Source organism: Chiloscyllium plagiosum, unplaced genomic scaffold (genome assembly GCF_037043375.1).
Source record: "Chiloscyllium plagiosum isolate Xiang-an unplaced genomic scaffold, Cpla_swu_hap1 HiC_scaffold_5, whole genome shotgun sequence".
Taxonomy (NCBI): domain Eukaryota; kingdom Metazoa; phylum Chordata; class Chondrichthyes; order Orectolobiformes; family Hemiscylliidae; genus Chiloscyllium; species Chiloscyllium plagiosum.
In genome coordinates, this window is record NW_028270143.1 from 127,470,791 (window position 1) to 127,574,310 (window position 103,520).

The window sequence follows — 103,520 nt, forward strand, 5'->3', positions numbered from 1 at the left end:
GCTTTTATACTTGAGTACACGTGACAATAAAGTCTAAATCTAAACAAAAAAATCTAAGTACACATGAAGGACTTCATCATTTCCTCTGGCTCCACACATAAATTCCTTCATTCGTCCTTGAGTGGATCGACCCTTTCCCTAGCTACCCTCTTGCTCCCTTATATTCGTGGAAAATGCTTTGGGTTTCTTCTTAATCTTTCATGCCAAGGATCCTATGGCCCCTTTGTTTCCTGTTTTAATTCTTTTCTGTTCCCTTTATACTCTAAAAGGGTCTTATTTGATTTCGGCTTCCTAAACCATACACATGCTTCCTTCATGCTTTGACCTTTTGTCATCCAGTGTTCCTGATACTTCCTATCTTGACCTTTCATCCTCACAGGAGCATGCTGGTCCTGAACTCTGGTCAGCTGGCCTTAAAAAGACTCCCACATGTCAGATGTGGGATTACCCTCAAACAGCTGCCGGCATCGGATTTCTTCAGTTCCTGCCTAATCCTGTTGTAATTAGCCTCCCCCCAGTTTAGCACTTACACCCAAGGGCCAGTCTTATCCATAGCCATCACTATCTTAAAGCTTACTGAATTATGGTGACTGCTCCCAAAATGCTCCATCACTGACACTTTGATCTCCTGGCCAGGAGATTCCCCAAAACCAGGTTGAGAAAGGCCCATTCCCTTATTGGACAATCTATATATTGTATGCACTTAACAAACTCTGCCCCAATCTAAACTACTAACTCTAAGGAGATCCCAGTCAATATTGAGGAGGTTAAAATCACTACAAAAACCTGGTAATTTTTACATCTTCCCATCATGTGCTTACAGATCTCTTCGCCTAACTCCTGCTGGCTATATGGAGGCTTATAGTATAACCCCATCATAGTGACTCATCTTTCTTAGTCCTGGGTTCTACCCATATTGCCTCATTAGATGTCCTCCAAGATCTCCTTTCTTAGTGTGGCTGTGTCATGTCCTTTACTAGTGATGCAACTCCGCCATCCCTTTTACATCCCTCTCTATCACATCTGAAACATATAAACCCTGGAACATTGAGCTGCTAGTCCTGCCCTTTTCTCAAGCATTGTAGTTTCATGTACTAATCCAGGCTGTAAGTTCATCCACCTTACCTACTATACTCCTTGCATTGAAATAAAAACACTTCAGACCACCAGTCCTGCTGTGTTCATTACCTGGCCCTACCTATTCTTCCTGTTAGACTTACTAACATCGAACCTCTACCCAATCACTCCACATGTTGCCCTACTACTCTCGTTTCCACCCACCACCCCATCACCACAGTTTAAACCCTGAAGGGGCTGCAATACCAGCTGACAGTGGGTTTCACCACCGGGCACTGTGGAGTCAGCACTTCATTACAGATTCCCAGAATCGTTACAAGAGAGAGGCCATTCTGCCCACTGTGCCAGCACCAGTTTTACCCCCTGGTGCTAACCTACCACATTTTTCTGTTGGCCTCGTACTCCACGTCAATCCAAATAATCCTCCAATGTCACTTATTGAGTGCATCAGTTGAACCTTCCCCCACCACATTCTCAGGCAGCGCACAAGGGTTTGGAGGGATATGGGCCGGGTGCTGGCAGGTGGGACTAGATTGGGTTGGGATATCTGGTTGGCATGGACGGGTTGGACCAAAGGGTCTGTTTCCATGCTGTACATCTCTATGACTCTGTGACTTACTGCATGAAAATGTTCTTCTCACATTACCCTTGCTGTGATTGCAAACCACTTTAAATCTACGCCCCTCTCATTCAGCGAGCTTTAATGAATTGTAATCTTGAGGGAAATGGACAAAGTGGAATACAGTCGGCTCTGTTATAATGTGGTACTCCCGTTCTCAAGCAAACTCATGTTATAAGAAAATCGTGTAATAGCAGCACCGTTTAAACTAACGGGGCAGGAATCACATTATAACCAATACACGCTTTAAAGGTTCACGTTTTAGAAAGTGTCCCCAGTTCGTCAATCGCATTATAACGAATTTGCATTAACGAAACATGTGTGATAGCAGAACGACTCGTGCATGTACTTTCAGTTCAAGCAACAGGAACATCACACCATTGAGAACATTCTGTGCCATGAGTTTATCATTTTGAGGTGATTGCTTTAAGGGAGAGTGTGGAGAAAGAAAGTGAGTCAGACGAATGATGAGAAGTCACAGCGATGGGTGAGGTACTGTGCTGGTTATACAGATGTCGAACCAGACCGATTACTACGCAGAATATCCATGTCCCGTCTTTATAACATCTCCTTCTGTCCTTAATCAATATCCTATTGTGGATTCTGAATTATGATAGGTTAGTTAGCCTTAGCACACAGAGGGAGAAAGTGAGGACTGCAGATGCTGGAGATCAGAATATCCGCCACAAATTCACCTGCACCTCCACACACATCATCTATTGCATCCGCTGCACCCGATGTGGCCTCCTCTATATTGGGGAGACAGGCCGCCTACTTGCGGAACGTTTCAGAGAACACCTCTGGGACACCTGGACCAACCAACCCAACCGCCCCGTGGCTCAACACTTCAACTCCCCCTCCCACTCCACCAAGGACATGCAGGTCCTTGGACTCCTCCATCGCCAGACCATGGCAACACGACGGTTGGAGGAAGAGCACCTCATCTTCTGCCTAGGAACCCTCCAACCACAAGGGATGAACTCAGATTTCTCCAGTTTCCTCATTTCCCCTCCCCCCACCTTGTCTCAGTCAAATCCCTCGAACTCAAAACCGCCTTCCTAACCTGCAATCTTCTTCCTGACCTCTCCGCCCCCACCCCACTCCAGCCTATCACCCTCACCTTGACCTCCTTCCACCTATCGCAATTTCACCCCCCCTCCCCTAAGTCCCTCCTCCCTACCTTTTATCTTAGCCTGCTGGACACACTTTCCTCATTCCTGAAGAAGGGCTTATGCCCGAAACGTCGATTCTCCTGTTCCTTGGATGCTGCCTGACCTGCTGCGCTTTTCCAGCAACACATTTTCAGATCAGAATTGATGGGTGTGGGGCCGGTAAAGCACAGCAGGTCAGACAGCATCTGAGGAGCAGGAGAATCGACGTTTTGAGCATCAGGAATAAGACCACATTGAAACGTCGATTCTCCTGCTCATCGGATGCTGCCTGACTGGCTGTGCTTTTCCAGACCCACACACTTAGCGAACAGGGCTCAGGCTCTGCTGAGTAGCAGTGAATCAACCTCTTTCACGTCAATCCTTACAGCTCATTCTCCAAAGGGTCTGGGAGGACATCCCCCATACACCAGTGGAAACATGAGGCATGTATCACTGTTTGACACCCCTGAAAGCCAAGAGAAAGCAGAATGAATAAAGGAACAACTTGCATTTTACAGCACCTTTCAATAACCAAGGGACTTCACAAAGCCATTGCTAAATCGTTGACAAGGAAGATCCCAGGATTGAAGGGCTTTTTCTACGAGGAGCTGTTGAGAACTCCGGGCCTGTAGTCGATGGAGTTCAGAAGGATGACGGGGGGGGGGGCGGAGGAGGAGTCTGACTGAAACTTACAGAAATGTGAGGAGTCTGGATAGAGTGGAGAATATTTTCCCACGAGTAGGAGAGACTAGGGTCCTAGGGCACAGCCTCAAAGTGAAGGGAAGACCCTTTAGAACTGAGACGAGGAGGAACTTCTTCAGTCGGAGGGTGGGGAACCTGTGGAAATCGTTGCCGCAGAGAGCTTTGGAGGCCAAGTCACTGAGTGTATTTAAGACAAAGATGGATAGGTTCTTGATTGGTAAAGGGATCAAAGGTCACAGGCAGAAGGCAGGAGATCGAGGTTGACAAACGTATCAGCCATGATACAAAGACAGAGCAGACTCAATGGGCTGATTGGTCTAATTCTGCTCCTAAATCTCATGGTCATATGGTCAGAGCCATTTGGATGAACCATATTCCTCCTTACACCAGCTTATAAAATCTGATATTCTTCTTTCCTTCAAAACCATGTATTCAGAACCCAGGCTGCTGAGTCCAACACAGAGAGAGGGGGGTGTATGACCCACAGCCATCAGGAGAATAAGAGAAGGATATAGGGCGACAAAGAGAGAAGGGTTGTGGAAAGTAGCAAATATAACTCTGTATTCACAAGGAGAGGGAGGGAGAAAACAGGAAACTACACGTTAATGAGGAAATGATTAAAATCATGCATTGAAGAATTTCTCACATGCCTCTCACAGTCATAAAGTTGTACTGCACGGAAACAGACCTCATCCACGCCAAGCAGATATTCTAAATAAATTTCGTCCCATTTCCCAGCACTTGGTCCATATCTCTCTGAACTCTTCTGATTCATATACCCATCCATTTGCCTGTTTAATGCTGTAATTGGACCAGTCTCCACCACTTCCTCTGGCAGCTCATTCCATACACACACCACTCTCTCTGCGTGAAAACATTGCCCCCTTTAAATCTTTACCCTCTCATCCTAAACCTATGCCCTTTAGTTTTGGACCGCCCCACCTCGGGGGAAAAAACTTTGTCTATTTACCCTATCCATGCCCCTCACAATTTTATAAACCTCAATTTTATAAACCTCACCCCTCAGCCTCCGCCACTCCAGGGAAAACAGCCCTGGTCAATTCAGCATCTCCCTGTAGCTCAAACCCTCCAACCCTGGCAACATCCTTGTAAATCTTTCCTGCAAACTCAAGGTGATCTGGAATATCAGGCATTGTATTGTGAACAGGAAGTGATATTTAACTAATTTATTGGAATTCCTTGAAAGAAGTAACATAGAAGAGCCTACAGATGTCCAGTGCTTGGTTTTCCAGAAGGAATTTGACAAGGTGCCACATCAAAGGTTATTGTATAAAACAGGATTCTGTGCTAGTGTGGAGACTTGGCTGACAATCTGCCAGAAAACAGGCCTTTGATTGGCAGGAATGTCACAAGTGGTACCCTGTAGGCTTCTGTACTGGGCTCTCCAGTTTGTATAATTTCTACCAATGATTTAAACCAGGCGACTGAAGATGTGGCAGTAAAATTTGCAGATGACACAGAGAGATGTAGGAAAGTATGCACGGTGATGACATTATCTATCTATACCAGTCTGCATCATTGTTAAATGATTGGACAAAAACCCGGCAGATGGAGTATAACGTGGAAAAATGTGAAGTAAGTTCCCTTTGGCAGAAAGAGTGAAAAAGCAATGTGTTCCTCAAATGGAGGATGACACAGAATCCTAATGTGCAGAGGGATTAAGACTCTAAAGGTTAGTATGTAGGAACAGCAAGTGACAAGGGTGACCGATGGGTGTGCTATCATTTATCACAGCCGGCATTGATCATACACTTCCGAATGGTCTGTTAGCGGTGGCTCATTGGTGAGACCACATTGTGACTATGTCGTACAGTTCTGGTCTCCTTAATTAAAAATCAATCTTAAGGCAGCAGAGGCAGTCCAGTGCTGTCTAAACAGGACTGGCTACATCTGTTCCTACAGCAGTTTAGAATATTGAGGGGTGACTTGATTCAACCACAGAAATATCACATCACACCACCTTCTTCAGAAGAAGTCATGCCAGATTTGAAACATTAACTGTGTTTCTCTCTGCACTGATGCTGCCAGACCTGCTGAATTTCTCCAGCATTCTGTGTTTGTGTTTCAGATTTCCAGCATCTGCAGTATTTTGCTTTGACAGGTGTGAGGCGATGGAAGTCTGATCCAAAATGGTCCTGACCAGGTGAATGTGAAAAAGGTGTTTCCTCTTGTGGGTCAGTCCAGAATTAAGGGACAGTCTTAATCCTAGAGGTTGCCCTTTAGGACAAAGGGGAGGGGAATGTTGCTTCTCTCTCAGAGGGTCATGTGACTCTGGAACTGCCTGTCTCAGCAGACTGTGGAGGTGAGGGTCACTGAGTATCGTTAAGATAAAGGTGGATAGTTTCTTGTTAGGCAGGGAAATCAAAATTTCACACTTCCACTGCCCCACGAGATACTCATATTTTTATTGGTTTCCCTTTATGTTCTCAAAGCCAGAAGTGCTGTCGCACACAACTAAGTGACATCCCCACCACCAAAATCACTGTGACTTTTTAAAAAAATGACCAACTACCATCACCACCACCAGGAATCACCCAACTAAATATTCACAAGTAAGGTGAATCATCAAAAGTGGACAGTGGGGTTAAATCGAGAACCTAAACTTTTCAGCTTTATTTAATTTGCTAGTTTAGTAAAAAAGAACATAGAACCATACAGCGCAGAACAGGCCCTTCAGCCCTCAATGCTGGGCCGACCTGTGAACTCATCTAAACCCATCCCCCTACACTATCCAATCATCATCCATGTGCTTAGCCAAGGATTGTTTAAATCTCCCTGATGTAACGGAGTTAACTACATTAGCAGGTAGGGCATTCCACACCCTTACCACTGTCTGAGTAAAGAACCTGCCTCTGACATCTGTCTTAAATTTATCGCTACACCCCCTCATACAAGCTGATGTCACCATCTTAGGAAAAAGACTTTCCACTGTCCACCTATCTAATCCGCTGAGCATCTTGCATGTCTCTATCAAATCCCTCTTAGCTTTCTTCTCTCCAATGAGAACAGGCCCAAGTCTCTCAGCCTTTCCTCATAAGAGCTTCCCTCCAGACCAGGCAACATCCTGGTAAATCTCCTCTGTACCTTTTCCAATGCTTCCACATCCTCCCTGTAATAGTCCATACATGAACAACTCTGTGGAAAAAAGTTTCTCTTTGTGTGTTTTTTAAAACTTTCTCCCCTCGCCTTAAAACTATGCCCCTAGTTTTGAGTTGCCCCACCCTGGGGAAAAGATCATTGTTATTCACCTTATCTGTGCCCCTTGTGGTTTTATAAACCTCTGTAAGGTTGCCCCTCAACCTCCTAAACTGCAGTGAAAAAAGTCCAAGCCTGTGCAGTCTATTCATATAATTCAAACCCAACATTCCCAACAACATCCTGGTAATTCTTTTCTGAACCCTCTCCAATTTAATAATAACCTTACTGTAACGACCAGAACTGTACACAATACTGTACTCCAGAACAGGCCTCACCAATGTCCTGTACAACCTGAGCATGATGTCCCAACTCCTGTACTCACAGGACTGAGCAATGAAGGTAAGCGTACTAAACGCCTAAACCACCCTGTCTTCATGTGACAGAACTTTCAAAGAATCAGATTACAATGGGTGTGGAGGCGCAAACCAGGTAAGGACAGCAATCTCGTGCCCTGAAGGGCATTAGTGAAGCAGATGGACTTTTGCAACAATTGGAATTATTCCTGATGGTTATTAATGACATGACTAGTTTATCCCTGATTTGAGATTCACCGAGCCCTGCCCTGCGACTATCGTCTCTCTCAAACATTAATCCAGGCCTTTGGATTCTGAGTGAACCAACCAAATATACATGAGGTTAAACAGAGGGCGAGGTGTGCTACCTTCAGAGTGTTGCTGGGAGCGTTTAGCAAGGGTTTAAAATTCAAAATCCCTCAGCAGAGCAGGGACGGAGCCGTCAGTGAGAGGGAGAGTGAGCTAGGCATTTGGATCAGAGTAATAGTCACTCCCCTAACCCCACAGCTTTCCCCAGCTCAGGCTACTGGGCAGGTTAGTAGTCACTCGCAGGATGTGACAAGTCAGGCAGGTGGGTGGGGGCAGGATTAGACTTTCCCTTCTCCAATAGGGATGAGGTAGTTGTTACCTTGACAACCACGAAGGACAAGCAAAAAGACCACAGCCGTGCGCGAAGGAAAAGGAATATCACAGCCGATCATGCAAAGGGTCTTGGGACAGGACAGCACCCTGGCTACAGCACTGAAGAGCTGAGCACCAGAGCCAGTCTCCCCACCCCCACCGCTAGCCAAGCTGTGCCACTGCAGCGACAACACTGACACCTACCCGACAATGTGGAAAATTGCCCAGCTGGATCTAGTTCACAAATGTAATCCGGCCCAATTACCATCTCATCAGTCTACTCTCAATCAGCAGCAAAGTAATGGAAGGTGTCATTGACAGATCTATCAGGCAGCACTTACTCAGCAATAAGCCTGCAATGAATGGAACCCCTGACCTTGTCACAGCACTGGTCCAAAAATCACGGAAAAGAGCCGAAGAGTTGATACAAGAATGACTGCCCTTGATGTCAAGTCCACACTTGACCGAGCTTGGCATGAGGGAGCCCAAGCAAAAGTCAACGGGAATCGAGGAAAACTCTCCATTGGTTGGAGTCACACCTGGCACATTGGAAGACAAAGCAGCCCACTTGACTGGCACCAGATCCACTCACTCCACCATCGACGCTCAGTAGCAGCAGTGTGTACTGTCTGCATATTGCACTGCAGAAAGCTTCTGAAGGCAGCACCTTCCAAACCCATGACCACTTCCATCTAGAAGGACAAAAATAGCAGATATTTGGGAATACCATGTTCCGCAAGCTAACCCCCACCCACCCCCCTTCTTACCAGGTACTATATCGCTGTTCCTTCAATGTCGCTGGATCAAAATCTTGGAATTCCCTCCCTCAGGGCATTGTCTGTCAACCCACAGCACATGGATTGCAGTGGCTCAAGAAGGCAGCTCACCTCCATCTTCTTAAGGGCAGGTAGGGGACAGAGAAGCCCCAGTCAACAACCCCTAAGGCATGGGATGGAATAACACACCCTCCCCTTGGTAATGCCAATCACCAGCCTGTTTTTCCATTCTATTCATTCACAGGATATGGGCATCACTGGCCAGGTCTGCAAGTAAGTGACAACCACATTGCTGTGGGTCTGGAGTCACATATAGGCCAGACAGGGTCAGCACAGCAGATTTCCTTCACTAAAGCACATTAGTGAACCAGATGGGGTTTTTCCAACAACAGGCAATGGATCATAGTCATCACTTGACTTTCAATTCAGGATTTTTGTTGAATTTAAATTCCACCATCTGCTGTGGTGGGATTCGAACCAGAGACTTCAGAACATTGCATTGGTCTCCGGTTTAATAGTCTAGTGATTATACCAGTAAGCCATTGTCTCCCCAGGCCATATTCCATCAGGACATCACCTAACCATGTAATGTACTCTGGATTTTGACACCCAATTGTTCTAGCCTCGAGCATCTCCAAACTTACAACTGCTCACTGTCTGGCCCCCATGTTCCCCACACACCTCTGGCTCGCTTTCGCCTTAAGGCCACCATTTTAACTCTGCTTTTGATCACCTGACCCAATGCCAGTTGAGGTTAGTCAGCGCCACACTTTGCTTTCTGACACCGTTGTGTGTTTTGGCGTTTGAAGAGCTCAGTGTTGCTCTCAAAGGCTGGTGAGAACTCCTGAAGACCAGGAGAAATTAGCACTGCTGCCTCACAGCGCCAGAGACCCGGGTTCAATTCCCGCCTCAGGCGACTGACTGTGTGGAGTTTGCACATTCTCCCCGTGTCTGCGTGGGTTTCCTCCGGGTGCTCCGGTTTCCTCCCACATTCCAAAAGATGTGCAGGGTCAGGTGAATTGGCCAGGCTAAATTGCCCCTAGTGTTAGGTAAGGGGTAAATGTAGGGGTATGGGTGGGTTGCGCTTCGGCGGGTCGGTGTGCACTTGTTGGGCCGAAGGGCCTGTTTCCACACTGTAACGTAATCTAATCTAATCTAAATGACGTTGGGGGGCCAAATGGGAACGAGAGGTTGGGAGATGGAGAGAGGTGGTACCCTGGAGGGTTGTCTGCAGAGACGGTGACCCCAGAGTCTGCAGCGGTATAACAGCCTGCTGCATTGTTAGTGTTGGATGAGAGTCCGTAATTTCTAATAAAGTATTCACCTTGGCCTCCAGGCACCCTTTTGATGTGCACACAGTATAGAATGGGAAAGACACATTTCTAACAAAAGGGATAGCTATCTTCAAATTCAGGATGGGCCATTTGGGAGGGAAGTATTTCACACAATTTGAGGCTGGTGGGGGAGGGAGATGCTTTGGCAGAAGGCGGGGTGTAGAGAAATTGAAGTTTTCAAACTGATGTTGAAAGGCATTGGGGATCACGGATTGTAAAAGGAGAGGTTAAGTCGCGAGTGTGGTGCTGGAAAAGCAGAGCAGGTCAGGCAGCATCCGAGGACCAGGAGAGTCGATGTTTCAGGCAAAAGCCCTTCATCGGGAAGGTTTGGGTAAAGTTTGGTGGAAGGGCTGAACGCTGTGATTACCCAGTTCAGGTGCTTACACCGAATCTGATGATTGTGGAAAAGTAGCCGAGAACACATTATCACAGAAGCAGCATCGGGATGGCAGAATGATGCAGCTTTTTGGTTACAATATGATTCATATGAAATCTGATCTCCAGCATCTGCAGTCCTCCCTTTCTTCCTAGTTGGTTACAATATGAAGGCTTGTTTCAACTTCAGCTGAGCTGCAATCCTACCTGCTCTTTTCAAAATCAAAAAGGCCACCTCAGAGACAGAAAGACAAACAGTATGGCGGTCCGGGGAACACACCATTTGTTCAGCTTCGAGGTGCTGTACAAAACAGCCCAAACACTGACAATAGTACGAGACTGAATGCAGTGGAGCGTAAGCTACTGCACTTAAGAGGGTAACGGGTAGGGTCATGGCCAGGAATGAGGTCAAAGCTACCGAGTGCACAACAGAAAGAAACCTCGGAATATTAAATCTTGGTGTCCATCACGTGAGAAGCGAATTTAGCATTGCCTTAGCACCTCAGTGAATGCACGCTGAGCAAGTCACAAGGTGGAACGTTAACACTGCCCGGTCAGTGCTGACACCGAGGGGCACAAATCAATGCGTGAAGTCAGTGACTGGGGCAGGGGACAGGGGACTGACCACTCACATCAGGAGATGCTAAGAGGAAGGAGAGTGGACTGTTCAGTTTCCACAGAAGCACAAAAAACATGTGGAGCTCCACAGACACAGACTTCCAGCTATAAATGTACCCTCAACCAGCTCCCCCGCTTCCAAAGCTGCTCAGTCAACGCTGGACCCAACTAAAACCACAAAAGTACATAAAACGTGAAATACTAACAACAAATTTAGATCACTGTCAATCAATACACAACATTAAATCACAATTAGAAACACTGGCTCAGGCAGCCAAAGATGAACTTTTAATTAAATCAGAATGTATCTATCATGAGGCACACAATGCAGCAACAGGTTGGTTTGTTTGTTTATTTAAACATTTTAAAATCAATTCTCCGAACTTCAACCCTGAGATAAGGTGAATGGTAAAGGGCTGTTCTCTGAGGTGGGGGGAGTTCAAAACTGGGGCATAGGTTTAAGGTGAGAGGAGAAAAATTAAAAAGGGACCCGAGGGACAACTCTTTCACACGGAGGGTGGTTCGTGTGTGGAATGAACTGACAGAGGAAGTGGTAGATGCAGGTTCAGTTCCAACATTTAAAAGACATTTGGATAGATACATAAATACGTTTAGAGGAATATGAATCAAACACAGGGAAAATGGGACTGGTTTCGTTTGGGAACATATTTGGGGTGGACTGGTTGGACCCAAGGGTCTGGTTCTGTCCTGCATGACTCAGAGAGTCACAACTGAGAGTAACGGCAGGCCATTCGGCCTTTATACCTGAGTCTGCCTGCTATCCTCCCAGCTTTCTAACACACATTTCTTCTTGACTGATGGTCAGAGGTGGGAGGTCGATGGGTGGAGGAGGCAGAAGGAACCCCATTCATTTATCACCACACCCCTACCCCCCCCCCACCAACTCCCCATCACCCAACCCTAAGGCACTGAGGTCAATAGCAGCACTGACCGGCCTGAACTCAGCCAATCCAGCACCTGGGAGTATTCTGGTGCAGGACCCTGAAGTCGGCCTCACTAATTAATTTCACTCTGTTTCTCCCTATCTCACCAATGGCTGACCCCTCCCCACACTCCTCTCCCTCACCCTGGGCAGCTGATCCCCCCTGAAGGCCAGGCTCCTAAGAAATAGAAGCAGAAGGCCATTCAGCCCCTCAATCAGCTTTAGCATTCAACTCGATAGTGACTGCTCACGCTCCCCCTCCCACAAGCCCCAGCATCCAGCAAAGAAAGTTCTTTACACTCAAAACAAAAGGTTAAATCTTATGTGCCCATTTCCCACCAACAAGAATCAAATATCTCACAAAATGCTTTAAATGTTATATTTTAAAAGAAATAAAAGCAAGACTTTATGTGCTTCGAACGAAAGAGCAAGCCATTTTGAGGGCCCCCTGCCTCTGCACAGGAAGACTCCAGCGCCTTATGGAGCGAATGCCGTAATCTCGGATTTAGGAAGGGAGGATTCCCAGACTCTGTTGGAAGCATTCACAGTTTCGACATTGTGCAGTTTCCACATTCAAACATTACACAGGGAGACAAAACTGGAGTGGTTCAGGGACTGCAGTCACCGAAGACCTGTCCTAACTAATTGTTGGGATGTGGGAGGGGTTCCTGACAGGGCCAGTCTCTGTTGGCCATCCCTAATTGCCCCTCAAGCTGTAACTACACAGCCACTTCCTTGAGGCGGCTGCAGTGCAGACGTTGCGTACCCTCTTCCCGCTCCAGTAATCAATCAACCAAGCTCCTCCCAACCTCCCACGCAAACCTCAGATGGTAAGGAGGAGGTCATCTTTGCCAATTGAAAAGTCCATTTGAGGAACAGATGGTTCCCCCAAATATTAAATCTAAAAACCTGCTCGTGGGTCTGAGGACCGACGTTCCAATCTTGCAATTGAAGAGGCGTGGAATTGAGAGCTAGTCTCTGTAACGGTGACTGTTGTAAACCTGCCTCAATTATGTCCATTAGCGAAGGAAATCCACCATCCTTACCCAGTCTGGCCTCCAAGTGACTCCAGGCCCACAGCAATGTGGGTGACTCTTAACTGCCTTCTGAAACGACCAAGAAAACCATGCAAGGGCAATTGGATATGGGGCAACAAAAACTGGCCCACACACACACACAGAGGCACCCGCATCCCATGAACGAATAAAGATACCCACCCACCCCCCATGTGGAAAGAGATGTCATAAGACTGGGAACAAGGCAGTCTGCTCAAAACAGTCACCAGCAGAAAGTAGGCCTACACAATCAGGTGGGCAGCAAGGACTTCTCAAGATACATCCCAGAGGGAAAAAAGGTTTCTCTTTCCTGGATGGCCGGGGTGGAGTGAGGAACTTCAGATGACTTCAAAAAGCTAGCTAGAATGGCAGTGAGCGGCGGGGGGGGGTGTTAAAGACAGAGAAGGGACTTGTTACTATCCACTGCCTGACTCAGGCAAGGCTCAGTGTGCTGGTTCAAACCTGCTCTGGATAGTCTACCCATCAGCCACAGGGAGACAGGTATGGTTCAACCAGTACAGAGGGCAGGGGATTGTTCTGGAACATGGCAGAAAGCTAGAGTAGAGTAATGTCCGTGAGGAGCTGTTGTCCGAAGGTATCAGTTGTTCTGGCAGGTGATCAGGTACTGAGGGTACGCCTGGGTGTCATTGAAGATGACAAATATTTTCGGTTTCTCAGAGTTGTCGACAAGTGAGTCATATCTGACTGGCATCTCACTGTTCTCTTTCAGAGGTGGGGTCTTCATCTCGGCCTTGCCATTGGTGTAGGTTCCAGTCAGGACTTTAGCCACAAACACAAACTTATGTCCTTTGGCATTTGGTGGTGAGTACTGGTCCTGTGCTGAGACAACAGCATTAACCGCAAAGTAAACGCCTTGCCCATAGACGGTCGCTGGAAGAGAAGCAAACCACACCAGTTAGTGTTTCCCTGATATCTCCCTCACCCTCCCAAATCTCCAAAGGCACCGACCGGAAATGGTCCAGTCCAATGCAACAACTAATCGCACTTATGATGCACCATTTGTGGCGCCAAATCCCATTGTCATGTGATGAGACTGAATGGGTCAGAGCTGGCAGCGATGTGAAGAGTGCAGTAGGTGGTCACCAAGACTAGTGCCCGGCTTTGGCTGGCAGGAGGTGGGCAGGGACGGAGGGAAATGGAACCAGGCACTGGGAGCTACACAATCCTAGACCCTTCAGAGGTAGCCAGGAGACGCAGACTGAAGCTACAGGAATTTCTGAGGGGTGGAGGCAAGGATACAAAGGTGAGGAGCATTGAAGCATCAGGATTTGGTGTGAGATTATCTAAAATCAGAGAGTCAGAGATGTACAGCATGGAAACATACCCTTTGATCCAATTCATACATGCCGACCAGATATCCTAAATTAATCTAGTCCCATTTGTCAGCATTTGGCCATATCCGTTTAAACCCTTCCTATTCATAAACCCATCCAGATGTCTTTTAAATGCTGTATTTGTACCAGCCTCCGCCACTTCCTCTGGCAGCTCATTCCATACACGTGGTATGAAAACGTTGCCCCTTAGGTCCCTTTTAAATCTTTCCCCTCTCACCTTAAACCTATACCATCTGGTACTCGATTCTATTAACTTGGGTAAAAGACCTTGTCTATTCACCCTATCAATGCCCCTCATGATTTTATAAACCTCTACAAGGTCACCCCCTCAGCCTCCGATGCTCCAGGGAAAACAGCCCTAGCCTATTCAGCATGTCTCTATAGCTCAAATTCTCCCGGTAACGTCCTGCCCTCAGATAACCGTGACCTCTGACCCCCCCCCCCCGTGTCCCAAGTTCACCGTAACCCCTGACAGCCCCATCCTTAAGATGGTGGGACACCCTGACCCCTAACCATTCCTGATGAAGGGCTTTTGCGCAAAATGTCAATTTTCCTGCTCCTCGGATGCTGCCTGACCTGCTGTTCTTTTCCAGACCACACTCTGACTCTAAAGCCTCAGGATAGTGTGACCCCTGACCTTTATCCTCAGGTCACCATGAACCCTGACGTCTCCGTCCTCAGGATGGTGTGACCCCAACACCCCGCCCATTGGTATACCATGACCCCTGACCCTCAGGACTCCCTGACCCCAAACCTCCCTTGTCATCAGGACATCGTGACCCCTAACCCCCCCCCCATCCTCAGGTCACTATGCCCCCGACCCCGTGTCCTCAGGTCACCATGACTCTGAAACCCGCCCCACTGGGACACTGTGACCCCTGATCCCCTGGGTCCTTGAGACACTGTGACCCCTGATCCCCTGGGTCCTTGGGACACTGTGACCCGGACCCCCATGTCCTTGGGATACCGTGACCCCTGACTGCCAGCCTTGGTCAGGGCACGGAGATATTGACTGACACTTACCATTTTTCCCACAGAAGCTCCTGTTGAAGCCATGCATGGAGATCTCTCTGGTGCTCCCCTCAGAGGTCCCATGGAATAGGATCCTCTCGACGTCTGTCTGTGTGGCTGCCATACTGGTCTTCTTCAACATGTACTGCTGGTACAACAGCGGGTTATTCACCTTCTCAACCTGCAGCAGGGACATGGTCACAGGTTACCCTCCAGGAGAGATGTGGGCAGGGGGATGGGAGGAGAGAAAGGGGTTGGGGGGGGTGAAAGAGAGAGAGAGAGAGAGAGAGAGAGAAAGAGAGAGTCACAGAAAGGGAGAGAAGGAGACAGATAGAAAGAGGGAGACTCACAAAGGGAGAGAGGGAGAGATACAGCAAGTGGGGATGAGAGAGAGAAAGAAACAAAGAAAGAGAGAAAGGCAGCAGAAAGGGAGGGAGAGAGACGGAGAGAAAGGGGGAGGGAAAGAGAGAGAGAGAGTTAGAGTTAAAGAAAGGCAGGAAGGGGAGGGGAAGAGAGACAGCGAGAGTGATGCAGCTTACACCAAAATATTTTAATGGCTGTATACATTTGCAGAGTATCGATCAATCACCTGGATTTAAACATTCCCCTTTCACATAATCCACAATGTGGGTGGGGGAGTGATGGCATCGTGGTATTATCACTGCACCGTTAATGTTCTGTGAACCCGGGTTCAAATCCAGCCACTGCAGGTGCAACTCAATAAATACCTGGAATTAGGAATCTAACGATGACCATGAAACCATTGCCGAATGTCAGAGATAAGAAAAGCCCTAATGCCCTTTTGGGAAGGAAATCTGCCATCCTTACCTCGTCTGGATTACATGTGACTCCAATTAGGAATGGTCAATAAACAGTGGCCCAGCCAGTGACGCCCTCATCCCAGGAATGAAAAACAGAGGAACAGCTAATCTTTCCTGTCTATCAAATGTGACGGTGTGGCAGATTCACCTTTACAAGTGCAAAGACAATCTTAAAAACATGCAGCAAAACAACTCATTGCTCGGGGGGGCAGAAGTTAACAAGCAAATGATGTCAGCAGCTCTTGCCCATTTGTGATGACAATCTGAAGCACCTGGGGTAATAAAAACCCCAAGGACACATTAGCTGCTTGTTAACGTCTAGACCAATGATTCCCAACCTTCTCAGTGGCATGACAAACTTCGATGAGACAAACAATTCCCACAGTACACTTCAATATTTCAACTAGTGCTTTCTATTCTTGTGTTTCTATATCATGGGATTGTTATCGATAAGAGTCAAGAGTGTGGCACTGGAAAAGCACCTAATTCCTGATGAAGGGCTAATGCCCGAAACGTTGATTCTCCTGCTCCTCGGATGCTGCCTGACCTGCTGTGCTTTTCCAGCACCACACTCTCGACTCTGATCTCCAGCACCTGCTGTCCTCATTTTTCCCCATTATTATTGGTAAGAATGTTATATCTGTCGAAAGTATTCCCACGTTGATGAAGGGTGAGCCTAACTCGATGTTGTGGGTGTGATGGTTTTTCAGGGGAGTTTGACACAGAATCCCTGCTGCTGACACTGGCCTTGTAACCTGCTCCCTGGTGTAGAATCGCACAGACGTCAGAGGCTGTGAACTTTCAGCTCAAAGGTTGGAGCCCACACCGGGAGAGGGAACTCTTCCCCCGCCCAACCCCATTCACAACGCAATGACTTTTAAACAGCAAACCAGCAGGAGGTATGAGCGGAAACTGCTGTGTCCTCACCTTTATGATGCGGATTTTATTATGCATATCTTTCAGGGTGTCGTAAAAATGTCGCACCATTTTACAATATTCCTCACTTGCTTCGTCCAAATGGACCAGCTCGATTCGTCCAGAGGCTAAACATGACACATCAGTATCTGTGGGGAAAGACAGCAGCTAGTCATAAAGCAGACTCAGGAGAAAGTGAGGTCTGCAGATGCTGGAGATCAAAGTTGAAACTTTATTGCTGGAACAGCACAGCAGGTCAGGCAGCATCCAGGGAACAGGAGATTCGACGTTTCGGGCACAGGCCCTTCTTCAGGCCCTTCTTTCCTGAAGAAGGGCCTGTGCCCGAAACGTCGAATCTCCTGTTCCCTGGATGCTGCCTGACCTGCTGTGCTGTTCCAGCAATAAAGTTTCAACATAAAGCAGACTCACCCTGGGTTAGCATTTAAATTCTCGATCCCCCGCAACAGCCAAACTACCTGAGAGCCCCCCTCTCAGTTACCAACACACTCCACTTTCCATTCTCGTTGCAAATTTTAATGCTGGTAAAGCCAGACCACACAGCAGTCGCTGGAGGAGGAGCAAGTGGAAGGCGGTGGTATTATCACTGGACTGTTAATCCAGAGAGAAGAAAGTGAGCAGGTGCTGGAGAGTCAGAGTCGACAGCGTGGTGCTGGAAAAGCACCGCAGGTCAGGCCGCATCCGAGGAGCAGGAGAATCGATGTTTCGGGCGTAAGCCCTTCATCACTCATTTATGCCTGAAACGTGGATTCTCCAGCTACTCGGGATGCTGCCTGGCCTGCTGTGCTTTTCCAGCGCCCACCCTCGACTGCTAATCCAGAGACCCAGGTAATGTTCTGGGGACCCAGGTTGGAAACCTACCATGGCAGATGGTGGAATTGGAATTCAGTAAATATCTGGAATGATGAGCATGAATCCATGGCCGATTGTCGGAAAAACCCAGTGGGTTCACTCATGTCCTTCAAGGAAGGAAACTGCCATCCTTACCTGGTCCGGCCTACACGTGACTCCAAACCCACAGCAATATGGATTGGATTGGATTAGATTACAGTGTGGAAACAGGCCCTTCGGCCCAACAAGTCCACACCGACCCGCCGAAGCGAAACCCACCCAAACCCCTACATTTACCCCTTACCTAACACTACGGGCAATTTAGTATGGCCAATTCACCTGACCCTGCACATCTTTTGGATGGTGGGAGGAAACCGGAGCACCCGGAGGAAACCCACGCAGACACGGGGAGAACGTGCAAACTCCACACAGTCAGTCGCCTGAGGCGGGAATTGAACCCGGGTCTCTGGCGCTGTGAGGCAGCAGTGCTAACCACTGTGCCACCGTGCCGCCCACAAAGTTGGCTCTTAACTGCCCTCTGGGCATTTGAGTTGGGCAATAAATGCTGGGCCTAGCCAGCAATGCCCTCATGCCATGAATGAATAAAGAAAATAAAGGGGATGTTCACTATTATATTAATATTGATTCCTCAACCAATATCACCGAATTGGACTGAGCTATAAATTCTGCTTTCCATGGGGCGCTGTGACATTTACATATACAGTCATACGCAAACTACTTGATTGGCACAGCGATCCATGAACAGCTGAGCAGAATGCAGCAGGCAATATCCATCACATACAAGAGAGAACTAGATAAATATCTGAGGCTAAAACAGTTTGAGGGATATGGGAACGGGTTGGCTGCCTGGGCTCCAAATTGGTTTGGTTTAGTTTAACCGTGGGAGGTGTCGCTGTGATGATCTGCTTATGCAATGGTTTCCACATCGAAGGTCATGTGTGTCTGGTCAGAGTCCCACTGCCCCCCCCCCGCCCCCCCAGCTGGATGTATGTGTATCGGGTTAAATTGAGAGTCACAACCTCCCCAGAGGCAACAGCACAACCTACACCCGGTCCCTGTAGCTGGATAGGAGAGGGTTAAACTCTCAGACAGGAGGTTTTCAGCACCTTACTGACACTCACAGAGAGGAGGCACTATACCATCACAGGGGCCCAGCTTCCCCATGAGACAGTCCACGTTCTCCACGTTCTCAGGGGTTTGGAATGTACCCCTGGGAGGGGTGAGTGAGTTCCAGAAAGGAAGGGATGCCCCCCGACCCCACCCCCAGTGCCCCAAACAATATTTACCCCATAATGTCACTTCTGAGGTTTGCTAGTGCCATTCAATGTGGGGGTGGGGGGTGGGGGGGGGTGTTAAAACTAGTGTGGTGGGTACTAGGATGTTGGGGGTAGGGGGGGTGTGGGAACCAAAGAAGGTGGTCAGCAATTAAGAGAGAAATTAAGGCAATTAAGTCTAACAGGAAGAATAGGTTCGGACCAGGTTAATGAACACAGCAGGACTGGTGGTCTGAAGTGTTTTTATTTCAATGCAAGGAGTATAGTAGGTAAGGCAGATGAGCATTGAGCCTGGATTAGTACATGAAACTACAATGCTCGAGAAAAGGGCAGGACTAGCAGCTCAATGTTCCAGGGTTTACATATTTCAGATGTGTTAGGGATGTAAAAGGATGGAGGAGTTGCATTACTAGTAAAGGACATGACACAGTTGCAATACTAGTTACGGAGATGTCACAGTTGCACTAAGATTACATCTTGAAGGGATCATCCAGTGAGGCAATATGGACTAAGAAAGATGAGTCACTATGATGGTGTTATACTATAAACCTCCCAATTATCAGTGGGAGATAGAGGAAGAGATATGTAAGCAGATCGTGGAAAGGTGTAAAACCAACAGGGCTATTGTAGATGGTGATTTTACCTTCCCCATATATCTTAAAGCTTAATGGAATTATCATCACTGTTCCCAAAATGCTCTAAGCCAGGGGCTTAGATGGGGCAGAATTTGTTAGGTGTATCCAGGAGGGTTTCTTGAAACAACATGTAGATAATCCAACGAGGGGAGGGCAGAATTAGACCTTGTATTGGGAAAAAGAGCCTGGCCAGGTGGTCAAAGTCTTCGTAATGAGCATTTTGGGAACAGTGATCATAATTCCATTAAGTTTTAAGATATTTATGGTTAAGGATAAGACTGGTCCTCAGATGAAAATGTTAAATTGGGGGAAGGCTAATCACAACAGTGTTAGGCAGGAACTTGAGAAATTAGACTGGGGTCAGCTGTTTGAGAAGAAAGTGAGGTCTGCAGATGCTGGAGATCAGAGCTGGAAATGTGTTGCTGGAAAAGCGCAGCAGGTCAGGCAGCATCCAGGGAACAGGAGAATCGACGTATCCGGCATAAGCCCTTCTTCAGGAATGAGGAAAGTTTGTCCAGCAGGCTAAGATAAAAGGTAGGGAGGAGGGACTTGGGGGAGGGGCGTCGGAAATGTGATAGGTGGAAAGAGGTCAAGGTGAGGGTGATAGGTCAGACTGGGGTGGGGGCGGAGAGGTCGGGAAGAAGATTGCAGGTTAGGAAGGCGGTGCTGAATTCGATGGATTTGACTGAGACAGGGTGGGGGGAGGGGAAATGAGGAAACTGGTGAAATCCGAGTTCATCCCTTGTGGTTGGAGGGTTCCTAGGCGGAAGATGAGGCGCTCTTCCTCCAACCGTCGTTTTGTTGTGGTCTGGCGATGGAGGAGTCCAAAGACCTGCATATCCTTGGTGGAGTGGGAGGGGGAATTGAAATGTAGAGCTACAGGGTGGTTGGGTTGGTTGGTCCGGGTGTCCCAGCTGTTTGAGGGTAAATCCACGTCTGACATGTGGGAGTCTTTTAAAGAATAGTTGATCAGAGTTTGGGACCAGAATGAGAATGAAAGATAAGGATGCAAGAATCAGAAAACCTGGATGACAAGAGATATTGACAGGTTAATCAAAAAGGAAAATGAAGCACACGTAAGGTTTAGGAAAGTGAAATCAGACAAGGCAGTTGAGGAATATAAAGGAAGCAGGAGAGAAATTAAACAAGGAATTAGGAGAACTCAAAAGGGGCAGGAAAAGTCCTTAGCAAGTAGGATTAAGAAGAATCCCAATGCATTTATATATATATATTAGGAGCAACTGGGGAATCAGCTAGGAATGATTTAAAGAGAGAGTTAAGAAGAGCAAACAGAGGACACGAGCAGTCTTTAGCAAATAGAATAAAGGAGAACCCTAAAGCTTTCTATAGGTATGTGAGGAATAAAAGGATGATTAGGGTAGGAATAGGGCCAGTCAAAGACAGAAGTGGGAAGTTGAATGTGGACCCTGTGGAGACTGGAGAGGTGCTAAACGAATATTTCTCAGCGATTTTCACTCAGGAAAAGGAGAATATTGTAGAGGAGAAGAATGAGATACAAGATATTAGACTAGAAAGAATCAAGGCTAATTACAAACAGGTGTTATCAATTCTAGGAGGAGTGAAGGTAGACAAGTCCCCTGGGCCGGATGGAATTTATCCGAGGATTCTCTGGGAAGCTAGGGAGGAGATAACAGAGCCTTTGGCTTTGATATTTGAGTTGTCATTGTACCAGAGGACTGGAGGATTGCAAATGTTGTGCCCTTGTTCAAGAAAGGCAGCAGAGATGATCCAAGGAATTATAGACCAGTGAGCCTTACTTCTGTTGTAGGAAAGGTTTTGGAAATGATTATAAGAGATAAGATTTATAATCATCTAGCAAGCAACAATTTGTTTTCAGATAGTCAACATGACTTTGTCAAGGGCAGGTTATGTCTCACAAAACCTCATTGAGTTTTTTGAGAAGGTGACCAAGCATGTAGATGAGGGCAGGGGAGTTGACGTGGTATACATGGACTTCAGTAAAGCCTTTGATAAGGTTCCACATGGTAGGCTGTTGGAGAAAATGCAGAGGCATGGGATTGAGGGTGATTTAACAGTTTGGATTAGAAACTAGTTTTCTGGAAGAAGGCAGCGAGTGGTGGTTGATGGAAAATATTCAGCCTGGAGTCCGGTTACTAGTGGTGTGCCACAAGGATCTGTTTTGGGACCACTGCTTTTTGTCATTTTTATAATGCCTTAGACGCAGGCATGGGTGGATGGATTAGTAAATTTGTAGACAACACTAAAGTCGGTGGTGTAGTGGACAGTGTGGAAGAATGTTACAGGTTGCAGAGGGACTTGGATAAACTGCAGAATTGGGCTGAGAGGTGGCAAATGGAGTTCAATGCAGCTAAATGTGAGGTGATGCACTTTGGGAAGGATAACAGGAAGGCAGAGTACTGGGTCAATGGAAAGATTCTTGGTAGTGTGGATGTGCAGAGGGATCTTGGAGTCCATGTACATAGATCCCTGAAAGTTGCCACGCAGGTGGATAGTGCTATTAAGGGATACGGTGTGTTAGGTTTCATTCGTGGAGGATTGAGTTCCGGAGCCACAATGTCATGCTGCACCTATACAAAACGCTAGTGTGGCTGCACTTGGAATATTGTGTACAGTTCTGGTCCCCATATTTCAGGAAGGATGTGGAAGCATTGGAAAAGGTGCAGAGGAGATTTACCAGGATGTTGCCTGGTCTGGAGGGAAGGTCTTATGGGGAAAGGCTGAGAGACTTGGGACTGTTGTCATTGGAAAGAAGGTGGCTAAGAGGGGAATATAGAGACATACAAAATGATCAGAGGATTAGATAGGGTAGACAGTGAAAGTCTTTTTCCAAGGATGTTGATGTCAGCTTTATGAGGGGGCATAACTATAAATTGAGGGGTGATAGATGTCAGAGGCAGGTTCTTTACTCAGAGAGTGGTAAGGGCATGGAATACCTTACCTGCTAATGTAGTCAACTCAGTCACATTAGGGAGATTTAAACGATCCTGAGATAAGCTCATGGATGATGATGGGATAGTCTAGGTGGACGAGCTGAGAATAATTCACAGGTCAGTGCGACATCGAGGGCCGAAGGGCCTGTTCTGTGCTGTATTGTTCTATGTTCTATGAACAGATCCACTCAAGGACAAAGGAGGGAATTTATGTATGGAAGCAGAGGAAGTGGGTAAGGTCCTTAATGAGTACTTTGCATTGGTATTCACTAAGGAGAAGGACTTGGTGATGGTAAGGTTAGGGATGGGTATGTTGATGTTTTAGGGCATGTAGATATTAAAGAGGAGGCAGTGTTGGGCATCTTGGAAACATTAAGGTAGGTAAGTCCCCAGGGCCTGATGGGATCTATCTCAGGATGCTGAAGGAGGCAAGGGAGGAGATTACTAGGGCCTTAGCAAAGATGTTTGGATCCTCTTTCACCACAGGGGAGACCCCAGAAGACTGGAGAATAGCCAATATTGCTCCTTTGTTTAAGGAGGGCAACAGAGATAAACCAGGAAATGTTAGACCAGTGAGCCTTACATCAGTGATAAGGAATTTATTGGAAAAGTGATAGTATTTATTCACATTTGGAAAAGAATGGATTTATTCGGGATAGTCAGCATGACTTTGTTCAGGGGAGGTCTTGTCTCACAAATCTGATTGAGTTTTTTTGAGGGAGATGATTGATAAGGGTAGGGCAGGGAATGTTGTCTACATGGACTTCACTGAAGCATCTGTCAAGGTCCTCGCAGTAGGTTGGTCCAGAAGATTAAGTCACATGGGATCCATGGTGAGTTGGTAGGTTGGCTTGGTCAGAGAAGACAGAGGGTAGTTGTGGAGGGGTGTTTTTCTGACCAGAGGTCTGTGACTAGTGATGGGTCAGTCAGTGCTGGAACCTCTGTGGTTTGTAGGATGAAAATGTAGGTGGGCTGATTTGTAAGTTTGCAGATGACATGAAAATTGGCAGACTTGTGGATAGTGAGGAAGTTTGCCAAAGGATAAATCAGGATATGGATCAGTTGGAAAGTTGGGGAGAGAAATGTCAGACAGAATTTAATCTGAACAAGTGTGAGGTGAAAAACCTTGGGAGGTGATATTCAAGAGGAGAGTATACAGTAAACGGCAGGACCCTGAGGAGCATTGGCACATATTGAGGAGATGTTGGGGTGCAGGTCTGTACTTTGCTGGAAGTGGATAAGATGGTAAAGAAGGTGCACAGCATGCTTGCTTTTATCGGTCAAGGCCTTCAGTATAAAGTTGGCAAGTCATGTTGCAGCTGCATAACACTTTAGTTAGGCCATATTTGGAGTATTGTGTGCAGTTCTGGTTCCCACACTACAGGAAGGACATGGAGGCTTTGGAAAGGGTGCACAAACGGTTTACCAGGATGTTGCCTGGATTGGAGGGCATTAGCTATAAGGACAAGTTGAACAAACTTGGATTGTTTTCGCTAAAGCATTGGAGGTCGAGGGGTGACCTGATAGAAGCGTATAAAATTATGAGAGGCATTGACAGGGTGGATAGTCAGAGTCTTGTTTCCCCAGTGGAAATGGCAAATACTAAGGGGCATTGATTTAAGGTGAGAGGGGAGAAAGATTGAGGATATGAGAGAAAAGTTTTGTTTTTTTTACACAGAAGCTGTTAGGTACCTGGAGCATGCTGCCAGGGGAGATGGTGAAGTCGACGTTTCGGATGTAACCTTTCTTCAGGATTCTTACAATAAATGCAGTTTTACTCACATTGTTCTGTCACTCTTCCTCAATCTGATGTACCAATAATTCCTGGTCATTGTCAGTAAAAGCTAGCCCAGGTGAGGCTCAAACTCACAACCTTGGCCTCTCACACACCTCTATACTGTCATCCAAGTACCACGCACTAACCAATTGCGCCACAGAGCCGGCCAGTCCTGGAGAAGGATTACACCCGAAATGTTGACTTCATTACCACCTGGTGCTGCCTGTCTTGCTGTGTTCTCCCAGCCTCCTGCCCGTCTATTTTGGATTCCAGCATCTGCCACATTTTGTCTCTAAGGAGGGATGGTAGAAGCAGGAAAGATAGCAGTATTTAAGAGGCAGTTAGATAGACCCAGGAACAGACAGGGTGATGGAAATAGTTTAGAATAGCATCATGGTCAGCACAGGCATGGTGGGCCGAAGGGCTTGTACCTATGCTGGGCTGTTCTGTGTTCTAAAGTATACGATCTGCACAGAAGGCCATAAGATATAAGAGCAGCATTAGGCCATTCAGCCCATCGAGTCTGCTCTGCCTTTCAATCATGGCTGACGTGTTTCTCAACCCCACTCTCCCGCCTTCTCCCTGTAATCCTTGATCCCCTTACTAATCAAGAACCTATCTATTTCTGTCTTAGATACAGACTCAATGACTTGGCCTCCACGGCCCTCTGGGGCAATGAGTTCCACAGATTCCCCAACCTCTGCCTGAAAGGCCACCTGCTCATCTCAGTTCTAAAGGGTCATCCCTTCACTCTGAGGCTGTGCCCTCGGATCCCAGTCTCTCCAACTAGCGGAAACATCTTCTCCTTGTCCAGTCTATCCAGGCATCTCAGTATTCTGTAAGTTTTAATTAGACTGTCCCCCTCAACCTTCTAAACTCCAGTGAATACAAATGTAGAGTCCTTCATCCCCTGGATCATTCCTGAGCACCTCCTCTGAACCCCCTCCAAGGCCAGCAGATCCTTCCTTAGATACAGGGCCCAAAATGTGTCTAATCACTGCCATGGACTGGGGGGAGGGGTCACAATGCCATATGAGGGTGGGCTTCCAGTAGTACACCGTGGCCACTCTGAGATTGCTCAAGTTGAGCAGGGTCTTGGTGAGACCACACCTGGGGCACCATTTCGTGTTTAAAGTTCAAAAACAAAGAGAGAATATAAGTGCATTGGAAGCAGTTCAGTAGAGGTGGTGGATTGATTGAAATATGAGATCTGGAGAGCACACCTCCCCTTGTGGGAGGAGCTAGAGCGAGGGCCCCCATTTACAAAAACGGGGGCACTTGTTGAGGGCAGTGAACTGGAGAACTTTGCGTTTCACACAGAGCGTGGACTGTGTGTGGAATGAGCTGCCAGAGGAAGTGGTGGAGGCTGGTACAGTTACAGCATTTAAAAGGCACCTGGATGCGGACATGAATTGGAAGGGTTCAGAGGGATATGGGTCAAGTGCTGGCAAATGGGACTGGATTACCGTATATACGCAAGTAATAGTCGATCTCAAGTAAAACAATGACTGCAGATGCTGGAAACCAGATTCTGGCGTAGAGTGGTGCTGGAAAAGCACAGCAGTTCAGGCAGCATCCGAGGAGCAGGAAAATCGACATTTCGGGCAAAAGCACTTCATCAGAAATTCCTGAAGGGCTTTTGCCCGAAACGTCGATTTTCCTGCTCCTCGGATGCTGCCTGAACTGCTGTGCTTTTCCAGCACCACTCTACTCCAGATCTCATGTAAAAGTCGACCCTGGTTCTTCACAAATAAAGATCAACGTTTATGAGTCAGTGCCCCGGCCGACACGTCCCGCTCCAGTTTCCAGTCTGCCGGCTGCTCAGCTCCACTCCTGGTCTTCCAGTTTGCTGGCTGTTATATTCCGCTCCAGGTTTTCAGAATTACCATAATTAATTTTTTTTCTCTTCCTTCATTTAGAGATCAATAGGGCCTCTGCTAATGATATGGTATGAATTCTGATGGGCATGAATTTCAGCCCCTCAAAAGTAGTATCCATGTAATAGTTGACCCCATAAATTTAACCTTAAAAAGTAGTCAAAAAATTTGACTATTAATTTGAGTATATACGGTAGTTTAGGATATCTAGTCAGTATGGACAAATTGGACCGAAGGGTCTGTTTCTGTGCTGTACATCTCTATGACTCTATGATCTGCTCCTGTCCCCAAGAGAGAGTGATGGTGGCAGAGAATTACTGAGTACAGAGATAAACAGTATCATGACGAAGAAGGGATTTAGTGGGTATTGGGTCAACAGCAAAGTGTGGAGGGGGCTCCAAATAGAACAGCCCTGACCTTACTAAAATAGCTGCTCCTGATCATAACTTGTATGCTCAGGTATATCCTTCCGATTCCTGCTTTAATAATTGTTAAATTATGGCGTTGGCTGTGAATTAGGACATAGAACATTACAGCGCAGTACAGGCCCTTTGGCCCTCGATATTGCGCCGACCTGTGGAACCAATCTGAAGTCCATCTATCTGAAAATTCTTCTCCGGTGTCCTGAGGGTTGGAAGAGATGAGGAATAAATGCATTTAAATAGTGCCGATGCTGGAAATCTGAAATTTACGCTGGAGAAACTCAGCAGGTCTGGCAGCATTTGCTGAGAGAGAAACAGCATTAACTTTTCCAAACTGAAAAGACTCTTCTTCGGAACTAAGAATGTAAAAGCAATAAAAAAAAGAAATGGGAGACTTTGCTTCAAGATTAATATGCAGGCGCCACCTGCAGGGCGGTGGGCAGGTTGTGGAGTTTGTGACTGTCAGAAATCTGCTGACAACTGTCAGCCTGTCTACGTCAGAGTGCCAACTTGAATACCAGGGAATGGTCCAGCTACTGTAATCAGGATGGCTAATTTATTTCAAAGGGGTTAGAGTACAAGGGTAAGGATGGAGAAAGTGAACACCACAGATGCTGGAGAGTCAGAATCGAAACGTGTGGTGCTGGAAAAGCGCAGCAGGTCAGGCAGCAACCAAGGGGCAGCAGAGTTGACATTTCGGGCTTAAGCCGTTCATCAGGAGTGTAAGGGGGGGGGGGGGAATGTGGCAAGGGGGCTGAGTGATAAATAGTCGGGTGGGAGATAGGACTGGGGGAAGGTAGCTGGGAATGTGACAGGTGGGGGCTGGTGGTGATAGGTCGGAACAGAGGGTGGAGTGGATAGGTGGGAAGGGAGCTGGACAGGTAGGATAGTTCAAGAGGGTGGTGCCTGGGATGAGGTGAGGGGAGGGGAGATGAGGAAACTGGTGAAGTCGACGATGATGCTGTGTGTTTGGAGGGTCCCAGGGTAGAAGATGAGGCGTTCTTCCTCCAGGCGTTGGGTGGTTAGGGTTTGGCAGTGGAGGAGGCCTAAGACTTGCATTGTCCTTGGTGGAGTGGGAGGGGGAGTTGAAGTGGTTGGCCACAGGGCGGTTGGGTTGTTGGGCGCAGGTATCCCAGAGATGTTCCCTGAAATGTTCCGCGAGTTGGCGTCCTGTCTCCCCAGTTGTAAGGGAACGGATCCCAAAAGCAATGGAAACAGTAAATGAGATGTTTGGAGCTGCAGGAAAATCTCAGCCAGATGTGGAAGGATCCTTTGGGGCCTTGGATGGAGGTGAGGGGAGAGGTATAGGCACAGGTTTTACACCTCTTGCAGTTTCAAGGAGAAGTGCCAGGAGTGGGCCTAACGAGGGAGTCATGGAAGGAAAGGTCTCTGTCGAACACAGATAGGGGTGGAGAGGGAAATATATCCCTGGTGGTTTAAGAGTAAGGACGTCTTACTGCAACTGTACAAGGTGCTGGTGAGGCCACATCTGCAACACTGTGAGCAGTTTTACATTAAAGATCATGGAATCTCTACAGTGTAGTGAAAGACCACTCGGCCCATCCAGTCCATACCACTCCTCTGAAGAGCATCCCACCCAGACCTGTCACCCTCCCCACTACTCTGCCCCTGTAACCCTGCATTTCCCATTCACCTCACCTGCGCAGCTTTGGACTGCGGGAGGAAACCCACACTGACCACAGGGAGAATATGCAAACTCCACACAGATAGTTACCAAGACTGGAATTGAACCAGGGTCCCTGGTGCTGTGATGGCAGCAGCACTAACCACTGAGCCACCGATAAGAAGACAGTGTTTCGATGGAGACAGTTCAGAGAGGGCTCACTCTGATCCCTGGTGTGGAGGGAGGGACTGTCTTATGAGCAAAGGTTGAACAAATTGGCTAAACACTAGCCACTGGAGAATGCGAGGAGATCTCAGTGAAACATCTCCATTACTTAAGGGGCTTGATGGGGTAAATGCTGCCCCTTAAGAGAGAGTCTAGGACCAGAGAGCGTGGTCTCAGACGAAGGAGCATCAATTTAAGACTTAGATGAAGAGGAATTTCTTCTCTCAGAGGGTTGAGGGTCTTTGGAACTCCTTGCCACAGAGAGCTGTGTATATTTAAGGCTTGTGTATATTTAAGGCTTGTGTATATTTAAGGCTGAGATAGAGTTTCGATCAGTTGAGGAATCAAGGGTTACAGGGAAAAGGGTCAGAGCAGGCTTGAGAAGCCGAACTGCCTGACCCGATTTCTTATTTTTGTTACAGACTGATTTCTGGACGGTGGGATTCATACAAGGGGGATGAGATGGTTAAAACAAGGACTGCAGATGCTGGAAACCAGATTCTAGATTAGAGTGGTGCTGGAAAAGCACTGCAGTTCAGGCAACATCCGAGGAGCAGGAACATCGACGTTTCGGGCAAAAGCCCTGCATCGGGGTTAGGATGATATTCACTGGAGTTGAGAAGAATGAGGGGGAAATGGGTGGCACGGTGGCTCAGTGGTTAGCACTGCCGCCTCACTGCACCAGGGACCCAGGTTCAATTACAGCCTTGGGAGACTGACTGTGTGGAGTTTGCATGTTCTCCCCGTACTCCAGTTTCCTCCCACAATCCAAAGATGTGTAGGTCAGGTGGATTGGCCATGTTAAATTGCCCATAGTGTTCAAGCGTGTTTAGGTTAGGTGCGTGAGGGATAAATGTAGAGCAATGGAGAATGATTGAGTGGGATACTCTTCCGAGGATCAGTGTGGACTTGTTGGGCTGAAGGGCCTGTTTCCACGCTGTAGGGATTCTATGAAATAAAATTCACAGAAATTCTAGCAGGACTGGAGAGGGTAAACACAGGAAGGATGTTCCAGATGACGGAGGTATCCAGAATCGGGGGGGGTTAGATGAGGAGAAATGACTTCACCCAGGAAGTGGTGAACCTGTGGCATTGTGTCCCACAGAAAATGGTCGAGGCCAAAATATTGAATGTTTTCAAGAAGAAATTAGAAACAGCTTTTAGGGTAAAGGGATCAAAGGTATGGGAGAGAAAGCAGGAACAGGAAATGTGGTTGGATGGTCAGCCATCTGGAAGGGCTGAATGGCCTACTGCTATTCCTATTTGCTATGTTTCTAATGCCATCAGTGAGAGGGTTGAGGAGAGTATGCGGGAGGGGATGAACATGCTACAGTCAGCAGCAATGAGGAGCCATTTCTTTATCCTTCAGGCAGTGTAAGGACAGAATGTTTTAAACATGGCGACCAGTGGAGCAGGGCTAATTGAGTCCATGGCTTCTTGTATCCAAACAACTCTGGCATGGAAAATAGTGCTTACCATTTGGGAGGGAGAAAAGCTTCCTTTCAACTCGAATGGTTTCTGCCGCCCCCAAGTCATATTCCTCCATTCGCTCAAAGTCAATGGTGTAGGGTTTGCTGTTGAAGATCACATCAATCTTCTTCTCCTTCTGTTGAAATGCTCTCTCTATGAACGTACACGCTTTCAGGGAGTAGGGCACGGTGGTACCACCTCGACAATGCCTCACCCACTGGACAGACCTGGCCACTGTCATTTCCTCCACCTTCGCCATTTCATCCTGGGCGATCCAGTGCATGAGGCGGGCAATGTCCTCCTTGGCGTCAATGACGTAATCCGCAAACCCGTGAACCCTGACCTCAGCACCCTGCGGGGTGATCGCCACGGCGTGTTTCCGCTGGAGGTATTCCAAGTAGTCAGCGTAATCTTTGTTCAGGTTCCGGAAGCACTGGTGCCTCATCACTTCCTCACGGAGGTGGGAGCGGACGCTGCTCTCCAACTCCTTCACCAATCGGTCAATGTCTCCGTCGCTATCGCCGCAGATCATCAGCTGTGCCGAATTGGAGCTCCGCGTGGCCTCCACCATGGACATCCTGATTGCTTCCTCAAGGCTGGCCTCTGCGCTCCCCCCGTGGGAAATCCCAGCAGAAAGCTCCTGTTGGCCTGTGGCCATTTGCTTGGAAAGTTGAAGGGCTTTCTGAAGCTCCTCGTCCTCACTGGTCAGCTGGTACCTGCTATCCATGGAGTACTGGAGGGCAAGGCAGAGCTCGGCATCATCCATTTCTTGGTCAAGGACAGCTGCCACCCCAGTGCCCACTGTCGCCTCCTCAGTCTTGCCTCCATCTTTATCCTGATGACTCTCTGCGTCAGCTCCAGCAGAAGGCTCATCCTCAGCTCCGTCAGTGCCATCGCCCTGACGCAGGTTGTTTGGTTGGTCGGTGTAGAGATCCTCCTCGATCGGAGTGCACTCATTCCCATCGGAAACCCTTTGGGAAGTTGTGACAATCCCGCCTTTGTTTCTCCTCTGGCTTGAGGCACCTGTGGGGTCTTTAATCGACGCGAGAAGATTCTGGATTTCATCTGGAAGAAAAGCCACTGTGAGAAGCTGACCAGGAAATCACATTTCTGCTGGTCCCACCCCATGTCACACTCCACCAAGACCTCTCCTCCTTTCACGGCATATGGACATCACTGACAAAGCCAACATTTATTGTCTATCCGCAGCTGCTCTTGAACGGAGGGGGTCCCTGGATCATTTCAGAGGGTAGTTAAGAGGCGACCACATTGCTGTGGGCCTTGAGTCATGTATAAGCCAGACAGAGCCACAAACCTTCACCCACCTCCATCCAGAAGGACAAGGGCAGCAGATACGTGACATCACCCCCTGCAAGTTCCCCTCTGAGCCACTCACCACGCTGACTTGGAAATGTATCGCCGTTCCTTGTCACTCATCTTAACGACACTAAATGGATTGCAGTGGTTCAACAGGGCACCTCACTGCCTACTTCTCAAGGGGAAACTGGGGACAGGCAAGGAAACTGGCCATACCGACAGTATGCTCGCGGCCCATCAGGTCGACACTGACATACCTCCCACTAAAAGTACACTGACCCCAACTTTCTGCATATGTCCCAAGTCCTTGAATGTTGTGATATTTGAAGCGCTCATCCAAACATCTTTGAAAGGTTGTAAGGTTTCTGGCCATTTACCATCCCAGGCAGTGCATTGCAGATTCCCACCACCCTCTGAGTGACATATATTTTCCCAAATCCTCTCTGAACCTTCTGTCCCTTATCCTAAACCTATTCCCCCTTGTGATTAACCCCTCAACCAAAGGGAACAGCTGCTCTCTATTCACCCTGCCCATTTCCCTCATCATCTTCCACACATCAATCATGTCCTCCCTCCCTCAATCTTCCCTGTTCTAAAGAAAACAATCCAAGCCGTCTAGTCTCTCCTTCTAGCTCAATTTGTCCATCCCAGGCAACATTCTGGTGAACCTCCTCTATAGCCTCTCTAGTGGTAACACTATCGGAAGGATGTTGTGAAACTTGAAAGGGTTCAGAAAAGAATTACAAGGATGTTGCCAGGGTTGGAGGATTTGAGCTATAGGGAGAGGCTGAACAGGCTGGGGATGTTTTCCCTGGAGTGTCGGAGGCTGAGGGGTGACCTTATAGAGGTTTATAAAAACATGAGAGGCATGGAGAAGGTAAATAAACAAACTCTTTTCCCCAGGGTGGGGGAGTCCAGAACTAGAGGGCATAGGTTTCGGGTGAGAGGGGCAAGATATAAAAGAGACCTAAAGGGCAACTTTTCCCACACAGAGGGTGGTACGTGTATGGAATGAGCTGCTGGAGGAAGTGGTGGAGGCTGGTACAATTACAACATTTAAGAGGCATCTGGATGGGAATAGGAATAGGAAGGGTTTGGAGGGATATGGGCCGGGTGCTGGCAGGTGGGACTAGATTGGGTTGGGATATCTGGTCAGCATGGACGGGTTGGACCGAAGGGTCTGTTTCCGTGCTGTACATCTCTATGATGCAATGACATCCTTCCAGTAGTGAGGTGACCAGAACTAGATACAGTACTCCAGCTGTGGCCCGACCAAGGCTTTGTACAACTCCAACATTACCTCCCTGATCTTAGACTTCATGCTACGAATGATGAAAGTGTCATTTCTTAACTGTTCTATTCATGTGCTCTGTCCTATTCAGGGATCTGTGAAATCCCTCTGTTCCTCTGAGCTACCCAATGCCCTGTCATTCATTAAAAATCCCATTATCTTGTTTTCTCCTCCAAAGTGCATCACTTCGCTTGTATCAGGGTTAAATACCATCTGCCACTGCTCTTTCCCATCCTACTAACCTAGCCATATCTTCCTGTAACCTACAACCCATCTTCTTCACTTTTAACCACTCTACAAATTATGGTGTCTCTGCAAATTTGCTTAACATTCTCCAACATCTCTATCTATATTAGATGCCCGACAGTGTGGAAACAGGCCCTTCAGCCCAACAAGTCCACACCGACCCGCCGAAGAGTAACCCCTCCAGACCAATTCCCCTACCCTAAATCTGCCTAATGCACATAACCTACACATCCCTGTGTAGGGAAATTTAGCATGGCCAATTCACCTGACCTGTACATCTTTGGACTGTGGGAGGAAACCGGAGCACCCGGAGGAAACCCACGCAGACACAGGAAGAACATGCAAACTCCACACAGTCAGTCACCCGAGGCTGGAATTGAACCTGGGTCCCTGGTGCTGTGAGGAAGCAGTGCTAACCACTGAGCCACTATACCGCCCTTATTGTTGGTTATATGTCATTTAGATATATAATAAACAATGAGGGTCCCAGTACTAATCTTTGGGGTCTACCACTGGACACTTTCCAAAAGAAAGCCCATCTTTTCCCAAACCTCAAGCCCATAAAAGTTGCAGAGTGCAAAAGGAGGCAAGAAGCAACACAGCTCCTTCAGGGCTTTCCAGTTTGTGTTCAAAGATGAACAAACGAGATCTTGCACTTACCGAGATTGGGAATATTCCCATTTGCGTCACTCAGATCTTGCTGCTGGAGGGTCCTATGGACAGAAACATCTCTCTCAAAGCTCGGCGTGACCTGACTGTGTTGGATTTCCAGGGGATGCTGAATGGAAAAGGGAAAGGCCATTGTTAGCAGCAGCAGAGGGAAGGCAATGCAATGGAGTCAGTCTACTGCTCTACCTAGTCCTGAAGAAGGGTTAATACCCAAAACATTGACTTCTCCACCCCCGATGCTGCCTGGTTTGCTGCGTTCTTCCAGGCTCCTGCTCCCGGGCCCCTCCATCCTCCTGCTCCCGGGCCCCTCCATCCTCCTGCTCCCGGGCCCCTCCATCCTCCTGCTCCCGGGCCCCTCCATCCTCCTGCTCCCGGGCCCTTCCATCCTCCTGCTCCCGGGCCCCTCCATCCTCCTGCTCCCGGGCCCCTCCATCCTCCTGCTCCCGGGCCCCTCCATCCTCCTGCTCCTGGGCCCCTCCATTCTCCTGCTCCTGGGCCCCTCCATTCTCCTGCTCCTGGGCCCCTCCATCCCTCCATCCTCCTGCTCCCCTCCATCCCTCCATCCTCCTGCTCCTGGGCCCCTCCATCCTCCTGCTCCCGGGTCCCTTCATCCTCCGCATGGAGGCCGCAACACATCAATCCCAAATACTGGAGGACTTCTGGGTTATCCAGGCCTCACCGGAGGTAGGAAAAGGCAGCACCGTTCCCTTCCCTAAGTTCGCAAACTCGGAGGCAACATCATTCTCAGGAGAGGATGGCAAAACAAGAATACCACTGTTTATTCCAAAAGACATCCTGTACATATTCCCCTGTGAGCAGGATTCTTCCAGCCAGCCTGCGTATTGATGCCCCCCACGATTATTGTAATATTGCGTTTCTTAGTTGCTTTCTCTATCTCCTATTTTATTCCAGTTTCTTCTCCAGATCAGGCTAGGAGACCTGAACATAACTCCCAGCAGGATCTTTCTCCTTTGCGGTTCGTTAACTCCACCCACACAGATTCTCCACCTCCCTACTGTATATCACTTCTTGCTATTGACTTAATTTCATTTCTTACTAACAAGGTCACCCTGCTCCCTCTGCCTGTCGTCTCGACAGGACACACATCCTGGGAAATTTAGTTCTGAACTCTGAGAACCCTTGCAGCTATGCCTCTGCGATCCCCACTCCTTCCATAATTTTCCAAGCAACTGAACCCACCTCCCCCCACCGACTCCCCTTTAATTTAAAGCCCTCGCCACAGCCCTAGTTCTGTGATTTGCGAGGATTCTGGTCCCAGCATGCTTCAGGGGGAGTGTGTCCCATCGGAACAGCCTCCTCGTTCCCCAATGCCAATGTCCCATGAATTCAAATCCATTTCTCCTACACCAAACATGTTTACCTCTTCCATCTCATTGACGCTGTGCCAATTAGCTCATGGCTCAGGTGGCAATCCAGAAATTACTACCTTTTTGGTTCCATTTTTTAACGTAGCCCCTACCTGCTCATACTCCCTCAGCACAACCTCTTCCCTCTTTCTACCCACATCGTGGGTAGCTACGTGGACCATGACAACTGGACCCTTCCCTTCCCACTCCAAGTTCCTCTGCAGCCCAGATGCCAGATCTTGGATCTCAGCACAGGCAGGCAACACAGTGTTACAATGCAGAGCTCAAACTCCTCTATTAATTAAAACCAAACACCCAGAAAAGCTCACCTTGACTCGTAATCTGTTAACATGTAAGTGAGTGACAGAGAACTCCTAAATCCCACTACTTAAAGAAAAATAGCAATTCATATTTCTAATGCTAATAGTGAACACTAAACAAACACTATTCACAATTGCAAGCTTCCTTTTTCTTAACTACTTACTATCTGACCCCAACTCTATAAAAATGCTGTTCTAATAATTACATTTATTAAAAATTACATTAACTTAATCTCAAGACCACACAGTCTCTGTCTTCTCTGCTGTCTTCAATGTTCTGTCTGATGATCTCCCTGGGTTGTCATCTTTTTACTGTGAGTATGGGCTGAGAGGTGGCAAATGGAGTTTAATGTGGAAAAGTGTGAGGTGATTCACTTTGGAAAGAGAATAGGAATGCAGAATACTGGGCTAATGGTAAGATTCTCGGTAGTGTAGATGAGCAGAGAGATCTCAGTGTCCATGTAAATAGATCCCTGAAAGTTGCCACCCAGGTTGATAAAGTTGTTAAGAAGGTGTACGGTGTGTTAGCTTTTATTGGTATCCGGATTGAGTCTCAGAACCATGAGGTCATGCTGCAGCTGTACAAAACCCTAGCGCAGCCACACTTGGAGTATTGCGTGCAGTTCTAGTCACCGTAGTATAGTAAGGATGTGGAAGCTTTGGAAAGGATGCAGAGGAGATTGCCTGGTGTAGAGGGGAGGTCTTATGAGGAAAGGCTGAGGGTCTTGAGACTGTTTTCGTTAGAGAGAAGAAAGTTGAGAGGTGACTTAATAGAGACATATAAGATAATCAGAGGGCTAGATATAGAATGGACAAGGAGAGCCTTTTTCCTTGGATGGCAATGGCTAGCATGAGGGGACATAGCTTTAAATGGAGGGGTAATAGATATAGGACAGATGTCAGAGGTAGTTTCTTTACTCAGTAGTAGGGGGCCTGCAACAGTAGTAAACTTGCCAACTTTTACAGCATTTAAATGGTCATTGCATAAACATATGGATGATAATGGAATAGTGTAGGTTAGATGGGCTTCAGGTTGGTTTCACAGGTCGGCACAACAGCAAGGGCCGAAGGGCCTGTACTGCGCTGGAATCTTCTATGTTCTACAGGAAAAAGTACCTTTGAGAGAGAGTGTATTCTAATTTCTTTGACCGCAAGGTGTTAGATGGGCAGTTAGCTTTCTGGCTCTATGGCAGTTACTCACTGACCAAATTTGAAAATGCCCGCATTTTTTATACCCCCACCACAATCCCCCCCCACCCAACATCATACCATCTCATTGGTCCAATGTTGTCAAAACAATGAATTCAAACTCGACTGGGTTTTGGTATCCTGGGCATAATTTAAACTAATTGGTTAAATGCGAATTGTTATCAAAACAGCAATCAAAACTCAGGTATCCATTTAACAGCCATTTGCTACATGTATCTATTTTGGAACAGCTAGACTCATCTTTCCATTTGGGCAGCTGAGCCTGCATTTTAAGTTTACTTCAATATTCAGAAAACACTCTCTATTTTAAAGTGAACATACATGTTTTCAACTTCGTAACAACAGCCTTGGGAACTCTTGATCCTAGCCAATGAGAACAGCGTCTAGTCCCTGACTACAATGACATTTCCCTTTTCTCCCCACTCTGGAGCAGTTCAGTGTGCCACAGGATTATGGTCAGTTACTCATCCTCCCTCCAGCCCACACTCTCATCCACACAGGGAGCAAGAATCTCAAAGTTGTTAGACAACCTCAAGACCTGAGGCTCCTTTAGCACTACCTTCTGTATCCCTCTACCTGCCTCGCTCATAGTCACACCCTCCTCTCCCTGACCAAATTTGAGGTTGTTAATCCATGAGTGTGACTGCCTGCTGAAACACAACATCCAGGTAACTATCCCCCTTCCCGATGTGTTACAGTGTTCAAAGCTTAGACTTTAGCTCAACTGCTCTAAGCAGGAGATCCTCAGGCAACCAACACTTAACGTTCTTCCGAAGACTGTAGTTCGGGTTGTGGATGAAGTCGTGGATTTGTCCACTGAGTGAGGCGGCGAAATGTTTTCAGAATAGCGCACCAGCTCAGTGAATGAATCCATGACTTCAACCAACACTTATTACAGTTGTGGTCACTGAGAACCCTGACTGTATCCACCAACTCCCACATCGTGCAGGTACAACACATGGTCTGGCCCTGCATCTCTATTTTGTTTAGTTTATTGGATTAGATTACTTACAGTGTGGAAACATGCCCTTCGGCCCAACAAGTCCACACCGACCCTCCAAAGGGCAACCCACCCAGACCCATTCCCTTACATTTACCCCTTCACCTAATGCTACGGGCAATTTAGCATGGCCAATTCACCTAACCTGCACATCTTTGGAATGTGGGAGGAAACCGGAGCAAACCCACGCAGACACGGGGAGAATGTGCAAGCTCCACACAAGACAGTTGCCTGAGGCGGGATTTGAACCCGGGTCTCTGGTGCTATGAGGCAGCAGTGCTAACCACTGTGCCACCGGGCCGTCTTTTCTTAAAACTGGTTTTATAGTTTGTAATCTGTAAATATTTCTCCTATTTATCTTCAATCTGAGAGTAACCTATTGATAGATAGTTAAATCAGCAGCTCTCACCAAGCAATGAACTGGCAGTTTTCCTGTGATGTCATTCTTTTGCACTGACCCCTGATCCTGTTTTAAATAAAACCTCACAAATTATGTAGCAAAAAAAAATAAACAAAAAACACTTCTTCCATTCTGCAGCAAATTCCTGCTTTACCTCCAAAGACCCCAAACCATCTTCCCACTCAAACTGTCTCACCCTCGAGATGGGATCTCTCCTTCTTGAATGTACAAAGCTTCAAGTGAAAGGCAGGAGGTTTAGAGGCGATTTGAGGAAACCTTTTTCACCCAGAGGCTGGTGGGTCTCTGGAATGCACAATCTCAGAGGGGAGCTGAGACCTCACAACGTTTACAAAGGACTTGGATGAGCAATTGAAATGTTGCAACACTCAAGACTACAGGCCAAGTACTGGAAAGTGGGACTCCTGTAGGCAGATGTATATTTTTGGTGAAGACCTATTCTGTAATGTATAAGTTGATGATTTCCATTGACTCCATCCACCAATCCTATCCAAGCTTTAATGCTGCCTCGACCTCTAACCCCAGAAGTGAATCACTTGACCTCAGCATTGTGTGTGACTCCAGCTGTCCCAATCCATTGCTTCAACGGTTCTAGCCATTTCATTGCCTCAGAATCTCCATGGTTCCCCATAAAACCCAGCATTCCAGGACATATTTGCAATCTGTAACTCCAGCGGCCTGCTGCATCTAGAGATGTAAAACTCTCCTTAACTCCCTCTCCGATAATATGTAGCAACGACCACCCCCATACCCTCGACAGATGTTAGGGGTAGGTTCTTTACTCAGCGAGTCGTGAGTTCATGGAATGCCCTGCCAGTAGCAGTGGTGGACTCTCCCTCATTATGGGCATTTAAACGGGCATTGGATAGGCATTTGGAGGATAGTGGGCTAGTGTAGGTTAGGTGGGCTTGGATCGGCGCAACATCGAGGGCCGAAGGGCCTGTACTGCGCTGTATTCTTCTATGTTCTATGTTCTATGACCCAAGAACATACCTCAGCCTGTAGCACTGTCCAATGTACTTGCTCCAATCCGATCACGCACTTGTACTTTGTCTCCATGTGCTTCAGAACGCTCGCTCCGCGCAGGTCCAGGAGGAACCTGGAAATGCCGGGCTCCTGCAGGGCCACCGTCCGGGAGCAGATGTTGGAAACGACGCTGCGGAGGAGCTCATCCACCGCTGCGTAGGCGCTGCCTACCCCAGTGACCTGTCAACAAACAAACACAGGGCACAGCAGGTCATTCAACTCTGTCGTCAAGGCAAAACAAAAACGCACACTGCAAATTCAGAGAACTATATAAAAGAGATGTGACGCTGAAGTTAGTAAGGACTGCAGCAGCTGGGAATCGGAGTCAATGAACAGGGGAGCTGGAAAGGCACAGCAGGTCAGGCAGCATCGGAGGGCCAGGAGAGTCGATGTTTCATCAGACCACAACAGGACACAATTCAGCCCCATCAGTCCACACTAACATTTACACTTCCTTCTCATTTACAGTTGTTATAGGATAACCAGAACTGTACAAATTACTCAAACGATACTCTGACCAAGAATTGATACAAGTTTAGCAGAACTTCAATTCTCTCCTTCCACAGCAAAACCTTAGTGCTCCATTTCATTTGGTTCTGGCTTTTTGTTAGTCTACATCACAATTTGTAACGCTTTGTATAAATATACTCTTAGATCAGGTAGGTTAGCCCTCCTGCCTCACAGCACCAGGGACCTGGGTTCGATTCCCGTCTTGGGTGACTGTCTCTGTGGGGTTTGCACATTCTCCCTGTGTCTGAGTGGGTTTCCTCCGGGTGCTCCGGTTTCCTCCCACACTCCAAAGATGTCCAAGTTAGGTGGACTGGCCATGCGAAAATTTTATTTATTCATTCACTGAATGAGGGCATCGCTGGCTAGGCCAGCATTTATTGCCCATCCCCAGTTGCCCAGATGCAATTGCTGAAGGTCTGGAGTCCAGACCAGGTAAGGATGGCAGATTCCTTCCCTAAAGGGCATTAATGAACCAGATGGATTTTTTCCAACTATCCACAATGATTCATGGTCTTCATTAAACTCTTGAATCCAGATTTTTTACTGAATTCAAATTACACTGCCTGCCATAGTGGGAATCAAACTAGAGTCCCCAGACCATTGTCTGGGTCTCTGGGTTAACGGTCTAGCGATAATACCACAGGGCCTTCGCACATGGTGTCCAGGGATATGCAGGCTAGGTGGATTAGCCATGGGATATGCAGGGTTACTAGGATAGGGTAGGGGCTGGCTCTGGGTGGGATGCTGTTTAGAGGCTGTGGACTTAATGGGCAGAATGGCCTGCTGCCACACATTAGGGGTTCTTTGTGTCCCTACGTCCCGTGGTACAACGATTAACGTTCCTGCCTCTGAGCATGGAGGTTCTCAGCTCAGGTCCCACCCCGGCACACAGGATGCACAATGCAGCCAAACCTTGAAGGTGAGTATCTATCAGGCTGTAAATCCCTCTGGTACCTGCCAATTGCAGCGGCCTACAGGATTCCTGCTCAGTCACGACCTGGACAGAAAGTTGGAGTCTCTCCCAGCACTTTAAATGTGAGGTGATAGCCTAGTGGTATTAACCCTGCACTGTTGGTCCAGAGACCCTGGTAATCGTCTGGAGACATGGTCCCTTGGCTTACTCCAGTATGCGATAGGCCAGAAACTGGAGGAGTACAAGTATCCCAGAGGGCTGACAGACTGGAGGAAATATAGAGACCGCTTGACAAGAGGCCATAAAGGATTTGAAAACGATTGCCAAGAATCAGCCCCACAGAGATACAAAGCAGCAGAATGGACCTTGTTACAAAAGAATGAAGAAAAACTCGCCAATTAAATACTGAAGACATCTTAGCTCAGTTCAAAAGATGTGCAGGTTAGGCGAACTGGCCATGCTAAATTGCCGGTAGTGTTAGCTGTAGGGGAATGGGTCTGGGTGGGTTGCTCTTCGGAGGGTCAGTATGCACTTGTTGGGCCGAAAGGTCTGTTTCCACACTGTAAGTAATCTAATCTAAGTAATCTAAAAAAAATAGATGTGGGATAGGTAGACGGGAGGGGTGGCAGTTTTGTGATGGGGTGCGAATTGGCCAGGGCATTGGAAATAACCGGGAGAAAGTGAGGAACTGCAGATGCTGGAGATTAGAGTCAAGAGTGTGGTGCTGGAAAAGCACAACAGGTCAGGCAGCATCTCAGGAGCAGGAGAATCTGTGTTTCGGGTATAAGCCCTTCATCAGGGGTTCGGGCAGTGTAGCACTTCCCTAATACTGCGCAGTGACTGTCACTCAGCAAAGCATGGAGTGGCACTTGAACCAAAAACCATGTGACTGAGAAGCAGGTCGCTATAGGCTCTCACATGGAGGAGTGGGCCGAAGGGCCTTTTCTGAGTTGTCTGACTGTGTGAATGAACTCTGGGTTAGGCTTGTGATGAGGGGCTAATGCAAATGCTAGCAATCGCGAGATTGGACCCAAAACAGTGCGGCAAAGGAAGAGAGAGACAAAACTAAGACACCATTGTTAAATGACTCACCCTTAGCCCTGTGACATCGCCTTCGAGGGGGAGAATAGAAACCTGACCAGTCCCAGTGAGTAAGTCCTGGTAATATTCCTGTAGAAATCGCAATTTCGCGGGCTCTATCCCGATCACGGAATCGTCTGGAACAGCATTCGCCAGGAAGTCTTCCACACGTTTCTGGTTTTCCACGCGGCAGCCTTCGAGGGAAATGAAGCAGACTTGGTCGCCCACGTCAGCGACACGAGCTTCGCAGCATTTCAGTGACGCCAGGAGCCTTCCCCAGTCGGGGGAGGTGACAGCGTATAGGTGCCGGTCTGAGATCGAGACACTGAATTGGCAAAGCTGCTGCTCAATCACCAGGGCAACAGCCCGTGCTGCAGCGAGAGACGAGGCGCTCACCGTCATCACACTGCCCGAGATGGAATAATAAGTGGACAAACCCTTCTGGAGTAGCATGTGCCGTAAGTAATCCCGAATGTCAGCCTTGGACAGGAAGCGTGCCTGCTCCTCACTGATGGGGACATCCACTTGGGCGATGTTACTGAGGTATTCCAGGATCCGGCTCTTCAGCTTCCCAATCTGGACTGCGTCCGTCCCGCAAATACGGACAGAGTTGTCGTCATCGACGCTCAGGGACAGTTCCGGATAATCGGCCCTCAGCTCGTCAAGAAAGCTGCTGGATCGCAGGATATCCAGCTTCTCTCTGTCAGGTACATTGACCAGACTTGTCACTTCCGCCATCTCCTCAGCTCTGGTTTCTACCACCGTTCCCTGGTCACATTCCTGATCCTGAGCCGGGTCCTGATCCATGCCGGATGGCTGCAGGAAGTCGTAGTAAGGCCGAACGAGCAACTCGCGCTCCTGCAGCTTCTGACTCTTGTGAAGAACCCGGTCAACAGCTGGAACAGAGACAAGCGAAAGAGCTCAGTCGTGAGCAACCCAAACTCACCGGCACTATAGCAAAGGGTCCCTTTACAGTTCGGGATTAGCCAGCCTGAGATTGTCCTACTGATAAATCCAGAACTGCTCTCCGATCCCAAACAGGGAGAGGCCAGTTAAACTCTACCAACCTCACGCTCCATACAAGTCCCCTCCCAACTTGCTCCATCGTATTACTATATCCTCCTGTTCCTCCCTCCAGTAACGGTTTCACCAGCTTCTCTGTGAATGGTCCTGCAACATTCACCTTCAGCTGCTACATGTGGTAGGCAGCTCCACACTCTCACCGCTCTCTGAGCAAAGAGATCTTTCCCGGAATTCTACTTTGGCGTCATTAGTGACCGTTTTATCAATTTTTTTCATTCATTGCTGGGTCATGGCTGCCTCTAGTCGGTCCTGCATTTATTGCCTGTCCCTAGTGATGATCCCTTTAGCCTGAAGAACTGGATCTAATTCCCTGCTTGAAAACATTCAGTATTTTGCCCTCAGCCACTTCCTGAGGCAGAGGACTCCCCCAGCTCCCCACTCTCTGGGTGAAGACATTTCTCCCCATCTCAGTCCTCACTGGCCTACTCCGTCTCCTTACACTGACCCCTGGTTCTGGGCTCCACTAGCATGAGGAACATCCTTCCTGAGTTTACCCTATCTAGCCTTTGAATCCCCACAGTGTGGAAGCGGGCCATTCAGCCCATCGAGTCTGCACCTACCCCCACCCCCACCAAAAGAGCATCCCACTCCCCCCAGACCCAACCCCAAACCCTATCCCTGTAACCTTGCATTTCCCGTGGCTAAGCCACCTAATCTACACATCCCTTGACACCATGGGCAATTTAGCATGGCCAATTCACCTAATCTGTACATCTTTGGAGTATGGGAGGAAAGCGGAGCACCCAGAGGAAACCCAAGCAGATGCAGCGAAAATGTGCAAACTCCACACAGACAGTCTCCCAAGGGTGGTGCTGTCAGAAGGCATTGCTGACAAGTGAACCACCCTGCTCCCCCAAGTCTGTTAGAAGTTTCTATGCAATCACCCCTCAGTCTTCTCACCTCCAGTGAATGCAGACCTAATTGATCCAATCTTTCTCTATTCGTCAGCCCTGCCATCACAGGAATCCGTCGAGTAAACCTTCATTGCACTCAACCCATCCTGCCTCAGATAAGAGACCAGAAGTGCACAGAGTACTCTTGGTGTGGTCTCCCCAAGACCCTGTGTGACTGCAGCAGACATCTCTGCTCCTGTCCTTGAATTGTCCAATCTCTCCCTCCTCCCGCTCTCCGAGATTGGGTACATTTTGCAATCTCTTCCCTTGCTGATAAGGCCAAATCTCACTGTGCAGGGAGCCACAAATACAATGTTTCATCTTCCAACCAAATAGATTTTAAATTTTATTAACTCATGGGACATGGGCGTCGCTGGCTGGGCTATTGCCCATCCCTAACTGGCCTGGAGGAGGCGCTGGTGAGCTGCCTTCGTGAACTGCTGCAGTCAGAAGTGACAGAGTGTGTGGAGCGAGACGAGGTTTGAGCTCTGGCTAATGTGTCCCTCCCAGGTAAGGACACACTGCACTTCCTGAACACAATGGGAGATCTTTCCCAATTGGAAAGTGACCTATTCCGAACATGGCAGTTTGCCCAAACTTGGGGCATTACTGGGTGAGGTTTTTCTGCTGCAAAACCTTTCACAGATTAATTCACAAACTAACTGAGTTGCTTAAGATGACTAAAGGATTCCATAGCGGGGAAGTGGGGAGGGTGAGGCAGAGGATGAGAGACTGCTGGAGGAGTACACAAGAAAGGGAGCGAGCCCGTAACAGGAAAGCTCAGCTGCTCCATGGCATTATCAGGAAGAACAAAAGGAAAAAGCTGGGTTTTTAAAAAATATAGTTCCAATCACCTCAGAAAGTGCTTCTTAGCCAATGACTTACTGTGCAGTGTGGAAACCGTGGTGATATAGCATCAGCCAATCCGCATTCAGGCAAGTTCCCACCATCAGTGATGCAATGTCTATTCTGGGGTAGCGACTAAAGGCAGCCCGAGCTATGGTCCTGCTCATCAGCAAAATGGAATCTTACATATCTACTCAAGCCAGTAAACAGGGCCTGGTTTAACGTCTCATCTGAAAGACAGCACCTCCAACAGCCCTTCAGCACTGCACTGCATATAGCTGCGACCGACCTAGATACAAAGCCAGCAGATATAGGCATCGCTTTCTCTCTCAAAGCTCAGGGAAGGCAAAATTGCAATAAAGGTTTGTTACTAGAGGATAAACAGGTTGACATGGTGATCCGCCACACGCTAATTGAACGATCTGAAGGAGTAATTGGCTGCTTCCCAGTCCCACACAGCCACTGAATCAGGGAATTAATTTGTTGTTCTGGGCTATAATCTGTACAATTTCCTTGAAGCACAATTAGATGATAACCCCCAACAGCTTTTCCCAGGCTAAAAGAACTGTGGATGCTGTAAATCAGAAACAAAAACGGAGGTTGCTGGAAAAGCTCAGCAGGTCTGGCAGCATCTGTGAAGAAAAATCAGAGTTAATATTTCAGGTGCGGTGACCCAAGGGTCCAGGCCTGCTGAGTCATCCCAGGATATCTTCCCGATCTTTCAGATTCCGTTCAAATGAATTTCCTGATTTACCAATGTGGGATTTGAACTGATCAAATATGACGAGCTCTCTAAAGCCCAGGCCAAATATCCCCTTGCTTGGAGACTGCGTGGTGAATAAATTAATCTGTGAGTAAATACCTTCCCATTCCTGGAATAGCACAATGGCCCTTCCTCCAGGCAGCATGGTAACATTCAGCACGGTCCCTCCATTGCTACGGCGACGGCTCTCGAAGTAGAGAGTCAGGATGTCCTCGTCATCGGTGGGACTGAGGTTCTCCACCAGGATGCGGTCGGTCCGGGGAAGTTGTCTAATGTCCAAGGTGGCACCCTGTAAACTTCGGTTTCTGGCTTTCACCTTCAGGGCCTCAAGGTCTGGGAAAATCAGAAAAAGAGCAATTCGTAACAAACTTTCCAAATCTGAGATGAGAGCCAGAGTCCAAACCTCCCTACGCCGGCTGCGGCAGGCTCACACGGGTAGTATTACTCGTAACACAGAAACATAACAAATAAGAGGAGTGGGCCATACAGCACAGAAATAGACCCTTCGGCCCAACTCGTCCATGCCGACCAGATATCCCAAATTAATCTAATCCATTTGCCAGCACTTGGCCCATATCCCTCTAAACCCTTCCTATTCATATACCCATCCAAATGCCTTTTAAATGCTGTAATTGTGCCAGCGTCCGCCACTTCCACTGGCAGCACATTCCACACATGCACCATCCTGTGAAAAAGCTGCCCCTTAGGTGCCTTTTGAATCTTTCTCCTCACACCTTAAACCTGTGCCCTCTAATTTTGGACTCCCCCACCCCAGGGAAAAGACGGTGTCAATTCACCCCCTCATAATTTTGTAAACCTCTATAAGGTCACCCCTCAGCCTCCGACGCTCCAGGGGGAATACAGCCCCAGCCTGTTCAGCCTCTCTCTGTAGCTCAAACCCTCCAACCCTGGCAACATCCTTGTAAATCTTTTTTGAACCCTTTCAATTTTCACGACATCCAACTCAGTCCCCTGTTCCCACTTTCTCCCCCCATACCCTTTTATCCTTTTAGTCTAAGGACCACACCTAACTCCTTCCTGAAAACATTCAATGTTTTGGTCTCAACCACATTCTGTAGCAGGGAATTCTCCTGGCTCCCCACTGCCTGGTGAAGATATTTCTCCACATTTCAGTCCCCAGTGGCAGACCCTGAATCCTTAAACTGCGACCCCTGGTTCCAGACACCCCTAGCATCAGGAACACCCTTTCTGCAGTCACCCTGACCAGTCACGTTAGAATTTTATGGGTTTCAATCAGATCCCCCTCATTATCCTAAACTTCAGTGAACATAATCCTAACCAATTCAGTCTCTCTTCATTCATCAGTCCTTCCATCCCAGGAATCAGCCTGGCAAACTTTCATTGCACCCAATCCATAGACAGGACACCCTTCCCCAGATAAGGAGACCAGAAGTGCACATAGTACTCTAGGCGAGGCCTCCCCAAAGCCCTGTATGATAGCAGCAAGACATCCCTGCTCCTGTCCTCAAATCCTCTCCATTGTCCAATCTCTCCCTCCTCTCCTAAAACATTTGGCTATCTCTTCCATTGCTGATAAGGCCAGATCTCATTGTGCAGGGAGCCACAAATACGATGTTTTATCTTCCAACCAAATATATTTAAATTTTATCAACTCATGGGATGAGAATGTCACTGGCTGGGCCAGCATTTATTGCCCATCCCTAGTTGACCTGGAGGAGGTGCTGGTGAGCTGCTTTCCGGAACCTGAGTGGAACTTGAAACAGAGTCCTGGTAGTTCAGTGTGTAATGTAATTGGGTGAGGAAGAGAGAAGGGCTGATTCCTGATGAAGGGCTTTTGCCCGAAACATCGGTTTTCCTGCTCCTCGGATGCTGCCTGACCTGTTGTGCTTTTCCAGCACCACTCTAGACTCTGATCTCCAACATCTGCAGTACTCATTTTTGCCAAGAGAGAGAAGGGGCGATGAGAACATAAGAATTAGGGGCAGGAGTAGGCCATCTGGCCCTTCAAGCCTGCTCCGCTGTTCAATAAGATCATGGCTGACCTTCTTGTGGACTCAGCTCCACTTACCCGCCCTCTCACCATAAGCTTTAATTCCATTATTGTTCAAAGGTCTAGCAGCTAGCTGTCTGATCTGATAATGGCTCAGTCTCTCTTGTTCCTGAAGTTTAAAAGAGTACACAAACTGCTGGTAGGGTTAACACAATAAAAGATAAACAAATAATTGATTAATTAATGAAAACACAATAAAGTCACAGTGGGTCACAGTGAGAACTCCAGACTGCTGCAGTGTTCTGGCTAAAGCACTCCTGTTGTACCTTCGTTGTAGGTCTGCCTCACAGCTAACGAGTGGGAACCACAAATACTGATTCAGGGAGGGGGGGGAAGGCTAGTTTGGATATTGTTGAGGTTGTACAAGGCTCCGAACCAGACCCGCATTAGGAATGTTGTGAGCAATTTTGGGCCCCGTATCTCAGGAAGGACATGCTGGCTTTGGAAGGGGTCCAGAGAAGGTTCACAAGAATGATCCCGGGGATGAAGGGTTTGACATATGAGGAGCAGCTGAGGATTCTGGGTCTGCACTTGATGGAGCTTAGAAGAGTACAGGGGTACCTGATTAACACTTACAGAATACTGAGAGGCCTTGATAGAGGGGATGTGGAGAAGATGTTTCCACTAATAGGAGAGAGTAGGCCCCGAGGGCACAGACTCAGAGTGAAGGGACGACCCTTTAGAACTGAGATGAGGAGGAATTTCTTTAGCCAGAGTGTGGTGAATCTGTGGAACTCATTACTGCAGAGGGATGTGGAGGCCAAATCATTGAGCGTATTTAAGACAGAGATAGGCTCTTAATGAGGCGGAGGTGGGTACTGCAGGTGCTGGAGATTAAAGGCAAGATCAGACTGGTGCTGGAAAAGCCCTCCCTGAAAGCCCATCATCAGGATTCCTGCATCCGAGGAGCAGGAAAATCAATGTTTCTGGCAAAAGCCCTTCATCAGGAATCCTGATGATGGGCTTTTGCCCAAAACGTTGACTTTCCTGTCTGGGCTCTCAATTAGTAAAGGTATCAAGGGTTTCAGGGAGGGGGGAGGGGGCAGGAGAATGGGGTTGAGGGCGGCACAGTGGCTAGCACTGCTGCCTCACAGCGCCAGAGACTCAGGTTCAATTCCAACCTCGGGCAACTGTCTGTGTGGAATTTGCACGTTCTCCCCGTGTCTATGTGTGTTTCCTCCGGGTGCTCTGGTTTCCTCCCACAGTCCAAGATATGCAGATCAGGTGAATTGGCCATGCTAAATTGCCCGTAGTGTTAGGTGAAGGGGTAAATGTAGGGGAATGGGTCTGGGTGGGTTGCTCTTCGGAGGGTCGGTATGGACTTGTTGGGCCGAAGGGCCTGTTTCTACACTGTAAGTAATCTAATCAAACATATCAGCCATGATAGAATGGTAGAGCAGACTTGATGGACTGAATGGTCTAATTCTGCTCCGATATTTTATGGTCATATGGGCCTTCCGATTTTGTCACTGGACAGGGAAAGCAGGCAGTGACGGCGGCTGAAGGAAGGAATCAGGCAGCGGTTCACCAGCCTCATCCTTCGTCATTATCCATCAGGTTTGAGGTTCTTTCAGTTTAGACTGAATGTGAATGCTGTAGAATCGATGAGCAAAGGGAGCGTGACCATGAGGTACAGGGAGCCATTGACCTGGGGGGGGGGGGGGGAGGGGGGGGGAGAGAACCCAACAAAGGTAGGGAGGGCTAGTGAGGGAGAGCAGAGTGGGAGATGGTCAGCCATTGCTCTGTGCAGCCAGGAACATGAGTTCAGAACGCTATGTTGCCCAACCTGGTGCCTGGGTTCAGGACACCTGATCAATGCTGGGCAGGAACTTGCTGTGGAAGAAAGAGGACAGAAGAAACCAGTTTTCTATGTAGATACCTCTTCCAGAACTGTTGGAAGTTCTGAAGAAGGATCACTGGACTTGAAATATTAACTTTGCTTTCTCTCCACAAATGCTGCTAGACCTGCTGAGTTTCTCCAGCAGTTTGCTTTTGTTTCGGATCCTGAGCATCTGCTGTTCTGTGTTGTTTTTTTTAAATGGTAGATACCCTGATAGAATGAGAATGAGGGAAGAGATTCTGCCTTTTGTTTTGTCGACAGTATGTGAATGAAGCACCAAATTGAAGAGCAGAATCTCAAGGTAATTTATTTTACTCACTTGAAGCTTGTGGGCATGGTGAGCTGGGCTGGCACTTATTGACCCCTGTGAAAAGGTGGTGGTGAGCTGCCCTCTTGAACCACTGTAGTCTACGTGCTGTGGTTGACCCACATTGAGGTGGTATGGTGGCTCGGTGGTTAGCACTGCTATCTCACAGCGCCACCCCTCCGGGCGACTGTCTGTGGGGAGATTGCACATTCTCCCCGTTTTCTGCGTGGGTTTCCTCTGGGTGCTCCAGTTTTCTTCCACAATCCAAAGATGTGCAGGTTAAATGGATTGGCCATGCTAAATTGCCCGTAGCGTTCAGGGATGTGCAGGCCAGGTGGATTAGCCATGGGAAATGCCGGGTTACAGGGATAGGATGGGTCTGGGTGGGCTGCTCTTTGCAGGGTTGATGTGGACTTGATGGGTCAAATGGCCTGTTTTCACACTGTAGGGATTCTATGAATGTCCTTAGGGAGGGAATTCTAAATTTTAAAACCAGCAACAGTGAAGGAACAGCAATATATTCCCAAATAAGGAAGGTGAGTGGCTTGGAAGGAAAACTGTGCATTAATGGAATTAATTATAACTCTATCTTGTTAGCCATTGAGCAAAATGCTGTACAAATGCAAGGTGTTTAAGGTATATTTCCTGAACAGTTGCTAATCTATCCCATCAGTTTCCCTGATGCTTCAAATCATAAAGGTAACCGACTGTGAGTGGGACTCTGGTGAATCTGTAATCTATTCTGTATTATTCAGATCATATCGGAAATCACTGAGGTACAGATTAGTGGTGGGCAGCTGTGAACTGAAATCTTCTTTTAGAAACAAAATTCACATTTTCACATCCATTTACTGCTCCACTCTAGTTACTCTCAGTAGACAGCGATAAGCCCTATCTGTTGTAGTCATTTGATAGAAAGGATATGATTGCTATACAGCTTCAGAGATGGTTAATATCAATAGAATTGGATTGGAACCATTAAGTAGCCAGACTGGGCAAAGAGAGCAGATTAACTCCCTGAAGGATAGTCATAATATATCTGCAGGAATCTGACAGTTCCCAGATAGTTATTTTCAGATTTTACAGAAAAATAGATTGAAATTAAAGGCACATGCTCTCCAGATTACAAGGCCAGATTCTGGATTATTACTCCAGAGGTATCTCTCAGCACAATCGCTCGGCAGAGTTCTGACGTGGTTTTTGTTTTGGGAGGGGGAATAGAATTCCCTGTTGCATGTGCATAAGCTCGAGTTCCCACGCACATGCTTACCTTCCACAGAGAGGGCTTCCTGGAAGTTAACAAGGGCAAGTTTCCTGTCTGGATCCCAGTGGATAGTGAACTGCTCGCTGCTGCGGTTAGTGATGCACTCCAGGTACAGGGTGAGCATGTCATCCTCTATTTGCGGGTTCAGCCCAGTCAGCACAATCTTCTTTGGGTCCCTGGGCGGAGCCCTCTTCACAACCAGCTCGACGTTCTGCAGTTTGTGGCCAGGCTTGGACAGGACACTCTCAGCGTCTACAATCGACATCGACCCAGCGAAGGGAAAAAAAAAAGAGGAAGAAGTCAGGTCGGGAATTGTTCAGAAAACATGCACCACAGACAGAGTTGGACCATGTGCACTCACCATGTTTAGCTCAGGGGATTGGGGGGGAGCTCGCACAGTGAGGCTGGGGACTCGGGGGGGGGGGGGGGAGCTCACACAGTGAGGCTGGGGGTTCAGGTGGAAGAACTCACACAGAGAGGCTGGGGGTTCAGGGGGGTGAGCTCACACAGAGAGGCTGGGGTTCGGGGGGGGAGCTCTGCACAGTGAGGCTGGGGGTTTTGGGGGGGCTCACACAGAGAGGCTAGGGGTTCGGGGGGTGGTGCTCAGACAGAGAGGCTGAGGGTTCGGGGGGGGGAGCTCAGACAGAGAGGCTGGGGGTTCGGGGGGGGGAGCTCGCACAGAGAGGCTGGGGATTCGGGGGTGGAGCTCGGACAGAGAGGCTGGGGGTTCGGGGGGGGGGGGAGCTCACATAGAGAGGCTGGGGATTTGGGAGGGAGCTCACACAGAGAGGCTGGGGATTTGGGGGGGAGCTCACACAGAGAGGCTGGGGATTCGGGGGGGAGCTCTGCACAGAGAGGCTGGGGGTTCAGTGGGGGAGCTCGGACAGAGAGGCTGGGGATTTGGGGGGTGGAGCTCACACAGAGAGGCTGGGGATTTGGGGGGAGCTCACACAGAGAGGCTGGGGGTTCGGGGGGTGGAGCTCTGCACAGTGAGGCTGGGGGTTTGGGGGGAGCTCACACAGTGAGGCTGGGGGTTCGGGGGCGGAGCTCACAGAGAGAGGCTGGGGACTCGGGGTGGAGCTCACACAGTGAGGCTGGGGGTTCGGGGGGGGGAGGAGCTCACACAGAGAGGCTGGGGGTTTTGGGGGGGGGGGGCTCACACAGAGAGGCTGGGGGTTCGGGGGGGTGAGCTCACACAGAGAGGCTGGGGGTTCGGGGGGGAGCTCACACAGAGAGGCTGGGGGTTTTGGGGGGGGGGGGGGGCTCACACAGAGAGGCTGGGGGTTCGGGGTGGGGAGCTCGGACAGAGAGGCTGGGGGTTCAGGGTGGGGAGCTCACACAGAGAGGCTGGGGGTTCGGGGTGGGGAGCTCGGACAGAGAGGCTGGGGGTTCAGGGTGGGGAGCTCACACAGAGAGGCTGGGGGTTCAGGGTGGGGAGCTCACACAGAGAGGCTGGGGGTTCGGGGTGGGGAGCTCACACAGAGAGGCTGGGGGTTCAGGGTGGGGAGCTCACACAGAGAGGCTGGGGGTTCAGGGTGGGGAGCTCACACAGAGAGGCTGGGGGTTTTGGGGGTGCTCACACAGAAAGGCTGGGGGTTCGGGGGGGTGAGCTCACACAGAGAGGCTAGGGTTTGGGGGAGGAGCTCTGCACAGTGAGGCTGGGGGTTTTGGGGGGGCTCACACAGAGAGGCTGGGGGTTCGGGGGGGGAGCTCACACAGAGAGGCTGGGGGTTCGGGGGGGGGGAGCTCACACAGAGAGGCTGGGGGTTCAGGGGGTGGAGCTCAGACAGAGAGGCTGGGGGTTCGGGGGGGGGGGAGCTCACATAGAGAGGCTGGGGGTTCAGGGGGAGCTCACACAGAGAGGCTGGGGGTTCAGGGTGGAGAGCTAGCACAGAGAGGCTGGGGGTTCGGGGGGGTGGAGCTCACACAGAGAGGCTGGGGATTCGGGGGGGAGCTCTGCACAGAGAGGTCGGGGGTTCAGTGGGGGAGCTCGGACAGAGAGGCTGGGGATTTGGGGGGGGGAGCTCACACAAAGAGGCTGGGGATTTGGGGGGAGCTCACACAGAGAGGCTGGGGGTTCGGGGTGTGGAGCTCTGCACAGTGAGGCTGGGGGTTCGGGGAGAGCTCACACAGAGAGGCTGGGGGTTCGGGGTGGAGCTCACACAGGGAGGCTGGGGGTTCGGGGAGAGCTCACACAGAGAGGCTGGGGGTTCGGGGGGGCGGAGCTCACACAGGGAGGCTGGGGACTTGGGGTGGAGCTCACACAGGGAGGCTGGGGGTTCGGGGAGAGCTCACACAGGGAGGCTGGGGGTTCGGGGTGGAGCTCACACAGAGAGGCTGGGGGTTCGGGGAGGAGCTCACACAGAGAGGCTGGGGGTTCGGGGGGGGGGGAGCTCACATAGAGAGGCTGGGGATTTGGGAGGGAGCTCACGCAGAGAGGCTGGGGATTTGGGGGGGAGCTCACACAGAGAGGCTGGGGATTCGTGGGGGAGCTCGGACAGAGAGGCTGGGGATTTGGGAGGGAGCTCACACAGAGAGGCTGGGGATTTGGGGGGGTGGAGCTCACACAGAGAGGCTGCGGGTTCGGGGGCGGAGCTCACACAGAGAGGCTGGGGTTCGGGGGGGGAGCTCTGCACAGTGAGGCTGGGGGTTTTGGGGGGGCTCACACAGAGAGGCTGGGGGTTCGGGGGGGGGAGCTCACACAGAGAGGCTGGGGGTTCGGGGGTGGAGCTCAGACAGAGAGGCTGGGGATTCGGGGGTGGGGGGGGGGAGCTCACATAGAGAGGCTGGGGGTTCAGGGTGGGAAGCTCACACAGAGAGGTTGGGGGTTCAGGGGGAGCTCACACAGAGAGGCTGGGGGTTCAGGGTGGAGAGCTCGCACAGAGAGGCTGGGGGTTCGGGGGGTGGAGCTCGAACAGAGAGGTCGGGGGTTCAGTGGGGGAGCTCGGACAGAGAGGCTGGGGATTTGGGGGGGAGCTCACACAGATAGGCTGGGGATTCGGGGGGGGAGCTCTGCATAGAGAGGTCGGGGGTTCAGTGGGGGAGCTCGGACAGAGAGACTGGGGATTTGGGGGGGCGAGCTCACACAAAGAGGCTGGGGATTTGGGGGGAGCTCACACAGAGAGGCTGGGGGTTCGGGGGGTGGAGCTCTGCACAGTGAGGCTGGGGGTTCGGGGGGAGCTCACACAGAGAGGCTGGCGACTCGGGGTGGAGCTCACACAGGGAGGCTGGGGGTTCGGGGAGAGCTCACACAGAGAGGCTGGGGACTCGGGGTGGAGCTCACACAGAGAGGCTGGGGGCTCGGGGGGGTGGAGCTCACACAGAGAGGCTGGGGGTTCGGGGGGGTGGAGCTCACACAGAGAGGCTGGGGGTTCGGGGGGGGCGGAGCTCACACAGGGAGGCTGGGGACTCGGGGTGGAGCTCACACAGAGAGGCTGGGGGTTCGGGGGGGGGTGGGGCTCACACAGAGAGGCTGGGGGTTTGGTGGGGGGGCTCACACAGAGAGGCTGGGGGTTTGTTGGGGGGGCTCACACAGAGAGGCTGGGGGTTCAGGGTGGGGAGTTCGGACAGAGAGGCTGGGGGTTCGGGGGGGGGGGCTCACACAGAGAGGCTGGGGGTTTGGTGGGGGGGCTCACACAGAGAGGCTGGGGATTCGGGGGGGGAGCTCACACAGAGAGGCTGGGGGTTCGGGGAGGAGCTCGCACAGAGAGGCTGGGGGTTCGGGGAGGGATCTCGCACAGAGAGGTTGGGGGTTCGGGGGGAGCTCGCACAGAGAGGCTGGGGGTTTGGGGGTGGGGAGCTCGCACAGAGAGGCTGGGGGTTTCGGGGGGGGGAGCTCACACAGAGAGGCTGGGGGTTCGGTGGGGGGAGCTCACACAGAGAGGCTGGGAGTTTGGGGGGGGGAGCTCACACAGAGGCTGTGGGTTCGGGGGGGAGCTCGCACAGAGAGGCTGGGGGTTCGGGGGGGGAGCTCGCACAGTGGCTGGGTGTTTAGGGTGGAGCTCGCACAGAGAGGCTGGGGGTTCGGGGTTCGCGGGGGCAGAGGGCAAGTTGGAAACATTTTGGACATGCAAATCTTACTCCAGCATAGGTCCAAAGTTTGTTTATTTCAATAAAGATGAGAGAAATAATCACCTAAAGAGCCTGTCCATGTGAAATCACACTTTGGGGCTCAGCTGCAGGATATGTTAAGTCTATAAGCGGCTGTTTTTCAGCTCTGTCCCTTTTATTGGGAGAGCAATGAGTGCTCCCCATGTGGGTACAATCAGGCTCCCTCACCCTCCAGCTCAGACTTAACCCGCATTTCACATCCGCACATCTCTATCTGTCAGTGACTGCCATCCCTAGGAACCTGAACTTTCAGAGACAGTAAATAACTGAACTCTCTAATGGCAGAAGGGCACAGTGGGCCAGACTGACTACTCCTGCTCCTGTTTCTTATCGAACATAGAACAGTACAACACAGTACAGGCCCTTCAGCCCGCAATGTTGTGCCTATCTTTTATCTTACTCGAAGATCAGACTGACCTTCATCCCCTTCATTGTCCTAACTTCCACGCGCCTATCCAAAAGTTGCTTAAATGTCCCCATTGTCTCTGACTCTACTACCACCACTGGCAGTGCATTCCACATACCTACCACTCTCTGTGTAAAGAACGCACCTCTGACATCTCCCCTAAACCTTCCTCCAATCGCCTTAAAATTATGCTGCCTTCATGACAGTCATTTCCACCCTGGGAAAATGTCTCTGGCTATCCACTCTACCTACGCCTCTCAACATCTTGTAAACCTCTTTCAAATCACCCCTTATCCTTGTTCGTTCCAATGAGAAAAGCCCTAGCTCCCTCAACCTTTCTTCATAACACATGCCCTCCAGTCCAGGCAGCATCCTGGTAAATCTCCTCTCTAAAGCTTCCACATCCTTCCTATAATGAGGCACTCAGAACTGAACACAATATTCCAAGTGTGGTCTAACCAGGGCTGTTTAGACTTATCTATCCTCATGTTTTTCAAATTTTTTGGCAAATCCTCCTTCTTAACATCAACATGTTCTACCGTATCAGTCTGTTTCACGCTGTCCTCACAAACGACAAGGTCCCTCTTATTAGTGAATACTGAAGCAAAGTATTCATTAAGGACCTCCCCTATCTCCTCCAACTGTCCCTGATCGGCCCTACCCCCACTCTGGCCATCCTCTTGTTCCTCACGTAAGTGTTCTAATTAAAACAAATAGTACTAGTGGTCTCAGACAGGCTCCAACCATTCACGTCTCTCCTGATCACTGGAAACCAACCAGATCACATACACATCAATACTGTCATAAATGATTGATTCAAAAGGGAATGTGATGGCCTAGTGGTAGGCCATCGCATTAATCTATAAACTGGACTATTAATCTAGAAAGTCAGTTAATGTTCTGGGGACCTGGGTCTGAATCCTGCCACGGCAGCTGGTGGAATTTGAATTCATTAAGATTCTACTGATGACCATGAATCTATTGTCAGGAAAAAAACCCCACCTGGCTCACTAATGTCCTTCAGAGAAGGAAATCTGGCATCCTCATCTACATGGAGGCTGAGGGAGGGGTGACCTTCTAGAGGTTTATAAAATCATAAGGGGCATGGATAGGGTAAATAGACAAGGTCTTTTCCCTGGGGTGGGGGAGTCCAGGGTCTAGGGTGAGAGGGGAAAGATATAAAAGGGACCTAAGGGGCAACTTTTTCACGCAGAGGGTGGTACGTGTATGGAATGAGATGCCAGAGGAAGTGATGGAGGCTGGTACAATTGCAACATTTAAAAGGCACCTGGATGGGGAAATGAATAGGAAGGGTTTGGAGGGATTTGGGCCAAGTGCTGGGAAATGAGGCTACACTAGGTTGGGATATCTGGTTAGCATGGGCGAGTTGGACCAAAGGGTCTGTTTCTGTGCCGTACATCTCTATGAGCGGCACGGTGGCACAGTGGTTAGCACTGCTGCCTCACAGCGCCAGAGACCCGGGTTCAATTCCTGCCTCAGGCGACTGACTGTGTGGAGTTTGCACATTCTCCCCGTGTCTGCGTGGGTTTCCTCCGGGTGCTCCGGTTTCCTCCCACAGTCCAAAGATGTGCAGGTCAGGTGAATTGGCCATGCTAAATTGTCAGTAGTGTTAGGTAAGGGGTAAATGTAGGGGTATGGGTGGTTTGCGCTTTGGCGGGTCGGTGTGGACTTGTTGGGCCGAAGGGCCTGTTTCCACACTGTAAAGTAATCTAATCTAATTCAAGACTCTTATGTGACTCCAGATCCACTGCAATGTGTCTGAAATGGCCTAGCAGGCCACTCAGTTCAATGGGAGCCTGGGATGGGTAATCAATGCTGGTCAACCAGCAATGCTAACGTCCCATGACGGAATTAAAAATAAATCCTCAATCATCTGGGAATTAGAGTTGGGCACAGTGCTGCAGCTACTGTAAACCATGGGACCATCGTTACTTTGCAGCTAAAGAAGAGCAGAACACAATAGGGAGAGAATTGTAACCGTAGACTCATTCTCGCTCTCTTGCCACTTTACCTGCGGGTTTCTCGAAGGTGATCACAGCATAGTTGCCCTGTCGTCTAATAGAGGTGATGGCCCCTCCTCCAGAGCAGCGCTTACTCTCAAAGTAAAGGGTCACAAAATCCAAGGGTATGTCATCTGTGATGCCATGTACCTCCAGGACCACATCATCTGTGGGTTGTTCCATCTTGCTTTTCTGTGATTGTAGAGAACACACAAAGGAGGGAAACCTCAGTTACAAAGAAACCAACCTGGCCTTGGCCTGCCAACATCCGAATTGCTAGCAGGAAAGAGAAACATCAGTTCGAAGCACAGAGTATTAACAGAGTGAAGGTCACCATTAAATCCAGTTCCCATAAGATTGCTCGGATCAGAGAGGATTGAGACTGACTTACACACATACGATTAAAAGGAACAAGTAGACCTAGAGCTTATTCTGCCATTCAATCAGATCAGGGGACATTCAATCACTCCCCCTTCACAGCTACCCCTCAATAACTTCACTTGCTTTTAAAGAATCATGAATGCAGCACATGAGGAGGCCATTTGGTCCATCTGATCCACACTGGCTCCTTATTACATTCCTGAAGAAGGGCATATGCCCATATTCTCCTGCTCCTTAGATGCTGCCTGACCTGCTGCGCTTTTCCAGCAACACATTTTTCAGCTCCTTATTACAGCAATGCAGAATGAATCCCATTGTCCTGCACACATCCAACATGCTGCTATCACCCACTTCAAATGTGTACCGTGTTCCCTTAAACGGGGCAATGGACTCTGCCTCAAACACTCAGTGCTCTCAAAACACTCTTTCTCAAGACCTCAATGTGGAGTTTGCACATTCTCCCTGCGTGGGTTTCCTCTGGGTGCTCCAGTTTCCTCCCAAAATCCAAAAGATGTGGAGGTCAGGTGAATTGGCCAAGCTAAATTGCCTATTGTGTTAGGTGCATTTGTCAGAGGGAAATGTAGGGGAATGGGTCTGGGTGGGTTATTCTTCGGAGGGTCGGTCTGGACTTGGTGGGCCAAATGGCCTGTTTCCACACTGTAGGGAATCTAATCAAAAACAAAACTGGCCTCTCCCTCCACTCCACTCCACTCCACTCCACACAAGTGACAATTTCAATTTGTCAACCACTTCTTATTGGCTGTCTAGTCAAGAGAAGTCTCAGATTCTGCAGAAACTGGAAATCGGAAATACAAGCAGAGACAAATCAAATTGCGCAGCCAGTCTGCACGGTGACCGAAATGGACATGAACTCCAATTCTCTCTTCACCAATGCTGATGAGTATTTTCAGAATTTCCTTTTCTTATTTCAAAAATAAATTTGCTGCATTATAAAAGTCTTGCTACAACAGTACAGGACAAAGGTGAGACCACACCTTTAGGACTTTGCACTGTTTTGCTGTCCTGACTTGAGGAAGGGTAGTCTGCTTCAGAAAGCTGTTTCACGAAAGCTCATTAGGCTGATTCCTGGGAAGAAGCTGTTGCCTTATGACCAAGGCACGGTCAGTTTGGAGCTTTAGCTGCTGAAGTTTAGAAGGATGAGAAATTACTCTGTTAAAACATTACATTCCAAGGGCATTGTTTCTCCTTGTGGGAGAGTCTAGAGGAATGAGGGCTTGCACATTTGAGGTAGAGGTAAAAACAATGACTGCAGATGCTGGAAACCAGATTCTGGATCAGTGGTGCTGGAAGAGCACAGCAATTCAGGCAGCATCCGAGGACAGGCAGAATCGACGTTTCGGGCAAAAGCCCTTCATCAGGAATAAAGGCAGAGAGCCTGAAGCGTGGCGAGATAAGCTAGAGGAGGGTGGGGGTGGGGATAGAGTAGCATAGAATACAATAGGTCAGTGGGGGAGGAGATGAAGGTGATAGGTCAGGGAGGAGAGGGTGGAGTGGATAGGTGGAAAAGGAGCTGGGCAGGTCGGACAAGTCAAGGGGATCGTGTTGCTGGAGGTTAGAAACTAGGATGAGGTGGGGGAAGGGGAAATGAGGAAGCTGTTGAAGTCCACATTGATGCCCTGGGGTTGAAGTGTTTCGAGGAGGAAGATGAGGCGTTCTTCTTCCATGCGTCTGGTGGTGAGGGAGCGGCGGTGGAGGAGGCCCAGCACCTCCATATCCTCGGCAGAGGTAGACATGAGGAGGAATTTCTTCTCTCAGAGAGTTGTGAATCTATGGAATTCTTTACCGCAGAGGGATATCGAGGCTGGGTCATCAATTATATTTAAGGCTGAGATAGGCAGATTTTTACTCAGTAAGAGAATCAAGGGCTGCAGTGAAAAGGCTGGAATATGAAGTTGAAGTTTATCAGATCAGTCTTGAATTCATTGAATGGCAGAATAAACCCAATAAACACACAATTATGTGCTGTCTTATTGGTGGATAGAGAATGTTCTGCCCCATGGAACTCGGAGACACTTTAGAAATAAGGGGGTCCCACATCTGAGCTGAAAATAAGGAGGAATTTCTTCTCTCAGAGTAGAAGTGGAATTCCCTACCCCAACCTCTATGAGGCACCCTCTTTGAATTTATTCAAACAGATTTTTGATTGACAAGTTTTCTGGGAAACAGGCAGCTAAGTGGAGACGATTAAATTATTAGTGAATGCTGGAATAAGTTAGATGTATACTGCCCGTACTTATATCATCTTACATTCCCACTAAGTCTCACAACGCCAGAGACCCAGGTTCAATTCCCGCCTCTGTGTGGAATTTGCACATTCTCCCCGTGTCTGCGTGGGTTTCCTCCGGGTGCTCCGGTTTCCTCCCACAGTCCAAAAATGTGCAGGTTAGGTGAATTGGCTGTGCTAAATTGCCCATTGTGTTAGGTGAAGGGGTAAATGTAGGGGAATGGGTCTGGGTGGGTTGCTCTTCAAGGGTCGGTGTGGACTTGTTGGGCCTGTTTCCACACTGTAAGTAAAAGTAAGTCTCCCACGCAGACAAGGGGAGAATGTGCAAACTCCACACAGTCGCCTGAGGCAGGAATTGAACCCGGGTCTCTGGCGCTGTGTGGCAGCAGTGCTAACCACTGTGCCACCGGGCTGCTCTAAAGGTGTAGGGGATGAGCTGAGAATAGTTCACAGGTCAGCACAACATCGAGGGTTGAAGGGCCTGTTCTGCGCTGTATTGCTCTATGTTCTATGTCACCACACACGGCACCATCATTGATCCCAAGGTACAAAAAAAAACTTATATTCAAGGTAGTAAGAATAATGAGAGTTAAAACATTAAGCAGGACCTCATAGAATAGTAAAAAAAAACATAAGAGTTTATATTAAAGTCTTTCGCTGTTTAAACTAGGAAAATAAAGGAATAAGTTAGGAGTTCAGCAGTGTTCATAGAGTCATAGAGATGTACAGCACAGAAACAGACACTTCGGTCCAACTTGTCCACACTGGTTAAAACGGTCCTAAACTAATCTCATCCCATTTGCCTTCACTTGGCCCATATCCCTCGAAATCCTTCCTATTCATATACCCATCCAGATGCCTTTTAAATGCTGTAATTGTACCAGCCTCCACCTCGTCCTCTGGCAGCTCATTCCACACACCTACCACTTTCTGCATGAAAATGTTGCCCCTTAGGTCCCTTTTAAAATCTTTCCCCTCTCACCTTAATCCTATGCCCACCCCAGGGAAAATATCTTGTCTATTTACCCAATAACAAGAATCCAGAGAAAGTATATTCCTGTCAGGGTGAAAGGAAAGGCTGGTAGGTATAGGGAATGCTGGATGACTAAAGAAATTGAGGGTTTGGTTAAGAAAAAGAAGGAAGCATATGTCAGGTATAGACAGGATAGATCGAGTGAATCCTTAGAGTATAAAGGCAGTAGGAGTATACTTAAGAGGGAAATCAGGACGGCAGAAAGGGGACATGAGATAGCTTTGGCAAATAGAATTAAGGAGAATCCAAAGGGTTTTTACAAATATATTAAGGACAGAAGGGTAACTAGGGAGAGAATAGGGCCCCTCAAAGATCAGCAAGGCGGCCTTTGTGTGGAGCCACAGAAAATGGGCAAGATACTAAATTAATATTTTGCATCAGTATTTACTGTGGAAAAGGAAATGGAAGATATAGACTGTAGGGAAATAGATGGTGACATCTTGCAAAATGTCCAGATTACAGAGGAGGAAGTGCTGCATGTCTTGAAACGGTTAAAAATGGATAAATCCCCAGGATCTGATCAGGTGTACCTGAGAACTCTGTGGGAAGCTAGAGAAGTGATTGTTGGGCCTCTTGCTGAGGTATTTGTATCATCGATTGTCACAGGTGAGGTGCTGGAAGACTGGAGGTTGGCAAACATGGTGCCATTGTTTAAGAAGAGTGGTAAGGACAAGCCAGGGAACTATAGACTGATGAGCCTGACGTCGGTGGTGGGAAAGTGGTTGGAGGGAATCCTGAGGGACAGGATGTACCTGTATTTGGAAAGGCAAGGACTGATTAGGGATAGTCAACATGGCTTTGTGCATGGGAAATCATGTCTCTCAAACTTGATTGAGTTTTTTGATGAAGTAACAAAGAAGATTGATGAGGGCAGAGCAATAGATGTGATCTATATGGACTTCAATAAGGCGTTCGACAAGGTTCCCCATGGGAGACTGATTGGCAAGGTTAGATCTCTTGGAATACAGGGAGAACTAGCATTTGGATAAAGGGAAAACTGGCTCAAAGGTAGAAGACAGAGCGTGGTGGTGGAGGGCTGTTTTTCAGACTGGAGGCCTCTGACCAGTGGAGTGCCACAAGGATCAGTGCTGGGTCCTCTACTTTTTATCATTTACATAAATGATTTGTATGCGAGCATTAGAGGTACAGTTAGTAAGTTCGCAGATGACACCAAAATTGGAGGTGTAATGGACAGCAAAGAGGGTTAGCTCAGATTACAACAGGATCTGGACCAGATGGGCCAATGGGCTGAGAAGTGGCAGATGGAGTTTAATTCAGATAAATGCGAGGTGCTGCATTTTGGGAAAGCAAATCTTAGCAGAACTTATACACTTAATGGTAAGGTCCTAGGGAGTGTTGCTCAACAAAGAGACCTTGGAGTGCAGGTTCGTAGCTCCTTGAAAGTGGAGTCGCAGGTAGGTAGGATAGTGAAGAAGGCGTTTGGTATGCTTTCCTTTTTTGTTAAGAGTATTGAGTACAGGGGTTGGGAGGTCATATTGCGGCTGTACAGGACATTGGTTAGGCCACTGTTGGAATATTGCGTGCAATTCTGGTCTCCTTCCTATCGGAAAGATGTTGTGAAACTTGAAAGGGTTCAGAAAAGATTTACAAGGATGTTGCCAGGGTTGGAGGATCTGAGCTATAGGGAGAGGCTGAACAGACTGGGGCTGTTTTCCCTGGAGCGTCAGAGGCTGAGGGGTGACCTTATCGAGGTTTACAAAATTATGAGGGGCATGGAAAGGCTAAATGGGCAAGGTCTTTTCCCCCCCCCCAGAGTAGATGAATCCAAAAACAGCTTCTTGCTATCTTCCCCCTTCATAATTTTGTACATATTACTAGATTCTTTATATTCCAGATTTTTATGAAATGAATTTATAATCTAACCAGCTCCAATGCCGGGATTCAAACCTTTGCATTTACCTAGCCACTAGATAACTTATCCATGAACATTACAGGTATGTCACCGCCTCTTCCAATGCTAAAAATCATGCAACACCAGGTTATAGACCAACCACCTGATGAAGGAGCAGCGCTCCGAAAGCTGGTGCTTCTAAATAAACCTGTTGGACTGTAACCCTGGTGTTGTGTGATTTTTAACTTTGTTCACCCCAGTCCAACACCGGCACCTCCAAATCATGCCTCTTTCAACGCCAGCAAAATCTCTTGAGAAGTTGGAATATTCTGGGGTTATGGCCAGCAGGGTGTCAATTTGCTGTGTGTTCTCCCATGCAAAAATCATCAACTTGTTGTTTACGAAAAGAAATATAGCACTGAATCAAAACCTGGCACTGGGTGTAAGCACAAGGTCACTGACAGGGCCTGACAAGATAGTGCTATTCCTGAGAAACTGCTGCTGCAGAGAAAAGCAATTTGCAGCTGAAAGTGTGCACTCGTTTGACGTGCAAACAATCTTTAGAGAGAGAGGAATAATCAATTAGCAAATGGCTGCTCACAGCAAGTTTCCCAAATCTGTAGGCCCAAGGCCTCAGCTTAGTCACCAGTGCACGTTATGGAACAATGCAATCTCTAACAAGATTATTGGTCAGATATTTGAAAAACATTAATGCTAACGGTCTGATGCGGGGGGGGGGGGACAGAGACACACACAAACACATATAGAGAGAGACACATGCACAGATGGGGAGAGAGAGTGAGAGAAATTGTATGTTGTCTCAGAAATATTACAAAGCACAAAATATTCAATTAAATCTATATTCAAATAATAATTATGAAATAATAGTTGAACAATTAAATACAGATAGAATTATTTTAAGAATAAATAATATTGTATAATACAGAGCTGGGAGCACTTGTAAACAAAAACATAATTAAAACACTTGTCCCAGTTTATAATTTTCATCCACCAAACGACTGTCTGGAACAGACAGTGGTTAAATAACAAGTTAAAATGACTGGGCATGTTCCATTTCACCTGCTCTCGATCACACTCACACATCAAGTTCCAGATCAGCTCTGGCAGAAGGGAAGAGTTAAAACACCCACCCCCCTTCTCTTGAAGACAGTTAATGGGTTTCAATCCTCGCCACAACTTGCACTCACATAATCTTTTAACCACGTTGAAATAAATTCAGACAGATCCTCATGGGTGTAGGATCAAAACTGATTTGACACCTTTCAGTGGGACGAACCCAGGAGGCTCCGAGTCAAGTCCCACCTGCTCCAGAAGTGTGGAGTGACATTTGCCAACAAGTTAATTCGAAAATATCCTTAGCCACACTGTGCAGAGGATAATTAGGGCAGGCGACTGAAGGAGATAGAGGACAGAGTGAGGTTCAGGGGCCTACCCTGTCGTCAATTCCACATCTTAAAGAAGTAGAGAGGTTCAGGGAGGGTATCACAGAGGGGTAGCCATTCCTGATGAAGGGCTTTTGCCTGAAACATCGATTCTCCTGCTCTTCAGATGCTGCCTGACCAGCTGTGATTTTCAGCACCACGCTCTTCAACATCACTTTCTCCTAGACATTCCTGGGGCCTAGACTCTAAAAAAGGGATGTAAAGATCAGAGTTGGAGGGGCAGAGAGATTTCGGGTAAGGAGGCAGGACGTGGCTACAGGACTTTTCCCTCACCATTTTCCCCAACCCCAAGGGGGGGGGGGGGGGGGGGGAGCGAGGGAGGGGCAGCTGCCAGGTGAACCCAATCCACCAGCCCCCGGGCAGGGACAACTATCTGCCAGGTGTGACCCCGGGGGGGGGGGACAACTATCTGCCAGGTGACCCCCCCCTCCCCTCCCCCGCAATGCCCCTCCTGGGGGTTTCCGTGGGACTGATACCAACCAGACTATAGCAGCAGAAGCAGAATTGGGGGGGTGTCTCTCAGAGAAACACATCGAAATCTCCTCTGGGTGGGCAAGAGGAAGCCATGGGTCTCGGAGACGCGAGGTTGCTAGCAGCAAGTACAATAGCTGGTCCAGGAGCTGAAATGCAGACGCTTCCCTTTAATTCCCCGCTATACCGTGGGAGAGCTGTGTCCCTGTAAAACTGGGAGAGAGAGAGAGAGAGAGAGCCAGCCTCTGGGAACTCCGGGAGAATTTCCTCTTCCTTGTTCCGCCAGCTCCTCAAACTGGGGACGGCCAGAAACGAAACCAAAAGTGAAATCTGCAGCGCAAGAAAAAAAATACCCGAGGCCCTGGTGCAGAATTACAAACGCAGCAGCAGCAGCAGTTCGCTAACATTTAACCTGGCCCCTTTTCCCGGCTGCAGGAGACCCTGCGGGTTAATCCCTGTGAACTGAGACCGATTCCCTCCCGGACTCCCCCCCCCCTTCTCTCTCTGAGTCTGTGTGTGAGGGGTCACTCTTGTGCGTGTCGGGAGCAGTTCCGCACCCTGTTGTAAAGTTGAGGAATACTCACTCATCCAGCTCCCCTCCCCTCCCCTCCGGCCAGGGGATTTCCACTGGGACAGGGAGAGCAAACCAGCAGGAACAGTTCCCAAGCTCAAGTCCCCGCCCTTTAACACACACACACACACAGGCAGCAAATACATAAATACACACACAGACTGGCAGCAAATGCACACACACACACACAGGCTGGCAGCAAATACACACACACAGACTGGCAGCAAATACACACACACAGGCTGGCAGCAAATACACACACACACACAAGACTGGCAGCAAATACACACACACACACAGACTGGCAGCAAATACATAAATACACACACAGACTGGCAGCAAATACACACACACAGGCTGGCAGCAAATACACACACACACACACACAAGACTGGCAGCAAATACACACACACACACAGACTGGCAGCAAATACATAAATACACACACAGACTGGCAGCAAATACACACACACACAGGCTGGCAGCAAATACACACGCACAGGCTGGCAGCAAATACACACACACACACAGACTGGCAGCAAATACATAAATGCACACACACAGACTGGCAGCAAATACACACACACACACAGAGAGGCTGGCAGCAAATACACACACACACACACAGGCTGGTACCAAATACACACACAGGCTGGCAGCAAATACACACACACACACAGACTGGCAGCAAATACACACACACAGGCTGGCAGCAAATACACACACACACAGACTGGCAGCAAATACACACACAGGGATAACAGAGACAGGCAGCAAATACATAAACACACATACACACAGACTGGCAGGAAATACATATACACACACAGAGACTGGCAGCAAATACATAAACACACACACACAAACTGGCAGCAAATACATAAACATACATACACACACAGAGAGACTGGCAGCAAATACACACAGACACACACACAAACACACACACACACTACCAAAAACACACACTGCCTACCTCACCTTGCTAAGAATATGTCCTAACAAAAGATGTCCGTGTACTACGTAATTAGTTTAATCAGCCACATAACTTATAACACACCTCCTCATTCCTGATGAAGGGCTTTTGCCCGAAACGTCGACACTCCTTCTCCTCAGATGCTGCCTGACCTGCTGTGCTTTTCTAGCACTACACTCTCGGCTCATTTCCAAATGAGGCCAAACCCTGACAATATCCAGGCTTGGGTTAACAGGTCATAGAGTTATACAACACAGAAACAAACCTTTCAGCCCTGGCAAGTAACATTCAGAGAGTCATAGAGATGTACAGCATGGAAACAGACCCTTCAGTCTAACTCGTCCATGCTGACCAGATATCCCAACCCAATCTAGTCCCACTTGCCAGCACCCGGTCCATATCCCTCCAAACCCTTCCTATTCATATACCCATCCAGATGCCTCTTAAATGTTGTAATTGTACCAGCCTCCACGACTTCCTCTGGCAGCCCATTCCATACACGTACCACCCTCTGCATGAAAACTTTGCCCCTCATGTCTCTTTTATATCTTTCCCCTCTCACCCTAAACCTATGTCCTCTAGTCCTGGACTCCCGGACCCCAGGGAAAAGACTTTGCCTATTTACCCTATCCATGCCCCTCATAATTTTATAAACCTCTATAAGGTCACCTCTCAGCCTCCAACACTCTAGGGAAAATCAGCCTCTCCCTATAGCTCAAATCCTCCAACCCTGGCAACATCCTTGTAAATCTTTTCTGAACCCTTTCAAGTTTCACAACATCCTTCCGATAGGAAGGAGACCAGAATTGAACGCAATATTCCAACAGTGGCTGAACTAATGTCCTGTACAGCCACAACAAGACCTCCAAACTCCTGTACTCAATACTCTGACCAATAAAGGGAAAGCATACAAAACACCTTCTTCACTATCCTGTCTACCTGTGACTCCACTTTCAAGGAGCTATCAACCTGCACTCCCAGGTCTCTTTGTTCAGCAACACTCCCCAGGACCTCACCATTACGTGTTTAAGTCACTCAACCACTGAACAATTACCATCTTCCATGAGAGCAAATCGAACCATTGCCTGGACAAGTTAGACTCAAGGGTCTGTTTCCATGCCGTACATCTCTATGATATTCAATGGTGTTACCATCACTGAATTTCCCACTACTGTTATGACACAGACAGCAGAACCAAACCAGCCTTTTCACCTCTGTATTCACAACACAGTAAAATTGAAACCTTCAAAGACTCTCAAAACTGACTATAATGGTTTCTAACCAGACTTTTGACTAATCAGTCCCAGACTTTGCAAGTAATCAATTTACTGCATACAGTGGGCGGTACAGTGGCTCAGTGGTTAGAGCTGCTGCCTCACAGTACCAGGGACCCAGGTTTGATTCCAGCTTCGGGCAACTGGGTGGAGTTTGCACATTCTCCCCGTGTCTGCGTGGGTTTCCTCCGGGTGCTCCAGTTTCCTCACACAATGCAAAGGTGTGCAGTTCGGGTGAATTGGCCATGCTAAATTGCCCTTAGTGTTAGGTGCGTTAGTCAGACAGAAATGGGTCTGGGTGGGTTACTCTTCGGAGTGTTGGTGTGGACTGGTTGGGCAGAAGGACTTGTCTCCATACTGTAGGGAATCTAATCTAACCTAAAAGGTTCTGCTTGCATTGCTATAGTAAGGATATTATTAAACTGGAGAGGGTGCAGAAAAGGTTTACCAGGACTAGAGTGTTTGAGTTATAAGGAGAGGCTGGGACTTTTTAAAACTGGAGCATAGGAGGTTGAGAGGTGACCTTATAGAGGTTTATAAAATCATGAGAGGCATAGATAATATGAATAGCTAAGGTCTCTTCCCACTGGGTAGGGAAGTTCCAAATGGAAGGGGGTATCATTTAAGGTGAGAGAAGAAAGATTTAAAAGGGACCTGAAGGGCAATGTTTTCACACAGAGGGTGGTTCAAATTGGAATGACCTGCCAGAGGGAATGGTAGAAACAGGTACAGTTACACTTAAGATATTTGGACAGATACATGAATAGGAAAGATTCAGTGGGCTATGGGCCAAAAACAGACAAGTGGGACTAGTTTTGTTTGGGCACCTTGGTGAGCATGGACAAGTTGGACCAAAGGGTCAGCTTCCGTGCTGTTTGACTCTTTGACTCTGTGACTTGGCAATATATTAAGACCATAAGACATAGGAATGGAAGTAAGGCCATTCGGCCCATCGCGTCCACTCCGCCATTCAATCATGGCTGATGGGTATTTCAACTCCATTTACCCGCATTCTCCCCATAGCCCTTAATTCATTGTGACATCAAGAATTTATCAATCTCTGCCTTGAAGACCTTTAGCGTCCCGGCCTCCACTGCACTCTGTGGCAATGAATTCCACAGGCCCACCACTCTCTGCCTAACAACATAGTAATTTTAACAGAGCAAAAATTAAACGACAAAGAAATCTGATTCCTGGAGAGATTAAATGAATCCACAGTATCAAAGCGTCTGATCAGGACCCAACCTGCAAGTACCATCCAGGCCTGGCTTTATGAATAATCCAAAGTCCGTTTGGTCTGTTTTCCTTTAACAAGCTGCTCCTCACAGGCCAAAAGTGACCTTTAATTCACCCTTCCCAGTTCACAGCGTCAAATCAAAATTGATAAAGGAACACAATAATGAAAAGTCAGTGTGGGCTCTAAAACTATCAACATCCTCTGGCTTATCATTAACCAGAAACTGTACTGGCTAGCTGTATAAATACAGTGTCAACAGAGCAGGAATACTGCGGTGAGTAACTCATCTCCTGACTCCCCAAAACCTGTCCATCATCTACAAGGCACAAGACAGGAGTGTGATGGGATACTCCACACCTGCCTGGATGGGTGCAGCTCCAACAGCACTCAAGAAGCTTAACACCATCCACAACAAGGAGAAAGTGAGGACTGCAGATGCTGGAGATCAGAGCTGAAAATGTGTTGCTGGAAAAGCACAGCAGGTCAGGCAGCATCCAAGGAACAGGAGAATCGACGTTTCGGGCATAAGGGCTTATGCCCGAAACGTCGATTCTCCTGTTCCTTGGATGCTGCCTGACCTGCTGCGCTTTTCCAGCAACACATTTTCACCATCCACAACAAAGCAGCCCACTTGATCGGCACCGCATCCACCTTCACTCCCTGAACGATTGACTTTCAGTGGTAGCAGTAGGTACCATATGCAAAATTCCACATTACAATCCCAGCTGATGCTAACGCTGGACAAGAAAGCTCCCAGAATGAAACCTCATTGAGGTGAAAGTGAGGACTGCAGATGCTGGAAATTACAATCAAGATTAGAATTGTGCTGGAAAAGCACAGCAAGTCAGGCAGCACCCGAGGAGCAGGAAAATCAATGTTTCGGGCAAAAGTCCTTCATCAGGAATGAGGTTGGGAGCCTCCAGGGTGGAGAGGTAAATGGGAGTCCCACAGCCCCAGCCTATTCAACCTCTCCCTATAGCTCAAATCCTTCAACCCTGGCAACATCCTTGTAAATCTTTTCTGAACTCTTTCAAGTTTCACAACATCTTTCCGATAGGAAGGAGACCAGAATTGCACGCAATATTCCAACAGTGGCCTAACCAATGTCCTGTACATCCGCAACATGACCTCCCAACTCCTGTACTCAATACTCTGACCAATAAAAGAAAGCATACCAAACACCGCCTTCACTACTATTTGTGACTCTACTTTAAGGAGCTATGAACCTGATAGTGACAGAAGTAAGATTCTGTAACCAAATAATTTTATAAACCCTGGCACAGCTGAACAGCAAAACAGCCTCAGGATCCTGTTTGCAAAATGTAAATTCAATGTGTTCAGCTAAAACAGGAATGCAGTCAGCTCTGCAAGCCTTGAAACTGAAAGTTGGTGTCTACACTTAGAAGTAACTTTATTTCAATCCTGACTTGTGAATCAGTATCACGTGGTCAGCCTGCATGCTTTCTAGTGAAGAGTTTCATGAAAGGTACAGTGTTGTAGTCAGTAACCTTAATATTCCAATGTCAAGTTTACATTAAAATACAATTTAAAGATTTACTTAGACTGTACAATCATGTTAGGCTAACTATTTTTATTTTTACTGACTTTTTTGATGCTTCACCCCCAACTCCACTTTTCCCATCAGAACCATTATTAATACTGCATAATTTTCTAATATACTGGTTGCATGAGAACACAACTACTGTGTTTTGGAGAACCACCTGGAAGGAGAGCATTTATTTAGAACACTAGCTTTCAGAGCACTGCTCCTTCATCCAGTAGCTGTAGAGCAGGACCATAAGACAATTTATAACAAAAAATTAGTGTCATGACTAATGCTTCCAAATAAACCTGTTGGACTATAACCTGGTGTTACGTGATTTTAACTTTGTCTACCCCAATCCAACACCAGCTCCTCCCAACGTGTAAGGAGAGCAGAATTGCACATTACTCCACTGATAGTTTTTTGTCCACACCTGGAGTGTTATTCAACAAATCCTCATGGACAGCTGGTATCCCAGTATGTAATGTAACTGTGGGAGAAGGGAAACCATTTTGACAGCGGAAGCCATTTTCCCTGCTTAGAGGAGACATGCCAGCTAAACTGCTGAAGCCACTCACAGGAATTGGCTGTGACAGCCATTTCCCTGACCGCAGGAAACACATTAGTTAAATGACCTGCTAACTGGATTCTCTCACTGACAATGCTGTTGTACCCCTGACCCACCCGAGGGGTCTCTCTCTCTCCCCCCAATGGGAGCTCCAGCTAAGACAATACCCCTGCAGATGTCACCAAACTATTCAACATTGGTAGTCTCTGACTACTTGCTACTCTGAATAGGATGATACCCGATCAGTTCAGCTAATCAATGTTGTTAGACCAGTAGTATTGTTATTGGATTAGTGGTGCTGGAAGAGCACAGCAGTTCAGGCAGCATCCAAGGAGCTTCGAAATCGGATGCTGCCTGAATTGCTGTGCTCTTCCAGCACCACTAATCCAGAATCTGGTTTCCAGCATCTGCAGTCATTGTTTTTACCTCAGTAGTATTGTTAGCCTTTTCTAATATTGTTAAACTATTGTAGTTAGACCTGTATTGTTCTGTAATAAAAATCAACCATTTATAACCCTTTATAAACTGTACCTGAGGGAAGAGGTTGAGACTCATCAGTGCTGAGTGGTCATTGACCTCTTCCCACGATATTGTGAAAGAAACAAATGTGTCAATTTCACAAGGTCTGCGTATGAGGTTTATTGGAAATGGGAAAGTTCTCCAACAGTAATACACTCATCAGCTGAGAGGCTGCGCAGTGAAGGTCTGCAAACCCATAGTAATGGGAGGGGGAGTTGAAACTGTCCATGAGATATACTGTAGGGGAATCCCCAATGCAGAAGCGCTGAAAACTGTATCAGACTTCAGGCAGGCAGTGTGGGAAGCCTGTTATATTGAAGGACAGATCAATTGTAATAAGCTGTGAATCTAGAGTTCATCCAGCAGTGGGCTTATTGTTAGAGAGGAAGGAACATGTCATTGAACCAGAACGTAACTGAGAGAAGCCCAGGAACTCTGAGGCAAAGTGAGTTAGAAGATGTGGACATGTCTCAATCCACATTTGGAGTTTGGACTAGATGGCCTGTTGTCAATGGAGAAACATTGGTGTTATGGATGGAGGAGAAAAAAGACTCAGGAAGCAGTCTCAATCCTCAGGAGTCGCATGGATAATCCTTTTTGCTTGCCAGGATTCTCTATTCTTTGAGGTAAAAACAATGACTGCAGATGCTGGAAACCAGATTCTGGATTAGTGGTGCTGGAAGAGCACAGCAGTTCAGGTAACATCCAATGACCAGTGAAATCGACATTTCGGGCAAAAGCCCTTCATCAGGAATAAAGGCAGTGAGCCTGAAGTGTGGAGAGATAAGCTAGAGGAGGGTGGGGGTGGGGAGAAAGTAGCTTAGAGTACAATGGGTGAGTGGGAGAGGGGATGAAGGTGATAGGTCAGGGAGGAGAGGGTGGAGTGGATAGGTGGAAAAGGAGATAGGCAGGTAGGACAAGTCCGGACAAGTCATGGGGACAGTTACTGAGCTGGAAGTTTGGAACTTGGGTGAGGTAGGGGAAGGGGAAATGAGGAAACTGTTGAAGCCGAGGACATGGAGGTCCTGGGCCTCCTTCACCGCCGCTCCCTCACCACCAGACACCTGGAGGAAGAACGCCTCATCTTCCGCCTCGGAACACTTCAACCCCAGGGCATCAATATGGACTTCAACAGTTTCCTCATTTCCCCTTCCCCCACCTCACCCTAGTTCCAAACTTCCAATCCAGCACTGTCCCCATGACTTGTCCGACTTGCCTAGCTCCTTTTCCACCTATCCACTCCACCCTCTCCTCCCTGACCTATCACCTTCATCCCCTCCCCCACTCACCCATTGTACTCTATGCTACTTTCTCCCCACCCCCACCCTCCTCTAGCTTATCTCTCCACGCTTCAGGCTCACTGCCTTTATTCCTGATGAAGGGCTTTTGCCCGAAACGTCAATTTCAAAGCTCCTTGGATGCTGCCTGAACTGCTGTGCTCTTCCAGCACCACTGACCCAGAATCCATTCTCTATTCTTTGGTCTCTTTGGGTTCTTTTCTCTTTTCCAACAGAAACACTGGGTGATAGATCCACTAACTGCAAATTCTCTTTGGTACTGCTTTTACAGCAACTGGTAAGAGAAATTAAGCTGGTCTTCTTCAGGAGTTACATATTTTACTGGAAAGAAAGACACAGCGTCTGCATTTTGCCAAAATCTAAAGGCGTCTGCCACTACAAAGAACAAAGTACAAAAGAAAGCTACAGCACAGGAACAATAAGCCGTCCTCCAAACCTGCGCCAAATCAGATCCTCTATCTAAACCTGCCTAAGGATCTGTATCCCTCTGCTCCCTGCCCATTCATGTATTTGTCTAGATACATCTTAAATGATGCTATCGTGCTCACCTCCATCACCTCTGCTGGCAACGCGTTCCAGGCACTCAACCCCCACTGCGTAAAGAACCTTCCACATACTTCTCCCCTAAGCTTTTCCCCTCTCACTTTGAACTTGTGACCCCTAGTAATTGAGTCCCCCACTCTGGGAGGAAGTTTCTTGCTACCCACCCTGTCTACCCCTCTCATGATTTTGTAGGCCTCAATCAGGTCCTCCCTCAACCTCCACCTTTCCAATGAAATTAATCCTAATCTACTCAACCTCTCTTCATAGCTCGCGCCCTCCATATCAGGCAACAGCCTGGCCAACCTTCTCCGTACCCTTTCCAAAGCATCCACATCCTTTTGGTAATGTGGTGACCAGAACTGTACGCAGTATTCCAAATGTGGCCGAATCAACATCCTAGACAACTGTAACATGACCTGCCAACTCTTTTACTCAATACCCCGTCCAATGAAGGAAAGCATGCCATATCCCTTCTTGACCAATCCACTGACCTGTGTTGTCACCTTCAGGAAACAATGGACCTGAACACCCAGATCTCTTTGTACATCAATTTTCCCCAGGACCTTTCCATTTACTGTATAGTTTGCTCTTGAATTGCATCTTCCAAAATGCATCACCTCACATTTGTCCGGATTGAACTCCATCTGCTATTTCTGTGCCCAACTCTCCAATCTCTCTATATTCTCTGACAGTGCCCTTCACTATCTGCTACTCCACCAATCTTAGTGTCATCTACAAACTTGCTAATCTCCCTCCGAATCATTTGTCTATCACAAACAACAGTGGGACACCACTGATCGCAGGTCTCCATTTTGAGAAGCTGCCTTCCACTACTACTCTCTGTTTCCTGTTGCCCAATCAATTCTCTATCCATCTAGCTAGAACACTCTGGATCCCATGCAAATTCACCTTCTTCATCAGCCTACCATGGGGAACCTTATCAAACACCTTCCTAAAGTCCATGTATATGACGTCTACAGCACTTCCCCCATCAATCAACTCTGTCACCTCTTCAAAGAATTCTATTAGATTTGTAAGACATGACCTTCCCTGCACAAAACCATGCTACCTATCACTGATAAGCCCATTTTCTTCCAAATGGGTATATATCTTATCCCTTCATATGTTCCTCAATAGCTTCCCTACCACTGACATCAGGCTCACAGGTCTGTAATTACCTGGATTATCTCTGCTACCCTTCTTAAACGTTATTGTGTACATCCGCAAACTGTTCCGCAGCCTGGGAATCAATCAGATAGTTATTGTAATCCACAGCTAGTCACAATCACACAAACCAATCTGCAACCTGTTACTGGTCAAAACTTGCTTTGTACAAACACTCCAGTGCTAGCCCATCTACCACCAGCCTCCACCCCACTGCTTGAACAAAGTAGCGGTGTAAACATGACTTCCAATGAATTTCAGTAACTTCTTTTTCAAAAGTGCCTCAATTCTTGGTTTCAAAACAATCCTTTTTCCCCATTTCAGTCTGCAATCAAAAATGTGGAAAATAAAAAGATGTGGCCTTTTCAGTTACCCTGGGAGGAGCTTGTGTACATGAGGTGATAGTTAAGGAATTAGTGGAGGATGTGAAACTGCCATTACAGGCAGAGGTACTAGAACATAGCAGATCCCACTAAACTGAATAATCAAAGGACATGTGCCACAGCCACATGTGCCAATTGGGTCTGGGGTGGCAGCAATAGAATACGAGCAGGTGAATATGGCAAATCTTCACAGGCTACTAGACTAGGTGTGATTGGTTCACAATGAAGAGGTATTAGAAATCCTGCAGAGTGTGAAAATAGATAAGTCCCCTGGGCCGGATGGGATTTATCCCGGGATCCTCTGGGAAGCCAGGGAGGAGATTGCCGAGCCTTTGGCATTGATCTTTAAATCGTCATTGTCTACAGGAATAGTGCCAGAAGACTGGAGGATAGCAAACGTGGTTCACCTGTTCAAGCAGGGGAATAGAGACAACCCTGGTAATTATAGACCAATGAGCCTTACTTCAGTTGTTAGTAAAGTGTTGGAAAAAGTTATAAGAGATAGGATTTATATTCATCTAGAAAAGAATAATTTGATTAGGAATAGTCAGCACGGTTTTGTGAAGGGTAGGTCGTGCCTCACAAACCTTATTGAGTTCTTTGAGAAGGTGACCAAACAGGTAGATGAGAGTAAACCGGTTGATGTGATGTATATGGATTTCAGCAAGGCGTTCGATAAGGTTCCCCACAGTAGGTTATTGTACAAAATATGGAAGAATGGGATTGTGGGAGATATAGCAGTTTGGATCAGTAATTGGCTTGCTGAAAGAAGACAGAAGGTGGTGGTTGATGGGAAATGTTCATCCTGGAGTCCAGTTACTAGTGGTGTACCGTAAGGGTCGGTGTTGGGTCCACTGCTGTTTGTCACTTTTATAAACTACCTGGATGAGGGCATAGAAGGGTGGGTTAGTAAATTTGTAGACGACACTAAGGTCGGTGGAGCTGTGGATAGTGACGAAGGATGTTGTAGGTTACAGAGAGACATAGATAAGCTGCAGAGCTGGGCTGAGAGGTGGCAAATAGAGTTTAATGCGGACAAGTGTGAGATGATTCACTTTGGACGGAGTAACCGGAATGCAAAGTACAGGGCTAATGGTAAGATTCTTGGTAGTGTAGATGAGCAGAGAGATCTCAGTGTCCAGGTACACAGATCCTTGAAAGTTGCCAGCCACATTGACAGGGTTGTTAAGAAGGCATACGGTGTCTTAGCTTTTATTAATAGAGGGATCGAGTTCCGGAACCAGGAGGTTATGCTGTAGCTGTACAAAACTCTGGTGCGGCCACACTTGGAGTATTGTGTACAGTTCTGGTCACCGCATTACAAGAAGGGTGTGGAAGCTTTGGAAAGGGTGCAGAGGAGATTTACTAGGATGTTGCCTGGTATGGAGGGAAGGTCTTACGAGGAAAGGCTGAGGGACTTGAGGCTGTTTTCCTAAGAGAGAAGAAGGTTGAGAGGTGACTTAATAGAGACATACAAGATAATCAGAGGATTAGATAGGGCGGACAGGGAGAGCCTTTTTCCAAGTACGGTGACGGCGAGCACGAGGGGGCATAGCTTTAAATTGAGGAGTGATAGATATAGGACAGATGTCAGAGGTAGTTTCTTTACTCACAGTAGTAAGGGTATGGAATGCTTTGCCTGCAATAGTAGTAGATTCGCCAACATTAAGTACATTTAAGTCGTCATTGGACAAGCATATGGATGTACATGGAATAGTGTAGGTTAGATGGGCTTCAGATTGGCGCAACATCGAGGGCCGAAGGGCCTGTACTGCGCTGTAATGTTCTATGTTCTATAAGTGAGAAGCTAGAGAGAGATCAGAGGGAAAAGGAGGCAGTCAAAGGCACAGCTGGAGTTTAGTGAAGGGTGGGAAAGGTGGCAGTGTCAAATATATACAATAGAACCTCCCAAACATACACCACAAAATTACCCACCATGGGAGAAGGGCTGCATTTGGAAGGGTGGTCAAGTGTTGGCGCCGGACCCCGGTTCTAACCTTGGGGAACCTGTTGCTGTTGCTGCTGCTGCCCTCCATCATGCAATAGCTGTCTCTGGGTCCTGGGGAGGAAGTGGGGGCCCCTGCCTTGTCCTGCCCACCATCACCTGATAACCCAGGGCAGGGACAGCAAGTGACACAGCTGGCCCTCCCCACCCTTGCCAGACCCCCTGCCTTCCCCCAGTCAATCATATTCCATGAAAAACTGGGGGGAGGAGTCTCAGGCCCCATGACAACCAGGGCAGGGGGGAGGGGACAGCGTTTACCACGGTCACTGTTTCCTCAGGGAAGAGATGCCACCCCCAGGAGGGAGAGGACTTTCTTATGGCACGCTGACGGTGCTATCCCTCCCCAGGGGGTGTGCCCACGGTGGCTCCTGCCTTTCCCGCACTGCGGCCTTACCTACCCAGGGCCATGGGCGTCACAGTAGGTTCCCCTGATGCCACTATTCCACCAGCCCCCGGGAATAATCATGTGCCCCCAGTAGGCCGCGATGCGAGCTGCGATCATTTTAACACCGCTGGGTCATCGAGTGGTGGAGGCAAGCAAGGTGTTATCCTCACTCCTCCCTCCCCCACTGTTTTTCTGGGCTCCTTGGCCCTGGGGGAGAACCTTTTCCCAAGGAGTTGGGCGAGAAGTGGGGCCCCGAGCCCCCGCTGCCCGATGACCTGACCTAGGGGCATTCCAGGAAGGGGTGCGCTGAGGGGGTTACCGTTGGTGACCCTGGAGGTGGGGTCGTTGGGGGCTTGAGGCCATTTGGTGGTGCCGGACCAGCTCCCACTCTCTCGAGAGCGACTTCCCGGAGGATGGTTCGGGCTAAATGGTGGGCACTGGGGACGACACGGAGTCTGTCTTTGAGTCCCAGGTGCTCCCCATCAGGGAACTCTGGGACTTTGTGGAGGAATCCCGCAGTCGGTGCGATAGAGCCCAACTGGTGCTCGACCGCTGGAGCTCCTTCGAGCTGGTATCCTGGTTGGCCCAGGCTGCTTGCCAAGCACCTGGGCTGGACACAAATGAGCGAAAGTGTGTCAGGAACTTCCTTGGCGCAGTCCTGGTGAGGGCAAAGGATTTTTTGTGCCCCTCCCTCATCCTCCCAGTAACTGTTTTAATTGTTTCAGTGGTGGTTGTACAATACTAACAGGGGATTTTCACAGAGAAGTGGAGTGTTTTATTTCCCCCTCCGACTCCATTTTGATTTAAGTCCCTGCCCACCGCCCCCCTCCCCCTCCCCTTCACCCTTTGATCACTCAGCATTGCTTGTCATTGGTTACTCTGGTGTTTTCTTTCTTCCTGGTGGTGGGGAATGAATAAAGGTTTATACAGCTGTTGTCTTTCATGGTGTCTCACAAAAAAAGAAACAAATATAACCAGGAGAAACAATAAACACTACTGCTGTTAGGAGGTAGTCTGGGGGAATTAATATTAAAAAGGAGATTAGAATCTCCTCAGTTCAAAGGAAGAGAAAATAATCAAAGAGATAAAAGAAAAATAATATCAGTGCAGGCGACTGACTCTGAGCTGCCTGGCTACAGACAATGTACTGTGCATGAGCAAATAAAGGGTGATGGGATACCAGCCTCTGTTCACCACAAAATTACCACAAATTCACCTATCCATGTCTAAAAATAAGTAACAACAAATATCATCAACCTCAGCAAAAATTGCATATCTATGATTTTTAACCTATTTTTAACAAGCTCTGCGCTTGTTTAGAAGGATGACGGGGTAGCTGATTGAGATGTATAAGATTATGAAAGGATTGAACACTCTGGAGGCAGGAAGCATGTTTCCACTGATGGGTGAGTCCCGAACCAGAGGACACATTTTAAAAGTAAGGGGTAGGCCACTTAGAACAGAGTTGAGGAGAAACTTCTTCACCCAGAGTGTGGTGGATATATGGAATGCTCTACACCTCCATCCACCATGACTAGGGCCTCCAAGCCCTCCGTTTCTTCATCTCCCTACATCCCCAAAAGTACACTTCCACTGACACTCTCATTAGTTTGGCCGAACTGGTCCTCACCCTTAACAATTTCTCCTTCAAATCCTCCCACTTCCTCTAAACCAAAGGCATAGCCATGGGCACCCGTATGGGCCCCAGCTATGCCTGTCTCTTTGTTGGCTACGTAGAACAGTCCATCTTCCATAGTTACACCGGCACCACTCCCCACCTCTTCCTCCGCTACATTGATGACTGCATTGGTGCCACCTCGTGTTCCCGCGAGGAGGTTGAGCAATTCATCAACTTCACCAACACATTCCACCCCGACCTTAAATTTACCTGGACCATCTCTGACACCTCCCTCCCCTTCCTGGACCTCTCCATCTCCATTAATGACGACTGACTTGACACTGACATTTTTTACAAACCCACCGACTCCCAGAGCTACCTGGATTACACCTCTTCCCACCCTACCTCCAGCAAAAATGCCATCCCGTATTCCCAATTCCTCCGCCTCTGCCGTATCTGCTCCCAGGAGGACCAGTTCCACCACAGAACACGCCAGATGGCCTCCTTCTTTAGAGGCTACAATTTCCCTTCCCACATGGTTAAAGATGCCCTCCAACACATCACGTCCACATCCCGCGCCTCCGCCCTCAGACCTCACCCCTCCAACTGTAACAAGGACAGAACGCCCCTGGTGCTCACCTTCCACCCTACCAACCTTCGCATAAACCGCATCATCCGCCGACGTTTCCGCCACCTCCAAATGGACCCCACCACCAGGGATATATTTCACTTCACACCCCTTTCCGCCTTCCACAAAGACCGTTCCCTCCGTGACTACCTGGTCAGGTCCACCCCCCCCCCCAACAACCCATCCTCCCATCCTGGCACCTTCCCCTGCCACCGCAGTAATTGCAAAACCTGTGCCCACACCTCCTCCCTCACCTCTATCCAAAGCCCCAAAGGAGCCTTCCACATCCATCAAAGTTTCACCTGCACATCCACCAATATCATTTATTGTATCCGTTGCTCCCGATGCGGTCTCCTCTACATTGGGGAGACTGGACGCCTCCTAGCAGAGCACTTTAGGGAACATCTCCGGGACACCCGCACCGATCAACCCCACTGCCCCGTGGCCCAACATTTCAACTCCCCCTCCCACTCTACCGAGGACATGGAGGTCCTGGGCCTCCTTCACCGCCGCTCCCTCACCACCCGACGCCTGGAGAAAGAACGCCTCATCTTCTGCCTCGGAACACTTCAACCCCAGGGCATCAATGTGGACTTCAACAGTTTCCTCATTTCCCCTCCCCCCCACCTTAGCCCAGTTCCAACCTTCCAGCTCAGCACCATCCCCATGACCTGTCCTACCTGCCTATCTTCCTTTTCACCTATCCACTCCACCCTCCTCTCTGACCTATCACCTCCATCCACACCCCCATTCACCTATTGTACTTTATGCTACTTTCTCTCCACCCCTACCCCCACCCCCTCTCATTTATCTCTCCACCTTGCAGGCACTCTGCCTCTATTCCTGATGAAGGGCTTTTGCCCAAAACGGCGATTTTCCTGCTCCTCGGATGCTGTCTGACCTGCTGTGCTTTTCCAGCACCACTCTAATCCAGACTCTGGTTTCCAGCATCTGCAGTCCTCGTTTTTACCATATGGAATGATCTGCTCCAGAAGGCAGTGGAGGCCAAGTCTCTGGATACTTTCAAGAGAGAGATGGATAGAGCCCTTAAATATAGTGGAATCAAGGTTTATGGGGATAAGGCAGGAGCAGGATACTGATTGAGGATGATCATAATGAATGGTGGTGCTGGTTCAAAGGGCCGAATGGCCTACACCTGCACCTATTGTCTATTGTAGATTTCATCATACGTAGGGGATCTCAGGAACAGTTTCTAGACTGATTACTAAACTTAGTGATCTCGGACGAAGCCCCACTCTCTGCAACTGGATCCTCAGTTTCCTGACCCACAGCCACCATGAAGACTGGGAACAATATTTCACCCTCACTAAAACTCAACACTGGAGCCCCCCAGGGGTGCGTACTCAGCCCCCTACTGTACTCACTGTATACCCATGACTGTGTCACCAAATACCAGACTAATGCTATTTACAAGTTCACTGATGACACCACCATAGTCAGTCGGTGCTCAGATGGCGACAAAACAGACTACAGATGGGAGGTGGAAGATCTGGAAAAATGGTGCACTGAGAACAACCTAGCTCTCAATGCCGGTAAAATGAAGGAACTCATTATTGACATTTGACAGGATGTTACTCATGCCCCTCTACACATTAACAGCACAGAGGTGGAACGAGTGGAGAGTGTCAAGCTCCTGGGAGTGGTCATCCGCAACAAGCTTTCTTAGACTCTTCATGTGACCACATTGGTTACAAAGGCCCAACAATGTCTCTTCTTCCTCAGGCAGCTGAGGAACTTTGGCATGACGGCGAATACCCTTGCCAACGTTTATAGGTGCGCCATCGAGAGCATTCTGTCTGGATGTATCACCACCTGGTATGGCAACTGTACCATTCAAGATCTGAGACGGTTACAGAGAGAGTGGTGAACTCGGCCGGGACAATCACAAAGGCCAACCTCCCATCGAGAGAATCCATCTACCAGATCCACTGTCAAGGAAAGGTTGCCAACATGTTTAAAGATCCATCCCACCCTGACAATGTTTTTCTACAATCTCTACAATCAGGGAGAAGGTACAGAAGCCTGAACACACGCATCAGCCAGTTTCAAAATAGTTTCTACCTTACTGAATACTGAATGGACTCTCAAACTCTTAACATTCACCTGTACCTGTGTTTTGGTTTTTGCTGCTGTTTACCTATTATTTACTAGCTATGCTACTTAATGATGTGATCTGCCTGCTTTTCACTGTGTCTGGACAATAAATTCAATTCAATTCATTTAGTACCCTTGTGGGTACAGAGAGATGAGACTAGAGACATGTGTTTCTTGTGATTATGTTCAGACAAAGTTGAAGTTCAAACGACGTACTGAGTGTATGTGGGCATTAATGTATTAAAAATACAGGAGTCTGTACTCGGCAGAGTGCTACCCGAGCTAGCCCAGGTCAGACTGTCATTTACGTTTGCTTGAATGGTTATCCTGTACTTGAGATGGGTAATCATTAGAAACTACCACAACATTTTAAAAGCCATGTGCTTCCAGATGGAGAACAAATGTGAGCCAGTGTAGACAGGGATGATGTTATCTAAGGGCAGCATGTAAAAGCGAAATAGATAGCAGTAGGTTGAGGGGGGATGAGGGGAGCTGGTTGCAGCGGGGTGGCTATGGATAAAAATCCTGGGTGTAGTGGTCAGTGAAAAAGGTTATCTCAGAGTTAAACTAAACCTTAATCAGACAGGCTGAGGAGTGACAGATGGACTTTAGATAAATGTAAGGTGTTGCATTTTGGAAAACAAATCAGGACAGGACTAGTACACTTAATGGTAAGGTCCTAGGGAGTGTTGCTGAACAAAGAGACCTTGGAGTGCAGATTCACAGTTCTTTGAAAATAGAGTTGCAGTTAGACAGGATAATGAAGAAGGTGTTTGGTATGCTTTCCTTTATTGTTCAGAGTATTGAGTACAGGAGTTGGGAGGTCATGTTGCGACTGTGCAGGACATTGGTTAGGCCACTTTTGGAATACTGCATTCGGTTCTGGTCTCCCTACTATGGGAAGGATGTTGGGAAACTTGAAAGGCTTCAGGAAATATTTACAAGGATGTGGCTAGAATCGAAGTGCTTTAGCTGTAGGGAAGGGCTGAATAGGCTGGGGCTATTTTCAGAAGCTGAGGAGTGACCTCATAGAAGTTTATAAAACTATGAAGGGCATGGATAGGGTAAATAGACAAGATCTCTTCCCTGGGTAGGGGAGTCCAAAACTAGAGGGCATAGATTTAGGGTGAGGGGGGCAAAATTTAGAAGAGACCTAAGGGGCAATGTTTTCATGCAGAGGGTGGTACGGGTATGGAATGAGCTGCCAGTGGAAGTGGGGGAAGCTGGTACAATTACAACATTTAAAAGGCATCTGGATGGGTAGATGAATAGGAAGGGTTTAGAGGGATATGGGCCAAATGCTGGCAAATGGGACTAGATTGGGTTAGGATATCTGGTTGGCATGGACAAGTTGGACCAAAAGGTCTGTTTCCGTGCTGTACATCTTTATGACTAACTTATTTTAAAAAAGCCTGGAGCTTATTAATTTGATCTAAAATATTTGCCCTTTTGTACATTTCATGGAAATCTGCAAAGACTTCCAATTTTCTGTTTATCTGAATCATAAACAGAAACAATAGGCAGTAAAGAGTCCAGAGAATAACCTTGTAGATTATCACCGGTAACAAGAACCCATTCAGAATCTTTCTTGGGAATAACAACTCTTTATCTCAGAGATTTCAATCAGCTTTATGTCATGACACCTCCCCTCCATACTGCTTGCTGACTGGTACAAGTTGACAAGTTACCATGTTTTCTCATGGCCTGGAAGTTAGTTGTTTCTTTTCCTGTTTGAGGGTTTTTGGAATGTGTTCCAAGTTAATGGCTATCTCCAAGAGGGAGTTAGACGGGTTCTTAACTGACTCTATCCTCATCATTTGTGAGGTATGTGCTTTTACAGAGAGGTATTGTGGAGCTTTTCCCCAACTGGCCCTGGTTTTCCCGGTCTCCATGGCTACAGAGGTGGTGTGTGCAGGACTGCGAGGTGGGGGTAGGGTGCAGGGGAGAGTTTGCAGGGAGTGACGGAGTTTGGGGTTTTCTTTCTACTTTTATGGAAAGTGTCAAGGCCAGCATTTGGTACTCAATTGCCTCTTGAGGTGTTGCAAAGATAAGAGTTATCACTTCCTCATGGTTCAGATGGAACATTGGCAGAGCCTTTTAGAACATAGAACATAGAAAAATACAGCATAGAACAGGCCGTTCGGCCCACAGTGTTTGTGCCAAAAATTATTCCTAATCTAAAATAAAATAACCTAACCTACACAATTCTCAATTCACTGCTGCCCATGTGCATGTCCAGCAGTCGCTTAAATGTCCCCAATGACTCCGCTTCCACCACCACCGCTGGCAACGCATTCCACGTATTCAGAACTCTTTGCTTAAAGACCTACCTCTGACGTCCCCTCTATACCTTCTGCCTAATATCTCAAAACTATGACCCCTTGTGCCAGTCAATCCTGCCCTGGGGAAAAGTCTCTGGCTATTGACTCTATCCATGCCTCTCATTACCTTGTGTACCTCGATCAGGTCTCCTCTCTTCCTCCTTCTCTCCAGAGAGAAAGGTCTGAGCTTCGTCAACCTCTCTTCGTAAGACAAGCCCTCCAGTCCAGGCAGCACCCTGGTAAACCTTCTTTGCACCCTCTCCAAAGCCTCTGTATCTTTCCTACAATAGGGCAACCAGAACTGGACACAATATTCCATGTGTGGTCTCACCAGGGTCTTGTAGAGCTGCAGCAAGACCTCATGGCTCTTAAACTTGATCCCCCTGTTAATGAAAGCCAAAACACCATATGCTTTCTTAACAACCCTTTGTATTGGAAATCAGGATATAGAATAAGTTAAAATTATTGGACATCAATCTGATAGCGCTTTTTAAAAATTCATTCACGGGATGTGGACATCGCTGGCTTAGTAACATTTATTGCCCACTCCTAATTGCCCAAATGGCATGGCTGTGGGTCTGGAGTCACATGTAGGCCGGACCAGGTAAGGATGGCAGTTTCCTTCCTTAACGGGCATTAATGAACCAGATGGGTTTTTCTGACAATTAACATTGGTTTCATGGTCAGCATTAGATTCTTAATTCCAGATTTTTAAAAGAAAAATTGAATCTGCCATAGTGGGATTTGAACTTGGGTCCCCAGATCATTATTGGATTAATAAGCCGATGATAATACCGCCAAATCATTGCTTTCTCTTGCTCCTTTAACAGTCAGGTTAGAGGTAAATCCAGTGTACCTTGAAGCAGCATCTGCAGCAAAATCAAGTCCAAAATAACACTTTTAACTGGATGCTTCCCCCACATGGACATCCAGTCTCATTACAGAAGTCTTAACGCTATCTTATCCACCACCAGTCCTTTCTCTCCACGTGCTTAATATGGTAGCAAAGGTAACAGCAAATAATCATAAAGCAAAAGCAGGAAATGCTAGAAAAAACTTAGCAGGTCTGGCAGAATCTGTGGAGAGAAAGCAGAACATTTCTGGTCTGGTGACCTTTTTTTCAGAACAATAAGTAATGCTAACTAATTCACCTTTGATCTTTGAACCTGTGTCATGATTAGCAGACAGATAGTTGGGAGTTCTGCATCTCGTGTTCTCTTTCACCTCCGAAACCTTTCAAAGGTACGTCCAAAATTTGAAGAGAAGAGAATAGTCTGATTCGTTGCTCACCTCTCATTAAACCACTTGATGGGACCCACTGGCATGCACCTGGAGGGTAATATTTCTCAGCTCTGTCGCCTCAGTCAATCTGCCTAGTTCCCTGTTAGCTGAGGGAAGTGGGAAGTAATGATACGGAAAGACTCTTCATTCACTGTTTACAAAGATACTGTTTTGCCAAGATTTGGAGATGCCAGTGTTGGACTGGGGTGTACAAAGTTAAAAATCACACAACACCCTTGATGAAGGAGCAGCGCTCTGAAAGCTAGTGTTTCCAAATAAACCTGTTGGACTATAATCTGGTGTTGTGTGACTTTTAACATTATTTTGCCAAGTAAAGGAATGAATGTAAATTAAATGCAAAATCTGTTTGTGGCGTAAAACTGCAGGATGGTTAATATAATGCCCTGCTAGACAGGTTAATGCTTTCCTCACTTCTCCGAGGCAGGCCTAGCCAGTGTAGAGACAACATTGTACATCCAATCATTGCCTACTCATTTTCCTTTCTCCAAATGTGAACTAATTATGCAATTAAACATTGTCTTCATGGCAATGATTTCAAGACCCACAGAATTTTCCAATTTATTTTCAGAATGAGGAGGCCACATGAGAAATAATACTGATGAAACATCCTTCCTGGCTTCCTTTTGCTGAACAAAAAAGCCCCACCATCACTCCATGCATTGTTTATGAAATGAATTTAACGTTTCTATCATGGATATTCTATTTAGAGAGGAAGTCATGATTTTAGTCCCATAGAAATACTGAAACTAGGAGCAGGAGTAGGCCATTTAGCTCTTTGCTGCTACTGTACCATTCAATGTGATCATGGCTGATCCTCCATCTCAACGCAATGAGATGTAGGAGCAGGTGTAGGCCATTCAGCCCAGTCATTCAATTACATCATGACTGATCTGATAATCCTCAACTCCATGTTCATGCCTTTTCCTCATAACCCTGGATTCCCCTACTGATTAAAAATCTGTCTTGTCTCAGCCTTGAGAACACATATTAGAATCATAGAATCCCCAAGGTGTGGAAGCAGGCTATTTGTCCCACTGAGTCCACACCGACCCTCTGAAGAGCATCCCACCCAGACCCATTACCCCCATCCTATCCCTGAAACTGGAACGCCAGGTGGCTATGATATGAAAAGCATATTTGTTAGTTTAATAGAATTGAGACATATGTAACCTAATGAGTGAATCTGTTAGCTTAACATACTTTAGACATATTCAACAAGCAATTCTTGTGCTACTGCCCATCTATCTTCTGCCCATTGGAGACTCTTGGGTGATGGCTGGCACTTCGAGCTAAATCTCAGCTCTATCTCAGAGCACCTAGTCCGTGAACCTCAGTCAATGTTGCAAGCCCATTGAGCTGGGAAAAGTCCCCAATATTGATAGTATTCTAAGACCATAAGATATACTGAAGAATTAGACCATTTGGCCAACAGTAGCTCAGTGGTTAGGGCTGCTGCCTCACAACTCCAGGGAACTGGGTTCGATCCCAGCCTCGGGTGACTATCTGGGTAAAGTTTGCACTTTCTCCCTGTGTTTGCTCCAGTTTCTTCCCACAGTCCAAGGACATGCAGGTTCAGTGAAGTGGCCATGTTTAATTACCCACAGTTTCCAGAGATGTGCAAGCTGGAGGGGGGGGAGGTTAGACATGGGAAATACATGGTTACAGGGATAGGGTAAGAATTTGGGGGGGATGCTCTCTGGAAGGTCAGTGAAGATATGATGGGCAAAATGGCCTCTATCCACATGTAAATCTTGATCTTCTTATCAGTCAAGAGCCTATCTACCTCTGTCTTAAACACGTGAGTTGACCTCCACAGCCCTCTGTGGCAATACGTTCCACAGATTCACCACCCTCCGGCTGAAGAAATTTCTCCTCATCTCAGTTCTAAAGGGTCGCCCCTTCAATCTGAGACTGTGCTCTCAGGTCATAGTCTTCCTATGAATGGAAACATCTTCTCCACAGCCACTCTATCCAGGCCTTTCAGTATTCTGTAAGTTTCAATCAGAACAGTAAAAAGTGTTTGATCGAAACAAATAAGATTTTGAGGTGTCTTCACAAGGTTAATATGGAGAAGATGTTGTTAAACTTGAAAGGGTTCAAAAAAGATTTACAAGGATGTTGCCAGGGTTGGAAGGCTTGAGCTATGGGGAGAGGCTGAACAGGCTGGAGCTGTTTTCCCTGGAGCATCGGAGGCTGAGGGGTGACCTTTATAGAGGTTTATAAAATCATGAGGGGCATGGATAAGGTAAATAGACAACGTCTTTTCACCAGGGTACGGGAGCCCAAAACTAGAAGGCACAGGTTTAAGGTGAGAGGGGAAAGATTTGAAAGGGACATAAGGGGCAACTTTTTCACACAGAGGGTGGTGTGTGTATGGAATGAGCTGCCAGAGGAAGTGGTGGAGGCTGGTACAATTACAACATATAAAAGACATCTGGAGGGTATATGAATAGGAAGGATTTAGAGGTATATGGACACAGTGCTGGCAATTGGGATTGGATTAATTTGGGATATCTGGTTGGCATGGACAAGTTGGACCAGAGAGTCTGTTTCCGTGCTATACATCTCTATGACCTATGCCTCTAACATGTCCCCTGCTAAGGGAGGATCTAGAACCAAGGGTCAATTTTTAAAAACAAAAGGTTGCCCATTTAAAATAGAGATTGCATCAGTGTTTCAATGTGATCCCCCCTCATCTATCGAGTACAGATCCAGAGTCCTGACCTGCTCTCCAATGACCAGCCCTTCAACCCAGAGAGCATTTTTGTAAACCTCCTCTGAACCCACTCCAATGCCAACCCATCTTTCCTCAGAAGCTGAACCCAAAACTGCTCACAATATTCCAAATGCGGTCTAACCAGAGCCTCAGATAGCCTCAGCGGTACATCTCTGCTCTTGTGTTCTACCCCTCTTGAAATGAGTGCTAACTTTGCATTTGCCTTCTTAACTGCCAGCTGAACCTATATGTTAACCTTAAGAAAATTCTGAACCAGGACTCCCCAGTGCTGTGCTTCAGATTTCGGAAGCCTTTCCCTATTTAGAAAATAGACAATGCCTCTATTCTTCTTAACAAAGTGCATAACCTCATTGTATTCCATCTGCCACTTCTTTGCCCACTCTCCTCACCTGCCCAAGTCTTCTGCAGTCTCCCCACTTCCTCAACGCTATCTGTCCCTCCACCTACCTTTGTGTTGTCTGCAAAATGCCTTGGCAAAAATGCCCTCAGTTCCTTTGTCCAGATCACTAATGTATAGCGTGAGTAGTTGTGTTCCCAACACTGACCCTTGTGGAACTCTACTAGCCATCGCTGCCACCCTGAGAATAACCCCTTTACTCCTACTCTCTGCCTTTTCCAGTCAGGCAATCCTTTATCCATATCAATACTTTGCCCCTAATATCAATGGGCTCTTACCTTACTTGGCAGCCTTCCCTGTGGCACCTTGTCAAAGGCCTTCTGGAAATCCAAGTAGATCACGTCTTATGATCTTATTCTGAATAAGAATCCCTACCGTGTGGAAACAGGCCCTTCGGCCCAATAACTGGATCAGTGGTGCTGGAAGAGCACAGCAATTCAGGCAGCATCCGAAAAGCTTCGAAATCGACGTTTCGGGCAAAAGCCCTTCATCAGGAATAAAGGCAGAGAGCCTGAACGTGGAGAGATAAGCTAGAGGAGGGTGGGGGTAGGGATAGAGTAGCATAGAGTACAATAGGTCAGTGGGGGAGGAGATGAAGGTGATAGGTCAGGGAGGAGAGGGTGGAGTGGATAGGTGGAAAAGGAGCTGGGCAGGTCGGACAAGTCCGGACAAGATTAGATTAGATTAGATTAGATTACTTACAGTGTGGAAACAGGCCCTTTGGCCCAACAAGTCCACACCGCCCCGCCGAAGCGCAACCCACCCATACCCCTACATTTACACCTTACCTAACACTACGGGCAATTTAACATGGCCAATTCACCTGACCTGCACATCTTTGGACTGTGGAGGAAACCGGAGCACCCGGAGGAAACCCACGCAGACACGGGGAGAATGTGCAAACTCCACACAGTCAGTCGCCTAAGGCGGGAATTGAACCCAGGTCTCTAGTGCTGTGAGGCAGCAGTGCTAACCACTGTGCCACCGTGCCGCCAAGGGGATCGTGTTGCTGGAGGTTAGAAACTAGGATGAGGTGGGGGAAGGGGAAATGAGGAAGCTGTTGAAATCCACATTGATGCCCTGGGGTTGAAGTGTTCCGAGGCGGAAGATGAGGCGTTCTTCTTCCATGCGTCTGGTGGTGAGGGAGCGGCGGTGGAGGAGGCCCAGCACCTCCATATCCTCGGCAGAGTGGGAGGGCGAGTTGAAATGTTGAGCCACGGTGCGGTTTGGTTGATTGGTGCGAGTGTCTCGGAGATGTTCCCCAATGTAGAGGAGACCGCATCGGGAGCAACGGATACAATAAATGATATGAGTGGATGTGCAGATAAAACTTTGATGGATGTGGAAGGCTCCTTTAGGGCCTTGGATGGAGGTGAGGGAGGAGGTGTGGGCACAGGTTTTACAGTTCCTTCGGCCCAATAAGTCCACACCAACCCTCCGAAAAGTATCCCACCCAAATCCATTCTCCTACATTTACCCCTCACCCATGCACCTAATCTACACATCTCTGAACTCTGTGGGCAAATTAACACGGCCAATTCACCTCACTTGCACATTTTTGGATTGTGGGAGGAAACCCACACAGACACGGGGCGAGTGTGCAAACTCCAAACAGATAGTCACCCGAGGCTGGAATCGAACCAGATCCCTGGTGCTGTGAGGCAGCAGTGCTAACCACTGACCAACCATGCCATCCCATCTCTGAGTACTTTTCCCAAGATTTCCTTAATGCTAAAACTGGTCCAGGTCTCTCTTTGTCTTTATACAGTGGTCTGTTTCCAAAGCCAGCCAAGGTTGTCTGAGTAAGCGTTCCAGCTAAAAGAAGCTGTTTTTAAAATATGCCTGTTTTTCACATACTTTTCTTCAACTGCTTATTACCATGTCCAATTAGCCCTTACCAGTTATTAACCCTTAACAATCTGGTTTGGAGATATCATTTTTAAGCCTAACCCCACACTCTACCCCTTGATATCTTCAAAACAGATGATCAAGACCTTACATAAGCACATTCATAGGGTCATAGAGTCATAGAGCCTCAGGGCTTCACAGCATGGAAACAGATCCTTTGGTCCAACCTGACCAGATATCCGAAAATAATCTCATCCTATTTGCCAGCATTTGGCCCATATCGCTCACAACCCTTCCTGTTCATAAACCCATCCAGATGCCTTTTAAAAGTTGTCAACGTACCAGCCTCCATCTCTTCCTCTGGTAATGAATTAGTGGTGCTGGAAGAGCACAGCAGTTCAGGCAGCATCCAAGGAGTTTCGAAATCGACGTTTCGGGCAAAAGCCCTTCATCAGGAATAAAGGCAGTGAGCCTGAAGTGTGGAGAGATAAGCTAGAGGAGGGTGGGGGTGGGGAGAAAGTAGCATAGAGTACAATGGGTGAGTGGGGGAGGGGATGAAGGTGATAGGTCAGGGAGGAGAGGGTGGAGTGGATAGGTGGAAAAGGAGATAGGCAGGTAGGACAAGTCCGGACAAGTCATAGGGACAGTGCTGAGCTGGAAGTTTGGAACTAGGGTGAGGTGGGGGAAGGGGAAATAAGGAAACTGTTGAAGTCCACATTGATGCCCTGGGTTGAAGTGTTCCGAGGCGAAAGATGAGGCATTCTTCCTCTAGGCGTCTGGTGGTGAGGGAGCGGCGGTGAAGGAGGCCCAGGACCTCCATGTCCTCGGTAGAGTGGGAGGGGGAGTTGAAATGTTGGGCCACGGGGCGGTGTGGTTGATTGGTGCGGGTGTCCCGGAGATGTTCCCTAAAGCGCTCTGCTGGGGGGCGCCCAGTCTCCCCAATGTAGAGGAGACCGCATCGGGAGCGACGGATACAATAAATGATATTAGTGGATGTGTAGGTAAAACTTTGATGGATGTGGAAGGCTCCTTTAGGGCCTTGGATAGAGGTGAGGGAGGAGGTGTGGGCACAGGTTTTACAGTACAGGGGAAAGTGCCAGGATGGGAGGGTGGGTTATAGGGGAGTGTGGACCTGACCAGGTAGTCACGGAGGGAACTGTCTTTGCGGAAGGCGGAAAGGGGTGGGGAGGGAAATATATTCCTGGTGGTGGTGTCTGGAGGTGGAGGAAATGTCGGCGGATGATTTGGTTTATGCGAAGGTTGGTAGCTCTGGTATTCCATACTATGGAAAACATTTCCCCTTGGGTTCCTTTTAAATCTTTCCCCTCTCACCTTAAACTTATGCTCTCTAGTTCTGGATTCACCCACCCTGGGGAAATGACCTTGTTTATTCACCCTATCCATGCTCCTCATGATTTTATAAACCCCTATAAAGTCACTCTTCAATCTCTGACGCTCCATTGAAAACAGCCCCAGCTTATGCAGCCTCTCCCTATAGCTCAAACACCCCAGCCCTGGCAACATCCTTGTAAATCTTTTCTGAACCCTTTCAACTTTCACAACATCCTTCCTATAGCAGGGAGACCAGAAGAGCATGCAGTATTTTAAAAGTGGCCCAACCAATACAGTCCTGTACAGCTGCATCATGACTTCCCAACTCCTATAATCAATGCACTGACCAATAAAGGCAAGCATACCAAACGCCTTCCTCATTGTCCTGTCTACCTGTGACTCTACTTACAAGGAACCCTTTCAAATTTTGCAGCATCTTTCCTATAGCAGGGAGACCAGAATGTTGCATTTTCACATATTCAGTTTAAAACTGTCAAAATCCTTCTGAAATTTCAAACTGGCATTTTAAATTCCTATTGTTTGAAAGAAAATCTTTTCTAGTTCTTTCCTTGAAACCCACCTTCAAAAAGAAACAGTGTAAATGTACAAGAAAAAAACATTTCTCATTCCAAATTCGGACATCAAATTGGATGTCCTTCAAAAATCTTTTCTATGTTTTCAGAACATGCTAAGCCATTTTTTCCCAAAATCTTTTCTACTACAGTTTAAAAAAAAAAATTTTTTAAAGTTTTCAATGAAATAAGATTTGAAAGTCTTGAACCTATAATGCTTTCAGACTACTTGTTTTAGAGCTGATTTCAGTCAAATGTAAGAGGTGCTCTCCTTGTAACTGTCATGGGAACTCACTGAGAGTATTATCCAATTTTCACAGAGAGCTTCTTTAACTTCACTGGGGGAAAGGGACTTTTTGATCTCTTCCTTAATTGTGCCTAAGGGTCTTACCCCTTTGTCCGCCCCTTCCAGCTCCTGAGTAACATTGACTTTGTCTCACTATACAGGGATGGAACAGTTGAGGAAATTCTGCTAACTCCATTCTCAAGGTCACCTGCCTTGTCTTGCAAGATAACAGTCCCAGACGCAGGCTGTTCACAGATATCTGTCTGGCATGTTTTGATTTGTCGATCTCATCATCAGTGTTAACATCAACATCCAATGCATCCAGTCACAATATTGGGGCTACCCACTATCTTTTTCTTGTTACTATACATAAAAGGTACAATGCTTTCCTGTTGGTAATCATTTCTATCCTGCCGTTCTTTTGCTGGTTCCCACGGATTTTTTTTTATTTTCCCTATCCAACTGCAAAGCGCACAAATGAGCACTGTAAGCTAAATTATTCTGGACAGTTTCTAACTCAGTTGTTCATTTCATAATCTCTAGCGAAAACCTATCACACTCATAAATTACCATCTCATATTTCTACAATTTCCATTACAGCTCCCACTGCCAATGATTCTATCTTTTCCATTAAACTGTCTACCAGTTGAATTTTTGAACATCCCAGTGACAAGATAACTTCATGTAAAGACCACTACTTCTCACAGTTTCTTAAACTTAAAACAATTAAACAGTTACTCCTTTGATACATTAGTTAGTTAGATGAAGAAACTATATAACTGTGACAGTGGTGGATCATTCACTGACACAAGAGGACATACACAGTCTGTCGGTGCAGAATGTTTCGGTCTTGTTAAATGGGAGGTAGCATCCAGCTCTCCAGCTGTGGTGTTCGGGAATTCTTCCCTCAGGGTCTTGCTTCTGTGCTTTTTCCTTCTTGAACATTTAACTCAGACCCTGCTCGCAGCGTCAAATGTATTGTTAGGCTGAAAGTGCTTAACTCGTTCTTTAAGGTCTGATTGAAGTGAATACAAGAAAACACATGCATGTTGATACATTCACGCACGGGGTGGTGGGGGTGGAGAAGGAGGCAAAAAGCGAGTAACTGCAGGCCCATTAGTTTAACATCTGTTGTTGGAAAAGTATTGGAATCAATTATTAAGGAAGTAATAGCAGAACATTTGGAAAATCATAATCGAATCAAACAGAGTCAGCATGGCTTCATGAAAGAGAAATTGTGTTTGACTGGTATATTAGAGATTTTTTTCAGGAAGTCTCAACCAGAATAGTTAGAACAGAAACAGTAGATGTGTTGTATTTGAACTTCCAGAAGACATTCGGCAAGGTCCCTCACAAAAGGTTGGTGGAGGTAATATATTGGGATGGATAAAGATAGCCCCAGCCTTCGTTCAGCTGTGATTGAGAGTGAATTGGAAGCTCTGCACCTCGCATTGCTGGCTCATGGGCAGGGAATAGCAAGTGGGGTGAAGGGGTTCTTTTTCAGCTTGGTGACTATAGCCAGTGGGATTTCACAGGGATCAGTGCTGGACTGCAACTGTTTACAAGATAGCTCAGTTGGGAGAGTCTTAGATTTAAGATCTAAAGGTCCTAGGTTCAGTTTCAGGTTTCAACCAAAAGTGTGTTTCCTGATAGCCCCAGCCTTCGTTCAGCTGTGATTGAGAGTGAATTGGAAGCTCTGCACCTCGCATTGCTGGCTCAGTGATTGGTTTGATTGTCTCTGCTGCCCTCATTCTGCATTGCACCCCTGCAATGATTGGTGTGTCATTCCTGACATTTCACTTCTTTATGGGCGGCAGGGTGGCATGGTAGCTCAATGGTTATCACAGCTGCCTCACAGCACCAGGGACCCGGGTATGATGCCAGCCTCAGATGACTGTCTGTGTGGAGTTTGCACATTCTCCTCATGTCTGCTGTTATGAAGATGTGGGTGTACTTTAAGAGAGTTAAAAGCAGTAGAACTACCGGACACAGCACCAAGTGTTCTCAATAAAGTAACAATGTAACACTTGGTCAAACAACTTGATTAGCTCATTGCCTGGAGACAAAAACAAATTAAAATTCAGCCAATCTATTTAAATAATGCCCCAGAAAATATCAAATTCCAATCCAGTTTGAATTGAGCATATTGACAATATTAAAAGCCAATGACACAATCAGGTGCTTTGAGGGGATAAGACTGGGGAAAATTGAACAGTTGAGAGGAGAACTGACAAGCCCAGCATGTAAACAGACTGCCTGAAAAGTGGCTCTCTTAAAAAGGTACCTTTTCAATCAGTAACCTGTGATGCAGAAATTCCTAAAAAGAAGAAAAGAAGATACAGGAAGATTGAAAAGAAGAACGAAAGCTGCCTTAAGAAATGTGGCATTGTAAATTGGGAGTTTTATCAGGCTAGTATTATAGAAGAGAAGGTAAAAGGTAGGTTAGAGAAAGAATTTGTAAATAGTGGTTAGTGAACTATTCTCAGTTATACTTTAAGAAGTAAAGTTGTGAATATTTACTTTACATAGTTCTTAACCACTTGAATTTTTACAGATTACTGCATGGGATAAATCTTTTCTGCATTGCTGGTTTTAAATTTAGCAGGGGGGTTTACCCAGTGTGGTACCACTGTGTGGGGTTTCCTCTGGGTGCTCCTGTTTCCTCCCACAGCCCAAATATGTGCAGGTTAGGTGAGTTGGCCATGCTAAGTTGTCCATAGAGTTCAGGGATATGTAGGTTAGATGCATTAGTTAGGGGTAAATGTCGAGAAATAGGGTAGGGGAATTGGGTTTGGATGGGTTATTGTTCAAAGGGTTAATGTGGACTTGTTGGGCCAAATGGCCTGTTTCCACACTGCATGGATTCGATGATTATGACCTGAAGGAAGGAAGTGAATGGACTAGTTAGGTTTATAGATGACACAAAAATAGGCAGAAAGGCACATTGCAAGAGGGATACAAACAGTTTACATAGAGACAAAAACAGAAATTGCTAAAAAAAAAAGTCAGCAGGTCTGGCAGCATCTGTGGAGAGACATTAGAGTTAACATTTTGGGCTCAGTGACCTTCCTTCAGAATTGTTTTGAACTGTTATGGAGGGAGTGCCTCATGAGCAAAGCTTAAACAGGTTGGGACTCTGCTCACTGGGGTTTAGAAGAATGAGAGGTGATCTCATTGAAAAGCCGATGTTAACTCTGTTTTAACTGGGTGAACATTTATTTTTAAAAATTTTTAAAAATTGACCCTTGGTTCTAGATCCTCTCTGAGCAGGAAGCATCTTCTCAATATAGAGATGTACAGCACAGAAACACACCTTTCGGTCCAACCCGTCCATGTCGACCAGATATCCCAAACCAATCTAGTCCCATCTGCCAGCACCTGGCCCATATCCCTCCAAACCCTTCCTATTCATATACCCATCCAAATGCCCCTTAAATGTTGCAATTGTACCAGCCTCCACCACTTCCTCTCGCAGCTCATTCCATACATGCACTACCCTCTGCGTGAAAAAGTTGCCCCTTTAGGTCTCTTTTATATCTTTCCGCTCTCACCCTCCACCTACGCCCTCTAGTTCTGGACTTCCCCCACCCCAGGGAAAAGACTTTGTCTATTTATCCTATCCATGCCCTTCATAATTTTGTAAACCTCTGTAAGGTCACCCCTCAGCCTCTGATGCTCCAGGGAAAACAGCCCCAGCCTGTTCAGCTTCTCCCTATAGCTCAAATGTGGTGCCGCAATCCTTGTGTAACTGAAGCATAACCTTCTTACCATTATTTATGATTTCCCTTACAATAAATGAGAATATTTCATTGGGTTTCCTAATTACTTGTGTACCTGCATACTAGGCTTTTGCAGTTTATGCATGAGGATGTCCACATCCCTCTGCATCACCATTTAGATAACATACCTCTTTGTTAAGCCAAAATGAACAATATCATACTTTTCCACATTACATCCTTATGGAGTCCTTATCTGTTCTGGCCTACAGAGCCACAGCAATGTGGTTGACTCTCAGCTGCCCTCTGAAATAGGCTAGCAAGCCATTCAGTTCAAGAACACAAGAGTTTGGGAAACAAATTCTGGCCTTGTCAGTAAAGCCAACATCTCATGAAAGACTAAAGAGAAAACCAAGTATAAGAAAATCCATCTTGGATGAAAAAAAAATGAATGTTTGACAAAAAAAAATGGATACTGAAAATCGAAACAGAAACAGAAATTGATGGAGAAACTCAGTAAGTCTGGCAGCATCTCTGGAGAAAAAGCAGAATTAACTTTAACTGACCAGTATGCATAATGAAAAAGTTGTTCCTGTAACTGTTCCACATCTTTAAGATAACTTGATTTTTCTTTGATTATAAGTAAAGCTACAGTAATCAGTTCTGCCAAATTATTGCCTAGTCAATGCCATCCACATGTAATTTTTGAGAAACCCTTTCCATAAATTTATGTCATATTCTAAGGGGTACTTTGCATAAAAAGGAACAGATATACACTCTCCACAAATTCCATTTATGAAGCCTTTGGCTTTCAATGTGCTCTCTGGAAGAGGCTCTGGATAGAATCCTACAGGGGCCTGCACTTTGTGGGCTATTTGGGATTTCTGTCAGAATTGGATGAAAAGTCTGGTGATGCCTATCTTGATGCCGAGTGAATCACTGTATCACTTATGCATCTGTTGGGCTTTGAGGCAACTTTCCCGGTCAGCAGAGCAAATTACTAATGAACTGTTGCTATGGTGACAGCAACAAACGTAAGCTCCAGGTGGGACATGGGTACATTGGCAGAGTCAGAGTGAGTGTGAGGTATCTGGGAGGAGGTGTTGACTTTTATGCTGGTGGAGTGGGCAGAGTCATTGATTTTCTTCCTAAATTGCTGGGTATTGTTCCATGCATTTTTAAAATTCATTCATGGAACATAGGCATCACTGATTGGAGCAGCATTTATTGCCTGTCCCTTATTGTCCTTGTGAAGGTATTGGTGAGTTGCTTTCTTGAACTGCTGCAGTTCATGTGCTGTAGGGTTGATCCACAATGCCCTGTGGGAAGAGAATACCAGGATCTTGACCCAGCCACACTGAAGGAACAGCGACATATTTCCAAGTCAGGATGGTGAATGGCTTGTAAGGCAACTTGCAGGAAATGGTGTTCTCATGTATCTGCTGCCCTTGTCCTTCTGGGTGGACTTGATTGTGGTTTGGCAAGTGTTGTCTGAGGGTCTTTGATGAATTTCTGCAGTGCACCTTGTCGATAGTACACTCTGCTGCTACTGAGTGTTGGTGATGGAGGGAACGGATGGCTAAGGATGTGGTGCCAATCCAGAGGGCTGTTTTGTCTTAGATGGTGTCAAGCTTCTTGAGTATTCTTGGAGTTGCACACATCCAGGTAAGTAGGGAGTATTCTATCACAGTCCTAGCTTGAGTCTTGTAGATGGTGGACAGACTTTGGGGAGTCAGGAGGTGAGTTACTCGCTGCAATATTCCCAACCTCTCACCTGTTCTTGTAGCCATTGTATTTATATTAGATTAGATTCTCTACACAGTGTGAAACAGGCCATTTAGCACAACAAGTCCACACCAACCTTCTGGATAGTAACCCACCCAGACTCATTCCCCTACCCTATATTTACCCCTGACTAATGCACTGAACACTATGGGCAATTTAGCATGGCCAATTCCCCTGACCTGCACATCTTTGGAGGAAACTGGAGCACCCGGAGGAAACCCACGCAGACAGAGGGGGAATGTGCACACTCCACACAGACAGTCGCCTGAGGCAGGAAACGAACCTGGGTCCCTGGCGCTGTAAGGCAGCAGTGCTAACCACTGAGCTACCGTGCTGCCTAAGTGGCAAGTCCAATTGAGTTTCTGATCAATGGTAACCCCCAGAATGATGATTGTGGGGGGTTTACTGATGGCTACACCACCGAATGTCAAAGGGTGGTGATTAGATTGTCTCTTATTTGAGATGGTCATTGACTGGCATTTGTGTGGCACGAATATTACTTGCCACTTGTCAGCCCAAGCCTGGATATTGCCCATGTCTTGTTGGATTAATGACTGTGCTGAAGTGAGTGGAAACTCGGACCTGGCTGGCATGGTGGGGTGCTGTGACCTCCTCTAGTGGCTTTGAGGGAAGAGGGCATACTGCCTCTGCGCTTACAAATCCTTGACTGTAAATCAGGGTGCCAATTTCCCCTTGTCTGCCATTTCCAAGGCAAAGATCAGGAACTGTTTGGGCAGCTCCAAAGTAGCTTCTCTGGGTGCTCAACAGCATTTTACGGATTTGATCTGAGACCTCCCAGAAATGACAAGTTGTTCACGGAACGGCACAAGGAAAGTTTGGGCTCGAATTGGGTGAGAGGGACAGCATAGGAGCAGGTAGGTAGTCAATGACTTGGGTTTAGTCAGAAAAAGCGAGAGATCTCGCTATATATAGTGAAAAGCACTCCAAAAAACTGCTGACACTTCGCCAAAAAATGTAAGGTTCAGCGCTGTCTTTCCCCAGCAAAAAAAATTGAGTAACAAAAATGGAAATTGCTGGAAAAGCTCAGCAGTTCTGGCAGCATCTGTGGAGAGAAATCAGAGGTAATGTTTTGGGTCGAGTGACCCTTCCCTCTAATTATGGGTTTTGGTGTATGATTTGAGGAGTAAAGGGTTTACCATTCCTTTCAACAAAAATCCTTTTATCACTCGTCTACCCTCTTCACCTCTCTTATATTCATAGCTGTGCCTGTCTTCAGTTTCATAGGTTATAACATTTGCGCTCCTTTTACAGACCCCTCCCTATGAACCCAAGTAAATCTCATGGGCTTTCCACACAACTTCCAGGATTCTGAATGAAAGGGTCCCATTTTTTAATAATGGCAACACTTATTGCTTCAATTCTCCCTCCCAACTTCAGCACTATACTTTTTGGTCTAAAATAAAATTTCTTGGGGATTTCTAGCTGTCCCTTCTTAACCTTCGCTATTTAGTCATAGTCATAGAGATGTACAGCATGGAAACAGACCTTTCGGTCCAACCTATCCACGCCGACCAGATATCCCAACCCAATCTAGTCCCACCTGCCAGCACCCAGCCCATATCTCTCCAAACCCTTCCTATTCACATACCCATCCAAATGCCTCTTAAATGCCTCCACCACATCCTTTGGCAGATCATTCCATACATGTACCACCCTCTGTGTGAAAAATTGCCCCTTAGGTCTCTTTTATATCTTTCCACTCTCACCCTAAACATATGCCCTCTAGTTCTGGACTCCCCGATCCCAGGGAAAAGACTTTGTCTATTTACCCTATCCATGCCCCTCATAATTTTGTAAACCTCTATAAGGTCACCCCTCAGTCTCCAATGCTCCAGGGAAAACAGCCCCAGCCTGTTCAGCCTCTCCCTATAGCTCAAATCCTCCAACCCTGGCAACATCCTTGTAAATCTTTTCTGAACTCTTTCAAGTTTCACACCATCCTTCCTTTCATTCTCCAGTTAATAATGGGGGCTCAAGTTTTATTAGAGTCTTCTGAAACTTGTTTCATTTACACTTAAGGAAAACAGGGAGACTTTTCATTTCAGTTTACAGTGTTTGAAATGTTATGAACGCTTACAAAATGTTTGGATGTGGATAGTTGTACAGACCAGTGCACCTGAGAAGGGATGGATGGAGTGACTTAGGTTACCTTAGAGTGAAAAGATTGTGTTAGTCATAGAATAGAAGTATTAGGATCAAACCCTGAAGAGGTTACTTAAAACTGAGTACTTTTAAGCTAATGTGGTTAATAACCCAGAGGAGAAGCTGTTTGGAGTTCCAGTTTATGTGTTCCAGTAATAACAGCAGCTGCGTTCATAATAATAAAGTAGGAAAGAAATGGATGGCGACTTGACTTGGATCTGACAAAATCCTTCACTGATTATCAGGGTAGAGAAGTTTGCTAATAATGTATTTCAATGGTTTGTGTGTGAAAAGGAACATAATAGTTTTGAACATGGTAGCAGAAAGCCTTTTAATTATGGGATATGTAAAAGGAACATTCGAACATGGAACTAGGAACATCAGGAAGCCATTAAGCCCCTCGCCATTTGATATGATCTCGTCTCAGCCTCAGTTGCAATTTCCTGCCCACTCTCTATAACTCTTTAACCCATAATTAAAAAGCAGTTTATCTCCTCCCAGCATCCATATACTCTGGGCTGGTGAATTTCACAGATTCATGACCCTTTGAGAAAAATAACTTCTCCTTACTTCTGTTTTAAATCTGCTACCCCAAATCTTAGACCTGTGACCTCTCATTTTAGATTGTCCCACATGAGGAAACATCCTATGTTTACTTTGTCAATCCCCTTTAAAACCTTAAATGCCTCGATCTACCTTTTCTATACCTGACATATGCTTCCTTCTTTTACTTAACAAAACTATCGATTTTTTTAGTCATACAGCATTCTCTACACCTACCAGCCTTTCCTTTCACCCTGACAGGAATATACTTTCTCTAGATTCTCGTTATCTCATTTCTGAAGGCTTCCCATTTTCCAGCCATCCTTTTACCTGCAAACATCTGCCCCCAGTCAGCTTTTGACAATTTTTGCCAAATACTATCAAAATTGGCCTTTATCCAATTTAGAACTTCAACTTTTAGATCTGGTCTATCTTTTTCCATCACTATTTTAAAACTAGTAGAATTATGGTTGCTGGCCTTGAAGTGCTCCCCCACTGACACCTCAGTCACCTGCCCTGCCTTATTTCCCAAGAGTAGGTCAAGTTTTGCACCTTCTCTGGTAGGTACACACACATACTGAATCAGAAAATTTTGTTGTACATGCTTAACAAATTCCTCTCCATCTAAACCCTTAACACTATGGCAGTCCCAGTCTATGTTTGGAAAGTTAAAATCCCCTACCATAACCACCCTATTATTCTTACAGATAATTGCGATCTCCTTACAAATTTGTTTCTCAATTTACCTGACAATTAGGGACCGAGAATACAATCCCAATAAGGTGATCATCTCTTTCTTATTTCTCAGTTCCACCCAAATAACTTCCCTGATGTATTTCCAGGAATATTCTCCCTCAGCACAGCTGTAATGCTATCATTTATCAAAAACACCACTTCCCCTCCTAACTTACTTCCCTTTTTATCCTTCCTGTAGCATTTGTTTCCTGGAACATTAAGCTGCCAGTCCTGCCCATCCCTGAGCCATGTTTCTGTAATTGCTATGATATCCCAGACCCATATTCCTAATCATGCCCTGAGTTCATCTGCCTTCCGTGTTAGGCCCCTTGCACTAAAATAAATTCTGGGTAATCAAAGATGGAGGACGGGAACATTTTCTGGCTGTATCAGGCTGCCTCTTTTTTTGAGGATTTTAGGTATTGGAGGTGATTTCCTCGAATTCCAGGAGCAACAATTACTTTTTTATATGTTGTTGTATTGTTTTTGGACTTTGGAGGAAAAAAAAAGTCAAAACAATGGCACTTTTAAAAGGGAGAGGAACAGACAAATTAAGCATATGGTGAGGTCACTGCGGGAGAGAGAGAGAGAGAAAGAAACGCACACTGTTCCCTGACACAGCAGTGAACCTGCGTAGTTACTGCCTTTGCTGTTGAATTCATGTATCACTGGACATCGGAGTGCGTCTGTGAAAATTTACCAGAAGTGAAATTCATAACTGACCTTGAAGGAACCTGTTTGGGAGAGATCACAGCAGAGAGACAGATAAGTAAATAGTTTTAAGTGTGGACTTGGGGCCTTGCTGTAAATCTGCAGTAGTGAATAGAGTGGTCTCTTTCTTGATTATAAGTTTTATTGAGATATGTCTCTTGATTAAATGTAAAAATATAAGCCAAAAGTATTAAGTGGAGCAGTGTTTTGCAGAGGAATAAGACAGGGCTATTTTCTGGGTCAGCAGATTGGAAGAAGCAAAAATGGCCCTTAGTAGAGTGAAATGCTCTTCTTGTTGGATGTGGGAATTTAGGGAGAGTTTACATGTTGCTGAGGATTATATCTGCAATAAATGCTATTGGTTGTGAATCCTGTTAGATCGAATGGAATGGTTGGAGCAACAGTTAGAAGCAGTGAGGAATTTACAAGAGCAAGGGGATGTGATGGACTGCAGTTATAGGAAGGGAGAAATTCTAGGAAAGGTAAGAGAGATGGCAGGTAGTGCAGGAGTTTTCTGTGGCTATCCCCATTTCAAACAAGTATGCTATTTTGGAAAATGTAGCCGGTGATGGATTCTCAGGGGAATGTAGCACGAACAGCCAAGTATCTGGTATTGAGACTGGCTCGAATGCAATCAGGGGTACGGCGGCTTCCAAGAGATCAATTGTGTTAGGGGACTCTCTAGTCCGAAGTATAGACAGATGTTTCTGTGGCCAGCAGAGAAAAATCAGAATGGTATGTTGCTTCCCTGGTGCCAGGATCAAGGATGTCTCAGAGACGGTGCAGAATGTTCTCAAGGTGGAGAGGGTCCAGCAGGAGGTCATTGTCCACATTGGAACCAACGACATAGGAAGGGAAAAGGTTAAGATTCTGAAAGGAGATTACAGAGAGTTAGGCAGGAATTGAAAAAGGAGGCCCTCGAGAGTGATAATACCTGGATTACTCCCGGTGCTACGAGCTAGTGAGGGCAGGAATAAGAGGATAGAGCAGATGAATGTGTGGCTGAGGAATTGGTGAATGGGAGAAGGATTCACATTTTTGAATCATTGGAATCTCTTCTGGGGTAGAAGTGACCTGTACAAGAAAAACGAATTGCACCTAAATTGCAAGGGGACTAATATAGTGACAGGGAGATTTGCTGGAGCTGCTCGGGAGGATTTAAACTAGTAAGATGGGGGGTGGGACCCAGGTGGGACTGGTGGGGATTGGGGGGGGGGGGGGGGGAGGCGGGTGTAGGTGGGACCCAAGGAGATAGTTAGTGAGGAAAGGAATCAATCTGAGACTGGTACAGTTGAGAACAGAAGTGAGTCAAACAGTCAAGGCAGGTAGGGACAAAGCAGAAAACAAGGTAGGACTGATAAAGTAAGCTGCATTTATTTCAATACAAGGGACCTAACAGGGAAGGCAGATTAACTCAGGGCATGGTTAGGAACATGGGACTGGGTTCAGGAGGGGAAAAAAGGGGACATGAGAATAGCTTTGGCAAATAGAGTTAAGGAGAATCCAAAAGGTTTTTACAAATACACTAAGGACAAAAGGGTAACTAGGGGGAGAGAATAGGGCCCTTCAAAGATCAGCAAGGCAGCCTTTGTGTGGAGCCGCAGGACATGGGGGAGATACTGAATGAGTATTTTGCATCAGTGTTTACTGTGGAGAGGTACATGGGATGTAAGGAAATAGATGGTGACATCTTGAAAATGTCCATATTACAGAGGAGGAAGTGCTGGATGTCTTAATACGCATAAAAGTGGATAAATCCCCAGGACCTGATCAGGTGGTCCCGAGACCTCTGTGGGATGCTAGAGAAGTGATTGCTGGGCCTCTTGCTTAGGTATTTGTATCATCGATAGTCACAGGTGAGATGCTGGAAGACTGGA

At 47.4% G+C, this 103,520-nt stretch overlaps 1 protein-coding gene across 2 annotated transcripts; it reads right to left on the reverse strand.

Moving 5' to 3' along the window:
• Positions 1 to 11,051: 11,051 nt before the first annotated feature.
• On the reverse strand, positions 11,052 to 64,849 carry parp10 (poly(ADP-ribose) polymerase family member 10). 2 transcript variants are annotated; one of them, XM_043690906.2, is made up of 12 exons: positions 64,378 to 64,849; positions 58,300 to 58,446; positions 56,935 to 57,115; positions 50,393 to 50,638; positions 45,043 to 45,276; positions 41,371 to 42,254; positions 38,823 to 39,035; positions 33,507 to 33,624; positions 29,999 to 31,057; positions 16,898 to 17,034; positions 15,162 to 15,330; positions 11,052 to 13,674 (listed from the first exon to the last, which is right to left on the reverse strand). In XM_043690906.2, the coding sequence occupies exons 3-12, from the start codon at positions 57,104 to 57,106 to the stop codon at positions 13,382 to 13,384; spliced, it is 3,525 nt and encodes a 1,174-aa protein (XP_043546841.2). In that variant the 5' UTR covers positions 57,107 to 57,115; positions 58,300 to 58,446; positions 64,378 to 64,849; the 3' UTR covers positions 11,052 to 13,381. The 2 variants fall into 2 exon arrangements, with proteins under 2 accessions (XP_043546841.2, XP_043546840.2); XM_043690905.2 differs by lacking the exon at positions 58,300 to 58,446 and having other exon boundaries at positions 64,378 to 64,848.
• Positions 64,850 to 103,520: the final 38,671 nt, after the last annotated feature.

What these genes read in the sequence shown, in the direction of transcription:
- parp10 (XM_043690906.2), bottom strand. Translation starts at nt 57,106, where the DNA reads ATGGAACAACCCACAGATGATGTGGTCCTGGAGGTACATGGCATCACA. An exon ending in GCGATGTCACAGGGCTAAGG is followed by an intron (nt 39,036 to 41,370) that starts GTGAGTCATTTA and finishes GTTTGTTGACAG; the next exon opens with GTCACTGGGGTAGGCAGCGC. An exon ending in GAGCTTCTGTGGGAAAAATG is followed by an intron (nt 13,675 to 15,161) that starts GTAAGTGTCAGT and finishes CTTCTCTTCCAG; the next exon opens with CGACCGTCTATGGGCAAGGC.